The sequence below is a fragment of the Camellia sinensis genome, chromosome 3 (genome assembly GCF_055761805.1).
Source record: "Camellia sinensis isolate YWXY chromosome 3, ASM5576180v1, whole genome shotgun sequence".
NCBI lineage: Eukaryota > Viridiplantae > Streptophyta > Magnoliopsida > Ericales > Theaceae > Camellia > Camellia sinensis.
Genome location: NC_138963.1, coordinates 192,678,337 through 192,822,515, shown reverse-complemented (window position 1 = coordinate 192,822,515; position 144,179 = coordinate 192,678,337). Strand labels below are relative to the sequence as shown.

General features: G+C 38.1%; 1 protein-coding gene, 1 long non-coding RNA gene and 2 pseudogenes across 9 annotated transcripts; 2 read left to right on the top strand and 2 right to left on the bottom strand.

The window, feature by feature from the left end:
- Window positions 1-41,074: 41,074 nt before the first annotated feature.
- LOC114264209 (uncharacterized) lies at window positions 41,075-42,557 on the bottom strand. Its single transcript, XR_014363263.1, has 3 exons — window positions 42,388-42,557; window positions 41,427-41,688; window positions 41,075-41,336 (listed from the first exon to the last, which is right to left on the bottom strand). It is a non-coding gene; the product is annotated as an uncharacterized LOC114264209 (long non-coding RNA).
- A 16,185-nt stretch (window positions 42,558-58,742) lies between these two features.
- Window positions 58,743-93,376, bottom strand: LOC114294032 (CBL-interacting serine/threonine-protein kinase 8-like; annotated as a pseudogene).
- On the top strand, window positions 74,908-78,663 carry LOC145820825 (alcohol dehydrogenase class-3-like; annotated as a pseudogene). The gene is made up of 4 exons (XR_014362860.1): window positions 74,908-74,928; window positions 75,876-75,922; window positions 76,017-76,342; window positions 76,853-78,663. The product of XR_014362860.1 is annotated as an alcohol dehydrogenase class-3-like (transcript).
- On the top strand, window positions 78,703-83,443 carry LOC114296720 (putative serine/threonine-protein kinase PBL11). Of its 7 annotated transcripts, none has more exons than XR_014365043.1 (5): window positions 78,703-79,460; window positions 79,855-79,978; window positions 81,061-81,169; window positions 82,157-82,252; window positions 82,381-83,305. XR_014365043.1 is itself a non-coding variant. In XM_082921779.1 (4 exons), the coding sequence occupies exons 1-4, from the start codon at window positions 79,452-79,454 to the stop codon at window positions 82,176-82,178; spliced, it is 264 nt and encodes an 87-aa protein (XP_082777905.1). In that variant the 5' UTR covers window positions 78,703-79,451; the 3' UTR covers window positions 82,179-83,096. The 7 variants fall into 7 exon arrangements, 1 of the variants encoding a protein (XP_082777905.1); XR_014365045.1 differs by having other exon boundaries at window positions 81,061-81,739; window positions 82,381-83,093; XR_014365044.1 differs by having other exon boundaries at window positions 81,061-81,739; window positions 82,157-83,093.
- Window positions 93,377-144,179: the final 50,803 nt, after the last annotated feature.

Sequence of the window (144,179 nt, the reverse complement as noted above, 5' to 3'; positions counted from 1 at the left end):
GAGGGCTTCCATTTAATCTGAATAGTTGGCGATTTGGAGCACTTTGGTATTTGGGGTATCATCTCTGTCTTCTCCTTTTGGGTTGTTTTCTTCAAGGTAGGGATTTCCTACTCCATTTTATAGGTTTTGCTCTAAGTTTTGGTATATTGATGTGTTGGGTTACTTTGGTAATTTTTGGGAAAACTCTGGTTGTAATATTTAAATTAATTTGTATAATTAATTTAAGGGAATTGGGGAATATGGCTAAATTCATTGTATTGGAGAAATTATTGAGTAAATGGTGTAGTTGGTTAGTTTAATCACTCACCTATGAAAATGTTGGAATTATGTTAGTTGATACATTTATTTCCTGTTTAGAAATAACTGTTTTGGGCTATCGGTGGAGGATAGTCGTGATTGTTGTAGACATTGCATGTGGATTAGGAATAACTGAAACTAATCACATTGGTTAAGTCATTAACTTTGACCATTGCATTGATACAGAAAATACGTGTATTGATTGAGCATTGCATTTTCATACATTGTTTTGTGTGGGAGGAGATAGGGGATGTACTCCACGGTTTAGGGGAAGATAGGGGATGGACCTCTAAACCGGATTTTGTTTGGGAGGAGATAGGGGATGGACTCCATTAGCATCAGTTTTATGTGTGCTTATTATATTGAAGTGTTTTTATTGATACAGCACTAAAATGTGTATCAATCTGGAAGTATGAAGTGTTGTGAATTGAGCTTGAGTCTCATTTGTTTGTTGATATTGGAAGGATGTGAATATGGTATATGTAATTCACTGTTGTAGGTTTGGCCAGGTTCTGAGCCATGTTGATAAAATTGGAAAGTAAATTGTATCTTAGACAATAGTGTCATGAGACTGTAAAATGAAGTGGTTGATTATCTTGGTTAACCATCTGTCAAATACTATTGCTTTATTCATTGCTTATATGTGGTTTAGTATATTTCTACTGGGCTGTGGCTCACCCTTTATGGGAACATCATTTTCAGGTTCAGGTGATAAACTACCTCCAAGGACTTAGCTTGGGAGGGTTTGGCTTCTGAATTGAAGAAGACTACCTTTAGTTAATAGTTGTCATTTATTAGTACATGTAAACATTCAAGCCTAGGGCTTTTCTTGTATTGGGATTAGAACTTATATTTTTGAATCCAAGTGTTGGCTTGGAAAGATGTAAGCCTGCAGGGCATTTTATTCGATGTTACATGTAATGTTTTATTTAGTAATACTCTGATGAATGAATTAATAAATTGTCTTCTTTAAATAATGCATGTCAATGATATATAATGGGTTAATTTTGAGGGCGTTACAACTTGGTATCAGAGCGTACCGGGTTTGAATACTTTGGGTACGTGGGAAGTGATTAGTATCACATTGGGTTTGTCTCGTTTGATAGAGACTTAGTGTAATGTTATATGCTTATGTGATAACATGTTTACGTGATTATGTGGGTATGGAATGTAGTTTCTAGGATGTTGATTGGACTCTTGAGTTTCTAGTAGTCTTGTTGGAAAGGCACTTGATCACTGCTGCTTCCAACCGGAACTATAGTAACGCATTGGGACTATCATTATCCGGGAATGAAATTCGTAGGTGCTTATGTGATTATGTGCTTACGTGGAATGTATTATTGTTGTCCATTGCATTAGGACGCGAGTGTTTAGTTTCGGCACATTTATTAATGTGCTAATGTCTCTGTTTCCTTTATTAGGATGTCAGGACGAGGACGAGGACGCGGTAGGCGTGGTAGGCCGGGTAGGCAGGAGGTGCCTGTGACAGAGGAGATTCCGGCGGTTCAGGAGGGAATTGGCCAGGCCAATGTGGCCGAGCCAGTAGGCCAGCAGGCTATGGGCGCTCTAGCCCGAGAGATAGCAGGGGCATTCAGGGAGTCAGTAGGCATTCTCAGAGCTGAGAATCAAGCTCAGGCTGTTATTGCGGATGCAGGACCCTCCTTTTTGAAGAGGGAGTTCTTCCGGTCTAATCCGGATGAATTTGTGGGTGATCCTAAAGAGCCGCTTAAGGCAGATGAATGGCTCGAACAGACAACGAAGACGTTTGAGATGCTTGGCATCGAAGACGAGGGGTTGAGAGTGACCTTGGCATCTTTCCAGTTGAAGGGGGATGCAGGTCAGTGGTGGAAGTTTACTAAGGGGCGTATAGGAGGTACGTGGGAGGCATTTGTGAATGCTTTCCAGGAGAAGTTCTTATCTTCAGCAGTCAGGGAGAAGCTGCAAGACCAGTTTTGTCAGCTTAAGCAGGCGAGTTCTTCAGTGGCCGAATTTGAGGCTGCATTCACTAGTTTGTCCAGGTTTGCACCTGAGTTGGTGGCGTCTGAGGAACGCCGTTGTATTGAGTTTGAGAAGAAGTTGAGGCGTGGCCTCAAGCTGAGAGTTGGGGGAACTATGATTCGGGATTATGGGCGTTTGGTTGATGCTGCAGCCCATATGGAGATTATGATGCAGGAAGAGGAGGAAGGGCAGAAGGGCTCCAAGAGGAGTCAGGATAGTCAGAATGATGGTAGGAGACAGAAGGGTTTTAATCCCCAACAGTCTCAGGGTAGCTTTGCTAGATCGACTTTTCCAGTACCGAGTGCTAGTTCGGGGAAAGGCAGTCAGGGAGACATTACCTGTTACAAGTGTGGCCAGCTGGGCCACAAGTCTCCAGTTTGTCCTCAGAGGGGAGGAGTTCAGAGAGCAGCATCTTCTTCGGCTCGATCACAGAGCCAGAGTCAGGGTAGAGGTCAACCACTCTCGTGTTATCAGTGTGGTCAGCCAGGGCATATGAAGAGGTATTGCCCACAGTTGGGTGGCACACCTGGTGCATCTGGTTTGAGGCCGATTCAGGGTCAGCAGCCAGCTCAGTCGGGTCAGGCCTCGAGGGCTAATCAGGGGGCTTCATCGTCCCAGACAGTGCAGCAATCTTATGCTCCTAGGGGTGAGCAGGTTGATCAGAGGTCGTCTGGGCGCGTGTACGCTGTTACCGCGCAGGATCTTGTACCGACTCCATCAGTTGTGAGAGGTACCTTCTTGTTTTGCAACTCGGTTGCTAATGTTTTGATTGATACGGGTGCATCTCATTCCTTTGTGTCTGCTACATTTGCATCTGTTTTGGAATTGGAGTTAGCACAGTTAGCATCTCCTATATGTGTAGTGTCACCTCTTGGGCGTGAATTGATTTTGAAACAAGGTGTTAGGGGTTGTGATATAGAGGTTGATTATCATAGAATCCCATTTTCCTTTGTAGTTATGCCTATGAGGGGTTTCGATGTTATTTTGGGTATGGACTGGTTATCGTCATACCGGGCAGTTATTGATTGCTACCGCCAGAGGGTCACTTGTTGTACCGTGAGCGGAGAGTATTTTCATTTTCTGGGGGACCGGGTTGGTGATGTGTTGCCACCGGGGTATGTTCGGCGAGGAAGGAGTGAGCTTAGTGGGCTACTAGCTAACCTTTTGATTAGTGAGGATGATGAGACTCAGATTGTGTTACCAAGGGTGGTTTGTGAGTACTCGGATGTCTTTCCCGAGGATCTTGTTGGTTTGCCACCGTATCGGGAGATTGAGTTCTCTATTGACCTGATGCCCGGCACGGCGCCAATTTCCATGGCACCTTATCGTTTTGCCCCAGCAGAGTTAGTTGAGTTGAAGATTCAGCTCCAGGAGTTGTTAGATAAGGGCTTTATACGTCCTAGTGTTTCGCCGTGGGGAGCACCGGCCCTCTTTGTAAAAAAGAAAGGTGGTGCTTTGAGACTTTGTATAGATTACCGGAAGTTGAATCGGGCTACGGTCAAGAATAAGTACCCTATGCCCCGTATAGATGACCTGTTTGACCAGTTGAAGGGTTCCCGTTGTTTCTCTAAGATAGATTTGAGATCAGGTTACCACCAGTTGAGGGTCAGGGAAGAGGATATTCCGAAGACGGCATTCCGTACGCGGTATGGCCATTATGAGTTTTTGGTGATGCCATTCGGGCTCACCAATGCACCGGCAGTCTTTATGGACTTGATGAACCGGATCTTCCGGGAATTCTTGGATCGGTTTGTAGTCGTTTTTGTGGACGACATCCTTATCTATTCACCTTCTGAGAAGGAGCACGAGGCACACTTGAAGGTGGAGCTTGAGTTACTTAGAGCCCATAAGCTGTATGCCAAGTTTGGGAAGTGTGAGTTCTGGCTGAGAGAAGTCACATTCTTAGGCCATGTGGTATCCGGTGAAGGAGTGTCTGTTGATACATCCAAGGTAGAGGCAGTGCAAGATTGGGCACAGCCTAAGAGTGTGTTTGAGATCCGCAGTTTCCTGGGGTTAGCTGGGTATTACCGTCGGTTTGTGAAAGATTTCTCCAGGTTAGCATCACCGTTGACTAGATTGACTCGGAAAGGAGTCAAATTTGTATGGAGTGAGACTTGTGAAAAATCGTTTCAGGAGTTGAAAGTTAGACTGACTACCGCTCCAGTGTTGATTATTCCAGAGAGAGGGTTGGGTTATGCAGTCTATTGTGACGCCTCACGAGAGGGTCTGGGTTGTGTATTAATGCAAGAAGGGAAAGTAGTTGCCTATGGTTCACGTCAGTTGAAAATTCACGAGCAAAATTACCCTACACATGATCTAGAGTTAGCAGCTGTGATATTTGCCTTGAAGATTTGGAGGCATTATCTTTATGGTGAGAGATTTGAGGTATTCTCGGATCATAAGAGTCTGAAATATTTGTTTACACAGAAAGACTTGAACTTGAGACAGAGGAGGTGGATGGAGTTCATAGAGGATTATGACTTTGAGTTGCATTATCATCCGGGAAAGGCCAATGTGGTGGCCGATGCCCTTAGCAGGAAACCTGTTGGTGTCATAGCTAGTATAGCCATCCGAGAATGGGAAATGTTGGGTGCACTTGGGGAGTTTGATTTACTTTTGGGCGAATCCGTTGAGGCTGCGACCTTGTTTTCTGTCGTTGCACAGCCTACACTTGTGACTCGAGTGTTAGAGGCTCAGAGAGGTGACCTTGAGGTAGAATCTCTCCGTGAGAAGATTTCCGGTGGGAAGGTTGAGAAGGGTTTGACGGTGTATCCCGACCTGAGTGTGAGATACCGAGACCGACCGTTTGTGCCAGAGTCTTGTCGAGAGGAGGTACTCCGAGATTTTCATCATTCACGCCTTGCGGTGCATCCGGGAGGCACTAAGATGTATCGGGATTTGGGTCGCCAGTTTTGGTGGCGGGGTATGAAGAAAGATGTGGCAGCTTTCGTGTCTAGGTGCCTTACTTGCCAGCAAGTGAAGGCCGAGCATCAAAGGCCAGCGGGTTTGTTGCAACCTTTGCCTATTGCCGAGTGGAAGTGGGAGCATGTCACTATGGACTTCGTTGTAGGTCTTCCGAGGACTCAGCGGGGTAGTGATGCTATTTGGGTGGTTGTAGATCGGTTGACTAAGTCGGCGCACTTTATTCCTATGCGCGTGAGAGATTCAGTAGATCATCTTGCCGACTTGTATATTCGGGACATAGTAAGATTGCACGGGGTCCCAGTGACGATCGTCTCAGATAGAGATCCTCGTTTTACTGCCAGGTTGTGGCAGAGTTTGCAGAGTGCCTTAGGCACTAAGTTGACCTTTAGCACGGCTTATCATCCTCAGACTGACGGACAGTCCGAGCGTACTATTCAAATCCTTGAGGATATGCTTCGGGGTTGTGTTCTAGACTTTAGTGGGTCGTGGGAGAGGCACTTGCCGTTGGTGGAGTTTGCCTACAACAACAGTTTCCAGTCTAGTATCGGTATGGCACCATTTGAAGCCTTGTATGGCCGACCGTGTAGATCTCCTGTTTGTTGGGCTGAGGTGGGTGATGCACCTCTGTTGGGTCCGGAGTTGGTGAGGGAAACGACGGAGAAAGTTGAGCTTATCCGTAAGAGACTTGTTACAGCACAGAGTCGTCAAAAATCTTATGCCGACCGTAGAAGGAGACCTTTGGTGTTTGAGGCGGGTGATCACGTCTTTCTGAAGATATCACCTAGACGGGGTTTGATGAGGTTTGGAAAGAGTGGGAAGTTGTCCCCTCGGTTCATTGGTCTGTTTGAGATCCTTGAGAGGATTGGCGAGACTGCTTATCGTTTAGCTTTACCGCCGTAGTTGTCCGGAGTACATGACGTGTTTCATGTGAGTATGCTTCGGAAGTATGAGCCAGATCCATCACATGTGTTGGATTGGACTGATTTAGTGGTTGATGAGGATGTCTCGTATGAGGAGAGACCGGTTCGGGTCTTGGATAGGCGGGATCAAGTTTTGCGAGGCAAGACCATCCCTTTGGTAAAAGTTTTGTGGAAACATCATGGGGTGGAGGAAGCCACTTGGGAACGTGAATTGGAAGTCCGCGAAAAATACCCGGACATGTTTATTAATTTGTAATCTTGGATTTAGATTTTGTAATATGGTTAAACTTAAGAGCTTTATATATGTCTTAAGTTGTGAAACATTGAGTTTGTTTTGGTAAAAGAGTGTATTTTGAAACTTGCTTCATTATAGAAGTTTAGTGTAACATAGCATATGTTGATTGCATTGTTAAATGTGTTGTATATATCGTGCAATTGAATATGATAAGGAACAATGCATAATATTGTTACAGGTTGAAATATATGTTATTTTATATATGTTGTGAGTTGCCTCTTGATAAAGAGATGAAGTGACCAGCATTGGGTCAAGCTGTCTATTATTGTTTTATAATATCATTGGGAATTGAGAAAAATCTGTTTTCAAAAACTTAAGCTTAATTTCGGGGACGAAATTCTTTGAAGGGGGGGAGGTTATAGCGACCCCGGTCTTTTCCCATTTGATTATTGTATCCGGACTTAGGTTCCGTAGATTCTGTCATTGTAGAATTGTTGTTGTTGTCCTTTATTTTCTCTTTTGGAATTATAGGATGTGTTGGGCAGGGTTGTTTCAGGTTGGTTGGGTTTAGAAACCAAGTCTTGCTGTCCAGGTTTTTGGTTGTTCGCTCGAGCGAGGAGTTTGTCGCTCGAGCGAGATGTCGTTTTGGTTCTTCGCTCGAGCTGGGGTTTGGTCGCTCGAGCGAGAGTTGGCGTCCTGTATGGACCTGTAGCTTTGCATTCTTGGCTCGAGCGAGCTTTTCTTCGCTCGAGCGAGTTGGTCCGTTCTTCGCTCGAGCTATAATTCCTTCGCTCAAGCGTGTGTCTAGTTACAGACCTGAGGGTTTGAGTTCTTTGCTCGATCGAGCTTTCTTTCGCTCGAGCGAGCTTTTGGGTTGTTGGCTCGAGCAAGGCTTCCTTGGCTCGAGCGTGGTTTCTCTGTGTCTGGTCGCTCGAGCGACCAAGTCTTCGCTCGAGCGAGCCTGTCCAGTTTATATACACAGCAGCGGGATTTGATCAGTCTTTTTCATCTTATTTTGATTCCAAACCCTAGGTCCGACTCCTCTTTCTCTCTACTCACCTTCTCTCTTAGATTTGATCCACTTAGGGAGTGTTTCTACCCTAGATCCTTCATTAAAAAGATAGAGTGAGTTGAGGGCTTCCATTTAATCTGAATAGTTGGCGATTTGGAGCACTTTGGTATTTGGGGTATCATCTCTGTCTTCTCCTTTTGGGTTGTTTTCTTCAAGGTAGGGATTTCCTACTCCATTTTATAGGTTTTGCTCTAAGTTTTGGTATATTGATGTGTTGGGTTACTTTGGTAATTTTTGGGAAAACTCTGGTTGTAATATTTAAATTAATTTGTATAATTAATTTAAGGGAATTGGGGAATATGGCTAAATTCATTGTATTGGAGAAATTATTGAGTAAATGGTGTAGTTGGTTAGTTTAATCACTCACCTATGACAATGTTGGAATTATGTTAGTTGATACATTTATTTCCTGTTTAGAAATAACTGTTTTGGGCTATCGGTGGAGGATAGTCGTGATTGTTGTAGACATTGCATGTGGATTAGGAATAACTGAAACTAATCACATTGGTTAAGTCATTAACTTTGACCATTGCATTGATACAGAAAATACGTGTATTGATTGAGCATTGCATTTGCATACATTGTTTTGTGTGGGAGGAGATAGGGGATGTACTCCACGGTTTAGGGGAAGATAGGGGATGGACCTCTAAACCGGATTTTGTTTGGGAGGAGATACGGGATGGACTCCATTAGCATCAGTTTTATGTGTGCTTATTATATTGAAGTGTTTTTATTGATACAGCACTAAAATGTGTATCAATCTGGAAGTATGAAGTGTTGTGAATTGAGCTTGAGTCTCATTTGTTTGTTGATATTGGAAGAATGTGAATATGGTATATGTAATTCACTGTTGTAGGTTTGGCCAGGTTCTGAGCCATGTTGATAAAATTGGAAAGTAAATTGTATCTTAGACAATAGTGTCATGAGACTGTAAAATGAAGTGGTTGATTATCTTGGTTAACCATCTGTCAAATACTATTGCTTTATTCATTGCTTATATGTGGTTTAGTATATTTCTACTGGGCTGTGGCTCACCCTTTATGGGAACATCATTTTCAGGTTCAGGTGATAAACTACCTCCAAGGACTTAGCTTGGGAGGGTTTGGCTTCTGAATTGAAGAAGACTACCTTTAGTTAATAGTTGTCATTTATTAGTACATGTAAACATTCAAGCCTAGGGCTTTTCTTGTATTGGGATTAGAACTTATATTTTTGAATCCAAGTGTTGGCTTGGAAAGATGTAAGCCTGCAGGGCATTTTATTCGATGTTACATGTAATGTTTTATTTAGTAATACTCTGATGAATGAATTAATAAATTGTCTTCTTTAAATAATGCATGTCAATGATATATAATGGGTTAATTTTGAGGGCGTTACACAATTTGCTAGAATACTGCAGTTTGCATTCGACTCGTGGACGGTTCCTCCTTTTGTAGCAAAGAGGTATTTAGATTTATTGTAAGATTGGTTATTTTGCTGAATTATTGAGATAAATACTTCCTTCTTATTTTTGCATTATTAGTTGTAGGATTAATCTGTCAATTTTATTGGATAAAGTGTTCATCGTCCAGATAACAAAAATCGCAACCAAACAATGCAATGTGAGTCGCATGGATTAATAATCTCAATCCTATGTTATAATCTGTCCAATCAAATAGGCTCTTACAGTATAGTTGCTTCCTTTGGTAATTTAGCTATTCATTCAAATTACTACATATTTTCGACAAGGAAAATGCTAACACCTTTTGAGCTGTCAATAATCTCAGTATATGTATAGGAGTATAGAGATGTGTGAAAACCAAACCAAACCAAACCAAACCAAGTCTTAAGTTCCATCAAATGGGATCGGTTGTATGAATTATTCGTCTTCGCTCGACTCTATCCAAGGTCATTTTGTTAGTCAAATTAAGGAGATTTATATATCTATTTACTACACTAGTCCACGTCAATCTAGGTTTACCCTTTCCCTAACACTACCATCTACTGTCACTGTATCACATCTCTTCACTAATGCCTCTGTTGGTCTCTCTAGTATATAAATTTATTCTCTCTCAACTTATCTTCAATCGGTACTACTCCTAACTTTGTCTTTTCTAGTCTTTCCATACATCCACCTTAGCATCCTCATCACAGCAACACTCAACTTATCTACATGTTGTTTCTTAGTTACTCAATATTCCGTTCCATACAACATCGCTAGTTTAATAGCCGTTTTATAGAACTTTCCTTTTAGTCTAGTGGGTACTCGTTTATTGCACAGGACTCCTGACGCACTCCTCCACTTAAGCCACCCTGCCTTAATTCTACGGACCACATCTGCTCCAATCTCCCCAGTCGTTGTGATAATCAATCCTAAATAACGAAAATGGTCACTCTTAGGTAGTTTTTGGTTCTCAATCTTCACTTCTCCTCTGCTTCTATTGTGACTGTTACTAAAATTACACTCCATATATTCTGTCTTAGTTCTACTTATCCTAAATCCTTTAGATTCAAGTGTCTTTCTCCAAGTCTCCAACTTAGTATTAACTCTTTCTCTAATCTCATCCACTAGCACAATATTATCTACAAAAAGTATATACCATGGCACATCATTCTGAACATTTCGCGTCAACTTATCCATAACTAAAGCGAAAAGATAAGAACTTAAGGTTGATTCTTGGTGTAACCTTACAGTAACTGGAAATTTACTCGTCTCTCCAACAGGCAATCTAATTGTGGTTACCACACCTTCATACATATCCCAAATCACATCAACGTAACCTTTTTAAAATTAATATATATATATTTAAAAATGCTTTGAAAATAGTTTTGTATGCTAATAAGCGAAAGAAAAAGAGTAGTTTCAATGGGGGTGTTTGTTTCAGCCTTTGAAAGCTAATTTAAAGCTTTTAGCTTTGAAAAAGTTATTTTGGACTGTTTGGTTAAACTTATTTCACACAGTTTCTGATTCTAACAGCTTATTTTAATTCAAAAAAGGTAATTCTGAAAAGCTGTTCACTCCTTACTTCTGATTATCAGCTTCTGCTGTGGACATGTTAATTTATGGTTATACTCCTAGATTTTTTTATTTTTTATTTTTTTAAAAATAGAAAAAGACCCAAATGGACTATAGATTATTATTATTTTTTTTAATGAGAAATGTAGACAAGTAGTAAATAATAAAAAATAAAAATTAATTGAAAAAATTATTTCACTACTTATTTAACAAACACTACTCAGCAATTTAAATCTATAATTCAACAGTTAAACCAAACAGATTAACAACTTCCGATTAAAGTCATAATCTATAATCTGTTAAGCTATAATCTATAAGTTGTTTTAACAGCTACACCAAATGGGGCCAATATATCCCACTGGAACTCATTGTGAAACTTTTGCTAGTTTTTTGTATGGAAAGGAAATTTTTAGCTCCAAGCCATAAAGCCCAGGTGGATCCCTTACTTTGATAGGATTTTGATATTAAAAAAATAATTATTCTTATTAATTCTAATGCATAATATTTTCATCAACTAACGTACATAGTGGTGGTATTTTTACAATGAAAAGACATTATAATCTTTAAATATATTATTGTCTTGTGATTACTCAATAACATGAATACTAACTTGTAACATAATTACTTTAATATTTCTAAATTTATTATAGCAAGTTTATTACTGAAAAGTACAACAAAGTGTAGTAAAATAGGTTGAGGTTGTTGGGTATAAAAGATAGAGGTGAAGGATTTGATAATAGCTGCAATGAAGTGTTATTAGGATGCAAAGGTGATAAATTATCAAATTCCCACAAATGAATGAAAAGAACGAGGTCACCTCTTCTTTTTTTTTTTTTGGATAAATAAGGAGGTCACCTCTTAATCAACAGAAAAGAACACTAGAAAAAAAATGTTGTGAATTCCCCCAAGAATCCAAGAATAGATAACAGTAAGTGATGACCGGGCAACTTTCTTGTGGTAGTAATTACAAACTCATTCCCTTTTTGGAGGGTAATTTTAGTCTAAATTTTCTTTAAATATAAAGTAATAGGATAAATAGGTCGAACAGTCGGGTTAGGATTTATGTAATTTGAACTCTCTAGCTCGCTCCTCAAACACTACTTGTATTGCATCACATGCCTTCCAAATATGCCACCTACTGCTGCCAACTATACTAGCAGATTCCAAAGAACATCCTTAGGCCATTTAGATATTTGCCATATTTGGATAGCTGCAAGACAAACAGTAGTCCCTAAAAAAATGTAAGAACTAAAGGGCATGGAGGCCACACTCTTTGTATATGGACAAAGTGCAAAATGACATGGTCTATTGTTTCCACCTCTTTGCCACAAAGGGCCAAGAATCCATAGAAAGGTATCTCTTTTACCTTTAGATTGTTACACACTGGAAATATACCCAAGACTCATTTTCATGGGGACAACTCAAGCTTGTAAGGTCCTTTCATGACCAAATCTGCTTCCATATGCTTGCGGGAATTTGAACTAGTCTTGGTGGGCTTCCCTTTTTTTGATGGCCAGCCTATTTAACATATGATACATGGGCCCCTTCCCCAAATCTAGTTGCTATAAGTTATTAACTATTGACTTTCTTGTGCTAGGCTGAATTTGAAGCATGTAAGAGGAATACTTCTATATGGGCCACCAAGTTCTGGAAAAACCTTGATAGCACGAAGCATTTGCAAATTTCTAAATGCAAAAGAGCCCCTGGTCTCTCTCTCTCTCTTTCTCTCTCTCTACTTTTTTTAATCTTATTTTGACACTTCTTTTTCTCCTCCTGTTCATGCAGATTATAAATGGGTCGGACGTGTTAGATGCATTCCAAGGTGTATCGGAGAGGAAAATAAGGTCACTCTTTAAAGCAGCCATTGAGGATGAAATTTTTTTTGGTAAAAATGCATACATATGTTCATTCTAAATTCGCTTCATTGTGCTTTTATAGTGAGATCATTTAATCTTTTCTTTCAGGAGCTAAAAGTGACCTACACATCATCATATTTGATGAACTTGATTCCATTACTAAGGTGAGCACAGATGCAACATTTGTTCCTTCTAAATACCGGTAGTTGTGCTACCTACAATTTGTGTTATATATGTGTGCGTGTGTAAATTTCCCAATATCAAACTTAAAGTTTTTGACATAATTCAAGTATTTTTTTCCCCCTGTTTGGGTTTGACATCATTTTGGTGTTTTTATATTTCCATGGATTATATGTTCTGTTTCTCCCATTTCATTCCCACGTCATACGTGGCCAATTTGTTGTTTGTGTGATGTCTCTTTATTCCTTATTGGTAGTAGTGATATGTACTCCAGATTAGTAATTGTAACTCATCTTTTGAAACATTGACAATAAGATACAAGGCTTGAGTTTCATGCTTCTATATCAATATGATTTTGTAAGGCAAGCATTCACTATTGAGTGTGTAGTCTAGATTAATTAGCATTGCTTTCACATTATTTCTATGCCCTATGATTTGTGATTTAAACTTGTCATCCGCTTTTAAATGTTTTTATTAATTTAAACAACCTATGCTTTTAATCAGTGTGAACAATCAACATAGAAATGCTATTCTATATGAACAGGGTTGATCATGGCTGAAAATTTTGAATTATGAAAATAGCAGGTAGTGTATATTATCCGAAGACCCCAAAGGTAATGGTCACCTTGGCCAGAAACCATTTTTCTAGAAAGTGGTTCCTAAACAATAAGCACTCAACTGTTTTGCTCATAAACACAGAAAGCACTTGACTGACCTTAGGTAATCATCACATCTGCATGTACTTCATAGCTTCACCATGACAGTTGTATTGAGTATGGGATCCCTTTATCCCAAAACCTCTACCCACCGCACATGTAGCATCTCTTGTATTAAAATTGACGGAGGCTATCTCCAGGGAGCCTTGCAGGTGCACTTGGCCTTCCTTCCAAGATTAAGAAGACTGTCCACCTGGGTGTGCTTGTATCCACTTGAGCCATCACACTTGGGTCCCCTTGGGCAAGTCGAGTTTCCATCTCTTATATGATTCTACACTTGTTTTCCAGTCACCCTAATACACTCATGTCATTCTACGTCAGATAGAAGAGCCTCGAGACAACTTTGGGCTTGGTGCCATGGTTACGGGGCACCCAAGAGACCTCATGACTCTACATGAGATCGTAGGAATTTTGGACTTGGTATATTGGAAATGAAGATTTGTTGAGATGCCTCTTACTATTCTCGTTTGGGGGATCTGCACTTGACCGACCTTGGAGAGATCTCGACAGGAAGAGAACTCTAGAGTGTGACAAAGACAAGTGACTTGTTCATATCTGAGCACACTTGACCACCATTCCAACTATTGAGGCCACTAGGTGAGTTGGCCTATATAACCCAAGCCTTATAAATATTGCCTCAATCTTCATGCATAAAGAAGATCTAACCATCTCCATCTCTTGCTTTTTGGTTATTCACTTCTAGACCTCTAAAACAACTCCTCACTCTTTCTTTTCCCAAGGCCATCTTTGCTTTGACCTAGCTAGTATCTGATGATGTAGTGCCATCTCAGCATCCGCCATAGTTTCTAGATAGCTCCCTTACTAGGTCATGTAGCCTCAAATCACGTACACAACCACATATCACTACAAGAATTAACACTTTTGGCAACAAAAAAATTGGTCGCTAAAAGTCTATTTTTAGTCGGCAAAAGTTATCCGCAACCAATTTTTTTGGTCGCTACTTTGGTCGCCAATTGAGGGTTGGCAAAAGTAATTCGTGACCAAAATTTTGGTTGGTCGGGAAAAGTTGGATTTGCCGACAAAATTTTTGGTCGCTAAATATATCATTACCGCGACTAATTAATTTAGTCGCTAAAACACTTTGGTCGCGAAAAGTCACCTTTTACCAACCAAATATCTTAGTCGCCAATTGTCATATTCCACGACCAACCTCTTTTTGGTCGCCAATTGTGACATTTCACGACAAAATTTTTTAGTCGCCAATTGTGACATTTCACGACCAAAATTTTTGGTTGCCAATTGTGACATTTCATGACCAAAAATTTTGGTCGCCGATTGTCACATTTCAAGACCAAAATTTTTGGTTGCCAATTGTAACATTCTGCGACCAAAATTTTTGGTCGCCAATTGTGACATTTCACGACCAAAAATTTTGATCGCCAATTGTCACATTTCACAACCAAATTTTTGGTCGCCAATTGTAACATTCTGCGAGCAAAATTTTTGGTCGCCAATTGTGACATTTCACGACCAAAAATTTTGGTTGCCAATTGTCACATTCTACGACCAAAATAATTAGTCACCAATTGTCACATTCGACGACCAAACATGTTTGTCGCCAAACGAAATGTTTGCGCAACTAAAACTTTAGTCAGCAATAGACCTATTCGCGACCAAATCCTTTGGTTGCCAAAATTAATAATTTAACGACTAATTATTTAGTCGCCAAATGTGCTTTGTGATACGCCAACTACTTTATTTAGTTGGCAAAAGTATAACTTATCTTTCCCGACTAATCAATTGGTCGCCAAAACTATAAAAACAAAACCAAATTTTGGTCGCCAACATCCAACAAAATAAACCTGTAATTTATAATAATCCATCCAATTTATTCAATATAATTTGTAATTTGCAAAAATCATTCAAACCAACAAAGAAATTGAATCATCAACATTCAACAAAATACATATATCAACCATTTTTGAACCTGTTTAATTAAAGTCAGCAACTATTATAAGTTTACATCCACAAATAATTCCAAACTACATATTTCAACTACCATAAAAATTTAAAACATAACAAGTACTTGTTATTATGTTTTAAATTTTTATCCATGTACATCAACCCAAAAATATAACTAGTTGTCTACCAAATATTTTCTATACACACCCATCCAAAAATATAACTAGTAGTGTATCCAAAAATATAACTACTAGTCTACCCTAATATTTTCTATATACATCTATACAAAAATATATAATCCTTCCAAAAATGCAAAAAGTGCCAATTTGTCCTGTACAATTTAGCTTTGTGCACGGGTTCATCCATCTGTAGCATAAAAGAAGAGAAATAATGTTAGGTAAAATCCAACAAATAATGAAAAATGTCCATGAAAAGCAAAGGTCACATTAGCAAATTCAATGACTATCATTATCAAATTGTAAATAAAACAATAGCATTCTTATGTGTATAGAATAAATTGGATCAGCCACCATTCCAGATCCAATACAGTGCCACACAGCAAAAACCAACATGGCAACTGAAATTGATCCATATTGTCAATAACTCCTAGAAATCCTCAATGAACCTTTCATGTGAATTAAATTTCAATCCAGAATCAACCACAATCAGTTCCCCAGCTGTGTGTGCTGCTATGTGATACAATCGCTTTTTAGAAGCCTTCTAATGAAACCAGTATTGCCAAGGCTTTTGAAGGCTCCTGATCTGTCATGTTGTGATGAAATGAGTGTTACACTGCTGCCACAATATTACACAGCAACATGCAGACCACCATAGGAAAAGAAAGAAGAAAAAATAAGTATCTATATTTTTTAATCTATATAGATACATTGATAAATAATGAATGAATGGATGATGAACAGGTTTCATTACACGGCAATATTGGAGCAGAGGCAAAGGGAGATGCCAATGCCGGAAGATCGGATAAGGGGTGTGGCACTTGACTACCCAGAATATAATTTGATTGACTAACCCAACCAATTCACTCCTCAAAGGGCTATTTGGTAGTCTACTTTTAAAACGGAACTTTTTATACTTGGAAAAAAGTTAAGTTTGTGACTATTGGGTAGTTTTATTTCCAATCGTTTTTATTTAGAGATAAGTATTAGAAAAAGCAAATTCTAATATATTATATTATATTTATCATGCATGTATTGATCAGTGATATAAAAACTTGTTTAAAACAAAAAATAATTTATAGCAGCTCTCTAACAAATTTGATACATCGATGATTAATCTAAATACAAACTATTAATTGGTGTTGATAGTCACCACCATATATAGTTGACGCTTAATTTGTATTCTTTCTTCTGTAACGATGCCATTTGACATCACCACCTGAAGATCATATTTCATCAAAATAAATACAAACACTAAAATTTTCATACAACAGAATGCATGGTGTTCTCAGTACTACATTATCTTGAATAAGGTCCACAATCCATGATATATGATTTGTAATGTATTTTTGGGAGAGTTTCTAATGTGTAGCACTAGAAATTTAGAAATTAGGCAATATTTAAAAATCAAGAAGCTTCTCAATTTCACTACAGAAAGTGTGCACTTTTGCAGTTTCTTAAACATTGTAATTTCAGAAATTGTGAAATTCGACATTTTTTCGAACAAAAATTGTGAAAATTTATAATTTCAGAATATAGACCACCAGTTTGCTCCAAAAACAAGCATCCAGACAGATCAGGATGACCATCCAGACAGATCAAGAAAAAGCCAGACAGAGCTGGAGCACACACTGAAGCCAGACAGATCCATCTGCTGCCCATCCAGACAGATCAGGATGATCTTTATGAAGCCAGACAGATCATGCAGACCACCAAAGGAAAAGAAAGAATAAATAAAGAAGAAATAGAGAGGAGCAGACCCATACTGCTGCCACAGTGTTACACAGCAACAGAGCACAATGCACCAATCTGCTACTGATGACGACAGCAGCCAACTGACAGATTATATTCATGCAATACTTCACCATGCAAACCACCAAAGGAAGAGAAAAGAAGGAAAAAAAAGAAATAGAGAGGAGCTAATTCAGAGTAGTTTTGGACCCCAAACGCCCCGGTTTTGCCTACTTTGTCACACGTTTATGTCCTACATAACTAATCATGCGTCCTATCGAAGCGTTGCTTGCTTTCACAACTTTGTTTGATCTAGGCCGAGGTGACCGCTACGATCTCGGGTTGTTTCCAGGTTGTTTCCAACAATATTGCCCCAACCGGCTCGTTTTTGGCTTTTTTTTATCACATTTTGGTTTCCATGGAACATTCACAAATTCTGGTTTAACTATTCATCCTTCGATCAAGAACATTACAATGCATTAAAGTTTCTTTTCTAGTCAACATAAACTATTCTGTAAATTCCATCTTTCAAATTTAGAACTAAAATTAGTTTAAAGACAACTATTTCTCTATGATATTCTCATCAAACGTTTATTTGCCTTTAATTTGAACATAAATATAATCAAAGATGGTTTAACACACTTACCTGTAACGCCCTCAAAAAAATACATAAAACCCATCACTTTAGACATGCATTGATATAAAAGAAACCAACCATTTCTATTTATCAGAGTAGTTCTTACAACAATATTACATGTTAACAACAAAAGCAAATGCCCTATGGGCTTACAGCTTTCCAAGTCAACACCTGGTTACACAAAAGAAGAGTACTAACTCTATACAAAATAAGCCCTTGGCTTGATATACATGTAATACAAACAAAATAATCAAAAAGAGTTTTCAACTCTTATCATCATCCAAGCTATGTCCTTGGAGGTGGCATACTACCTGTAACTGAAATAGTGTCCCATATAGGGTGAGCCAACGCCCAGTAGAAATATGCTAAACATAGTATGAGCAATGACTAAGACATTAGCAATTGATAAATGTTCAATTTCTATAAATCAATTCATAACCCATTTCCATTTCATGACCATTAAGTTCATGTTTCATTTCAGTTCCCATTTCTTATCAATTTCGCAATTTACATCAACGGCTCAGAACCAGGCCAACTACTTATATGAGACTGTGACTCATATTAAACGTTTCCCATTTTACAATAGATAAACATACTAATTGTATCAACATTTCAACAGATAAGCATACAAGTTGTATCCACATTTCAACAGATACGCATATTACCTATATCAACACTTCCAAAGATAAGCATATGAGCTGTATCAACACTTCCATAGATAAGCATATAAGCTGTATCAACACTTCCATAGATAAGCATATAAGCTGTATCAACACATTAACTGACAAGCATATGAGCTGTATCAGTGGAGTCCATCCCCTATCTCCTCCCAAACGACATCCGGTTTAGAGGTCCATCTCCTATCTTCTCCTAAACCGTGGAGTACATCCCATATCTCCTCTCACACACACACAACGTATATACACAAAGGTCATATACACAATCAATCAATACATAACGTTAATGTATTCTATCAACCGTCATACTCTATGACATATCCAATTGATTAGTTTTAGTTTGCCTAATCATCATGCATTGTCTACAACAATCAAAACTACCCTCCACCGGTAGCCCAAGCAATTATTTCTAAACAGATAATAAAAGCTCCAACAGATAAAATATCAATGTTTTCAAAAGTGATCGATTAATAAATCTAACTCCACTATTCTACCATATAATGAACCAATTTCATTATTTCCAACGCAATTCCATATAATCACAAGTTTCCCAAAATTACGGTTTTCCACCCGATTTCCTAATATTGACCCAATGGTCTAAATATCAACAACCAACAACGATATCATTATTTTGAACCCCTAATACACATTTTAGAATCAAAATAACAAAATCCTCTTTTAACATTTTGAAACCCTAAGTCCCAAAATTACCCAACTTCAACACTTTATTAAAACAACCAAAAATCTATGTCAAAGACCATAAGAGTGAGTAGGAATCCCTACCTCAAAACATGACACCCAAAGAAAAAGGTCACGAAAACGAAGTTGCTCCAAATCACAAGTTTCTCGGATCAAAAGGTAGCCCTCGACGGTCAACCCAACTTTTACAAAGGCCAAAGGTGAGGAAACAACTCATACTAGATCAATACTTAGAGAGAAGTTTGAGTTTTAGAGTGAGGTGCTCTCTAATGGCTTTTTCGAAAAAGTAAGAGAGAGAGAGAATGAGAGAAAGTGATTTAAAAATGCCCTACTACCAACTGATATACGACATTCCCGGTCGAGCGGAAAACACAACGTTCGAGCATCAAGAACAAAAAACTAGGTCCGCTCGGGCGCAAGTAAGCCCGCTCGAGCGCCAAGACACAAGAATAAAGTAGATCCGCTCGAGCGCGAAAACCAGTCCGCTCGAGCGTAGATTTGCCCCTCCCAGAACTTACACCAAAAAGTACTACCCGCTTGAGCGCCAGAGTACCCGCTCGAGCGCGACCGCTCGAGCGTAAAGAAACCCGCTCGAGCGTGAAAAACATGCTTGCAGAAGTTCTGCAGAGCACCAAAATACTGGGAGTGTGCAATCTCCGCTCGAGCGTAAAAATACCCGCTCGAGCGGACCTCCTAAAAACTGGGCAACAAAGAATTGAAACCAAAGCCTAACCAACCGGTAACAACACTGCCCAATACATCCTAAAACTCAATCAAGCGGAATTAAAGGATGACAACAAGGTATACAACCACCAACATCACGGAACCCAAGTCCGGAAAACAATAAATACAGAAATGTAAAACCGGAATCGCTATAACCTTCCCCCCTTAAAGAATTTCGTCCCCGAAATTAAATACAAGTTAATCAAAAACAAGTTTTCTCTATTCCCAACAATATTACGACATAATGTTAAACAATCCGACCTGTTACCGGTTAATCCCATCTCTTTTCAAGAGGCATATCATATTATATATAACAACCTGCATTATCAACATGCATTCTTTTGAAATTTAACAATTTCAACTCATTTTCCACAATTCCATAAGACATGCAACATTAACATCATGCTTGCATTTCCACAATACATTGAACATATGCAATGTTATAACAAATTTCCATTAACCAAAACATTCACAATGTTTTATAACTTAAGACACATATAATGTTCTTAAAGTTCAACGATATTACAAAATTACCAATGCATGGTTACACATCCACAAATAAGTCCGGATATTTCTCGCGGACTTCCAACTCACGTTCCCAAGTGGCTTCCTCCACTCCATGATGTTTCCACAAAACCTTTACTAAAGGAATGGTCTTGCCACGCAGGACTTGATCCCGCCTATCCAAGACCCGAACCGGTCTCTCCTCATACGAGGCATCCTCATCTACCTCTAAGTCGGTCCAATCTAACACATGGGATGGATCCGACTCATACTTCCGAAGCATACTCACATGAAACATGTCATGCACTTCGGACAACTACGGTGGTAAAGCTAAACGACAAGCGACCTCCCCAATCCTCTCAAGGATCTCAAAGGGACCGGTAAACCGAGGGGATAACTTCCCACCCTTCCCAAACCTCATCAAGCCTCGCCTCGGTGATATTTTCAAGAAGACATGATCACCTACCTCAAATGCCAAAGGCCTCCTCCTACGGTCGGCATAACTCTTTTGGCGACTCTGGGCTGTAACAAGCCTCCTACGGATAGGCTCAACTTTCTCCGTCGTCTCCCTAACCAACTTTGGACCCAACCAAGGTGCATCACCCACCTCGGCCCAACACACTGGAGACCTACACGATCGGCCATACAAGGCCTCAAACGGTGCCATACCGATGCTAGACTGAAAACTGTTGTTGTAGGCAAACTCCACCAAGGGCAAGTGCCTCTCCCACGTCCCACTAAAGTCAAGGACACAACCTCGAAGCATATCCTCAAGGATTTGAATAGTACGCTCGGACTGCCCGTCAGTCTGAGGATGATAAGCCGTACTAAAGGTCAACTTAGTGCCCAAGGCACTCTGCAAACTCTACCACAACCTAGCGGTAAAACGAGGATCTCTATCTGAGACGATCGTCACTGGGACCCCGTGCAATCTCACTATGTCCCGAATATACAAGTCGGCGAGATGATCTACCGAATCTCTCACGCGCATATGAATAAAGTGCGCTGACTTAGTCAACCGGTCTACAACCACCCAAATGGCATCACTACCCCACTGAGTCCTCGGAAGACCTACAACGAAGTCTATTGTGACATGCTCCCACTTCCACTCGCAATAGGCAAGGGTTGCAACAAACCTGCTGGCCTCTGATGCTCGGCCTTCACTTGTTGACAAGTAAGGCACCTTGATACGAAAACAGCCACATCTCTCTTCATACCCCGCCACCAAAAATGGCGACCCAAATCCCGATACATCTTAGTGCCTCCCGGATGCACCGCAAGGCGTGAATGATGGAACTCTCGAAGTACTTCCTCTCGGCAAGACTCCGGCACAAACAAACGGTCTCAGTATCTCACACTCTGGTCGGGATACACCGTCAAACCCTTCTCAACTTTCCTGCTGGAGATCTTCTCTCGGAGGGACTCTACCTCAAGGTTACCTCTCTGTGCCTCTAACACTCGTGTCACAAGTGTAGGCTGCGCAACAACAGAAAACAAGGCCGCAGCCTCAATAGATTCGCCCAGAAGCAAATCAAACTCGCCAAGTGCACCCAACATCTCCCATCCACGGATGGCTATACAAGCTACATCACTAATGGATTTCCTACTAAGGGCATCGGCCACAACATTTGCCTTTCCCGGGTGATAGTGCAACTCAAAATCATAGTCCTCAATGAACTCCATCCACCTTCTCTGCCTCAAATTCAAGTCTCTCTATGTAAACAGATATTTCAAACTCTTGTGGTCTGAGAACACCTCGAACCTCTCCCCATAAAGGTAGTGCCTCCAAATCTTCAAGGCGAAGATCACTGCTGCTAACTCTAGGTCATGTGTAGGGTAATTCTTCTCGTGTATTTTCTACTGACGTGAGCCATAAGCTACCACTTTCCCCTCTTGCATCAACACACAACCCAAACCCTCTCGTGAGGCATCACAATAAACCGCATAACCAAACCCTCTCTCCAGAATAATCAAAATCGGAGCGGTGGTCAATCTAACTTTCAACTCCTGGAACGACTTTTCGCAAGTCTCACTACACACAAACTTGACCCATTTCCGCGTCAATCTGGTCAACGGCGAAGCTAGCTTGGAGAAATCTTTCACAAACTGACAGTAATACCCAGCTAATCCCAGAAAACTGCGGATCTCAAACACACTCTTAGGTTGTGCCCAGTCTTGCACTGCCTCTACCTTGGATGTGTCAACAGACACCCCTTCTCCAGATACCACATGGCCTAACAATTTGACCTCTCCTAGCCAGAACTCACACTTCCCAAACTTGGCATACAGCCTATGGGCTCTAAGCAATTCAAGCACCACTCTCAAGTGTTCCTCGTGCTCCTCCTCAGAAGGCGAATAGATAAGAATGTCGTCCACGAAAACGACCATAAATCGATCCAAGAATTTCTGAAAGATCCGGTTCGTCAAATCCATAAAGACTGCTGGTGCATTGGTAAAGCCCGAATGGCATCACCAAGAACTCATAATGGCCATACCGCGTACGGAATGTCGTCTTAGGAATATCCTCCTCTCTGACCCTCAACTGGTGGTAACCCGATCTCAAGTCTATCTTAGAGAAACAACGGGAACCCTTCAATTGGTCAAACAAATCATCTATACGTGGCATAGGGTATTTATTCTTAACCGTAGCCTGATTCAACTTTCGGTAGTCGATACACAATCTCAAGGCACCATCTTTCTTTTTAGCAAAGAGGGCCGGTGCTCCCCACGGCGAAACACTAGGGCGAACAAAACCCTTATCTAGCAATTCATGGAGCTGAATCTTCAACTCACTCAACTCGGCTGGGGCGAAACGATAAGGTGCCATAGAAATCGGCGCTGTGCCGGGCACTAAATCAATAGAGAACTCTATCTCTCGGTGAGGTGGCAAACTAACGAGATCCTCGGGAAAAACATCCGAATACTCACAAACCACCCTCGGCAATACAATCTGGGTCTCATCACACTCACCACTCATAAAGCTAGCAAGTAGACCACTAAGCTTATTCCGCCCTCGCGGATCATACATCGGTGGCAACACACTACCAACCCGATCCCCCAAGAAATGGAAACACTCCCCGCTCAAGGTACAAACCGTGACCCTCTGGCGGTAGCAATCAATAATAGCCCGGTATGACGATAACCAGTCCATACCCAAAATAACATCAAAACCCTTCATGGGCATGACAACAAAAGGAAAAGGGAGCCTATGGTCGGCGACCTCTATATCACAACCTCTACATCCGTGTTTCAAAATCAATTCACCCCCAATAGGTGATACTACACAAATAGGAGATGCTAACAGGGCCAACTCCAACTCCAACATAGATGCAAATGCAGCAGATACAAAAGAATGGGACGCACCCGTATCAATCAATACACTAGCAACCGAGTTGCAAAATAGAAAGGTACCTCTCACTACTGATGGAGCCGGTACTAGGTCCTGCGCGGTAACAGCATACACGCGCCCTGTAGGCCCCTGATCCACCTGCTCACCTCTAGGAGCAAAAGACTGCTACACTGACTGGGATGACGAAGCTCCCGGATTGGCCCTCGAGGCTTGCACAGACTGAGCTGGCTGATGACTCTGCGTCTGCCTAGAACCAGACGCTCCTGAAGTGGCACCCAACTGTGGGCAATACCTCTTAAGGTGCCCAAGCTGACCACACTGATAGCAAGACAAAGACTGGCCCCTGCCCTGACTCTGGCCCTGAGGTCTAGCTGAAGAAGAAGCAGCTCGCTGACCCCCTCCCTTCTGCGGGCAAACCGAAGACTTGTGACCCAGCTGGCCAAATGCAAAACAAGTCAAGCCTCCCTGACTACCTCTCCCAGAGCCCACACTCGACACTAGAAAGGTCGATCTAGCCAAACCACCCTGAGACTGCTGAGGGTTAGAACCCCTCTGTCTCCTGCCATCACCCTGACCATCTTGGCTCCTCTTGGAGCCTCTCTGCCCTTCATCCTCCTCCTCCATCACAATCTCCATATGAGCTGCAGCATCTACCAGGCGTCTATACTCTCGAATAAAGGACCCTCCAACCCTCAACTTGAGTCCACGCCTCAACTTCTGCTCAAACTTTATGCAACGGCATTCTTTGGATGCCATAAGTTCAGGTGCGAACCTGGACAGACTAGTAAAAGTAGCCTCAAACTCGGCCACTGACAAGCCCTGCTGTTTAAGCTGGCAAAATTGCTCCCTCAGCTTCTCCCTAGCAGCTGAAGATAAAAACTTCTCCTGGAAGGTATTCACAAAAGCCTCCCATGCACCCCCAACGCTGCCCTTCTCGTACTTCCACCACTGACCCGCATCTCCCTTCAGTTGGAAGGATGCCAAGGTCACCTTTAAAGCCCCGTCCTCGATGCCAAGCATCTCGAACGTCTTCTCCATCTGTTCCAACCACTCGTCAGCCTTAAGTGGCTCTTTCGGATCCACAACAAACTCGTCCGGATTGGACCGGAAGAATTCCCTCTTCAAGAAGGAGGGCCCTGCCTCAACTACGTGGGCCTGATCCTGATTTCCAGCTCTAAGAATACCCAAAGCTCCTTCTATCTCTCGGGCCGTGGCACTCATAGCCTGTTGACCTGCTGGCTCGGCCACATTGGCCTGACCAACTCCCTCCTGCAGTGCCGGAATATCATCCGGTAAAGGCATCTCCTGCCTACCACGCCTGCCACGCATAGCACGTCCTCGTTCTGACATCCTAATAAAGGTAACCAAGACTATTAGCACATTCACAAATGTGCCGAAGCTATAACACTCACGTCCTAATGCATGGACAACTGTAATTCACTCCACATAAGCACATAATCACATAAGCAATTACGAATTTCATTTCCGGATAATGATGGTCCCGAGGCGTTAATAGAGTTTCGGTTAGAAACAGCATTGATCAAGTGCTTTTCCAACAAGACTCCCAGAAACCCAAGGATCCAATCAACATCCTAGAAACTACATTCCATGCCCACATAGTCACATAAACATGTTATCATATAAGCACATAACACTACATCTAAGTCTCTATAAAGCGAGACAAACCCATTGTGATCCTAATCACTTCCCATGTACCCAAAATATTCGAACCCGGTACGCTCTGATACCAAGTTGTAGTGCCCTCAAAAAAATACATAAAACCCATCACTTTAGACATGCATTGATATAAAAGAAACCAACCATTTCTATTCATCAGAGTAGTTCTTACAACAGTATTACATGTTAACAACAAAAGCAAATGCCTTATGGGCTTACAGCTTTCCAAGTCAATACCTGGTTACACAAAAGAAGAGTACTAACTCTATACAAAATAAGCCCTTGGGTTGATATACATGTAATACAAACAAAATAATCAAAAAAAGTCTTCAACTCTCATCATCATCCAAGCTATGTCCTTGGAGATGGCATACTACCTGTACCTGAAATAGTGTCCCATATAGGGTGAGCCAACGCCCAGTAGAAATATGCTAAACACAATATGAGCAATGACTAAGACATTAGCAATTGATAAATGTTCAATTTCTATAAATCAATTCATAACCCATTTCCATTTCATGACCACTATGTTCATGTTTCATTTCAGTTTCCATTTCTTATCAATTTCACAATTTACATCAACGGCTCAGAACCTGGCAAACCACTTATATGAGACAGTGACTCCTATTAAACGTTTCCCGTTTTACGATAGATAAACATACTAGTTGTATCAACATTTCATCAGATAAGCATACAAGCTGTATCCATATTTTAAGATATATGCATATTAGCTATATCAACACTTCCAAAGATAAGCATATGAGCTGTATCAACACATTAACTAACAAGCATATGAGCTGTATCAGTGGAGTCCATCCCTTATCTCCTCCCAAACAACATCCGGTTTAGAGGTCCATCCCCTATCTTCCCCTAAACCGTGGAGTACATCCCCTATCTCCTCCCACACACACAACGTATATACACAAAGGTGACATACACAATCAATCAATACATAACGTTAATGTATTCTACCAACCGTCATACTCTATGACATATCTAATTGATTAGTTTTAGTTTGCCTAATCATCATGCATTGTCTACAACAATCAAAACTACCCTTCACCGGTAGCCCAAGCAATTATTTCTAAACAGATAATAAAAGCTCCAATAGATAAAATATCAATGTTTTCAAAAGTGAGCGATTAATAAAACTAACTCCACTATTCAACCATATAACGAACCAATTTCATTATTTCCAACTCAATTCCATATAGCTACAATTTTCCCAAATTAATTATACCAATTAATTTTAAACAACAAATTAGGCTTTTACCTCTAACTCTCAATATCAACTCAAAGGTTCAAATATCACCAACCAACAACTATATCATCATTTTGAAACCCAAAATACATATTATGAGCCCAAAATCACAAAACCCCCTTTAACACATTTTGAAACCCTAAGTCCCAAAATCAACCATTTAAACAATAAGCTCAAAATCTAGGTTAAAACCCATAAGAGTGAGTAGGAATCCCTACCTCAAATTCGGAGCTCAAGGAAAGAAGATGAAGAAACTCAACGTGCTCAAAAACTCAATATTCTCGGATCAATGTATAGCTCTCGACGATCAACCCAACTTTTACAAAGGCAGAAGGAAAAGGAAACACTCTAACTAGATCAAACCCTAGAGAGAAGGGAGTTTCTAGAGAGAGGAACTCTCAAAATGTCTTTTTAGAAAGTAAGAGAGAGAGAGAGAATGTAAAAAGTGAATTTAAAATGCCCAGCTGCCAACTAATATACGACATTCCCGCTCGAGCGGAGAACACAACGCTTGAGCGTCAAGAACAAAAAACTAGGTACGCTCGAGCGCAAGAAGGCCCGCTCGAGCCCCAAGACACAAGAATAAAGTACTTCTGTTCGAGCGCGAAAACCAGTCCGCTCGAGCGTAGATTTCCCCCTCCTAGAACTTACACCAAAAAGTACTACCCGCTCGAGCGCCAGAGTACCCGCTCGAGCACCACCACTCGAGCGTAAAGAAACCCGCTTGAGCGGGAAAAACATGCTTGCAGAAGTTCTGCAGAGCACCAAAATACTAGGAGCATGCAATCTCCGCTCGAGCGCAAGAAGACCCGCTCGAGCGGACCTCCTAAAAACTGGGCAACAAAGAATTGAAACCAAAGCCTAACCAACCTGTAACAACTCTGCCCAATACATCCTAAAACTCAATCAAGTGGAATTAAAGGCCAACAACAAGATAGATACAACTACCAACTTCACGGAACCGAGTCCGGAATACAACAGAACAGTAAAGGGATAACCGGGATCGTTATAACCTCCACCCCTTAAAGAATTTTGTCCCCGAAATTAAACACAAGCTTTTCGAAAAATAGGTTTTCTCCATTCTCAACAATATTACAACATAATATTAAACAATCCGCCCCATTACCGGTCATCTCTACTCTTTTCAAGAGGCATATCACATTACACATAACAACTTGCATTATCAACATGCATTCCTTTGAAATTTACCAATTTCAACTCGTTTTCCATAATTCCATAATACATGCAACATTAACATCATGCCTGCATTTCCACAATACATTGAACATATGCAATGTTATAACAAATTTCCATTAACCAAAACATTCACAATGTTTTACAACTTAAGACACATATAATGTTCTTAAAGTTCAACGATATTACAAAATTACCAATACATGGTTACACATTAACAAACAAGTCCAGATATTTCTCGCGGACTTCCTACTCACGTTCCCAAGTAGCTTCCTCCACTCCGTGATGTTTCCACAAAACCCTCACCAAAAGAATGGTCTTGCCACGCAGGACTTGATCCCGCCTATCCAAGACCCGAACTGGTCTCTCCTCATACGAGGCATCCTCATCTACCTCCAAGTCGGTCCAATCTAACACATGGGATGGATCCGGCTCATACTTCCGAAGCATACTCACATGAAACATGTCATGCACTCCGGACAACTACGGTGGTAAAGCTAAACGATAAGCGACCTCCCCAATCCTCTCAAGGATCTCAAAGGGACCGATAAACCGAGGGGATAACTTCCCACTGTTCCCAAACCTCATCAAACCTCGCCTAGGTGATATTTTCAAGAAGACATGATCACCTACCTCAAATGCCAAAGGCCTCCTTCTACGGTCAGCATAACTCTTTTGGCGACTCTGGGCTGTAACAAGCCTCCTACGGATAAGCTCAACTTTCTCCGTTGTCTCCCTAACCAACTCCGGACCCAACAAAGGTGCATCACCCACCTCGGCCCAACACACTGGAGACCTACACGGTCGGCCATACAAGGCCTCAAAAGGTGCCATACCGATGCTAGACTGAAAACTGCTATTGTAGGCAAACTCCACCAAGGGCAAGTGCCTCTCCCACGTCCCACTAAAGTCAAGGACACAACCTCGAAGCATATCCTCAAGGATCTGAATAGTACGCTCGGACTGCCCGTCAGTCCGAGGATGATAAGCTGTACTAAAGGTCAACTTAGTGCCCAAGGCACTCTGCAAACTCTGCCACAACCAAGTAGTAAAACGAGGATCTCTATCTGAGACGATCGTCACTGGGACCCCGTGCAATCTCACTATGTCCCGAATATACAAGTCGGCGAGATGATCTACCGAATCTCTCATGTGCATAGGAATGAAGTGCGCCGACTTAGTCAACCGGTCTACAACCACCCAAATGGCATCACTACCCCGCTGAGTCCTCGGAAGACCTACAACGAAGTCCATAGTGACATGCTCCCACTTCCACTCGGCAATAGGCAAGGGTTGCAACAAACCCGCTGGCCTCTGATGCTCGACCTTCACTTGCTGGCAAGTAAGGCACTTCGATACGAAAACAGTCACATCTCTCTTCATACCCCGCCACCAAAACTGGTGACCCAAATCCCGATACTTCTTAGTGCCTCCCAGATGCACCACAAGACGTGAATGGTGGAACTCTCGGAGTACTTCCTCTCGGCAGGACTCCAGCACAAACAAACGGTCTCGGTATCTCACACTCAGGTCGGGATACACCGTCAAACCCTTCTCAACCTTCCCATTTGAGATCTTCTGTCGGAAGGATTCTATCTCAAGGTCACCTCTCTGTGCCTCTAACACTCGGGTCACAAGTGTAGGCTGCGCAACAACAGAAAACAAGGCCGCAGCCTCAGCTGATTCACTCAGAAGCAAGTCAAACTCGCCAAGTGCACCCAACATCTCCCATTCCCGGATGGCTATACAAGCTACATCACTAATGGATTTCCTACTAAGGGCATCGGCCACCACATTGGCCTTTCCTGGGTGATAATGCAACTCAAAATCATAGTCCTCAATGAACTCCATCCATCTCCTCTGCCTCAAATTCAAGTCTCTCTGTGTAAACAGGTACTTCAAACTCTTGTGGTCCGAGAACACCTCGAACCTCTCACCATAAAGGTAGTGCCTCCAAATCTTCATGGCAAAGATCACTGCTGCTAACTCTAGGTCGTGTGTAGGGTAATTCTTCTCGTGTATTTTCAACTGACGTGAGCCATAAGCTACCACTTTCCCCTCTTGCATCAACACAAAACCCAAACCCTCTCGTGAGGCATCACAATAAACCGCATAACCCAACCCTCTCTTCGGAATAATCAAAACTAGAGCGGTGGTCAATCTAACCTTCAACTCTTGGAACGACTTTTCGCAAGTCTCACTCCACACAAACTTGACCTCTTTTCGCGTCAATCTAGTCAACGGCGAAGCTAGCCTGGAGAAATCTTTCACAAACCGACGGTAATACCCAGCTAATCCCAGAAAACTGCAGATCTCAAACACACTCTTAGGCTGTGCCCAATCTTGCATTGCCTCTACCTTGGATGTATCAACAGATACCCCTTCGCCAGATACCACATGGCCTAAGAATTTGACCTCTCCTAGCCAGAACTTACACTTCCCAAACTTGGCATACAGCCTATGGGCTCTAAGCAACTCAAGCACCACTCTCAAGTGTTCCTCGTGCTCCTCCTCCGAAGGCGAATAGATAAGAATGTCATCCATGAAAATGACTACAAATCGATCCAAGAATTCCCAGAAGATCCGGTTCATCAAGTCCATAAAGACTGCCGGTGCATTGGTAAGCCCGAATGGCATCACCAGAAACTCATAATAGCCATACCGCGTACGGAATGCCGTCTTAGGAATATCCTCCTCCCTGACCCTTAACTGGTGGTAACCCGATCTCAAGTCTATCTTAGAGAAACAATGGGAACCCTTCAACTGGTCAAACAGATCATCTATACGGGGCATAGGGTACTTATTCTTGACCGTAGCCCGATTCAACTTCCGGTAGTCTATACACAATCTCAAGGCACCATCTTTCTTTCTAGCAAAGAGGGCCGGTGCTCCCCATGACAAAACACTAGGGCGAACAAAACCCTTATCTAGCAATTCCTGGAGCTGAATCTTCAACTCACTCAACTCGGCTGGGGCAAAACGATAAGGTGCCATAGAAATTGGCGCTGTGCCGGGCACTAAATCAATAGAGAACTCAATCTCCCGGTGAGGTGGTAAACTAACAAGATCCTCAGGAAAAACATCCGAATACTCACAAACCACCCTTGGCAATACAATCTAAGTCTCATCACACTCACCACTCATAAAGCTAGCAAGTAGACCACTATGCTTATTCCGCCCTCGCGGATCATACATCGGTGGCAACACACTACCAACCCGATCCTCCAAGAAATGGAAACACTTCCCGCTCAATGTACAAACTGTGACCCTCTGGCGGTAGCAATCAATAACAGCTTGGTATGACGATAGCCAGTCTATACCCAAAATAACATCAAAACCCTTCATGGGCATGACAACAAAAGGAAAATGAAGCCTATGGTCGGCGACCTCTATATCACAGCCTCTAACACCTTGTTTCAAGATCAACTCACCACCAACAGGCGATACTACACATATAGGAGATGCTAACTGTGCCAACTCCAATTCCAAAACAGAAGCAAATGTAGCAGACACAAAGAATGAGATGCACCCGTATCAATCAATACATTAGCAACCGAGTTGCAAAACAAGAAGGTACCTCTGACAACTGACGGAGCAGGTACAAGATCCTGCGCGGTAAAAGCATACACGCGTCCTGTAGCCCCCTGATCTATCTGCTCACCTCTAGGAGCAAAAGACTGCTGCACTGACTGGGATGACGAAGCTCCCAGATTGGCCCTCGAGGCCTGCACAGACTGAGCTGGCTGATAACTCTGCGTCTGCCTAGAACCAGACGCTCCTGAAGTAGCACTCAACTGTGGACAATATCTTTTCAGGTGCCCAGGCTGACCACACTGATAGCAAGACAAAGGCTGGCCCCTACCCTGACTCTGGCCCTGAGGTCTAGCTGAAGAAGAAGTAGCTCGCTGACACCCTCCCTTCTGCGGGTAAACCGAAGACTTGTGACCCAGCTGGCCACACACAAAACAAGTCAAGCCTCCCTGACTACCTCTCCCAGAGCCCGCACTCGGCACTGGAAAGGTTGATCTAGCCAAACCACCCTGAGACTGCTGAGGGTTAGAACCCCTCTGTCTCCTGCCATCACCCTGACCATCTTAGCTCCTCTTGGAGCCTCTCTACCCCTCATCTTCCTCCTGCATCATAATCTCCATATGAGCAGCAGCATCAACCAAACGTCTGTACTCTCGGATAAAGGACCCTCCAACCCTCAACTTGAGTCCACGCCTCAACTTCCGCTCAAACTCAAAACAACGGCGTTCCTCGGACGCCACCAGTTCAGGTGCAAACCTGGACAGACTAGTAAAAGTAGCCTCAAACTCGGCCACTGACAAGCCCTGCTGTTTAAGCTGACAAAACTGCTCCCTCAGCTTCTCCCTAACAGCTGAAGATAAAAACTTCTCCTGGAAAGCATTCACAAACGCCTCCCATGCACCACCAACACTGCCCTTCTCGTATTTCCACCACTGACCCGCATCTCCCTTCAGCTGGAAGGATGCCAAGGTAACCTTTAAAGCCCCGTCCTAGATGCCAAGCATCTCGAACGTCTTCTCCATCTATTCCAACCACTCGTTAGCCTTAAGTGGCTCCTTCGGATCCCCAACAAACTCGTCCGGATTGGACCGGAAGAATTCCCTCTTCAAGAAGGAAGGCCCTGCCTCAGCTACGTGGGCCTGATCCTGATTTCCCGCTCTGAGGATACCCAAAGCTCCTGCTATCTCTCAGGCCAAGGCACTCATAGCCTGCTGACCCGCTGGCTCGGCCACATTGGCCTGGCCAACCCCCTCCTGCGGTGCCGGAATATCATCCGGTAAAGGCATCTCCTGCCTACCACGCCTGCCACGCCTACCACATCCTCGTCCTGACATCCAAATAAAGGTAACCAAGACCATTAGCACATTCACAAATGTGCCGAAGCTATAACACTCCCGTCCAAATGCATGGACAACTGTAATTCACTCCACGTAAGCACATAAACACATAAGCACTTACGAATTTATTTCCGGATAATGATAATCCCGAGGCGTTACTAGAGTTCCGGTTAGAAACTGCATTGATCAAGTGCTTTTCCAATAAGACTGACAGAAACCCAAGGATTCAATCAACATCCTAGAAACTACATTCCATACCCACATAGTCACACAAACATGTTACCATATAAGCACATAACACTACATCTAAGTCTCTATCAAGCGAGACAAACCCATTGTGATCCTAATCACTTCCCACGTACCCAAAGTATTCGAACCCGGTACGCTCTGATACCAAGTTGTAACGCCCTCAAAATAATAACATTAAAACCCATCGATTTAGACATGCATTGGTATAAAAGATAAATATTCTTCTATTCATCAGAGTAGTTCTTTACAAAAGTATTACGTGTTAACAACAAAAGCAAATGCCCTACGGGCTTACAGCTTTCCAAGTTAACACTTGGTTGCAAAAAGAAGAGTGCTAACTCAATACATATTAAGCCCTTGGCTTGAATTTACATGTAGTACATCTAAAGAAAACAAATAACAAAATAGTCTGTCTGCCTCTAGCCTCTCAAGCTATGTCCTTGGAGGTGGCATGCTACCTGTACCTAAAAATGATGTCCCACAAAGGGTGAGCCACAACCCAGTAGAAATATACTAAACACAGTATGAGCAATAACTAAGACATTAGCAATTGATAAATGTTCAATTTCCATAAATCAATTCATAACCCATTTTCCATTCCATGACCACTATGTTCATGTTTCATTTCAGTTTCCATTTCTTATCAATTTCATAATTTACATCAACGGCTCAGAACCTGGCCAACCACTTATACGAGACAGTGACTCATATTAAACATTTCCCATTTTACGATAGATAAACATACTAGTTGTATTAACATTTCATCAGATAAGCATACAAGCTGTATCCACATTTCAACAGATATGCATATTAGCTATATCAACACTTCCAAAGATAAGCATATGAGTTGTCTTAACACATTAACTGACAAGCATATGAGCCGTATCAGTGGAGTCCATCCCTTATCTCCTCCCAAACAACATCCGGTTTAGAGGTCCATCCCCTATCTTCCCCTAAACCGTGGAGTACATCCCCTATCTCCTCCCCCACACACAACGTATATACACAAAGGTCATATACATAATCAATCAATACATAACGTTAATGTATTCTACCAACCGTCATACTCTATGACATATCCAATTGATTAGTTTTAGTTTGCCTAATCATTATGCATTGTCTACAACAATCAAAACTACCCTCCACTGGTAGCCCAAGCAATTATTTCTAAACAGATAATAAAAGCTCCAACTGATAAAATATCAATGTTTTCAAAAGTAAGCGATTAATAAATCTAACTCCACTATTCTACCATACAATGAACCAATTTCATTATTTCCAACTCAATTCCATTTAGCTACAATTTTCTCAAATTAATTATACCAATTAATTTTAAACAACAAATTAGGGCTTTTACCCCCAACTCTCAACATCAACTCAAAGGTTCAAATATCACCAACCAACAACTATATCATCATTTTGAAACCCAAAATACATATTATGAGCCCAAAATCACAAAACCCTCTTTAACACATTTTGAAACCCTAAGTCCCAAAATCAACCATTTAAACAATAAGCTCAAAATCTAGGTTAAAACCCATAAGAGTGAGTAGGAATCCCTACCTCAAATTCGGAGCTCAAGGAAAGAAGATGAAGAAACTCAATGTGCTTCAAAACTCAATATTCTAGGATCAATGTATAGCCCTCGACGATCAACCCAACTTTTACAAAGGCCGAAGGAAAAGGAAACACTCTAACTAGATCAAACCCTAGAGAGAAGGGAGTTTCTAGAGAGAGGAACTCTCAAAATGTCTTTTTAGAAAGTAAGAGAGAGAGAGAGAGAGAGAGAGAATGTAAAAAGTGAATTTAAAATGCCTAGCTGCCAACTAATGTACGACATTCTCGCTCGAGCGGAGAACACAACGCTCGAGCGTCAAGACACAAGAATAAAGTACTTCTGCTCGAGTGCGAAAACCAGTCCGCTCGAGCGTAGATTTCCCCCTCCTAGAACTTACACCAAAATGTACTACCCGCTCGAGCGTAAAGAAACCCGCTCGAGCGTGAAAAACATGCTCACAGAAGTTCTGCAGAGCACCAAAATACTGGGAGCTCGCAATCTCCGCTCGAGCGGACCTCCAGAAAACTGGGCAACAAAGAATTGAAACCAAAGCCTAACCAACCTGTAACAACTCTGCCCAATACATCCTAAAACTCAATCAAGCGGAATTAAAGGACGACAACAAGATAGATACAACTACCAACTTCACGGAATCGAGTCCGGAATACAACAGAACAGTAAAGGGATAACCGGGATCTTCACGGAATCGAGTCCGGAATACAACAGAACAGTAAAGGGATAACCGGGATCGCTATAAAATGTATCATTGACTTCCTTTAATTCAAAAATTATTTTCAAACTTTGTAATAAAAATAGAGGTAAGGTAATTTCCATGGTAAGTATACTCACCTCCAAAAATAGCAAAAGCGTAGATTGAGGCTCTACAAATTAATTCCCAAGAGGTGTAGAGACGCCTTCCTCCAATCCTAACAATTAATAAATAGGATCTAAAATTAGGAAAAAAGCTTTCAATGAAAATTACAACATCTACAAAAATGATCCTAAATAAGTTATGCTAAGGAATGACAAGCTAAAGAACTCCTCCAACTTCAAGTCACCCAAACAAATAACTTATCCAATCTCCACAACACCCATCCTTTGTACATCTTTGAGTTAGTAACTTTTTAAATATCCAATCAACTTATATGCACAATACCACCATCAATTAACTATAAAAGTAAAAAATCAACATTTTTTATAAACTCAACAACTTAAGTAAAATCTCTTCAATCATTTATAAAATTCCTCCATAGAACATAGAGATACCCAATCCACCATTTATCAAATCAATTTCAACATATAAATTTCCTAACACCAAAATCCCTAATTTTTACATCACATTCAAACCCTAGATTAACCCAAATCTTAATCTCCAAAACAACCATCAAATTGATCATTTTTCAACATGTAAAACATTCATAGAAACTAATTGAGAGTATAAAACTCAACAATCAAACCCCAAATCATAATAGATCTAAAATACAAAACATTTCATCATCTCTAACTCAAAATATGTAAAACCTTAAACTAAACTTTTAGAGAAAGATTCTCACCAATTACAAGCCTCTAATCCATCAAGAAAATAAACCCCAAGCTTTGATTCTTCAAAAGATTAAGAAAAAATCTAGAGTTGGTACTTCTATTGTGCTATTTTCTGATGGATTTAAGGAGTGGCGACCGGACCCTTTTTCCGGCGAGATAAGGTGGCCGGCGGTGGCAGAGATGGTGGGTTAAGGTGGTGGTGTAAGGGTGGAGCACAGGTGTGGTGTTTGGCCACCAAGGAAGTTAAGGAAAATGAGAGAGAATATAGAGAGAAGTTAGAGAGGAAAGCATGAAGACAACGATGTAAACAAAAAAAAAAAATCTGCACTTTTTTTTTTTTTTTTTTTTTTGTGTGTTGAAATGGGGTGTTTGGTCACACCTACTATCAAGTTTGGAGTTGAGTTTAGATATCCTAAATGGAGTTTGACATAAGAGTGTGTTTGGCTCTAGATTGATTGTTGGGAATATTATAATTCTACACCCCTAAAGGAAATTTCGTCCACGAAATTTATTTATTTGTTTAGTCTAGTTCATACCTTGAAAAAGATGTGGATATCGAATTTTCATATCATCCTCCCGCTCCCAAGTAGCTTCCTCCAAAGCATGATTTTTCCACAATACTTTTACTAGCGGCATAGTCTTGGAACGTAGTACTTGATCCTTCCTGTCCACAATCTCTATGGCTTCCTCTTCATAAGACAAATCATCCTTGAGTTGGATTGGTTCGAAATCTAACACGTGTGATGGGTCAGGCATGTACTTCTTCAACATGGATACATGAAACACATTGTGAATGCGAGATAGACTAGGTGGTAAGGCCAAACGATAAGCAGTCTTGCCAATGCGCTCTAGTATCTTAAATGGCCTAATATACCTTGGACTTAGTTTGCCTTTCTTACCAAATCGCATCACTCCCTTCCATGGTGAGATTCGTAAAAATACATGATCTCCCACTTGAAATTCCAAATTCCTCCTCCGATTATCTGCATAGCTCTTTTGTCTACTTTGAGCTGCCTTCAACCTTTCTCGAATAATATGCACTTTATCGGTAGTAATTTGAACAATCTCTGGCCCTAACAGTTTTCTCTCTCCAATCTCATCCCAACATACTGGAGTTCTACATCTTCGCCCATATAAAGCTTCATAGGGAGCCATTCCAATACTTGATTGATAACTATTATTATATGCAAATTCTATTGAGGTCAAGTGTTCATCCCAACTACCTCGAAAATCTAGGACACAAGCTCTCAACATGTCTTCTAAAGTTTGAATTGTCCTCTCAAATTGCCCGTCAGTTTGGGGGTGAAAAGCTGTATTGAATCTCAATTTAGTACCCAAGGCATTTTGAAGACTAGGCCAAAAGTGGGATGTGAAGCGTGAGTCTCTGTCTGAAACAATAGTTACCGGCACAGCATGCAATCTCACAATTTCATCCACATAAATTTTTGCTAATCGATCAAGTGAAAAGTTTTTCTTAGTAGCCAAAAAGTGTGCAGATTTGGTCAACCTATCTACAACAACCCAAATAGAGTCATGCCCTTTCTGTGTGTGAGGCAAGCCCGAAACAAAATCCATGGCGATATGCTCCCATTTCCATTCAGGTATAGGAAGAGGTTGAAGTAAACCGGCTGGGCGTTGATGCTCTGTTTAATCTGCTGACATACCAAACACCTTGACACATATTCTGTTATCTCTCTCTTCATATTTGGCCACCAATAACTTTCTTTTAAATTTCGATACATCTTTGTACTCCCTAGATGCATTGCATAAGGTGATTTATGGGCCTCATCCCTTTTTATCTCGGGCTCATCTGGAACACATAACCGATTTATAAACATCAACACACCATCTTCTTTAATAATAAAGTCTGACAGAGTACCATCTTTCACTCGAGCTCGGGTCTTCTCCAAAACTTAGTCTTTCCCTTGGACTTCTCGAATGCGATCGACCAACAAAGGTCTCACTTTATTTGTAGCTAACAAGGATCCTGACTTCCCAACTGCTAGATCAACTCCAATAGATTTTATTTCATGCAAGAGACTAAATTGAATGCCCTGAATATGAGTTAATCTCCCTGTAGATTTCTGGCTAAGAGCATCAGCCACCAAATTAGCTTTTCCTGGATGATAATTAATGGTGCAGTCATAGTCCTTAATCAATTCAACCCATCTATAGCGATCCCGGGTTTTTCCTCTTTATGTACAGTGTTCCGGACTTAGGTTCCATACTATTGGTTGTGGTTATATCTTGTTGTCATCCTTTAATTCCTTATTTTTGAGTTATAGGATGTGTTGGGCAGGTTTGTTATAGGTTGGGTGTGATTGGGAGCAAATGGTTGCTGCCCAGATTTTGGTGCCTTCGCTCGAGCTAGAACTTTGTCGCTCGAGCGAGCCCTTTCTTTTAGATCCTGTGCTCGAGCCAGGGTTTGTTCGCTCGAGCGAGAGTTGAGTTTTGTGTCTGGTGGCTCGAGCGAGAAGTCTTTCGCTCGATTTTGCATCTGCGTCTAGTTCTAGACCTGACAGTTGCATTTCATGGCTCGAGCGAGATTTCCTTCGCTCGAGCGAGCGAGGTGTATGTTTTGAGTTCCTTCGCTCAAGCGAGCATTCTGTCGCTCGAGCGTTCTTCTGGGTTACAGACCTGAAGCTTCGAATTGTGGGCTCGAGCGAGACTTCCTTCGCTCGAGCGAACCAACACTTCACTCGGGCGAGCCTGTGTTATATCAGTAGACAGCAGCGGGTAAACACTTCACTTTTTCATCTCTTTTGATTTCAAAACCCTAGATCTAAGCTCCCTCTCTCTCTAAACACCTTCTCTCTAGGGATTGATCTAGTTCTTGAGTGTTTCTACCCTAAGTTCTTTGTAAGAAAGATAGAGGGTGTTGAGGGATTCCTTTTAATCTGAAAAATCTTGGATTTGGAGCACTTTGGTTTTTCACCATCTTCTCCATTTGAGCTCTCACTGCTGAAAATTTTACATTTAGTGGCGTTTAAAAAATGCCGCTACAGGTGTAAAAAACGCCACGAATTCTTTTTGTGACGTTTAGAACCAAACGTCGAAGACGCGACCGTCGCTGTATCATTATGACGCTTTAAAAACGTCGTTAGATTAGTATTGGGGACGTTTTTAAAAACGCCGATAAATGTGGTTAATAACAGTAAAATGACGTCATCCAGTATTTAGCGACGTTTTAAAAACGCCGTGATAGATTTTTTCCTATTTTAAAAATATGGCCGTTGGCACTGTAGTGGCGTTTTTGGGAAAACGCCGTTATAGCCTCTTTTTTTTTTTTTTTTTAAACATTGTGCTAATTCTATTAGATTTAACTAAAAAACATACCTATAATAAAGCTGAAAAATAGCAATAATATGGATAAAACTTTACTTTTATTTCAATATTGACTAAATTTAGACAAACATTACATGATTATTTCTAAACCAAAATCAAACAATGCAGGTGCTAAAGTTCCATAGGGAGACAAGTTGAAGATGAGATTGAGTCCATTTTCAATGCAGCAGCCAACTAAGATTGCAGTATTGGGATGGTTGACATGCCCTATTATCTCCAACTCTAGAAGGAACTCTTTTTCCTTGTTTTCATCTATGTTGTCCTTTGTCAACCTCTTAACTGCTATGGTACGTCCATCATCAAGATCTCCATGATACACCTTTGAGTATCCTCCTCTCCCCACCATATTATCTGCGCAATGATGCAAGCAATCATAAGAAATTTTGTTAATCACCCTTTAAAATTTTTATTACGAAAGAAAAAAAAAAGCAATTGGTAATGAAGCATTTGAATGACAAAAGTTGCATTAGTCTTCATACCCGGGTGGAAATTTTTTGTGTCTTTCGCAATCTCTTTGTAGCTAAAGCACCTTAGCAAAGGTTGCTGCTTTTCATTGTTAGATAAGACCTCATTTCCTTTTCTTGCATTAAAGTCAAATGATGATCATAGGAAAGAGGAAATCCGCTTAAAAGGCGATGGTGGGTTTGGAAAATTGGATTCCCTTTTTAACTCAAGAGACAGGGGAGGGGACTTTGTTATGCTTGAATCCCCAAAACTAGAGATATCTTCTCCAGTGCTATTTGATTCTCCTTTACATACATCTGGCACTGTTCTTGGTGAAAATATTTTTTCTCTCTTTGTTTTTCTGACCGAGGGCTTGTCTATACTAATCCTTAGATATTTGAACCTTGCATACATGCATCTAAAGAAACACACAGAACCGTACCTGACAAAAAAATCCCAGTGATTGCGATGGCATCCGCAAACCTAAAGGTTTAATTGTTTGAAATTGTGTATCCCACATGTTCCCACCGATATAGTGAGTATTTTGAGGGACAACTCCAGTTTTCCGATATAAATCATAGGCATCTGGTGCACATGATCCAGTAGGTGGAAATACTGCAGCTGGAAACACCTCTAAACCACAATTAGCTGTCGTGACCAGTGGAGGCTATGGATTGGTTGATGAGCGCACTTCTAAAGTTGAGTTAGGCTGCACATTCAGAGAGAGGGATGGGAGACAGTAAATGGGGTTTTTTTTTTTATAAGTAATATGGAAAAGAAACTTATATAGCATAAAGGTTAGCCACACATAAGCCCATAAATTCTATGACGATGTTTCACTAAGCCAACAGTCAAATGATCTTTTGGAGTCTTACCATATTTCTTCTAGGATGCTGAAGTGGTGATTTTGCAGACAAAGATGAGGAATCACAACCAGCCTTTGCTTTATTTGAAGAACTTTTAGTATGTTTAAAGGGGTCTTGTATTCTTGCACTCTTTTGAACAATATCTGCAGAAAAAATAAGTTACAGATCACAGAAAGACACATCAATTTCATTTATTGCAGATAAACATTGTTTTGTTCAGAAAAAAATTATTACAGATTCAATGCCTTTAAAAATTAATACTGTTACAATAATAACCTAGTTAGCCAATCTGATTATTCTTTGAACAAATCCATTTTTTCCTGATGCGGGCAATAAATTTGATTCAACAAACGGTCTAGTATGACCAGCAAAAATAGAAGTATACCTATTTGACCAATCTGATTATGCTTTGAGTGGCTTGTACTGAGCACCTAACCTTGAATAAGGTATTTTGGGAATCTTTGATTCTTTCATTGCAGATTTTGTTGTGCTTGCATTTGCAGGCCTTTTAAGAGTACAAAGCAGTTAAGGCTTTTTCAATAAGTGTATTATTAAGAAAAAGAAAAACCAACCCAAACAAACACATTCATGGGAAAAATTAAGTCCCATAGAAAATTACAATGAAAAGGATATGAAGGAAAAACCACGAGTCATGGACAACCACCACTTTTAGACCTAGTCCTATTACCCCTCTGGTTTGAAAGCATTTTCGGCATACCCTGGAAGCATATATTCAACAAAGACACAATTAGTGAATTGTTATAATAAAAAAAGAACCATAGTTGTGCTCAAGCTCCAGAAAAACAAACCGCAGAGGTTGGTGCTGCATTATCTCAAGCTGATGAAACATGCTTCATCAATAAACTACCACCATTATCTCTTTCATTTGAATTAGTTGCATGAGTTTCTTTAAATAAATTCTCTTCAAGTACTTGTAAAACTGTTGAATCACTGTTGCTGCCAGAATTACCAGACAACGTTCTCCCTTCTTCATGAATAATTGGCAGCACCTCCCACATGAGTTACCAATGCTTCCACTAAGCATAGATAATTCTAAGGAATTCAAAACACCTGATGAAAAACAACTCGTAAATTTGCCCATGTTCGTTTTTTAAGCGCAATATGAAGATGTGCAACATACACATAATACAAGAAAATAAATTGGACAAAAAAGACAAGAAAGAAAGAATCACAGAAAGAGAAGTAATGGATTGATATGAATATATAACGAATTTACCTTGTTGAAATGTTCGTATTGACAGTTACCTAGACTAAAGACACCATATATTAGAAAGAGAAGCTATTCTGGTCACATATATTCCACATCTGTATATTCTTGTCTTGTTTTCGAAAAGTTGATTCACGAAAAAAAATGGACAATGTATTTTGAGATAACCAATGCATACTCCATTAAAAAATAAATTTTAAAGGTAATAAGTTGAATTGTTCTTGAAGGGCTAATAAGATCATAACATATGGATAACAATCTCATTCGCTTGAAATCACCTATTTTTTTGGTTGTCCATATAGTCATGCCATAGATCAGGCTTCGAAAGTCGTATGAAAAAATAGGGAAGGAAACACCTCTTTGTGTCAGCTAGGCTTTCCTACCAACCCACCACCACCACAACCCCACCCCCAAGAGAGAGAGGTTTGACAAATTGAGCATGTTATTAGAAGGAGAAAAAGGTTTTGGCATAGTCCAATTGTGGAGAAGGAATGAAGGACAACTCGTTGATTAAGCCAGAAATTATATGTAAAAGCAGTTACCTTCAAAGGCTCAAGGGTACCCTCTGCCATAGGAAGACCTGGACATTCAACAATCTCACACAGTCCTTTTGAACATTAAAAATAGTTATCGGTCATGAACATGCTCTAAAAATATAAAAGACCTGAAATTATGCCAAAGCATGAATTACTGTGTTGGAAAATAGAATAAACTAAACACATACCAGAAGCAATACAATGCGAGTGGCATCTTTTATAGTAACATTACCAAATATTGTGGTTAAGCCTAAAACCTCCAACTGTGGACTTTGGAATGCCATAAAGATTGCCATGCTATCATCTGTAAATCAATGAAAACATCAGTCACCCCTCACAAATGACACTTGACAGTGTCACCATTGCACTCAATAAATGTCTATCTGATCTTATTTGAGATCTTCTATTGGCAGTGTCACCATTGCACTCATTATATATATATATATATATATATTCACTTCTAAGTTGTATCCATATGAAGTAGGCCTTATTTCATTTTTCCGACTCAACTCTGCACCGAAAGTGTAGTGTTTTTCTGCGATCGATCTATACAATTAAAATCAATTAAAGTTTCAATTCTTTCTCGAGAACCGAGATTAAACTAGAAACTCTCAACCGAAACTCAAAAAAGAAAAAAGAAAAAAAAAAGAGTTGAAAAGTAGTAAAATTATGAACATGTGAGAAAGGAGAAGAAAGAAGAGCGATGAATTGAGGAAATGTAGAGAGGACATAATCAAATCAAAAGAATACAGACTTACGAATACCTGGATCAAAGCATTGCACTGTTTACGAATGCCTATGAACTACATAATGCCTATGAGAATTGCACTGTTTAGAGTTGAATAAACTTAGAAAATGAATAAATTTACTCGTCCATAACTGGTAAAAAAAGGTTATCCCTAATCAAAGCATGGGAAGAAAGTGAGAAGTCAAAAGCAGAGACCAACTAAGATTTTTTTCAAATATATGATGTTATTTCAGAGGTAATGAGAATTTTTCTCAGCAACCAAACAAAGGATTGAAAGCACAATCTAGAGTTCTGAGATTGCAGAGCTCTGAGATTGTAAAACAAAGGACCGAAAGCCCTAACCTCTGATTGAAGAAGACGAAGAGTTCCAAATCGAACTTAGAAATCACGGAGCTGGAGCAGATTTTGAAGGATTCGATTTGTTTTTCTGAGATTGTAGACAGCGGTGCTCAAAATCGAACTTCGAAATTGCAATCGCTCTGAGAAACTACGAGATTGAAGCCATACGGCTGTAGATAGGTTGGGTCTGAGAAACTTCAAAATCGCAATCGCTCTGAAGAAGAATCGAGACAGAGCAAGAGAGTGAGAGATTTGAGTGAGTGATAGCTTCAAACTTGACGGCGGTGGGTTTTCAAAATAAAGGTGTGGAGAGACAAAATAAGGTTTGTCATTTGGAGGCGCTTCTAAGTGTCTTCTATTCATAAAACGGGGCCGTTTTGATTAATAACAAAAGCGACGTTTAAAAAACGCCGTTAATTATTCAAAAAAGCGACGTTTCATAAAACGTCGTTAATTAAACGCCGTAAAATCTCTAATTTCCTGTAGTGTCTTCATTTCGAGGTAGGGATACCCTACTCCATCTTATGAGTTTTGTCTTTACTTTTGGTTATTTTGAATAGTTGGTGATGTTGGGTAATATTGAGAAAGTTAGGGTTGTTATGTAATTTATGGAAGAGGGGTTTTGAAATATTAAAACCTATGTGTATGTGAGTTGTTGAAAAAAGGAATTATTGTTGTTAGATTGGTGAAATCAAACCTTAGGGTTGGCATGTGAAATATGGAAAATGCCCTAATTACCTTGATAAAATTAATTTGTATAATTAATTTTGGGAAATGAGAAATTGAGTTGAGAATATTGAAATTGAAAAATTATGGGATTGAATGGTGTAGTTGGATCAATTTATCACTCACCTGTGAAAATTTTGATATTATATCCATTTGATGCATTTATTTTCTGTTTAGAAATAACTGCTTTAGGCTATCGGTGGAGGATAGTCTTGAATGTTGTAGACAATGCATGATGATTAGGCGAACTAAAACTAATCAATTGAATATGTCATCGAATATGACGGTTGGAATAATACATCAAATGTATGTATTGATTGACCTTGTATATGATATGTGTTTATATACATTGTGTTGTGTGGGAGGAGATAGGGGATGTACTCCATGGTTTAGGGGAATATAGGGGATGGACTCCTAAACCGGACATTGTTTGGGAGGAGATAGGGGATGTACTCCATTGATACAACAAATATGTGTATCTATTGTAGTATTGATATAGCAAATCTGTATATCATATAAGAAGTATGGGAGTATTTTGTTTGAGATTGATACAGCGATTATGTGTATCTATTGTGAAGTAACAAGTGTTTAATATGAATTGTTATCCCAATTGAAATGGATGTACTATTAATATGAGATATAATCTCATTTAAATTATCTGGCCAGGTTCTGAGCCACGTTTATGGAATGAGTTGATAAGTAAAGTAAAGTGAAATGTAACATGGACATGATTGTCATGGAACTGTAATATGATATTGATTGGTTTATAAGTGCTGACCATCCATCAAATGCTATAATTTTAGTCATTACTTATAGTTGGTTTAGTATATTTCCACTGGGATGTGGCTCACCCTATATGGGACATCATTTTCAGGTACAGATGGTATGCCACCTCCAAGGACGTAGCTTGGGAGGCTAAAGGCTGACAGACTTTTTGTGTTATATTTTGTTGTATTACATGTAAATTCAAGCCGAGGGCTTAAAGTGTAATTGAGTTAGTACTCTATTTTGTGACCAAGTGTTGGCTTGGAAAGTTGTATGCCGTTGGGCATTTACTTTTGTTGTCAACATGTAATACATTTGTAATGAATATTCTGATGAATAGAAAGATGTTTATTTCTCTTATGTTTATGCATGTCAATAATGTGGGTTTCTATGTATTATTTTGAGGACGTTACAACTTGGTATCAGAGCGTACCGGGTTCGAATACTTTGGGTACGCGGGAAGTGGTTAGTACCACAATGGGTTTGTCTCGCTTGTCAGGGACTTATGTATGACATTATGTGTTTATTTGATAACTTGTTTATGTGACTATTTGGGTATGGGATTTAGTTTCTAGGATATTGATTGGATCCTTGGGTTTCTGTGAGTCTTGTTGGAAAAGCACTTGATCAATGCTGTTTCTAACGGGAACTCTAGTAATGCCTCGGGACTATCATTATCCAGAAATCAAATTCGTAGGTTCTTATGTGATTATGTGCTTACGTGGAATGAATTACAGTTGTCCAACGTATTAGGACGTGAGTGTTATAGCTTCGGCACATTTGTGAATGTGCTAATGTTCTTCGTTACCTTTATTAGGATGTCAGGACGAGGACGAGGACGTGGAGGTAGACGTGGTAGGCATGGTAGGCAGGAGATGCCTTTATCGGTTGATGTTCCGGCGCAGCAGGAGGGTGTTGGTCAGGCCAATGTGGCCGACCCAGTGGGTCAGCAGGCCATGGGTGCCTTAGCCCGCGAGATAGCAAGAGCTTTGAGGGAATCCATGGGTATCCTCAAAGCTGAGAATCTAGTTCAGGCCCAGGTTGTTGATGCTGGGCCTTCTTTTCTGAAGAGGGAGTTTTTCTGGTCTAATCCGGATGAGTTTTTGGGGGATCCGAAAGAGCCACTTAAGGCTGATGAGTGGTTGGAGCAGATGACTAAGACGTTTGAGATGCTTGGCATCGAAGACGGGGCTTTGAAGGTGACCTTTACGTCTTTCCAGCTAAAGGGGGATGTGGGTCAGTGGTGGAAGCTCACGAGGGGTAGTATTGGTGGCACTTGGGAGGCCTTTGTAGATGCTTTCCAGGAGAAGTTTCTGTCTCCCGTAGTCAGGGAGAAGTTGAGAGATCAGTTCTGCCAACTAAAGCAGCTGAGTTCATCAGTGGTTGAGTTTGAGGCCGTATTTACTAGTTTATCCAGGTTTGCACCTGAGCTTGTGGCATTAGAAAAACGTTGTTGTCTCGAGTTTGAGAGGAAATTGAGGCACGGGCTCAAGATGAGAGTTGGCGGGTCTATGACTTGGGAATATAGGTGCCTTGTGGACGCTGCGGCCCATATGGAGATTATGATGCATGAGGAGGAAGAGAGGTTGAGGGGCTCCAAGAGGAGTCAGGATGGCCAGGGTGATGGCAGGAGACAGAGGGGTTCTAACCCTCAGTAGTCTCAGGGTCGTTTTGCTAGATCTACCTTTCTAGTGCCGAGTGCAGGTTCTGGGAGAAGCAGTCAGGGAGACATTACTTCTTACAAATGTGGCCAGCTGGGTCACAAGTCTCCAGCTTGCCCGCAGAGGGGAGGAGGTTAGAGAGCTACTTCATCTTCGGCTTGACCTCAGAGCTAGAGTCAGGGCAGAGGCCAGCCGCTCTCTTATTACCAGTGTGGTCAGGCGGGGTACCTGAAGAGGTTTTGCCCACAGTTGAGTGCCACATCGGGTGCGTCTCGTTCGAGGCAGATGCAGAGTTTTCAGCCAGCACAGCCAGTTCAAGCCTCGAGGGCCAATCAGGGAGCTTCGTCGTCCCAGTCTGTGCAGCAGTCTTTTGCTCCTAGGGGTGAGCAGGTGGATCGAAACCTTCAGGGTGCGTGTATGCTGTTACCGTGCAGGATCTTGTACCTGCTCCATTTGTTGTGAGAGGTACCTTATTGTTTTGCAACTCAGTTGCCAATGTGTTGATTGATACGGGCGCATCTCATTCTTTTATATCTGCTGCATTTGCATCTATTTTGGGGCTAGAGTTGGCATAGTTAGCATCTCCTATATGTGTTATATCACCTGTTAGGGGTGAATTGATTTTGAAGCAGGGGTGTCGGGGCTGTGATATAGAGGTCGCCTACTGCCGGCTTCCATTTCCTTTTGTAGTTATGCCTATGTCGGGTTTTGATGTTATCTTGGGTATGGACTGGCTATCATCATACTGGGCGGTTATCGATTGTTACCGCCAGAGGGTCACAGTATGTACCTTGAGCGGGGATTGTTTCCATTTCTTGGGGGATCGGGTTGGTAGTGTGTTGCCACCGGTGTATGATCCGCGAGGGCGAAGTGAGCTTAGTAGTCTCCTCGCTAGCTTTATGAGTAGTGAGTGTGATGAGACCCAGACCATATTGCCGAGAGTGGTTTGTGAGTATTCGGATGTTTTTCCCGAGGATCTTGTTAGTTTACCACCTCATCAAGAGATTGAGTTCTCTATTGATCTAGTGCCCGGCACGGCGCCGATTTCTATGGCACCTTATCGTTTTGCCCCAACCGAGTTGACTGAGTTGAAGATTCAGCTCTAGGAATTGCTAGATAAGGACTTTATTTGCCCTAGTGTTTCGCCGTGGGGAGCACCAGCCGTCTTTGCTAAAATGAAAGATGGTGCCTTGAGACTTTGTATCGATTACCGGAAATTGAATCGAGCTACGGTCAAGAATAAGTACCCTATGCCCCGTATTGATGATTTATTTGACCAGTGGAAGGGTTCCCATTGTTTCTCGAAGATAGACTTGAGATCGGGTTACCACCAGTTGAGGGTCAGGCATGAGGATATTCCAAAGACGGCATTCCGTACGTGGTATGGCCACTATGAGTTTTTGGTGATCCCTTTTGGGCTCACTAATGCACCGGCAGTCTTTATGGACTTGATGAGCCGGATATTCCAGAAATTCTTAGATCGTTTTGTGGTCGTTTTCGTGGACGACATCCTAATTTATTCACCGTCAGAGGAGGAGCACGAGGAACACTTGAGAGTGGTGTTGGAGTTGCTTAGAGCCCATAGGCTGTATCCCAAATTTGGAAAGAGTGAGTTCTAGTTAGGAGAGGTCAAGTTCTTAGGCCATGTGGTCTCCGGGGAAGGGGTGTCTGTTGATACATCCAAGATTGAGGCAGTGCAAGATTGGGCACAACCTAAGAGTGTTTTTGAGATATGCAGTTTTCTGGGATTAGCTGGGTATTACCGCCGGTTTGTGAAAGATTTCTCCAGGCTAGCTTCGCCGTTGACTAGATTGACATGGAAAGGGGTCAAATTTGTATGGAGTGAGACTTGTGAAAAGTTGTTCAAGGAATTGAAAGTTAGATTGACCACCGCTCCGGTCCTGATTATTCCGGAGAGAGGGTTGGGTTTTGTGGTTTATTGTGATGCTTCACGAGAGGGTTTGGGTTGTGTGCTGATACAAGAGGGGAAGGTCGTGGCCTATGGCTTGCGGCAGTTGAAAATACACGAGAGAAATTACCCTACACATGACCTAGAGCTAGCAGCTGTAATTTTTGCCTTGAAGATTTAGAGGCACTACCTTTATGGTGAGAGGTTCGATGTATTCTCGGATCATAAGAGTCTGAAATATCTGTTTACACAGAAAGACTTGAACTTGAGGTAGATGAGGTGGATGGAGTTTATTGAGGATTACGACTTCGAGTTGCATTATCATCCGGGGAAGGCTAATGTTGTGGCCGATGCCCTTAGCAGGAAATCCATTAGTGATGTAACTTGTATAGCCATCCGGGAGTGGGAGATGTTGGGTGCACTTGGCGAGTTTGATTTGCTTTTGGGCGAATCCATTGAGGCTGCGGCCTTGTTTTCAGTTGTTGCGCAGCCTACACTTGTGACTCGGGTGTTAGAGGTACAGAGAGGTGACCTTGAGGTAGAATCCCTCCGAGAAAATATCTCCAGTGGGAAGGTTGAGAAGGGTTTGTCTGTGTATCCCGACCAGAGTGTGAGATACCGAGACTGTTTGTTTGTGCCGGAGTCTTGTCGAGAGGAGGTACTCCGAGACTTTCATCATTCATGCCTTGCGGTGCATCCGGGAGGCACTAAGATGTATCGGGATTTGGGTTGCCAGTTTTGGTGGCGGGGAATGAAGAAAGATGTTGTGGTGTTTGTGTTTAAGTGCCTTACTTGTCAGCAAGTGAAGGCCGAGCATCAGAGGCCAGCGGGTTTGTTACAACCCTTGCCTATTGCCGAGTGAAAGTGGGAGCATGTCACTATGGACTTCATTGTAGGTCTTCCGAGGACTCAGCGGGGTATTGATGCTATTTGGGTGGTTATAGATCGGTTGACTAAGTCGGCGCACTTTATCCCTATGCGCGCGAGAGATTCGGTAGATCATCTTGCCGACTTGTATATTTGGGACATAGTGAGGTTGCACGGGGTCCCATTGTCGATCATCTCAGATAGAGATCCACATTTTACTGCGAGGTTGTGGCAGAGTTTGTAGAGTGCCTTGGGTACTAGGTTGACCTTTAGCACGACTTATCATCCTCAGACTGACAGGCAGTCTGAGCGTACTATTCAGATCCTTGAGGATATGCTTCGAGGTTGTGTCCTTGACTTTAGTGGGTCGTGGGAGAGGCACTTGCCCTTGGTGGAGTTTGCCTACAACAACAGTTTTCAGTCGAGTATCAGTATGGCACCGTTTGAGGCCTTGTACGGCCGACCTTGTAGGTCTCTAGTTTGTTGGGCCGAGGTGGGTGATGCACCTTTGTTGGGCCCTGAGTTGGTGAGGGAAATGACGGAGAAAGTTGAGCTTATCCGTAGGAGGCTTGTTACAGGCCAGAGTCGTCAGAAATGTTATGCCGACCATAAGAGGAGGCCTTTGGTATTTGAGGCGGGTGATCATGTTTTTCTGAAAATATTACCTAGGCGGGGTTTGATGAGATTTGGTAAGAGAGGCAAGTTGTCCCCTCGATTTATTGGCCCTTTCGAGATCCTTGAGAGGATTGGCGAGGTTGCCTACCGTTTGGTTTTGCCGCCGCAGTTGTCCGGAGTTCATGACGTGTTTCATGTTAGCATGCTTCGGAAGTACGAGCCGGATCCATCGCATGTATTGGATTGGACCAACTTAGAGGTTGACGAGGATGCCTCGTATGAGGAGAGACCGGTTCGAGTCTTGGATAGGCGGGATCAAGTCTTGCGAGGCAAGACCATTCCCTTGGTAAAAGTCACCACGGAGTGTAGGAAGCCATTTGGGAACGTGAGTTGGAGGTTCGAGAGAAATATCCGGATCTATTTGTCGATGTTTGAGTTTATGTTGTATATTTTATGGTGCTGTTAAACTTTAAGAGCATTGAATGTGTCTTAAGTTGTAAAACATTATATATGTTTCAGTTTATGGAAGTATTGTAGAACTTGCCTTGAAATGGAAGTTTATTATAACATTGTATATCTTGGATGTGTTGTAGAAATGGAAATATATCATGAACATGGAATATGTTATAGAATTGTGAATTATGTATTATGGAAATTGTTGGATTTGAAAAAAATGCATATTGATAATGCAAGTTGAAAATTGTATCGTGAAATGCCTCTTGAATAGAGATGGAATGATCAGTAATGGATCAAATTATTGTATATTGAAATGTGATATTGTTGGAAACTGACAAAAACTTGTTTTTTAAAACTTGTGCCTAATTTTGGGGACGAAATTCTTTAAGGGGGGGAGGTTATAGCGATCCCGGGTTTTTCCCCTTCATGTACAGTGTTCTAGACTTAGGTTCCGTACTATTGGTTATGGTTATATCTTGTTGTCATCCTTTAATTCCTTATTTTTGAGTTATAGGATGTGTTGGGCAGGTTTGTTACAGGTTGGGTGAGATTGGGAGCAAATGGTTGCTGCCCAGATTTTGGTGCCTTCGCTCGAGCTAGAACTTTGTCGCTAGAGCGAGCCCTTTATTTTAGATCCTTCACTCGAGCCAGGGTTTGTTTGCTCTAGCGAGAGTTGAGTTTTGTCTCTGGTGGCTCGAACGAGAAGTCCTTCGCTCGATCTTGCGTCTGCGTCTAGTTCTGGGCCTGAGAGTCGCATTTCTAGGCTCGAGCAAGATTTCCTTTGCTCGAGCGAGCATTCTGTCGCTCGAGCGTGCTTCTGGGTTGCAGACCTGAAGCTTCGAATTGTGGGCTCGAGCGAGACTTCCTTCGCTAGAGCAAGGGTTCTTTGTGTCAGGTTGCTCGAGCGACCAACACTTCGCTTGAGCAAGCCTGTGCTATATCAGTAGACAGCAGCGAGTAAACACTTCACTTTTTTATCTCTTTTGATTTCAAAACCCTAGATCCGAGCTCCCTCTCTCTCTAAACACCTTCTCTCTGGGGATTGATCTAGTTCTTGAGTGTTTCTACCCTAAGTTCTTTGTAAGAAAGATAGAGGGTGTTGAGGGCTTCCTTTTAATCTAAAAAATCTTGGATTTGGAGCACTTTGGCTTTTCACCATCTTCTCCATTTGAGCTCTTCATTTCGAGGTAGGGATACCCTACTCCATCTTATGAGTTTTGTCTTTAATTTTGGTTATTTTGAATAGTTGGTGATGTTTGGTAATATTGAGAAAGTTAGGGTTGTTATGTAATTTATGAAAGAGGGGTTTTGAAATATTAAAACATATGTGTATGTGAGTTGTTGAAAAATGGAATTATTGTTGTTAGATTGGTGAAATCAAACCTTAGGGTTGGCATGTGAAATATGGAAAATGCCCTAACTACCTTGATAAAATTAATTTGTATAATTAATTTTGGGAAATGAGAAATTGAGTTGAGAATATTGAAATTGGAAAATTATGGGATTGAATGGTGTAGTTGGATCAATTTATCATTCACTTGTGAAAATGTTGATATTATATCCATTTGATGCATTTATTTTCTGTTTAGAAATAACTGCTTTGGGCTATCGGTGGAGGATAGTCTTGAATGTTGTAGACAATGCATGATGATTAGGCGAACTAAAACTAATCAATTGAATATGTCATCGAATATGACGGTTGGAATAATACATCAAATGTATGTATTGATTGACCTTGTATATGATATGTGTTTATATACATTGTGTTGTGTGGTAGGAGATAGGGGATGTACTCCACGGTTTAGGGGAATATAGGGGATGGACTCCTAAACCGGACACTGTTTGGGAGGAGATAGGGGATGTACTCCATTGATACAACAAATATGTGTATCTACTGTAGTATTGATATAGCAAATTTGTATATCATATAAGAAGCATGGGAGTATTTTGTTTGAGATTGATACAGCGATTATGTGTATCTATTGTGAAGTAACAAGTGTTTAATATGAATTGTTATCCCAATTGAAATGGATGTACTATTAATATGAGATATAATCTCATTTAAATTATCTGGCCAGGTTCTGAGCCACGTTTATGGAATGAGTTGATAAGTAAAGTAAAGTGAAATGTAACATGGACATGATTGTCATAGAACTGTAATATGATATAGATTGGTTTATAAGTGCTGACCATCCATCAAATGCTATAATTTTATTCATTACTTATAGTTAGTTTAGTATATTTCTACTGGGTTGTGGCTCACCCTATATGGGACATCATTTTCAGGTACAGATGGTATGCCACCTCCAAGGACGTAGCTTGGGAGGCTAGAGGCTGACAGACTTTTTGTGTTAAATTCAAGTCGAGGGCTTAAAGTGTAATTGAGTTAGTACTTTATTTTGTGACCAAGTGTTGGCGTGGAAAGTTGTAAGCCGTTGGGCATTTACTTTTGTTGTCAACATGTAATACATTTGTAATGAATATTCTGATGAATAGAAAGGTGTTTATTTCTCTTATGTCTATGCATGTCAATAATGTGGGTTTCTATGTATTTTGAGGGCGTTACACCATCTCCTTTGTCTCAAATTTAAATCCCTCTGTGTGAATAAATATTTCAAACTCTTACGATCGGTATATATCTCACATTTTTCCCCATACAAATAATGTCTCCACAACTTTAAAGCAAAAACAACTGCTGCGAGCTCTAAATCATGGGTGGGATAATTGCGTTCATGGTTCTTCAATTGTCTAGATACATAGGCCATTACCTTTCCATGTTGCATCAACACACAACCGAGCCCTTGATGAGAGGCATCACTATAAACAATAAATCCTTCACCACTTAATGGAATAGTAAGCACTAGGGCAGAAGTTAATCACTTCTTTAATTCTTGAAAACTCTTTTCACAATTCTCCGTCCACTCAAAGTTGGTATTCTTACGGGTCAAATGTGTTAATGGTGCCGCAATCAATGAAAACCCCTCTACAAATCTACGATAGTGGCCTGCCAACCCTAAAAAGCTCCTCACCTCGGTCCCGTTAGTAGGATGATTCTAGTTCACCATAACCTATATTATCTTTGGATCCACAAAAATACCTTCACCCGAAATCACATGCCCCAAAAATACGACACGATCTAACCAAAACTCACATTTGCTAAACTTCGCATACAACTTCTTTTCTTGTAAAGTCTGCAATACCACCGCAAGTGTTGTTGGTGATCCTCTTGACTCTTGGAATAAACAAGTATGTCATCAATAAATACAATCACAAATTGGTCAAGGTATGGTTGAAACACTCTATTCATAAGGTCCATAAATACGGCGGGGGCATTAGTTAGACCAAAAGGCATAACAAGAAATTCATAATGGCCGTGGCGAGTTCGAAAAGCAATTTTTGGTATGTTTTCTTTCTTAATCTTAAGTTGGTGATACCCTGATCTGAGATCGATTTTGGAGAACACACATGCTCCCTGAAGTTGATCAAACAAATCATCTATACGAGGCAAAGGATGCTTATTACGCACCGTGACCTTATTCAACTGCCGATAGTCAATGCACAATCTCATGGTGCCATCTTTTTTCTTCACAAATAACACAGGTGATGCCCAAGGTGAGACACTTGGCCTAATGAAGCCTTTATCCAATAACTCTTGCAATTGCATCTTAAGCTCCTTAAGTTCCGCTGGGGCCATACGGCAACGTGCACTGGAAATTGGGGCAGTTCTAGGAATTAGGTCAATAGCAAACTCAATTTCTCGATCTGGGGGTAATCTAGGTAGTTCATTGGGAAAAACATCTACAAAGTCACACACAATTGGTAAATCCTCCAGTCTTGGACCACTCAATTCGGAGTCAACCACATAGGCTAAGTATCCTTGGCACCCCTTCTTAAGCATTTTTCTAGCGGTAATAGCAGAAATAACATAAGATGGGGACGCACAATGATCTCCACAAAATTGAAAAATACTACCTCTTTCCTATAACAATCCACCGAAGCATGGTAAGAAGGCAACCAATCCATTCCCAAAATCAAATCAAAATCAAGCATCTCTAAAGGCAATAAATCCGCTACCATCTCCCTATCTCCCAACTGTAATACACAACCACGATATACCTCCTCAGTTATAACACAATCCCCAATAGGAATAATAATGGATAAACAATAGCCTAGAGGTTTAATAGGTTTATCAGCATGCAAAGAAAATGATAGAGATACAAAACAATGCGTAGAACCCGGATCAATAAGTACATGTGCCTCCTTACTGAACACATAAATAATACCTATCACCACCTTCGGATTAGCCTGAGCATCCCGCTGAGTCAAAGCAAAAACTCTCCCCTGCGAGGTTTGTCTATCGGATTGAACACCTCCTTTATTCTGCTTGCCAAACCTAGTCCCAACCTGACCTCTCCCTCGGCCTCCCCCTCGGCCGACACCTGAAATTTTATTACTACCAACTCCAGTACTAGCAGATGAAGTGGTTCGTGTGCAATCTCTAGCCAAATGTCCGGGTTGTCCGCAATTGAAGCAAGCTCGTGTATCTCCCAAATTAGTCATTTTAGGAACTGTGCAATCTTTCACCAAATGAAAACACAAGTCGGTACCAACATGACCAACGCCTGTATGTGCCCACCCACATTGCTTGCAAACAGTTCGAGTAAACTGAGATGATGTCCCACTAGACTATCCATGACGTTGATTAGAAATGCTTTGGGTTGGGGTGGGATGCTCTCTATTTTTTTGATATGCACTAGAGCCCTTGACTGAACCATAACCATGACCACCTCTCTTTGACGGTCTATTAGATGTGTTCTCATGATGGGATGAACTAAGGTGGCGCTTCTTCTGTTGTTCCGCGAACTTCATTTCTATGACATCTTTCTTAGCTGTTAAGGCTTTATCAACCAAGGTCGAATAGTTAGTTATTCCCAATACTCGGATACGAGATTTGATGTCCAAATCCAACCTATCTGTAAAACGACGACATTTGACCTCCTCATCATCCACAAATGAAGGGGTAAAACGAGACAAAGAAATGAACTTAGCTTCATACTGAGCTACAGTCAAATCCCCTTGCTCTAGCCGAAGAAACTCTCTTTTTCTTTTTCATACCGATAGGTAGCTGGAAAGTACTTGTCATTGAAAACCTTAGTGAATTGGTTCCAGGTCAATCCTCCGGTGCCACCTTCCGTAAGTAGGCGTTGCGTGGCCTCCCACCAATATTCAGCCTCCTTCACCAGCATAAAACTAGCAAGTGCAACTCGCTGCTCGTCTGATACTTCCATCACAAAAAATATTTGCTCTACCTTCCGTAACCAGGCCTCTGCCTCCATAGGATTGGGCGATCCAGAAAATGATGGAGCCCCTAACTTCTTGAACCTCTCAATTGCGGTGAGGCAGTTCTCTGTAGGTTGCACAAATGGCCTAGACTGTGCTGCATTATGTTGTTCAAGGATGTGAGTTTGCCTCTCCGCTAGGCTAGCCACTGACTCTAAAAGGCGCTGCACACTAGGGTCTAAAAATGTTGGAGCTGCGTTAGCCCTTGGTGGTACAATTCTATCTGAATGTCCCACTTCTGGATTGGCACTTGACTCTTGAGTTTGCTCATTATGCGATTCATGTTCAGTCTCTTCTTCCTGAACCTGAGGTGGAACTTCATTTCCAGCACTAAGATATGGCTCTCGCTCAGCCTGAAGTACATCCATAAGGGGGCGACTCTTATGAACTTTTCGCCTTGCCATACGCGCCTGTATAACAAGACAATTAAAACCTAGCATACTAGATCGCTATTAAACATCATCACTAATCAAATTACTAACTACAATACCCTATCAACTTTAATTCTAAAGTAACTAGTCTACAGATTCATAACCTAGCACTCTGATACCAAAAATGTAACGACCCAATCTTGGCAAGGCAAAACCCCGCCAAGAGGGTGCACCTCAAACGCTATATCACCTTTACACCACAATTCCTATATAATTCTTACATCACATCACCAAAAGTGCATTAGACCTTTCAATTGCCCAACATATATGAGATGATCTATTCAAAGACAAAAAAAAGCATTATCATGCTACAAGATAGTTCCCAAGCATCACTTCCCCCAAAATAAAACATACTATTCACGAATCCATCAATACATCCAACTTCATAAGCAATTATTTACAATCAACCGCCTTCATTAAAAAAAATAAAGGGTAAACTTACATCCTAGAATGACCCTAAGCAAAACCTCAACTACAAGATGCCCACCTTTGATCCTTCAAAAAATTCTAATCTTCCAAGTTGAGGCGAGCCACACAAAAGTCTATGAATCTGAAAAAAAAAAAATTTAAAAGAATGAGCTAAAGCCCAATGAGTATACCAATACCATGGAATTATAAAACTTGCTCCTTCCAATTGGGTTCAAAATAAAGAAAATTAACATAAGAGCTTAATTGGGCTGAAATTTATACAAAATAAAAATAAAAATAATGAAAGTAAACAAAAATACAACTTTTCAATACATTAAGATTTCATGTCCATCACACGAACCACTATATAGCCTTAGGGTCGCGTTACCTCGCGACTTAGGTGGTGACAGTACCGTTACCCAAAACATAACCATATGAACATAATTCATGTCAACGTAGCACTTCAATTCTCATTTCAATGTTTCGGTTCCTGAGACCCCTTATATATACAACGACCCTTATGGACCTTAAAACATTTTGGTCCCCAGGACCCCAAAGCATTTTGGCCCTTGTGGCCCCAAAGGCTATATTTGGTTGTATGATCAATAAAATAATTACCCTCGCATAACGTTTCATTGTCATTCAATCATTGTCATTCAATCATCATCATCATAAAATTTGAAGGATTCAACTTAAATAAATTCTCATAAAAAAATTAATGCTTCATTATACTAATGAAATCATATATTTATTTAAACTCAACCCTTGGCCTCAATAAATTTATAGATTTTCATTTTATACAAATATCACGATGAAATGTATCATTCACTTCCTGTAATTCAAAAATTATTTTCAAACTTTGTAATAAAGATAGAGGTAAGGTAATTTCCATGGTAAGTATACTCACCTCCAAAAATAGCAAAAGCGTAGATTGAGACTCTACAAATTAATTCCCAAGAGGTGTAGAGACGCCTTCCTCCAATCCTAACAATTAATAAATAGGATCTAAAATTAGGAAAAAAGCTTTCAATGAAAATTACAACATCTACAAAAATGATCCTATATAAGTTATGCTAAGGAATGACAAGCTAAAGAACTCCTCCAACTTCAAGTAACCCAAACAAATAACTTATCCAATCTCCACAACACCCATCCTTTGTACATCTTTGAGTTAGTAACTTTTTAAATATCCAATCAATTTATATGCACAATACCACCATCAATTAACTACAAAAGTAAAAAATCAACACTTTTTATAAACTCAACAACTTAAGTAAAATCTCTTCAATCATTTATAAAATTCTTCCATAGAACATAGAGATACCCAATCCACCATTTATCAAATCAATTTCAACATATAAATTTTCTAACACCAAAATCCCTAATTTTTACATCACATTCAAATCCTAGATTAACCCAAATCTTAATCTCCAAAACAACCATCAAATTGATCATTTTTCAACATGTAAAACATTTATAGAAACTAATTGAGAGTATAAAACTCAACAATCAAACCCCAAATCATAATAGATCTAAAATACAAAACATTTCATCATCTGTAACTCAAAATATGTAAAACCTTAAACTAAACTTTTAGAGAAAGATTCTTACCAATTACAAGCCTCTAATCCATCAAGAAAATAAAACCCAAGCTTTGATTCTTCAAAAGATTAAGAAAAGATCTAGAGTTGGTACTTCTATTGTGCTATTTTCTGATGGATTTAAGGAGTGGCCGACCGGACCCTTTTTCCGGCGAGATAAGGTGGCCGGCGGTGGTGGAGATGGTGGGTTAAGGTGGTGGTGTAAGGGTGGAGCAAAGGTGTGGTGTTTGGCCACCAAGAAAGTAAAGGAAAATGAGAGGGAATATAGAGAGAAGTTAGAGAGGAAAGCATGAAGACAACGATGTAAACAAAAAAAAAAAGATCTGCACTTTCTTTTTTTTTTTTGTGTTGAAATGGGGTGTTTGGTCACACCTACTATCAAGTTTGGAGTTGGGTTTAGATATCCTAAATGGAGTTTGACATAGGAGTGTGTTTGGCTCTAGATTGATTGTTTGGAATATTATAATATATTTAGTTTTTGGCGGTGAATCACATCTAGAAACTGGAACAAATGGAGCAACTGACCTTGAGGTATTCACCAGCATCTCCAGATGCTTTTTGAATATCAACCATGAAGAATGTAGGAGCAACTTGAAATACCTATTTAAAAAATGAATTAGAAACTATAAAATGTTAGAAAAAAATTTGATTACAGAGGTTCGGGGGTGAGAACGTAAGTTTTGTTTGCTGAAAGGCCTTCCACCCTCATCTTACAAAAAAAAAAAAAAAAAAAAAAAAGAAAGAGAGAGAGAGCTTCCGTTCAATATTTTCAGGACTACTTTGGTGAGATTGCTACCCATGGAATGAACAGGAAAGAAGACAAAATAAAATATAGCCTAGACTACTCCAAATGTTAATTAGACAGTAAATCAATTCCTTGAGGCATCAAAATAAGAGGCAATTAGCATGAAATTGGTCAAGTTTGCCAAAGTTATAAACAAGATTACCGTAGGAGGCTCCCAAGTGGTCTACCTTGTAATTACGAATGTGTGTCTTAAAATCTATCAATTGTGCAACAACTTCCATACTTAACAAAAACCACTTTTGCTGGTTTCTAGGAAACAAAGCGTGTTTGATGCTGCGTATAGTCCTGCCAAGAAAGACAAAAAATTCAAACATATGAACTAATTATGAAGCTATATAAAATGAAATCATAAAGGAATACAGGATGACATTCTCAAGAGTGTTTAACGTGACAAAAGTGAGATGAGACGGCAACACATTCCTAATAGTAATGGCAGTACCAAGAGTAGGCAAGTTTGAAAAATATTGGCAGCTGACGGCAAGTGGAACATTAGATGTGGAAAACAACAAACCACAAGTTTGGTCATGAATGAAACGAAAAGGTGAGATTTCTTGGTAATCAAATACAAATGACTCAAGTGGAATTAACAAACTCATAACTCATACCTGTCAAAGGTCAAAAAGCACTGAAAGGTTTAAGCCTTGAGAAAGAATAATTAGGTCGAAGGCATTAAGAGCCAGAGGGCGCACATCCTCATTCCTGCATGGCTCATAAACCGGTTCTTCCTACAAAAAACACCCATGAATGCATGGCAAATGTTAGGCAAACCCATAAATCCCAGCGACTTCCAACAAAAAACCGCAACACAGGTGTCCTCTTTATTTTATACAAGAAGGCATAAAATCACCAGCCTAAAATAATTTGACATCTAGATTATATAAAACAATATGACCTGTGTAGAGGGAGAAAGATCCAGAGTGATGGTGTAAACATGAGAAAACTGTTCTCTAAAGTACTTGGACTTCTAAAAGCCATCTGTGTGCATGCAAACAAGTATATCAATATTTTAAATTTTGGTGCATTTATAATGGTCAAATTTGTATCTATATATATATATTATCTCTTGGTCTGTATTGCAAAGCAAAAACTTAGCGTTGTGTAGGGTTGTGGGTGGTCATTGAAGTTGTTTTATTCTGAGAGAATTCTATGCAGACAACCACATCCTACAGATTGTTCAGAAGTATTGAAGTTGATAGGCAACCCACTATCTTTCAAGTTTTAAAACATTACACTGAACGGAGAAGACCTAGATTGGGGAATGTTTAACACCTAATTAGCCAATTTGTGGATTCAGGGCAGAAGCAACCTAGAGAAGGAAGATTTATTACTAGGAGCAAATTACTGCTGGCACTAATTTTTCCTTAAAGCACAAATTATGGAACCCTTTCTATTATTTAGTAGAATTCCAAATGATATGCAAGAGAAGCAGAAATTAAAAGTAACACGAACCTCAGGATCATCAAAAACTGCATTAATGTCATCCAGGTTAACATCTTCATATTCAATAAGTTCGACAGGAACATAACCCCTTATAAGCCACTCATCATTCCTAATATCTTCAATTCGAATATGCTACACAGAGAGGGAAGGAGTTCTCAGTGACAACCGCATTCAAAGCAACTATATTTGAGCCATCATATTCTACAATAACCAACATGAGTAATCTTTACCACATCATACATATTAAGTAATATAACGTGTTTGTTTGCGTAGCTATATTGCATTTTGGTTTTCAACAGTATTCGAAAGGCACACAAACCATGTTGGCATCAGATAGCGACAATGTTTTAGAAGGCTCTAGGCGCACCAAGGCGATAAGCTCTCCTATAGCCTAAGCGCGAGGCGCGTGCCTCACCAAAGCAAAGCAGAAGTAGTAGATGAAAAACAAAATTATAAAATAGTCAAACTTTTTAACATAACAAATATATATAGAATTTCAAAAATCATAACCTTTTCCGATAATCTTTAAACATAACATTCAATCTTCTAAAAACTAGAAATACAATATCCAACAAAAGATATAAAGCATAACATTCAATCTTTTAACACTTTATGCTCTCTTTTGACCACGTTTGATCATTTTATATTGAAGAGTTTTGAATCCCCGTGGGTATGTCCACAAAAAAAGCATTTAATCAACAGTTGAAGTAGAATAATAGGTAAAGCCCATAAAGCCCACACCTCGCGCCTCAAAAAAAGCCCTCGCCTCAACGCTTAAGCTACGCCTTGTGTATTGTGCCTCACCTCAACCTGTTCGAAGCACAAGGCTGCGCCTCATTGCACCTCGCGTGTGCGCCTTTTAAAACACTAGATACCAAGACCACAAATTTCATTTTCTGTCCTGCTTTCTGTGATTATAGAGCAACCAGGGCAGTGTGCAAAATGACATCCAACAACTAATCTCAGTCAAAAAGCAAATACTTACAGTTTCGGGATTTGGATCCAAAATTCGATGTATTAAAGATTTTGCTCCTAATGGAAACCATGATGGACATGAAAACTCTGCTTTCTCTATCTGCAAACAATAGTCACAGGAAATAAAACTTGAAGATGAGCAGCATGCTAACCAAGTACATAGTGAACAACAAGCTTGAGCCCTCATAGTTAATGACTGAAACAGCAGTTAGAAGCAGGACCATATACATAAAACATTAAGATGAGTAACCATAATAACAAATTATAGAGTGACCTATTTTGTCTTGTTAGTTTTTAGTGTTTTTTTTTTTAATGTAGGCAAACCCTAATTTTATAGCACCAACATTTTCATTTCCCTTCTTTAATATGGTTCAGAAAGTTGGGTGGCCAAAAAAATATGCTGAAAAAAAGAGTGCAATTGAAACAAGAACGTTAAGATGGATAAGTGGTAAACTATGTTATATATTAATTACTAATAACAATAATAATCTCTACGTTTTTTATTTTGTTTTTTTTCTTGATTCCCACATCGGAATCTAAAGGAATCTCTACACTCTCATTTGGAGAGAATTCAATATTTCTCCCTCTATTCACTTGGAATTTAAAATTTTTAGTTTGGTTCCCATATAGAGACCTTGAGCAAATAAGTGTGCTCTCATCTATTATAAATAGAGGAAGGACTTTCCATATTCCTTCAAGTTTCCATTGGAGGCCTTCCATTGAAGATATCCATGAGATGAAACTTCTAGTTTTATATATATATATATATATAAAGAAAGAAATAAATAAATAAATAAAATATTCAAACAAACAGTTTGGGACCGTTTGAATAAATCAGTTTAAGATTTCAAATTCAAAAATCCTAACCGCTAGTTGGTTTACGGACGTTGGGAAACAGTTTCAACTTTTGAACTCCCTAAGTTGGTGTCTGTTCGAGTTCCATATAAGGAACTCTCTTCAACAACCCATACTCACTCAATTTTTCCCTGCAAGTTTTCTTCACTGTTTTCATTCTGAGTTTTCTGGGTTAAGGTTCTGGTTTAGAAAACAACTAAGGAATATAGCCTTAGTATTATTTTCAAGAAAAAGGCATTGTATCCTAGAGAGATAATTTCCAAGAGACCTTTCTGTATAATAGAGAGGAAATTACTATCTTAAAGAAAGCATCCTGGATGTGCCTTGCCTTTGAGTGTTCTACTTTTCTTCTTTACTGAATCTATTTTTTCTTTTATACATAGTTTATTTATTTTTATACAACAATTTTAAGATAGTAATTATGAATCCCACAAACGGTGATAAAGACACAGATTCATGAAGTTGAAAGGCTTGAACGTTTTAATGGACTTAATTACAAACGTTGGAGTATGATGATCTTTTTCCAACTTACTGTTGCAAAGGTTGCTTATGTGCTTTCGGTTGCCTACCCTCAAACAAAAGTGTCTCCTACAACTGATGGAATCAATGCTACTGATGGTACTAGTACATCCGAAGGAGCCTTGACAGAAACTCAAAAGAAATGGATGAAGGATGATTATGTGTGCCGTTTTACCATTCTCAATGCAATGACAAATGCACTGTTCAACATCTTGCACAAGTATACAACATCATCGGAACTCTAGCATGCGATACAACGCAAGTATGTTAATGAAGTTGCCAGTAATCGCTCTTTCGTAATTTCAAAATATATTGATTTTAAAATGGATGATACTCTGTCTATTATAGATCAAGTTAATGATCTAAATGACATTGCTACTGAATGTGCTGATGCTGGAGAACCAATTTCAGAGACTTTTCAAGTTTCAACTATTATTGGTAAACTTCCATCTATGTGGAAAGATTACCAAAGAATTTTAAAACAACAGAAAAAATCTCTGAATTTGGATGAGTTGCTTCAGCACATTCAGATAGAAAGTGAAGCAAGATTACGTGATAATCTTGAAAATCTGGTGAAGACTGAAAAAGTTCATAATGTTGAAGAACCGGCATCTACCTCTAATAAACATGTTTTCAAGTTTCCTAGCAAGAAAAAATCTTTTAAGAGGAAGAAAGGCAACTTCACTAAAAAGGAGTTTGTCAAAAAGAAAAGTTTTGGTTCTTGTTTTGTGTGGTAAAAAGGGACATTATGCTAAAGATTGTCGCCACTGCAAGGGACACTAAAATAAGACCAACGTGATGAGCACCAATGAAGACATGATAGCCATGCTTACTGAAATCAACATGGTGAACATGGAAGATGGTTGGTGGATTGATTCCTGTCAACCTATCATGCTACTCCCTATTAAGGATGCTTTTCATTCCTATAATGAAGTTAGTGGTGAAAAAGATGTCTTCATGGGAAATTCTTCTACAAGTGTTATCTTGGGCAAAGGATAAGTGAAACTTCCTCTTTTCTGGCAAAGTCCTTACTTTTCAAGATGTGTATCACATTCCAGGACTGAGGAAGAGTCTTGTGTTTGTTAAGAGGCTTGATGATCATGGTTTTAGAGTTGTATTTGATTCCCAAAAAGTGATCATCTCTAAGAAGGATCCTTTGTTGGGAAGGGTTATGCTGAAGACAATATGTATTCTATTAGTCTTCATAAAGACGTTTCTATTTTTGCTTATATGCTTGATTCACATGTTAATTCCGTTTGGCATTATAGATTAGGACATATTGGTAGCAATTTTATGACTTGCATGATTTCACATGGTTATGTTCCTAAAAATAGTCATGTTTTAACTACACAAAATTGTGAATGTTGTGCTCAAGCAAAAATTGTTAAGAAACCTTTTAAAACTATTAATAGATCTACTACTTTGTTAGAATTAATTCTTTTTTTTTTTTTGGGTTAGAATTAATTCATAGTGACGTATGTGATAATAAGGATATAATTGCTAGAGAAGGAAAAGATATTTCATAACTTCTATAGATGATTTTTCTAAATTTACTTATGTTTATTTGTTAAAAACAAAAGATGAAGCTTTTGAAAAATTTAAAATATTTAAGGCAGAAGTTAAAAATAAACTTGGAAAGAAAATTCAAAGAATTAGATTCGATAGGGGTGGTGAATATCAACTTAATGATTATATTCAATTTTGTGAAACACATGGAATAGTTAGAGAAGAAACAGACCCTCATTCTCCTCCACAAAATGGTGTTGCGGAACGAAAAAATAGAACCTTGTTAGAAATGGTTAGTGCTAATAGTTTTTGGGGTGAGGCTTTATATACAACTTGTCATATTTCTAATGGAATCATACATAAAAAAAAAATTAAATCTCCTTATGAATTATGGAAAAATCATAAACCAAATATTAATTATTTTAAGGTTTGGGCTTGCATTGCTTATGTTTTAGATGTTTCACATAAAAGGCCTAAGTTAGGCAGTAAACCTATAAACTCTGTTTTTGTTGGATATTCTATGAATAGTAAAGCTTCTAGATTTTTGAATTTAATTCGAAGAGTGGATTTGAAGCAACTCATGCAATTTGTTACAAACACTTGACTAGTAAAGATGCTAATAATCATGAAATGGAAAAAGAATTGTTAATTGAGTTAGACAATATTAATTCTTCTTTAAATGATTCACTAGTTGATAATGGGTTGCCTAATGTTAGTGATAATAATAAGGAAACTGAAATAGTAGATAAATCTATTGAGTTAAGAAGAAGTAAAAGACAAAGAATTGAAAAAGATTTTGGTCCTGGAATGTTTAGTTACTTATTAGATCATGATCAAGATCCTAAAACATTTAATGAGGCTATGTCTTTGCATGATGCTAATTTATGGAAAATTGCTATGGATGATGAAATTAAACCTATTCATCATAACGACACTTGGACTTTAACTAATCTTCCTCCTAATAAAAAACCAATAGGATGTAAATGGGTGTTAAGAAAGAAACTTAAAACTGATGGGAGTATAGATAAATATAAGGCAAGATTAGTTGCTAAAGGATATAGTCAAAAAGAAGGAATAGACTTTTTTGAAATCTTTTCTCCTGTTACTAAAATAACTGCCATAAGAATTATGTTTGCTATTTCTTCTGTTTATAATCTTGAAGTACAACAATTGGACGTAAAAACTGCTTTTCTTAATGGTACTCTTGAAGGAGAAATTTATGTTAATCAACTTGAAGGTTATGTTATTAAAGGTTAAGAAATTTAAATAAGTCTTTGTATGGTCTTAAACAAGCACTTAGACAATGATATGAAAAATTTAAGAAAGAAATTACGAATCTTGGTTTTAAAAGCTTTAAAGTAGAAAGTTGTGTTTTCTTTAAAGTAACAAAAAATTATAAAGTTCTTATAACTCTTTATGTTGATGACTTATTAATTTTTGGTTCTAATATTACTTGTATAAATGAGACAAACTTTTTTGGCGCAAACTTTTGACATTAAAGACTTGGGTTCTGTGGATGTTATTTTGGGTGTTAAAGTTATTAAAAAGAATAATGGATTTGTTTTGACTCAATCTCATTATATAGAAAAAGTGTTAAGGAAATTTAATAACTTTGTAAACCTAGTAAAACTCCTATTGATCCTAGTAATAACTTGGTGCCACATTAGGCGCTTCTGTTAATCAAGAAGACTATGCTCGTATTATAGGAAGTTTAATGTATGCAATGAACTATACTAGACCTGATATTGCATGTGTTGTTGGTATGTTAAGTAGGTTTACTAGTAATCCTAGTACTGAACATTGGAAGGAACTTAGTAGAGTTTTGAGATATTTAAAATATACCATGAATTATGGTTTACATTATTTTTGCACAAATCCTATTCTTGAATGTTATAGTGATGCTAATTGGGCTTCTGATATAACCAATTCTAAATCTACTAGTGGATGGTTATTTACTGTTGACGGTGCTATAGTTACATGGTCTTCTAAAAAAAATCATGTATTGCTTTGTGTTCTATGGAATCTGAATATGTTGCTATGTTATTAGCAAGTAAAGATTTAATTTGGATGAAAATTTTTATAAGATGTATTCCATTTATTGAAGTGCCTAGAGGGCCTATTACTTTGTATTGTGACAATCAAGCAGCAATTCACAATATTAAAAATATGAGAATCTCAAATAATAGCAAACACGTTGCTATGAGATATAATCACATAAGAAAACTTGTGAAGAAAGATAAAATATTACTACCTACTAATCAAATGCTTGCGAATCCTCTTACAAAGCCACTTAGTGGTGAAATGATCAATAAAATTATGAGAGATATGGGACTATCACCGGTTACTTAAAAAATAGTTTTTTTTTTTTTTTTTGGTAGCCTACTCTAATTAGTTGATGTCTGTGTAACTCAGATAATCACTATTTTTTAGTTCAAAGGTTTTTAATTAAAATCTACAGTATGAAATATAATGAGAGATTTTATTTCAAGTGCATTTATAAACTTGTGAATAATGGGGGTTAATGCTATTCCAAACAAAGTTCCGTATCTAAGTAATGCACTCAATAGTCCACAATTAGAGGGTTGGATTTTTTAAATCCTTAACATAACTCATAGCTTCGGTGGGACGATAGAGAGGTTGTGGAATGTTCAAGATGAGTTTGCCTTTGCAAGTATAGAAGTACGCGCCGCTTCTTACGGATTACCAGTTTAATCCTAGAGTACTTGCTAATGAGGATTTGTGCAAGGCCGAATTAATGCACTGCCATGGTGAACTATGAACCAATGTATGGTGCGAATATGGTTGTTTTGAGTTTTGAATTCACTAAGATCAAGACATAGTTTTGTTCTCTATGATGGAAAATTTTGGGTTTGGTGAGAAATGGGTGCAGTGGATTAGGGTGTGTATAACTTCTGTCAGATTATCTGTACTTGTCAATGGTGCTCCTACTGAGGAATTCAGTCCCCAAAGAGGTCTTAGACAAGGGGATCCCCTGTCTCCCTTCTTGTTTAATATAGTTGCAGAGGGGTTGAGCATTTTAATGTCAAGAGCTTTGAATTTGGGGATAATAAAAGGGGTGAAGATTGGCACCGGTGGGGTGGAACTTACTCACCTTCAGTTTGCAGATGATTCACTAATATTGTGTGAAGCTAATGTTCGGGAGGTGCGAAATCTTAAGAAGATTCTGAGGTGTTTTGAGATGCTTTCAGGTCTTAAGATAAACTACCACAAAAGCATTGTTAGTGGAGTGTGTGTTCCAGATGAGGAGATGTTGGAGTTTGCTTCAGTGCTAAATTGTAAAGTAAGAACTATGCCATTTCAGTACCTTGGACTCCCATTGGGCGCCAACCCAAGTAGGAAAGCAACATGGAGGCCTGTTCTGGACAAGTTTAGAAGTAAATTATCAGGCTGGAAAAGGAAATTACTTTCATTTGCTGGGAGACTTACGTTAATTAAGTCGGTTCTGTCCTCTCTGCCCATTTATTATCTGTCATTGTATAAATTGCCTCAAGGGGTAGCCAGAGACCTGGATAAGATTCAGGCTTCCTTCCTCTGGGGTGGTTCTGAATTGAAGAGGAAGGTTCACTTGGTAAAATGGAAGGAAGTAGCTAAACCAGTGCAGCAAGGGGGTTTGGGGGTTAGGAGAGTTAAGGAGGTTAATAGTTGTCTTTTGTTGAAATGGAGGTGGAGGTTCGGGGTTGAGAACAAAGCTCTGTGGAGGAGAGTCATTTGCAGCAAATATCGGTTAGAGGAGGGGAGTTGGAACCCTCCTGCTAGCCCCATTAACAGGTTTTCTAAATTGTGGAAAGACATAATATCAGGTTCTGATCAGAGTAGCAATCTGCTGGAGTTCTTTCTGAATAACTGTAAGGTGAAAGTGGGGAATGGCCATAGAGTTAAGTTTTGGGTGGATAAATGGTGTAACAACTTATGTCTCAAAGATGAATTCCCACTCTTGTATAGGCTGGTAGGTGAAAAGGGTGTGACTCTAGCTGTAATGCTGGATAGGAAGGAGGATGCTGGTGAGTGGGTGTTCCAGTTTAGAAGGGAATTGTATGATTGGGAAAGTTTGGAGGCAACCAGATTGATAAACCAGCTAGAGGCATTTGGCTCAGTTCTTAGGAACTCTGAAGAAGATACACTAGTTTGGTTGGCCTCAAAAACAGGGAGTTTTTCGGTTGAATCAGTGTACAGATTTATCGCAGAGGGTTTCGGTAGCCTCAGTCCAATCAGTAAAAGGATTTGGGTAAAACACATTCCACCTAGAGTTCAATTTTTTGGATGGCTTGCTTGGAAAGGTAAATTAAAGACTTCTGAATTTCTTACCAGGATTGGTGTTCTGCATGCTAATGCACCCTCAGTATGCTGTCTGTGCAAGTCTGGGGTTGAGTCACTCAACCATGTGCTACTGTCATGCCAAGTGGCTTGGAGTGTATGGTCTGCAATACTAAAATGGTGGGATGTTCAAGGTGCTCTGCCAAATTCAGTGGAAGCTGTTCTTGACTGGTGGGCCTGGGTGAGGTTTAAGAAAAATGTGAGGTTGATGTGGAAAGCTCTTCCTTTGGTTGTTATGTGGGCTCTATGGAACCATCGCAACGAATGCTTATTTCGATATGTTACCCCAAGTGGGGAGGGTGTTTCTGATCTGATTAAGGTTAGAATGGCTGTCTGGTTTAAGGAGGTTTTTAAGGATAGTAGGTTCTCTGTGCATGATTTCATTTTTAATTTGGAGCACATCAGATTTTGCTTGGGGAATGGTTCCAGGGGTGTTTCTTGATGCTTTGGATTGCTGCTGTGATATTAATCTGCTTCCTCTATTCTGATCTGTTTAATCTCCCTCAACTGTTTTGCTATTTTGCTTCTACTGCTCTGGTCCTTTGGATTAGTTAATCTATTCTGATTTGGTTCCTAGTCTGCTCTGTTATTCTGTCTTGTCAATACTGGTATAAGCTGGTTCTTTCTAGTCCCATGTCTGCACTGAACTCTTCACTGCTAATGTTTGATTGGACTGTGGATTGGATTCTGGTGCTTTTGATTCCTCATCAATTCTAGTATTCTGCTGATGTGTCTACATTGATGAAGTGTTTGTTGTGCTCAGGTGCTGTGTATGGTTTGGTTGTTGGTTTGAATTGGCTGTTGGTCTGAATGGAGCTCATGGCAGCTGAAGCTTGCACAGGCCTCATGTTGGTCTGCTATTTGATGATCTGCAAGGATCTGGTGAGTAGCAGATGCAGCAGTACTAGGCCAGTTTGAAGAAATGCTGCACTGGTGGGCTGGGGGAGGGGTAAAGAAGGGAATGGTTGAATGTTCCGATGCTATTTGTTAGCTGTGGTGGTTTTGTGTTATTTGGCCTCTGTCAGCATAGGAGTTTTGTGTGTGCTTGGTTGTGTTTCTGCTATATTGAATTTTGTGTTTGTTTTTTTTTGGGTGGTTATCTTTTTTTGTGGTTGGTTTCTCACCAATCGTATGATGGTGTAGGGAGGTCTTATCAGTGCCAACCTAATGGGGATTGGTTTATCAATAAAATCTTTCTTTTGCTGATCAAAAAAAAAAAAGACATAGTTCTCTTAGTTGTTTGAATATCAAAGGTCGTATTCAACTCTAAGTTCAAGGCTTGTCCACTTAAGAGTATGTGCTATACAAATACCTAAGTTTTATTTTTATTGAGTTTATTTGTTGGTTTTTTATTTTTTCTGTTTTATTAGTAAATTAGTGGGGCATTGTTATATATTATTTACTAATAACAATAATAATCTCCATGTTTTTTGTTTTTTTTCCTTTCTTGATTCCTACATCGGAATCTAAAGGAATCTCTACACTTTCATTTGGAGGGAAATCAATATTTCGTTTTCCCTCCATTACTTGGAATTCAAATTTTTTAGCTTGGTTCCCACATAGAAATCTTGAGCAAATGAGTGTGTTGTCATCTACTATAAATAGAGGATGTACTTTCCATATTCCTTCAAGTTTCCATTGGAGGTCTTCCATTGAAGATATAAATGAGATGGAACTTCTAGTTCTTTATATATATATATATATATCGAAATAAATAAATAAAATATTCAAACAAACAGCTTTGGATTGTTTGAATAAATCAATTTAAGATTTCAAATTCATAGATCCTAACCACTAGTTGGTTTACGGACGTTGGGAAATAGTTTCAACTTTTGAATTCCCTAAGTTCGTGTCTGTTCGAGTTCCATATAAGGAACTCTCTTCAACAGCCCATACTCACTTAGTTTTTTCTTGCAAGTTTTCTTCACTATTTTCATTCTGAGTTTTCTAGGTTAAGGTTCTGGTTTAGAAAATAACTAAGGAATATAGCCTTAGTATTGTTTTCTACAATAACGCATTGTATCCTGGAGATATAATTTCCAAGAGACCTTTCTGTATAATAGAGGGGAAATTACTATCTTAAAGAAAGCATCTTGGATGTGCCTTGCCTTTGAGTGTTCTACTTTTCTTCTTTACTGAATATGTTTTTTCTTTTATACATAGTTTATTTATTTTTATACAACATACTAGTATTACAAGTAATGAGTGACTAATAAATAAGTGCATTCGAAAGAAGTTAGATGGGGCACCAACTGAGGATGAAATGAGAGCAAGCCATTTGAGATGGTACATCCATATGCAATGTAGAGCAGCTACACAACTGCAAGGAGAAGTTCTTTGTTCAGCTTGAGGATGCTAAGAGAAATAAAGGAAGACCAATGAGGACACGAGTTCAGAAATATGAAAGAACATGACTGTGTTAGACCTAACCATGGGTATGATTTTTAATTGAGGCAACTTCACAGAATGGATCCATGTAGCAAATCTCAAATAATTGGGACAAAGGATCGTTGAGAATAAATAATAGTTTTCTATAAATGTCCAATTCTAACACCAAGACAAACCTAAACATCATTTTAAAAAGCTAACATGCCAATAATACATTGCATAATAATAGCTTTAGTTTGAATCTTCACTCTCATTAGGAAAGTTCACGTAAATAAATAGAACAAGTTAAAAGGCAACTGGAAAGCCCTTTTTTCTGGCACAAAATATTACAATCTAAAAAGAAAATAGTTCATGCCTTACTTGACAATGTGGTGAGATCAATTTCCTCAAAAGGGAGATATCCAACCATCAGAACATATAGAATGACCCCACAAGACCAAACATCAGCCATGGCACCATCATAACCCTTGTGACTGAGAGGGGAAAAAAAGAACATACAACAAATACATGAATAGACATAAAAAAATATTTACCTTGCACATTAAATATTATTAGTCCATAAAAAGTACTTGTAATCACCTCAGGTGCAACATAGTTAAGAGTCCCAGAAGTTGTTCGAAGGAGGCTGACTCCCTAAGCACAACCACCACCAAGTAACATCATTTCATGTTATGTCTCTTGAGTGTGTCGTGATGTTAAAATGAGAAGATAATAAATATTATCAAGTATCTTACTCCTCCAGGCAATGCACTAAGCCCAAAATCTAAAATTTTTAGGTTTCCGTGAGAATCTAGTAAAAGGTTTTCAGGCTATAAATAGAAGAAAACAATGGAAAGAATTCAAGTAAATAGAAATAGCACAATAGCCTTCAAAATGGCAAAGAAGGAATGCTTTCAAATCTCTATGGTAGATTCCCTTAATGTGGCAATAATTCACACCATCAGTGAGTTGTTGGAAGTATCTCTTGGATTCAGCTTCATTAAGTTGTCCATGGTGAACCTGCATAAAAATGCACATCATCATCAGTTCAATGTATGTCAAAGAATAGAAAATGCATAATGAAATTCAAACTAGAGACTTAAAATTTTGTCAAACAATTCACCACCTTTAATAAATTCCAAGATTATATAGATTTTTGTACAACTCGCCAGAACCTAACAGAACAATATTCTACATTAGGAGAAGAAATTAAGAATAGGTCCATCCTATTCAGTGACATTAGAAAATGAATACTCCGTCAATGAAAAGCTTATAGACTTATTGAGCCCATGCCTCATGCAGACGAATGACATTTGGATGTCTAACAAGCTTCATTATGGATATCTCCCTCTTAATCTAAATAAATAAGATAAATTCGATTAAATTAAAGAAAAATCTCATACACATACAAGAAATTGCACTTTTGGCGACTACTTTTGGCGACGACGTCAATTTTTCATCGCCAAAAGTATATTTTGGGCGACACAGTGATCAATTTCGTTGGTAAAAGTATACCTTTACCGACGCAATTTGTTGCTATCGCTAAAAAGGCATAACATTATTTTAGCGCCAAATTTTTTGGTTGGCGCCAAAATTTCAAAACTTTTACCTACGAGACTTATGTTTTAGCAACACAATGAGCGTTGCTATTAGTGTGCTTACTTTTGGCGACGACAAGTTGGTGTGGGCAAAGAGTTAACCATTTAGCAACGATGACACTATTCGTCGGTAAAAGTTTTGCTAGTGGAATGATTTGATTTAGTGATTTGTGTTTTTTATTATAATTTTTGAAAGAATTTTAAATATTTTAGTTACTGAATTGTAAAATTAGAATGATCATTGAATTAGATCACAAAATGAATCCATTGAGCCCAAACACACTCTTAAGTTGAGATGACTAATTTGAGATAATTTAAACTTTTTCAAAGAATATGGTTAGATTATCAATTTCAATACGTTTGTTTTTATTTTCATAAACTAGTTTCAAATTTTTTTTCCTAAAAAACTGAAAAAAAATTGGGTGAAAAAAAAAAATTATTATTTTTATATGTTTTTATCTTTTAGGTTATAAATACTTTTTAAAATTTTAAAAATATAATTTTGATTTTTATTGCTTTAAAATTATTTTTAATTTTTTCAAAAAAAAAAAAAACAAATCTAAAATCTTTTTTTGATTTTTTTTTAAATCTTTTAGGTCATAAATACTTTTTAAAATTTTTAAAAATATAATTTTGATTTTTATTGCTTTGAAATTATTTTTACTTTTTTTTAAAAAAAAACAAATCTAAAAATTGTTTTGAATATTTTATTTTATTTTGTTTTATTTATTTTTTTGGGGTAGAGCAGGTGCTGATCGGCAGTGGACAATTCCCTCCTTTTTTTTCCCCTATCAAATCTCCCCAAATCAATCTCCACGATTTCACTCTTGCACATCCTTATCTCAGAATTCGTAGTTCTCTCTCCCTCACGATTTCACTCTTGATCGTAGGGTTTGTGCCGTTTGCTGTTGCCGTGCGAGATCGGTGCTTCAGTCTACCCTTACTGGTTTGTTCCCTTTTGCTTTGTATCTCAATGCCCCTGCTTCTCTCTCTCAATTTCTTAAATGAATCTATGTTTGTCTATTTTCACTTCTTCTACTACTGGCTTGTGGAGATTTTGAGGTTCTCTGCAAAATGGCTTGCTGGCCCTCCAGCCAACAAAAAAAAAAAAAAAGGCATAGAGTTATTGGCAGGTGGTTCTTTTTACTATATTTCTGTGTTTAGATTTTGAATTCAAGGACAGATACAATAATGTGATCAAGAAAGTAACACCAATGACTCACTTAATTATTTGTTGGATTAATTTGATACATATAATTTAAGATATTCATGAATTGAGTTTCGGGAGTCTGACCTCTAGTGCATATATTAACCATCCATTTAGTCAAGTTATGTTAACACCAATTGCAAATGCAGTACCTATGGACTATTGATCCTTCGCATGCATTCCTGGTTCAATTCCTTATGGGTAATTTAACTAAATTTGACTTGAATTGGTAGAATAATTTTTTTTCTTCTTGTCCAATTCGTTATGTCTAATTGATGCATATGACCACAGACCCATGTAAGATTTTGCAATTTGCAGGGGGACATATTTAATGATTTATTTGGATTTTGAAGATTATTAGCAGTCCATAAATCCTAGATACAAAATGAAGTTATTTTAATTTTTTTTTTTTTTACTATTAAGTTTCTCAAGCATGTGGTGGAAAGAACCTATATGTTATTTTATTTTATTTTCATAATTTTTTCTCCTTCCCATAATATTTGAAGAGTATATTAAGTTCTTTAGAACTGATGAACTAATCTTTGCCAGTGACATGGAAAAGGAAGGTTCAAATTGGCAGCGAGGAAACAAAAGAAAAAAATATGATAAAAATTAGTGAGAAAACAAGTGATGAGTGGTATCCTAGTATGGCGTCCATTACAAGAAGAAAAAAAAAAGGGGTGTGAAAACTGAGAAAACAAGTTAAAAAAAAAAAGAAGAGAAAAATAAAAATATGATGGATGGTATCTTATCATGGTGTTTAGTAGCTTAATTTAGTCCTTGTGGAAAGTACTCATCTTCGAGTCAACTCTTCCCTAATTTTGTTTAACAAATTACCTTAAAAAATACGATAAACAAGCATGTGAGAAGGGATTGTAATAAAGATTAAAGACCATGAAATCCCAGAACAGGTGGATAAGTGATTACTTAGCTATGAGGCACCATACACTTCAACAAATAGGTATATACTTTTGGTTTTGGGGCTTATTGCTGGTTAAGATTATTTTTGCTAGGTATACCCATTTGTTGCTTCATCATATAGAAATAGTAGAAATGGAGATAAAGAAGAAAATTGTACTGTAATAATGTAATTGACTTCTTTACAATGCTTTTGACATAAAAGACTCCATAGCTGTAAGTTTCTCTGCAAGGAATTGTTAATCTTTATCTATTACATTCTTATTGCCATCAGACAACATATATTTTTTTATTTTGTTGTTTTCTGGAATTCATGAAGAACACCTAATTTGAAAATTAATGAGATATTGCATTGATATTTGGAGAGAAGAATTGGGAACTAAAATTTTGCTTATAAGTTGATTTAAACAAGCAAAACAATAAAATGCAAGAATAGAACCAGAGTTTGTATTGATGGAAGTCATTTTGACAGAGAAACTCTTAACAGTAGGATCACTCCATGCACAATAGGACCACTGACATACAAAAACAGATTCTTTTATTATTTTCGTAAAATTCTGTGACAGCTTGCATTGTTACATTGGTTGGTTGCATTGTAAAGAGTAAGGTTCATCTTTTTGTGCGGTACTTGAATGTTAATGATAGGATTTTAAATAGGGCAAATTACATATACCCCCTCGAGGTTTAGCAAAATTACAAATACCCCCCTGAGGATATACTATCTACTCTAAAAAATTGCAATCATGAATCATGATGCTTTATTAAGTTGACTTGTTATTTTCATAACACACAGTAGTGGACTTCATGTCTCTCAATATTCCCATGTGCCTATTATATTTGATACTTAGTGGTTGATGCTTATCTTCTTGGCTTTTTGAATGGGATAATGGGAAGGAAGGGAGTGGGATAAGGAATTGATAGTTTAACACCTGCATTTTATTTCATCACTAGCATTACTTCTTTGGTTTCATTAATTGTTATCTTGGAAGCTTCAGGCATTTTATGGCTTTCAAGTTGTGGTTTTTATGTTTATTATTTCTAGTATGGTTCAGATTTCTATAATATTCATTATTGTCTTGTGAGTTGGAAAATAAATATTGCAGGATCCTGAAGGTCTTTTTCCATGTATTCTTGGTCATGAAGCTGCTGGGTATGTACTCTGTGCTCTTCTTGTCAGTTTATTAAAAATTGTGGTGTCTTTGATGCTGGAAGATGAGAGTATGGTTGAAATGTTCTGATAACAGGATTGTAGAGAGTGTTGGCGAAGGTGTAATTGAAGTTAAGCCCGAAGACCACGTCATACCTTGTTACCAGGCAAAATGTAGGGAATGCAAGTTTTGCAAATCGGGGAAGACAAATTTATGTGGCAAAGTTAGGGCTGCCACTGGAGTTTGAGTCATGATGACTGACCGTAAGAGTCGTTTCTCCGTCAATGGAACTTCCATTTATCATTTTATGGGAACTTCGACATTTAGTCAGTACACTGTTGTCCATGATGCTAGTGTTGCAAAGATTGATCTAAATGCCCCCTTGGAGAAAGTGTGCCTTCTTGGTTGTGGTGTTCCCACTGGTAAGCAACTCTTTTGCTTCCAAATATAAATGGTTTTACACTCTAGGGGTTATTTTTCTTACTAGCTGATAAAGTGTATTCATAATAAGTTTTACCTTCCCATAAATCCTATGTGCTTGGCCTCAGTTCTACCGGCTTGCTGAGATTTGAATCCAATGGTATAATGCATTTTCTGCATATGGTACTGAAATGTGTGTGCTACTGAGGTGTCTTGCTGAGAGAGTCTATGGTGTTCTGTTCTTATACTGTATAACTTCAAATTGCTCAGAGCTCATTGTACCATTTACTTTTTCGGAATGAAATCATGGGATTGTTGCTAAGATATCCAATATTTTGCACTCTTTTGAAAATATAGGATAATTTTGTGATGGTGTCCTATCAAATATTATATGCCGCAGCAACTGTTAATGACATGATAGCGGTTTATGGCTTCTTCATTTAAATTACTATCATTTGTAATCTAATATTCAATTATCTAATTGAATGTATTATATATTTGTTGTCTCTTAGGTCTTGGAGCAGTTTGGAACACAGCAAAAGTAGAACCAGGTTCCATTGTTGCTGTTTTTAGCCTTGGGACTGTTGGCCTTGAAGTGAGTTTTTGAACCATCAGGCCATATTTTCTTGTGCTGACTGCCATACTTGTATGACATAAATAATTAGAGTATTACTTGATAGGTGGCAGAGGGCGCAAAAGCAGCTGGTGCTTCGCGAATTATTGGTGTCGATATTGACAGCAAAAAATTTGATATAGGTATAGCTTCACATCCATCCCTCCATGTTCTGGGGTGGTCCAATACGTTGTCTTTATTCTCTCATTGAACAATTATTTGGTTGTACTCAAGAATTATTGGTGTCAATATTGATATTGACAGCAAAAAGTTTGATATAGGTATAGCTTCACATCCATCCCCATATGTTTTCTGATGGTGTATAGTTAAAGTTCTCGGGTGGTCCAAAATAGATATTTTCTCTCATTGAACAATTACTTTATTGCACTTAACTAAGACTAAACCACAGTGTCTTATGTGTTACCCTTTGACTATATGTATTTTGTTCTCGAGGGGGCCTATTTCTAAAAGCACTGGCAATGCATGGCCTCACGTGTATAATATCAACAAAAAAAGGAAAGGCACTTAATCAAAACATTGGTTTGTTTTATTGAGGATTCATTTTGCTAATATCTTAGTACTGCACATATTGTTTAACTTGGTATTAGGAATTATTGCACATACAACCTAACCTATTGTACCACACTAAGTTTATTTGTTAATATTTTCAATGTTTTTATTTTATCTGAGTCAGACAAATAGAAATCAATCTCATGAAATATGTTATATATGTGATTTCTGAATCTATTTTCCCGTGATAAAAAAATTCTTGCTACCTCCGCGTAAATCGGTGGAAAAGGTGGTGCCAACTAAATATGGTAGTTCTTGAGATTTTCTAGTTTCGAGGTGGGGATGGGGGAAAGTTTTGGCTTATAAGTGGTGTGGTTTTCATGTAGTGGAGAGAGCCTTTCCTTCTGTATTTCTCCTGACTTCTGATAAAGATGCTTGCTTAGCAGATAATGTCTCAGGTGCAGATAATTTTTTTTTTTTTTTTTTTTTTGAGATGGTGGGTTGATAATGAATGTGCAAGATTGGAAAGTGGAACAGTTGATTAATCTTCTCAATATGTTGTACGGGATTAGAAGTGTTGCGGAGCAATATACTTTGGGGTGAGTAGAAGATAAGAAAAGGAGGTTTGATTTAAAGTCCTATTATGGGGCTTTTGTGGTTAATATAAGGACTTTTCCTTGGAATGACATTTAAGTTGTTGGGGCTCCATCCAAGGTGACCTTTTTCTTTGGAATGCAGTCTATGAGAATATTCTTATGATTGCCAATCTTATTAGCAGGTTACGGATTATTGTAATTTCTCTCTTATTTGACTTTATGCATTGTAATGTTGCTGGGGTTTTGTAGGGGCTGATTTTGGCTTTGTTTGGAATAGAGTGGGTTTTCCATAGAGATGTGGTAGGGATCATGCTTGGATGATGGCGGAATGGTGTGGAAGCGTATGCAGGAGATGACATTTGGCTCCTCTGTGTTTGCTGTGGCTTTTATGGAGGGAGGTAAAAATGAGGGTTTTTCAACGTGTAAAAAAACCTGTGTGGGATTACGAGTTTTGTGTGTGTGTGTGTGTGTGTGTGTGTGTGTGTGTGTGTGTGTGTGTGTGTGTGTGACTATTTTGTTTAGTTGATTGAGTGGGAAAGTTTTTTCTAACCTTGACCAATTTTGTAGATTTTGTGAATTCTCTTTACTTGTGTAAGAATTTAGCAGTTTTCCTTTGCTTTTTTTTTGGGGGGGGGGGGGGGGGTTTGTTTTTTTGTTGTCTTTTATATCTATATGTCTACGATTATCATAGTTTAACCTTTTCTAAACATGGCCAGCATCCCCTTTATTCTTATATTTAATACAACTTGCTTTACCTATTGTCATACAAAGGGGCCAGGTATTGTTACGTGAACCTACTTGTCAGCTTTATCTGGGGTTGCGGACTTCAAATGTTATCATGATTCATGAGTATAAATACTAAATCAACCCTTGCCATTGTTAAGAGTGATTGGTCTGTACACCCAGTTGTACTAATTTTTTCATCACCTTAGACCAATAACCAAAGACCTGGTATGGGTCAACCAAACAGTAAACAATCATATCAAGGAGTATGATAATTTATGTTATTTGTTTGGAGGGGTAATGGTCGAACACGAGTTCATCTTACTAACACTTTACAGTATAATTAACTTGTCTGCACTTGTCTGCATATTTAATGATGCGAACTTCTACAATAGTGTTTGTTAGTTTATTTTTTTATCTCGAAACTCTATTTGACTTTTTGTGAACCTTGTTTGCTCTTTTGGCAGGTTCATCACACTGCTACTCATTGGCTACAAGTTGCACTTAAAATCAAATCAACACATGAAAGGTTGAGTTAGTGGGAGGGAGCTCCAACGGAGAACAACAAGTGTGGGTGTTGGGCAGTTTTCAGGAAGAGTGTTAGAAGTACTTGCAAGCCTTCTGCTTCCAAAGACACTCCCAACACTATTCCTAGAACCAGTCTTGTTTATGATGCAGGTAATCATATGTAATTATATATATGTATGTATGTATACCTATGCAGATTCATTCACATATTGCAGGCATTTGGTGTTGCTCCGATTCTCAATTTTCTTCTGTTATTTTCAATTTTTACATGTTGGGTTTTTGCTAGTTGTTTGAACCAATTACTGATCCAATTGTTCTGCTGAGTACTCCATGTGTTTGTAGAAATGGTCAAAGCTATTTTCATTGTTCTGTTATGATATTTACTTCTTCTTTCTCCTTTTCCACTCTCTCTCTCTCTCTCTCTCTCTCTCTCTCTCTCTGATATCCCAACCAATCCAACAAAGGATTCTTGAAACCGTTATTAACGAATATATCAAGTCTTTTGCTTTACTGAAATTGCTATTAAAAAGGATTTTTTTCACAGGAGTATAATGCAAAGCTTTCAGATTTTGGTCTGGCAAAAGCCGGGCCCCAAGGAGACAAAACGCATGTTTCTACAAGGGTTGTTGGAACATATGGCTATGCTGCTCCAGAATATGTAATGACAGGTACAAAGTCATACCTATTTTAGATAGCTTGAGCTAATTGATTCCTGAGATGGATCTTTTGTGACAAATCTACTTTATGTCAGAACAAGATTATATTTGAGTAGAAAAATACAATAGGATCAACAAGGGTGCAAATCATCTGTTGAAAATGTGCATTTAAGGTTTTAGTAGCAGTATTGGGAGATGAATCAGTATTGATCGCCGTCTAGCTATATTAAGAGTATTGAGTGAAACAAAACAAGAATTAGTTTGAATTTTAGCTCAGGTCATAGAGTAGCAGCATCCACAAAGTAACCACACTATCTTATTATTACAAAGTATTATCTGACATTCTAAGTTTTAGTCTTGTTATGACTAGATGAGTTTTATCATCAATTACAGGTATTTTTGGAAGGCTGGATATTCCGTTATCTTTCCGTTATCTTTTTCACCCTTTTTTTTTTTGGTCCCCGAGAATGTCTTCTATACATTTCTGCTAGAGTAGTCGAGAATGTAGGGCTAGTTATGTAGGGGTTCCTGCCAGCCTTTTTGTAGATCTCTTCCGGAAGATCCATTGGTTGAATGTTTTGAGGTAAGCGAGGAGCTTAATATTCAAGGTCTGTTGTTTCTGAATCTCTTGGCTACGATAATTCGTATGTAGTTTTCTGTTTGGCAAGTATGACATGTACACAAAAAAAACACCAAACATGCAACATCATAACACAAGAGCAAAATAACTTATCATCCAGGCCTGTCCCATAACATATAACATAACTCCAATGCTTGATGTCCTTTTTCTGATCAACAATGAAAGAAAAAAAACAAATGCACTATATCTTTCATGGATGGTTAACAATCTCAATTTTTTAATTGTGCATTACTCGGGTATTTTATTGTAGGGATGAATATATATATATTTTTCTTTTCTTTCCCCACTAGCAGATGGTGGGGGAAGGAGGTCAATGTTTCTGATCTTGTTTACTGGTACCTTCATTATAGAAGCATTTTGTTGACTTTCTCATGACTAATTTAATGATTTGAGTGTAATAAATTTGCCACTAATGGTTCTGAGTGAAATGATTCGACTTTGTTTCATATTTCAGTGCACCAGTCACATTCTAAAGTAGTGAAGAGAGCCATCAGTGAACATTGTGGTGTATGGACAATCTCAATGCTTAGTTACTTTTACTGTTTCCAGTGCATTGGTATAAGGTTAGCTTTGTAAACATTGTGGTGTACTTGATTTGAGTGTTTTTATATAACTTACTCTCCTAGTGTAAACATGACAGCCAGTGAATTAGTTTGAATTTTTACTTAACTTCTGTTAACCTGATGGATTAAAAGTTACTAAGAATTGTATAGTTTTGAGGGCTGTTTGAACAATTGATGGATGACAAACATGGTGATGGAAATTCCTATTGTTCTTAGATCCTTCTATTCTGGTTAGGCAGGTTTCATGATACTTCTCAGCTCCACTTGGTGAATTTCTTTTAAGAACTCCCTAGTTTCCAATTAAAGGCTTGTTTTGATTCAGTATTAGTTCTTACAATAATTTGTTACCTATATATGGTTAAGCATTCTATCGGTTTGAATTATTGGATAGTGACCAATATGAGGACCGATATAGTTCAATGTCATTTGTTTTTCTGCCTATCATGGGCACTAGATCTCTAATACACTTCAGATGATATGAGTGCAATACTTGTTGTGAAACTAAGGAAGAGAATGGGTCTCAGAATGTGGGTGAAGTTGCACCTGTTGGGCATGCATGTTGAAGGGAAGGTAACAACTAGAATGTTCTTATTTTTAGACTAGACTGTGGTGTATTCATTTGACCTTCAAACATATTTAGGGGGATGTTCAATTCTCAAAATATGAATTTTTATATTAGCAGTAGAGGATTCAGAAAAGGATAGATCTTGGTATTCTTCTCTCTCTCTCACTCTCTCTCTCTCTCTCTCTTTCTCTCTCTCTCTCTCTCTCTCTCTCTCTCTCTCCTTTTTTTGGGGTTGGATGAGCATAGTTCATAGTTTCTTTTGCTATTGCAACAAATTACTTTATTTGTGCAAGTTTCTTTGAAATTTGAACGTTCTGGTGTTGTTGTCGCTTATTACATGAGTTTGATAATTCTATGTTGTCATTTCTTCCTTTTCTAGATGCTTGAAGGTTTTCTAATCTTTAAATTATTTCATATGTTAGAAAACCCGTCCTGTGTGTATGAGGAGGAGCCAGTTGTTGCTTATGCCTTGGTGGAAGTTATCTCAGCAGCTAACCTCAAGCCTTCAGATTTAAATGGTTGGCTCAAGCTACAACATTTACCTTTATAAACCATAGCAAATATTCCAAGTATATGCATAATAACTGGAAGTGTGGAACTGTTTTTCAGGATTGGTTGATTCATATGTAAAACTTGGTCCTTACAGATTGAGGACTGACAGAAAGTGAACCAACATTTAGACAGAGAGTAATTGTCGTCTCCAAATTTGATAATCGGCTCAAGGTACAAGTGCATAACTTTTCTTTAGTGGTTTTTGTATAGGTTGGGATACACACATTTAATGACTGATGTTTTGCGATACATAGCTTTGCGATTGGTCTTTTTTAAATTTTACAGCATTTGTCTTGATCTTAAAAGTGATGTCATCAGGCAATAGAAAGGCATGAATTCTCCGCGAACAGCCCTGGCTACCGCAGTGAGCAGAAATCCTTGTTCTCTCATTCTTCTCTCATACAAGCTAAAACCCTTCTTGAGCAACATAGTCCCGTAAGGCATCTCTAAACATGTCAATGCTAGGAAATAGCATGCCAACCTCGAACTGTCCTTTCTTACCCTTACCCTTTCCCTTACCCTTACCAATAGATTGAGATCCATCATTATTATCAGATTCAGAATCTAATAACATATCATCACTTCCACAATTATCATCAGACAATGATTGACAATTACTGTGGCTATCATCATCAGTACTTTGTTCATACATGGGAAACCCTTCTTGAGCAACATAGTCCCAGTAAAATGACAATTACAATGGTTGAAGTCTTATCATATAGGGTGTTTCGACTTCATTCATGAGATTGTCTCAAATATAAAATGGGTGAGTCAAAATCTTTAAGGTGTGGCATTGGTTGGTGATTATTCAAGCTTGTTCGGTGGATACTTTTGTGCCATGATGCTGTGTTGTGTTGAATCTGGTGCTGATTGGCTCTATTCTGTGTGCTTTTCCTCTGATGTAGCTTTTGATTGATGCGATCTGTTTGTCCTGATTTTTTATTTGGTTGAGTTGTTTTGTTGCTGGTTTTGTTTGATTTGTTTTCTGACTGTTCTGGTAAATGAGGTAAACTGCTGCGTCAATTCTGATTTGGTTATATGATATTTGGGTTGTTGAGTTGAAATGGTTTTCTAAACTGGTGATGATCTGTGTTGAATCAGTTTGCTGATCTGCTTTACTAATCTGCTATTCTTCTGGTGCTGCTGTGATGTTGCTGTTGCTGTTGCTGCTGTTGCTGAGATGCTGTGGTGATGCTGCTGTGATGGTGTTTGTTACGATGAGGTGCTGTTGTGTTGTTGTTGGATGTTTGCTGGTGTTGTTGATGTTTGGAAGGGTGCAGGACTTTTTGTCCAATCTGTAATAGATGAAGTTTTCATTAATGGTGGTTGTCATTAGGTGTAAGTTCGGGCAACTGCTGGTGTTTTGGCTGGAAGGGTATGGAGGGGGTATGGAGGAGGTATTTTGTGTGATTTCATATCAATGTTATTAGTTTGTTATAGTGGTGCCTGAGGAATGCCTCTTGTAAATCTGTAAATCTTTTAAAAAATTATAAATGAGTTTCAATTATTTTTGCCACTGCAAATTTGTCGTTGTTAAAAAGTAAAGCTTTCTCGACAAATAACTTGTCGGTAAATGTGTAGCCAAAAGTTTATTTTTGCCCACTCATATTGTGTTGCTAAAAGTGTATTTTTTGCCAATGCCAATTTGTCGTTACCAAAACTAAAGCTTTATCGACAACCAAATCGTTGGTAAATGGCAACATTTACCGACGTAAATGTGTCGCTAAAAGTTACTTTTCCCCACTCATATTGTGTTGGTAGAAGTGTATTTTTTGCCAATACCAATTTGTCGTTGCCAAAAGTAAAGCTTTAGCGACAAACAAATCGTCGGCAAGTGGCAACATTTACCGACGTAAATGTGTTGCCAAAAGTTTACTTTTGCCGACGCATATGTTGTTGCTAAAAGTATATTTTTTGCCCATGCAAATTTGTGTTGCGAAAAGTGCCACACAATCATCATATTTGAATGACTTTTACTAACGCAAGGTAAATTGCCGACGCTGGATGGAGGTTTTCAGTGACGACTATGTTCGTCGCTAAAGGCATTACTTTTACCAACGTAATGATAATTTCGTCGGCAAAAACTTTTGCCAACTCACTTTTGCCTACGGGTTGCCAACGTAGCTTTGTGTGTCGGCAAAACTCTTTGCCAACGAATTTTTCCTTTTAGCAACATATTTTGTTGCGTTGTGAAAAATGCAATTTCTTGTATCCAAATGAATGAGAGAAATTCCCCAAAGATAGAACTGGAGTTTGTAGAAAGCTTTGAAGCCAAATTCTTAGAACACGCTTCTAATCAAAGATAGAACTGCGGTTGATTTTTTGTATCTATAGAATCTTAAATTAAATATCTCTGAAAAATACCGAAAGAATTGTTAACCTTGGCGAAAATCCTCAACTACATATGTATGTGTTAATTATATCACGCATGATCTGATCGATTGGAACAGATAATTCAAAAGATGAAGACAAGATAATTCAAAAGATGAAGACAAGCTCTCGATTATCAGATTGATTATTTTAAACTTTGTCACTTTGATTCTGTGAATCAAAACAATTTTTTGAAATAGGATGATGATATATATATGTGTGATGAGTAATTTGTATATGAACAACAAGTGTATGGCCAAGAAGAAGAAGAACAGAGACTAAGAAGAAGAAAGGGGTTTGGGATATTAATTCTCTATATATTTATTCCATAGTTCCCAGGCTATTTATAAGCCAAAAGAGAACACTAGCTACAGGAAATTAATAACTTGAAATAATAATGCAGAGGGTTGTGACACAGAACGTGGAAGAGGTTACAATAATTTATTGAAAACAAACTACAACTAAATCCTATTCTTGAGGCCGAGAGGTTGCTATTCTCATGCATGACCTATTCTTATGGCAAAATAATGAACATATCACTCCTCCCTCCCTTACACTATCCTTGTCCGTAAGGATAAAATCAGGGTAAGTCTTCGAAAAACGTCAACGATTCTCCCAAGTAGCATCTTCAATGGGTGCACCCACCCATTTAACCAAATCTCAGTCTTTGGTCAGTAAAGCCCGTTTTGGATGACATGGGTGTCCAACACTGCTTCAGGTTAAGGAAGAATCTCAGATGCGTCGGATAAGGGTGGTAGGCAAGTGGAAGTAGTTGTGACTGGTCCAATGTGCTGCTTTAAGAGACTCACATGAAAAACGTCATGGATTTGGGAACCAACCGGTAACTCGAGCTTGTAAGCCACAGGTTTGACTTGGGAAAGGATCTTATAAGGCCCAAAGAATCGAGGTGAGAGCTTCATAGAGCCGCAGAAGGCAACTGTCTTCTGCCTGTATGGCTAAAGTTTGAGGTACACGTAATCATAGACCTCGAAAACAACTTCCAGACGATGTTGGTAAGCTTGTGACTTCATATGGTCACGGGTGACAACCAGATTTCGACGTAAGAGACTGAGAATGTCATCACGGCTGCGTAGAAGGTCATCCATGGCTTGCACTTTTGTTGTGCCAGGAATGTAGGAAAGTAGAGTTGGTGGAGGCTGACCATACACAGCTTTAAAAGGGAAAATTTTTCTAGATTAATGGATGGAAGTATTGTAACTATATTTAGCCCATGAAACCCATCTAGTCTATTTTTTTGGCTGGTCATGCGTGAAGCACCGGAGGTATTGCTCAAGTGTGCGATTAACCACTTCCATCTGGCCATCGGTTTGGGGATGATAACTAGAGTTCATACCCAGAGTTGTACCCTGCAGGTGAAATAAAGTTCTCCAAAATGAGCTGATTAAAACTTTATCACGATCACTTACAATGGATGCAGGTATGCTGTGAAGTCAGACAATTTGGTCAAGAAAGACTTTGGCCATGGTGAGAGCGGTAAATGGGTGCTTGAGTGGAATAAAGTGCACATATTTGGTCAAGCGATCGACCACCACCATGATGACAGTTTTGCCGTGTGGCAGTGGCAAACCTTCCACAAAATCCATGGAAATATCAGTCCAAACTTTTTCGGGGATGGGCAGCGGTTGTAGTAAACCAACGGGACATGAACAATCAGATTTGCATCGTTGACAAATATCACATTTTTTGATGAAGTCCTTAACCGTGGTGTGCATATGAGGCCAACTGAAGCTGGTGTGGATGTCGCTTAATGTTTTATGATAGCCAAAGTGTCCACCCACCGGTGAGGAGTGATGTGTGGATAATATGGTAGGAAGTAGTGGTGATAAGGGACTCAAATAGATACATCCATTTTTGAAGAGCACTCCATCACGTAAGGAATACTATGGCTGAAGATGTGATGGTAATGAGCCCAACAACTGGCTATAGAATGGATCGGTGGCGACCTCTTTCTGGAGTGTGGTCCACCACTCCACAATAGGCAAGGATATGGCATGGAATTCAAGCTCGCCAACCCGTCAGAGGGCATCAGCCCCGCAATTCTCTTTCCCTTTCTTGTACTCAATGATGTAATCATACCCGAGAATTTTTGGTAACCACTGGGTTTGAGCCGGCGTCGTGATTTGCTGCTCTAACAAATATTTTAAACTTTTTTGATCAGTGCGAACAATGAAAGGTTTTTCGATGAGATATGGCCGCCATTTGCGGATGGCCTTAATTATTGCTAGCATTTCCTTCTGATATGTTGATAAAGCTAAGGCCGTGGGCTTAAGAGCTTCACTAAAGTATGCGACTGGCTGGCCTTGTTGTGATAAAATGGTTCCAATGCCCACCCCACAAGCATCACATTCGATCACAAAGGTTTGAGAAAAATTTGGTAATCGGAGGACTGGAGGAGTTGTGAGTGCTTTCTTCAGTTGGAAAAAGGCAGAAGCGGTCTCAGAAGTCCATCAGAACCCATCGTTGGATAATAATCGAGTGAGAGGTGCCGCAATTCCTCCAAACCCACTGATAAATTTTCGGTAATATCCGGCTAGACCAATGAAGCCATGAACTCCTCTTGCCGAAGTGGGGGTGGGCCACTCAAGAACTAAGTTAATCTTTGCTTGATCGACGGCCACTCCTGCAAAAGAAATAAGATGTCCCAAGTATGCTACCTATAAAACACCAAAACAACATTTAGATTTTTTGGCAAATAATTGATTGCTAGAAAAAACTTGGCGGACCGCACGGAGGTGGCTGAGATGGTTGATCCAATTTTTGCTATACACCAAAATGTCGTCAAAAAAAAACTATAACAAACTTCCTTCAGTAGGGTCGCAGTGAGTCATTCATCAAACTCTAGAATGTGGAGGGGGCATTTGTAAGTCCGAAGGGCATCACAATAAACTCATAATGTCCGTCATTTGTCCGAAAAGCAGTTTTATGAACATTCGCCTCTTGAACCCATATTTGGTGGTATCCAGCACGAAGATCGGGCTTTGAAAAATACCGAGAGCCATGTAATTCGTCAAGGAGTTCATCTATGATGGGGATTGGATATTTGTCTTTGATGGTAATATTGTTGAGAGCTCGATAATCAACACAAAATTGCCAACCTCCATCTACTTTTTTGACAAGCAATACCGGCAAAGAAAATGGGCTTGTACTGGGGCGGACCAAACCTAAGTCAAGAAATTCCTTCACCATCCTTTCAATTTCTATCTTTTGATAATAAGGGTATCGATAGGGTCGGACACTCATAGGTGCTTGATTTGGTTGTAACGGAATGTGGTGGTCATGGGTTCGTATTGGGGGCAAGGTATTGGGGATGTCAAAGACATGCTCAAATTCAGGGAGGATTTGGGCAAGGTCAACAGGAGGGTCATTGACTGAAGTTGGTTCGTGGCTTGGAATGATTTGAAAAAACAAGGCTATTCCATTGAGGTTGAGAAGTTCCTTGTCGCTCAAGGCAGTGGTTGTAGGTTGCTTAAGGCCTTGAAAAATACAAGATTTACCTCCTTGCCAGAAAGACATGGTAAGACGGCTGTAATCCGTTTCAATTGGTCCAAGGGTGGCCAACCATTGAACTCCCAAAACCACTTGACAGGCTGCTGCTGGTAAAACATAAAACCTGCTTGAATCGGAAAGTTTTGAACAAGGAGTGTGAGCCCAAGGAATTGTCCTTCATAGTCGATTTTGTCTCGATTGGCCACCATTACTTGCAACTTTTGATCGCATGACACGGGCAACCCAAATTTCGTGACTCTGGCTTGATCGATGAAATTGTGGGTGCTCCCCCCATTAATGAGGACAGTCACTACTTTATTTTGTAATTTACACACCATTTGAAATGTTTGAGGATGTGTTGTCCCTGCTATTGCATGGAATGAGATTTCAGGAAGCCACTGTAGGTTCAATTATGGGTGACTCTTCGATCATAAACAATTGGGGTCTATGACAGCGGTGACCCGGAGTGAACTTCTCGTCACAATAATAGCACAACCCTTTCTCGCGACGTTCTTGTGTCTCTTAACTGGTAATACGTCAGAATGGAATTGGAGTGTTAGCCACGGTTTGACCCACCTTTGATGCGGGTGGAGGTCCTAAAACTCCGACTTTGTTGTTTGGAGTAGACCGCGGTGTGAAGGCTGCCACTTGGGAACGAAAGGAACTGCTCCCTTTTTTTTTGTAGAGAGTTGCGCTCTTCAATTAGCCGTGCAGCTCCAATGGTGTCAACTAAGGTGCATGGTTGTTTGAGTTTGACATCCAAGCGTTTGTCATCACGGAGCCCCACAATGAAACACCCAATCAAGTAATTTTCAGGCAACCCATCAACCCGATGTGAGAGCATCTCGAAGGCTTCTTGATAGGTAGCCACTGTCGAAGTTTGTTTGAGGTGGGTCAAAGCATCGGAGGGATCCTCATAGTCAGTGGGACCGAAACGGAGCAACAGGGCCTTGGTTAGTTCGTTCCAAGTTAAAGGTCCCCGAAACTTGGTCAGCCATCGAAGCCATTATAGAGCTATGCCCTCGAGGTGAAAGGACGCAAGCTGAACTTGTTGATTAGGAGCAACATTTTTGAAATGAAAATATTGTTCAGCCTTGAAGATCCAACTTGTCGGATCATCTCCGTTGAATTTGGGAAATGAGAGTTTCAAGTGTGTATGGTTTTGGTCATGTGTGTTGTTGGTACCTTGGGTTGGTGATTGATTGTTGGAGGTGGGTCGAGGTCTTCTATGGGTGGTTTCGACTTGGGCAAAAGGGTTATCAATGGGAATGGTGCTTTGTGAGACTCGTATGGTTTGAAGTTCTGTCAAAACAGTTTGTAGGGTACCATGGATTTGGTCAAAGCTGGACTCGTGGCAAGCAAGGATTTCGCTGACTTCATTGCAAAATTCAACATTGCTTTTAGCCCGTGTGTCCATGTAGCTTGGCTCTAATACCAAATGATGAGTAATTTGTATATGAACAGCAAGTGAATGACCAAGAAGAAGAAGAATAGAGACTAAGAAGAAGAAAGAGGTTTGGGATATTAATTCTCTATATATTTATTCCACAGTTCCCAGGCTATTTGTAAGCCAAAAGAGAACACCAACTACAGGAAATTAACAACTTGAAATAATAATGCAGAGGGTTGTGGCACAAAACGTGGAAGCGGTTACAACCATTTATTGAAAACAAACTACAACTAAATCCTATTCTTGAGGCAGAGAGGTTGCTATTCTCATGCATGACCTATTCTTATGGAAAAATAATGAACATATCAGTGTGTATGTATATATATAGAGACCTGGTCGACCATCTTGTGGTTGAGGATAATGCTGTGATCGAGAACCTTTATTGCAACACTCTCACCGGTCTCTGTGCTCTGAGCAAACTTCATCTTCGCGAAGGTACCTTGGCCGAACGCCTGCCCCTTGAGGTTTGGGTTTCATGGTCCCCCTTCTTGGAACATGTTTTCTTTGTAATGTTTGCTTTGTGATTTATAGATTGATTATAGGTTTATAGCCATTGAATACGCCTACGAGATGTTTGTGAATATGTTCATAAGGGAATCTGCATGCTTATTTCTTTGGACATTAGCCATCTATGTTGGGCATACAATACATACATGAACAAAATTGTTGGATTTGTAGATTTAAAGACACTACAATAAATTCAAAAAACAAAGCATTGAATTGATATGGTTGATAGTAATTGTCGTGAGATAGCTAGCGAACTATGAAATAGACTTGGTGAATCTGTTTTCGCCATGTTCTGGTTTTACGAACAAGACACAAACTAAAATAAGCATTTCAATATATGTGGACATCCTACATACATCATGCTATTTGTCTAGTTTTCCATGATTTGAGGGATCAATGCTTGACTCACACTAATAAAATACAAAATTACTTAGGTTTTGTCTCTCTAACATTTCTCAACGACAAATAATGAGATATAGAAGGAGCGCTAATACTTTAATCATTCAAATATGATACATTTTTAATAATTAAAAGTGGTTGTAACAATAATTCTGAAATCAGAACTTCACTATTTTAAAATGCTTTTTTTTTTCTTTTTTTTTCTTTTTTTTTTTTTGTAGCTTGGAATTATACTTGTTATGTTACTAATGGAAACCTCTATGGAAATATCAAATATATGTTTCTAGAAGGAGAGCATATCAAATAGTTATACATTTTATAAAGAATGTACAATCATTTCAAGCTTGACTAATGATAGTGGGTGGGAATTCAACGCAGAGATTGACTTCTTAAAGTTCAAGCCTTGGAACAACAGTGACAATATTTGTTGCAAGAGAAAGTCAAACAGTGGACACTGAGAAAGCAATTTCTCTTCTCATTCAACATGTGGAAAAGGTACAGTTGGTGATATGAATCATGATTTTGCATTTTTAATCAAATCAATTGTGTTTTATTACCCACAAATGTTTTTTTTTTCAATTAACATATGCTTGTGTTTTTTGTTGCACGAGACTTTCCTTATGTATACATCTAAATCTCAGTTCTTTCCCTAGACAAGACTTTTAAAAAATTGAATACTCAGTTGATTTAAACTTACTACGTGCTATATGAACATTTCATAATATACATAAATGCATGAGGAAGGGCCCCAAAGGCTTATATATTTACAATATCCATACATTTTTCTCAATCCATACTCTCTAAATCTAAAATCCAATCCCAAGGTATATTCATGATTCTACATTTTGATGTATGTATATGCGTATATATGTGTTTATATGCATAAAGTTTAGTCTGTGCTACACTTATGATGATCATTTACATTCCTTTAACTTGTTGTGATGTCAGATTGAACCTTAGGATTGTGATTGGCTTATGATCATTCACTCCATTGGATCTGCATACTCTACTTATATGAATACAAACTGGTTTGATTTTCATGTTACTTGATCTTATATGCGAGAGATAAATCGTTTTCATTGTCTGTGTTCGATTATGCATTATGGAGTTTCTTTGCATTAGTCTGTTTAATTTATGCCACGATTTAATATGTTGATCAATGTTTTCATTCCTGTAATCTATACAAATGAGTGAATTTTTTTTGAAAGAGCAGAGGTGCTTGTTAGTTTGAAATTGACCAGAAACAGTGATATAGCTGACCATATGTTATCTTTGTGAAATTGTATAATAGAATTTGGAAGATTATTTTCCAGGATAAGTGCCTAGGGATTTATTTGATGAAAACAAGGGCAAATTGAAGTTCTAAGTAGCCAAATTGTAGGAATGGCGACTAAGAACAACAATTGCATGTCATTTTCTCATTCTCTGATGAATGGCTTTCTTACATCTGAAAAAGTTTTATGTGTAACTCAGAAAACAATGAGCGATGAAATCATTGCCTTCTATTGCCTAGCTTGACTATTCTTCAAACATCCAAAGTATAGGAGGGCTCACCAAATGGGTTCTAATTCTAAATCAGTTGTTAATTTCATAGAAGATTCATTAGGGTTTTATCTTTCTTGGATTTCACTTGGATGGATTGGATCTAAGAAATTCAGAGGTGGAGCAAATGGCAACATTAGCAACTGAACATATGCATAAGCAATTGGTAAGTTCAAGCACAACATAGGAGATCATTTTAATCATTCCCTCATATTGTCTTGTTCATTGCATCTAGGTTTTCTAGCCTTCAAGACACTACATAATGAATTTTTTAATTTGAATTTTGAAAATTGAGATGTTAGTCTATTCTCTTATACAGTTTGCACCCCCTTGGTGCTTCGTTTAGCATAATCTATTATGTTGATTTTGGGGGGTTAAAAGTATTGTGTTAAAAATTGGTCAATATCTGTGCTTTCTTTGTATTACTTTACTTTCAATATTTGTTATTGGCTTCTTGTTCAGTGATTTGTTTTTTCAATTTCTTCTTAATCCGAAAGGAATATTTCCTTTAAGTTGTTTGTAAAGAATGTAAACTAATGAAAATGTGCATCTAGATCACCAATCTCTTTATTAGTAGGAACTATATTTTTTATTTATCAACTGGCTGCCATTGTGTTAGCCATGACTCCTATGTTTTGCTATTTTGTCATTGGGCACTTTTTGGAATCACTTTGTTTAGTTTCAGTGCTCTTGGTTGGATAAGTTATTTTACTTGCAAATTAAAATTAAAATTTGAAGTTACAACCTGCGACATGCAAAATTTTCCATTCAAGTTTTTATCTTCTCTTGCTTCCATTTTTTTAATTACTTTTTCCTATTTTCTTGCTGATCATGAATTTGGAAATTGAAGACTAGATCACATTGATTTGGACACTATACATCTTGAAGCGTTGGGGATTTTCATTTCCCAAACCACTAACATGTTATTTGGTTGTGATGGAGTTGGAAAAGCTTGTGATTAATTTCCTTAAATATTTGTATGTTTGTCTGTACACAACTCATGAGCATAGCTCTTCTTGTTATGGATGCTTTCATTTATGTGAAAAATTAAAAAAAAAATGGAGTGACAACTGCTAATTTAATCTTAACAAACTATGATGTGTCCAACTAGTATTATATAAAAGACGCGTGGGCTTCAACTAGTATTATACAAAAGAAAAGAAGCATAGAGGTCAATTGAATCTAAGGTAAATTACATTGACACCCTTGAGGTTTCTGTTTAATACAGATTCCTCTCTTACATTTGAAAAATTACATTCTTCTCCCTGAGATTTGTAATCTCATTACAAATTATCTCCTGAATTGCTGATGTCATGTCTTAAAATTTTCTAAATGATCATTTTATCCTTTTTTTTCTACTATTTCTTCTCCCTATCATCATGACTACATTATACAACTTTTTATCATTAAATTCTATGCGAACATATTTTTATTGAATGATGATATATAAACATAAATTTTACATAGAATTTTCAAATACAATGATATAGCTTAATGGTGATTTTTCACTTTAAATAAAACACCCATAAACACGATTTATATTTATAACAATATCACTATCACAATATTTTTATGACATTTTTTGTATAAATTTTTATATATGAATATAATTTTTCATTTTTATTTCTCCCATTATATCTAGATTAGATCAATTTAATTTAGATATATTTAAAAAATCTAAAATTTGTGCAATTTGTTTTTTAAAAAAAATCCATTAAATACAACAGAATAAGATAATGTATTGAATTTTTGTATTTTTTTATTTTTAAAAAAATCATAAAATATTATACTTCTTAAGTATATCTAGATTAGGTGTATCTAAAAAAATTTTAAAAAAAAATTGCTTAAAATATTAAAAAAATTCAGTAAAAACAAAAAAAAAAGAGTACAAAATATAAATAAAAAAATAAAATAAAAACTCAATTTTTTGTGTGAGTTAAATCAAAGAAGATGATTGTTATTTTCTTTGAAATGACATCAATAAAATCTTTGCATTATTTTATTATTTTATAGGTATAAAGGTTAAGGGGCTAATATGTTATTTTAATTTGATAGAAGATAAATTTAATTTTTCAAATGTGAGGGAAAAATCTATATTAAACAGAAACCTTAGAGGGTGTCAGTGTAATTTACCCTTGAATCTAACGCTATGTTATGTTATGTTATTGTCCATTTCACCCTTCTTGTGCAAAGAGAATATTAATTAAACCAAGTGACTATCTTGTTTGCACCGTTTGAAGATTGAAGGTCGATCCCATGTGTTGGAAAAGAAACTCTCTTTGTGAAGAGATGAGCTGGTCTCATTGTCCTGTCTACGTGGTTGTAGTGACCTACTTTATCTTCCAATCAGTCAGCCAACCGGAGGCCACCATCCTTCCCTCCTAGAAATTTCCTATTCGATGTATCCTATTTAAACGAAATCATCAGCCACTGCTCTCACCGTCGCCTATTAAGAGAACAAATCCCCAGAGGTACAATGCCTACACCAGTTCCCCCCGCTTCATCACCATCGTCGCCGTGTCACAAAGATGAAGATATAGGTATTTTGTATCCAGCTATATATGTTTTTGGTGTGTAATCTTCTGCTTGCTTGTTTGTCTTATATTGGGAATGGATACCTGATTTGTATTTATTGGTGTTTGTTAGTGCAATAGACAAATTATGCACATTATTGCTTGACAAAATGCCTAACTAGCTGTCTGATTAAGCCAAACCCAATTTATAAACCAGCAAATTAATAGGTCTCAATAATTCAAATTCTACTTATTATTTGATGGTGAAAGTACCAAAACATTATAGTGGATTCACAACTTCAGTAGGCTTTTATTTCATTTTTATTTTTCTTTTTTTGTGTGAGTTGTATGTGAATTAACGTAGGAAATTTGCTGATTAGGACTGTATTTTGGTTTTCTTGGATTTTTATCCACGTTGCCTTTTTTATGGTCGTGTATTCTCATGGTGTTTGTTGTTATATAACTTATACACCATGTGCTTGACAATATGCCCGTGAGAGACAATTTATTTTGTTAATATGCATTGTTGCTTATTCTTTGTGATTATGAAATGCCAGTTGATGTTTACATATGATTTACTAAAATGATAAATTGTCAATTACAGATTGTAAAGATTTTAAAATTCGTAATCTCTTTTTGCTTCTTCATCACATGCTGTTAAGAGCAGGCCCTAAGATGCCTTAGTTGTGAATAGATTTCTGTAATGCTATTGAAGATATGCTCATCCTATCACCAAATCTGCACAAATAACAACAAAAACAATAAGGAGCTGAAGGAGATAGTGTTACCAACTCGACAAATTCAATTACAACCAGTGAACTTAATATGAAAATTAAACCAAATGGAATCACCAAACATTTTAGCATTCACAATTGCAACAACAATAGTTATATACATAAAGTTACTATTGCCAACCAAATATAGATGGTTATAAATGTCCAAATTCCAGCAAGCTTTCAATTATGGCGTCTAGTGGTTTAAGTGTACATGTGGTGGTGGGTTTCTTGTTTTCTCACTTTGAATATTTTTCTCTCTAAAAATAATACCAGCCTACTAAAAGCATCATTAAGCATGGAGAAGTCTTCCATTTCTGATTTTGAGACACGCACATGCACACACAAAGCTCCGCACACATTGTACCACTATTAGTCAAAAGTTTTTGATGGCATGCAATTTTTTAAATTTATTTTTCTTATTCTTCTTATATGGAGATTGCATCTTTTTCAAAAATTTTGCATCTTTTTGATGGCATGTTATTTGGTGTTCTGGGCCTTGGAATTTTGTGCCAAATGACTTTACATTAGTCTATATATCTCATTTTCTCATTGATTTTGAAAATTTAATAACTCTCTAATTCTTTATCTTTAGCAACCAATTCTGTACATATCCTAACTTCCTAAATTATGTATGTGCTTACGGTTCATGGATTACGAATTAGCCAATAGTGATAGCTTTTTAGTGCTTATGTTTTTTTTTTCCTTCTCATGTTTTCTTTTTTATTTCTAACTTCTAGATTTTGTGATTCCATTTATATGGTGCCAATTCCAATAAAAAGGTACAAGATTAAATGGATTCAAACTGAATAATGATACAAATTCTGAAAATGCTTTTATTGAAGTGTTGAAAATATAATGTATAGTGATGGTTAATAAAATGGCTAGCATATAAAACTACCTTGTTGCTTTCATTGTTTAGTGATGGTTAATATCACGAGTTGTACTGATTAGAGAACACAGTAACTTAATTTAATGGTGCATCTGTTGGAAAATAATGGTTTTTCGACAACTTTAATGTGAAACTAAAGTAAGACTCAACCATCGGTTGAGGTAGGTCTAAGCGGTTTTGTATTCTCTTAAGTGAGAAGGTTACAACACAAAAAATAATGAGCCGAAACCTTTAGGTTATAAATGATAATTGTCTCATAAAGTGGGCATGAATAAAAGTTGTGCTTGGATTTAGACTTAGTCTTGGTTTGGACTGGGCCTACGCTTGGGCTTGTGCATGTGCTGGGTTTAGTCTTGGACTGAAACTTGGACCTAGTCTTGAGCTTGGACTAAGCTATGTTGTGTTGAGCTTAACTTGTGCATGTGTTTAAGATTGAGCTTGGATCGGGTTGTAACCTAACATCCGTATTCATTTTGCGACCAATCTATTTGAATTATTCAAACATCATTGGTTCAATGGTTAAGACTTGGCCTAATAACCTTGAGGTTATGGGTTCAAGTCTTGGAGTCACGACTTTGTGCATTATGCCAAAGGTTAGGTATGTACTCAATTTTTTCCCTCCCAAACACACATTAATGTGTACTAATTTTATTTTTTATTTTTTATGCTAAGTATATGGGAGTTTTATACTATTTGTAAACTCTCATCTTTTGATGATGGAGTTAATGACCATATTAGTGGTCATGAGTTTTTAATCTTTGTAACTCTAGCCCTAATAGCTAGAGTTGATAGCCTTGGTTAATGGCATTTGATGGCCCTCATAATGATAGCTTCCATGGCTATGGACTCCCTCTACTTGTATAAATAGAGGCCTTTCTCCTCCAACTTAGTAGGATAGTTTAGAGAGATTTTTGAGATGGAAAATCGATATGGTGTTTTGAAATAATAAAGTTGGAGATGGTTTTTACATCAAAGAAAATTTTTCTTATCTTATTTTTGCTAGCCCCTTATTTGGTTCTTATTAGAGAGAGAGTGTTGCCATTGTCAAATTAGCCGAAGAAATTCAGAAGGTGCTTCTACTTTAGCTAGTTTTGATTGTCGTATACGGGGTGACAGACACCGGCATACCCCTAACACCCATCGAGGAGGTAGCGAATCTGTTTTAAGGAAACTGTGGTTACACAGGCTTCGGTTTGCATCCCTTGTCTTTTATTCTTCAAAATTTTAAATTTAAACTATTTTTCGTATATTATTTTGTATCCCATGTGAATCCATCTTGTAATATGTTTCATGATGTAATCTAGTTCATTCTTGTATTTTAGTTATGTAGTTTATTCTATATTTGATTATTTAATATTAAAACAATAATTGGTTTGTCATTTCTATTTGATTTTATTTTATATATTTTTCTAAACTTATCATGGAAAAAATACCAACATCATCTTGATCAATAGAAGTCATTTCCTTTCCTGAAATATAATGTTTAAAAAAGCAGTTGATTGTGCAATGTTTTTTAATCCCAAGTAAGTTGGGATTTTTACAGATTAACCATTTAGTTAGGAGAAAAGTGGATACAATGAGGCCACAAGTTGTTGCCATTGCCAAGGATTTATAAAATCTTCACTCCGGTTGAAAACCACATAATCAATGGAAACTTTTCCACTTAAATTAAAAACATATAAATGCATGCCAGACCTCATCTTTGTGCTATATTTGAACTTTTTTTTTTGTGTGTGCGCGCGCGCCCATTCTATGACACCCAAATACATGGTGCACACTTCATTAGTGAATTCTATGTAGGTCTTTAAGACAATGTTACTCTTTAGTAAATTCGTATTACTAGCTTGCTCATGACTTTAATGATTAGCAATGTATTCAAAAGAGATAAGGCCCCCATGTATTTTTTAGTTTTAGTATTGATATCAAAATGTCAATGGTTTGAGACAAAATGTCAACGTTCCCATACAATTTTTAGTTTCAGTGTTGACAATTTCACATGGTTCATATGGAATTGTTCTTAATATGAGTAAACTCAAGCTATTCATTTCTTCTTCTGCTCTACATTGATATCAATGGTTTGCAAGGAATTGTTCCAAATGTTTGTGTAAACTCTTGCCATTCATTTCTTTTTCTTTATTTATTATTATTATTATTATTTTATTTTTTTATTTTTTTTTTTGTACAAAATGTTGTCATTCACTTCATATTGCATTCTTCAAATCATTGATGAGACTTTGAAAATTTTAAAATCTCCAATTGGATCGAGAAAAGCAGCATACTATTTTTATTTCAAGCTCAGAATGGGTGGGATGTTGAACTCTAACTAGCAAGTACTTTTACTACATTGAGTTTTGTTCAATGTTTGAGATTAGATGCAAACATAAATTATGTAGAACTTATTTTGGTGCTTCTACGTGATGCTGGGAAAAATCAAAGATACTTGTATGCATTTGAATTATGAAAATATACCTTACACTTTTTTTTAGGAGTTCGACCGTCTTGTGCTCTATCTCAACTAATGTACTGTGTTGTGTACTCCATCTTTGCCTACTTAAACTTTTTGAACATCTCATAGTATCATGGTCAAAATTCATCAAAGTATCTAATGAGATTGGCATAAAATTTGTATTAAAAAAAAAGTACTTATTAAATTACATATTTCTTAAATATATGCCACCTCATTATTGGCTATTATTTCTAGCCAACAACAATTTCTCTGAAGAAAATCTTACTAATTTTCTAACAAATGTGAGTTGAACGAGTCCGCGCACCAATGATGAGATCATTGGGCTACAAGGTCACACCCCCAAATTGGTGTTGTGTGCATAATATTTAAGGGCTTTTTTATTTACACATCACTAATTTTCTTAATACACACTATCAATAGATTAAATTTATATTTTAATAATATCCTCAAATGAGAATATCATTAAGGAAAACATGAGGGTGTGTTCTATCCATTCAAAAATTTATATATTTAAAAATACAAAATACTATTCATACACCATCATCACCTATAGGGTTTAGGGTTTGAATATATAAACACTGTATTTCTTCATCATCTTCACCATTAAGACAACACTCTTGATATCATTTACTATTATCAATTAGTTCACTTTATTCCCTTCCCCGTTATACTTGTTTTCCAAACTCAAAACATTATTGCCTGTGAAGTTTAGGGTTTAAAAACATTGAAATTAATTAGTTTTGAAGATTTGCACACCATGCATGACACTGAGATAGTTGATTATAAATATTGATTTGAACATTGAAAATGTTAGTTATTATGACTTAGCTTTTTGTTTTTTTGTTTATCTTGTTCGTATGTTGGGAAGATGAATTTGTTCATCATATGTTCGAATATCCATAATTGAATTTTTGCACAATGTTCGATTATTTATTTTTGTACAAAATAATTTTGTTCAAATTATTAAGATTGACCAAATATTAAACGTTCACACATAAAAAATTGAACATTTTAACTTACTTTGGTTAAAATAAATTAAACTTTTATTCTTTGCTTTTTGAACACATTAAGTTTGTTCAACTCTGTATTCATGAATAGGACTATTCTTTTTTTCTGTTAAATTTTTTTTATAGAATTCTATACCCACCCAATGTAGTAATGTTAAACTGATTGTGTTGTTGACTACATAAGTGAATCAAGGGTAAGAATGACAATCTGAAACGACGACGAGAGTTCAACACAAACGATGAAGATCGACATCGGTAAAGGTGGAGGCCGAATGAAACTCTCCGTTAGCGATTTGAAACGACGAGACGAGACGAGATGAGAAATAACGAGAGTTTAACACTAGCGAAGATGGAGGCCGAATAAAACCCTCCGCCAATAATGGAGTTCAATAGCGACAATGGAGACCAATACCGACGAAGATAGTCTCTATTTTGAAGATGGAGAGTTTTTGGTGTGTGTAATGGTGAAGATGTAGAGTTTTTGATGTGTGTAGTGGTGTGTATTGAAATAGACAAGTGGTGTGTTACCCCTATAGGGTAGTAATAAAATGTTAAGGCATGAATTAAGATATTTTTAAACTCAAAAAATTATTTTATATATGTACTAAGTAATGATGTGTACTAAAAAGATTATCAGTATATAAATAAAATTACCAAATATTTAAATAACCTCATCATGCCCTTTAGTTCAAAGAAAAAAAAAAACACGAATCATGCTTTCAAAAGTGGTACATTAAATCAAACTATATAAACTACTTAGTCATGTCCTCCAAATTGATACATTAAAATAAACTTAAAAAAATAAGTTGGCATCCCCTTCAGACCTAATCATGCCCTCAAAAGTGAAACTTTAAAATAAACTATAAAAAATACTTAGCCCTTGTTTGAGAATTACATATTTTAGTTAAAAAGTAAAAAAATTATTATAAGTTGTCATATCACTCTCTCTACTTTTCTGCACATTTTTTTATAAAAAGTCAAAAAATTACTTAAATAGCATATTCCCAAACGGGGCCTTAATCATGTCCTCCAAATTGATACATAAATAAACTTCAAAAATATTTCTTTTCTTTTTTTTATAGCAAAAAATAAAAATATAAAATGAAATGAGTTGTCATGCCTCCAATCTATACATGTATATGGTAAATTATGCCGATCTTCCTGAAGTTTGAAGAAAATGTATTTTAATTTTGATATAATTACATTGATAACTCTTTTAGTAGGATTAAAAAGACTGAAACTAATATAAATGATTTGAAGATACAAAAATAAATATTATAAAATATATATTTCAATATAAAAGAGATAATAATCTCATTTTTTAATTCATATAAGTAATGAATTTATGATGAAAATGAGCTAAGGGGGTGTTTGTTTGGTGGCATAGAACCATAGGATTGGACTCCATGTCCAATGAAATAATTAGACCAACGCGAAGGTCGGACTAATTGTCCGATCAGACTAATAATTCCCCATATGTGGGATAACTCTATTTCACGGGGTGTGTGTGATAGAAATGGACGGATTGAGACAATCTCCGAATTGGCTAGTTAAATAACGAAATTGACCCTCAACTATATAATATTTCTTTCTTTTATTTTTTTTTAAATATTTTTATTAAACATGTTGAATTTTTTTTAACATGTATAAATTAATCTTGTAATATATAATTGTTTTTTTTTTCCTGATATTATCAAAATAATAAAAAGAAGGGTAAATCACACCTACACTGTAACGCCCCCAAAATAATATAATAAAGATAACTCATATGCGGAATAAATATGAGGAACAACATACTTTCATACATCAAAGTTTACTGTTTAACAAACAATTAAATGCCATGTAGACTTACATTTTTCCAAGTCATTGCTTGGTTACACAAATTGAGTCTTGCTCATTACATCTTAAGCCCTTGGCTTTACAAATAACCAACAAACACACAACAATACATAATCAAGAAGCTCTTGCTTCCTGAAAGTCCATCCACGCTATTGCCTTAGAGGAAACATCTCATCTGCACCTGAAAATGATATTCCCTTATAGGGTGAGCCAACAGCCCAGTAGAAATAATTTAACACAATTTATGAAGTTTAGCAAAGATATAAATGCCACGTATATAAACAATACTGATATGGAAACATCCACAAGGCCTACATATCCATATGCCACTAAGACCAATCTTATTCTATTATCCTTCAATTCATTTCCAGTTCATATACGCTACTCAATTCATGAGTTAAATTTATTATCTTTCAAGAACCAAAATGAGACTACAACTCAATGGTTTTCCAAATATGCAAAACACACATAAACACTTTAAACTTTGCCATTTTACAGATATTTCGTCCGAAGGACCTAGCACCCATTTATATAAGAGATTTCGGATCTTTCACCCAAGACACTCAGGCCAACTTGCTTCAAATTGAGTCCATCCCCTTTCTCCTCCCCAAATAAATATACATATGCAATGTATTTATGAACATAATCATGTACATCCCCTTTCTCCTCCCAATAAACATACAATGTATTTATAACATGGTCATATACGGAGTACATCCCTTTTCTTCTCCCAATAAACATACATATACAATGTATTTATAACATGGTCATATTCGATGACACCAACAATGGATTAGCATTAAATTGCCTAATCCTCATGTAATTTCTACAACAATCATAGTTATATATTCAATATCGAATTTAATAATTTATTCAAAACTTCCATAGGTGAGATAATACATATCCAATATCACCATCTATATCAATAATCATCCAATTTAACATATTCAATGTTAATTCCAATTATTTATACAAAATAATCATTTTATCAAATTAGGGCAAAAATCCCCCTTTTTCCAATATTGACTCAAACACCCAAAATCAACTATTTTGATACACCAAGATATTATATTCAACTCCATACATCATTTATCTCTTATACATCAAAAACCCTCTTTTCATATAACACCCAAATCTTAGATTTGTCCAAACCACAACCAAATCTCATCATCTATACACAATAGCAAATAACTAAGCTAAAAACCATATTAGAGTGTGGAAAATCCCTACCTCAAGTGTAGAAAACCCAAGCAACAAGGTGGAACTTCAAAGATGACGAAACCAATTTCTCTTTGGATCAAAACGAAGCTCTTGAAGCCCTCTACCTTATTCTCAAAGACACTAGGGTCAAGAACACAACGGATCTAGATGAAATCTTAGAGAGAAGGTGTATTCTAGAGAGAGAGTAAGAACACCTGTGTTTTTGCAGAGTTTTGAAGAGATTGTTAGCTGCAAAAATGAGCTAAAATGCCTCATTCATGATCTGATATGAACAGGCTCGCTCAAGCAACCAAACACAAACGGGTCGCCTCGCTCGAGCGCAAGAAGCGTCGCTCGAGCGAACAATGCAAAGTTTCAGGTTTGCAACGCAGAAACATGCTCCAGCGCAAGAGTGCTCGCTCGAGCGAAGGAACTCATAACACAGGGCTCGCTCGAGCGAAGAATACCAACCTTCAGGTTTTACAGAGATGCAGACGCACGCTCGAGCGCAAGAAGTCTCGCTCAAGCGAAGAAACAGTTTACACAAGCCTCGCTCGAGCGAAGAGGCCAAAATTTGGATAACAAAGTTTTGGAAAAACAAGCACCAACTTGTTCCAAACATACAACTACAACCCAATAACCAACATTAAGGGGAAGAAAAGGGAAGCAAGACATAAACCACCATCCAAACCATACAAACCCGAGTCTGGAACACCACAAGAGACGGGTCAAAACCAGGGTCGCTATATACACCCCATGAGGTTTCAAGCAAATACATTAGTACCCTTGTTATTCTAGAAAATACATCCCCCTCCTTGAGGTTTATACTCACATTACAAAAGCCCCTCTCCATTAGTTGACAGTTAAGTCAACTAACAGATTTTGTTTATGTCATCATTTAATTTTCTTAAAATGCCATAAATACCCTTAACAGATTCTTCTATTATCTAACACAATATTTACCCATGTCTTATAATCATTTCTTCAAACAGTTGATATGCATATGCATATACCATCACAGCAGCTACCTTTATAGAGCACCTCTCACAACAACAACAACAACAAACAACTACTGAATATAGAATTAGAGTACATAGAATCTTTTTATTTTTAGTATTATATATATAATCTGTGATTGTGTCAATCATTGATTTAGTATTATTTCCTTATTTATATCATTTCCTAAATTGTATCATGAATCTATTATGTATACATAGCCTCTATCTCATTCATGGAAAATCCAAATAATTTTTTTTTTATTCTTTTTGGTATCAGAGCTAGGTTAAGTACTTAGTAATTTTGCTTCATCGGCGGGTGACAGCCTTGTCTTGGCCGCCCGCCAAAACTTAACTCATTCCACTGCCAATTCTCTATATTACTCTTCTACATATTGTTAAGTACATAGTAATTCTCTCATTCGTTTTTTCTCCATTTCTCTGTATTAGTCTTCTCAATATTGTTCTTATATTTTCTGTAAGAGAGAGATACAACTCAGTCTATTTGCTAGACCCAGATTGTAGTGTTACAATTCTGGGATATAGTCGTTGCATCCTAGGAGGTTAGCGTCGTCTGTTCTCAAGCATCGTAGCGAGGACGTAACAATCTTAAGGAAAGTGTGTCCAACACACCCCTTTGTTGTCTTTCCTTTCTACATTTCTATACTGTAATAATCCTTAAGTTGTTTTGTATGTAAATTAATTATGTATTATTTCAGTATGTGTTCTTGTTCTAGTTTTAGACTTGAACAAGAAATTTCTTTCCTTCTTTCGTTTTCAAAAACATTTCTTTTCTGAGTTTTGGGAATTAAAATTTACATTCTGAAATTTAGTTTTAGAATTTTATTTCCAGTTGTGTTTTTATTAAATACACACATTTTGCTATTTAATTTAAATAGATTTTTTCTACAACTTAAGATCATTAGTGTTTTTGTTTTGCTTTGTGTGTATTTATTTTGGTGAATTTATTTCGTTTCTGAAATTGTGATTTTCAGAAGAAAAAAAAAAGGCAACGAATAGTGCTGAGACTATTCTGACCGTGACCCTAACAGTCTCGGTACCACCGCCAATGACTCCTATAGTGCCAATAAACCATGGAGAGAAACAAAAAAATTTCAATGGAATAAAGTTTAAGAGATTGTAACAAAAAATGCTATTTTATCTTACAACTTTGCATTTGGCCCGGTACAACCGTGAGGAGGCTCCGAAATAGATAGAAATGGGGGGCACTGATCGTCAACTTGTTGCTGCAATAGATACTTGGAAGGAAAGGTGACTTTCTGTGTCGAAATTACATACTAAATAGACTTCATAATTCTTTATGCAATGTATATTGTGTAAAGAAGACGACCAAAGAACTTTGGGAATCTCTTGAATTAAAGTACAAAATTGAAGATGCCGATGCAAAGAAATTTGTTATCGGACGTTTTCGGGATTTTAAAATGTTAGATTCCAAAACGATGGTTGGCCAAGTCCAACAAATTCAGTTGATCATACATGGCATCATTTCTGAAGGAATGATTCTGAGTGAATCATTTCAAGTTACTGCTATTATTGAGAAACTTCCTCCAGCATGAAAAGAGTTCAAAAATTACCATAAACACAAACGCAAGGAAATGAAGTTGGCAGAACTTATCATGGGACTGAGGATTGAAGAAGACAACCAGAAATCCGAGAAGAAGTCTGGGAACCAAATCATGCAGGCTAAGGCAAATGTTGTGGAATAAGGCCAGAGTTCGAGTTTTAACAACAAAAAGAGAAAGCATGATGGCAAAGGCTCTAAGCAAGGCTTCAAAGGTGAGAACAACCAAAGACTCAAAGGCAAGTGCTATGTGTGTGGTGGTGATGGACATCAAGCAAAGGATTGTCAAAGCCGCAAAGATTGAGCAATTTCTAGCAAGAAACCAACACAAGCCAACATAACCGAGGGATACAATCTTTCTAAGAGATTGGCAGACATCAACCTTTCTGCAGTAGTCTCTGAGGCTAACTTGGTGGCCAACCCTAAAGAATGGTGGGTGGATACTGGAGCAATCCGCTACATTTGTGCCGACAAGAAAATGTTCACAACCTACAAAGTGGTGGAAAATAGAGAACAGCTGTTCATAGGAAACTCCTCCACATCAACTGTAGAAGGACAAGGGAAGATAGTGCTAAAGATGACCTCGGGGAAGGAACTCACTCTCAATAATACACTCCATGTTCCATAAATTTGCAAAAATTTAATTTTTGAGTCATTGTTGATTAAGAACGGGTTTAGGCTAGTTTTTGAATCTGAAAAAGTTGTATTTACTAAGGCTGAAATGTATGTAGGTCATGGGTATATGACTGATGGGCTTTTTAAGCTAATGTGTTAACTGTTGTACCAACTATTGCTTCTAATAATAATAACACATCTTTTGCTTATATTGTTGATTCTTCTCATTTATGGCATGGTAGACTAAGACATGTAGATTTTGGTTCTTTGCGTAGACTTGTTAATCTAGAATGTTTACCTAAATTTAATCTTGATCCTAATCATAAATGTGAAGTATGTGTTGAAACTAAAATTACTAGAGTATCATTTAATAAAATTGAAAGAAGTACTGAACCACTAGCTTTAATTCACACTGACACTGGTGATTTAAAATTTGTGCAAACTAGAGGTGGTACAAAGTACTATATAACTTTTATTGATGATTGAACTAGATATTCCTATATATACTTATTGTGAAGTAAAGATGAGGCCTTAGAAGCTTTTAAGCAATATAAGGTAGAAGTTGAAAATCAACTTGGAAAAAAGATTAAGGTTCTAAAAAGTGACAGAGGTGGTGAATATGATGCACCATTTGATGAATTTTGCTCAGAACTTAGAGTTATTTACCAAACCATTGCACCTTATTCTCCTCAATTAAACGAAGTGGCTGAAAAATCGCACTCTTAAACAGATGATGAATACCATGTTGATAAGTTCGGGTTTACCCCAGAACTCCAGAACTTGTAGGGGGAGGCTATTTTATTCGCAAATTATATCCTAAATAGGATATCCCACAAGAAAACTAACCAAACACCTTATGAATTATGGAAAGATCATCGACCTTCTTATAATGACTTAAAAGTGTGGGGGTGCTTCGCAAAAATGGCGGTCCCTAATCCTAAAAAGACTGAAATTGGACCAAGAACCATTGATTGTGTATTCATTGGCTATGCCAATAATAGTAGTGCATATCGATTTTTGGTAGTTAAAACAAGTATTTTCGATATACACACAAATATTAGTATCGAGTCAAGAAATGCATCCTTTTTCGAACATATCTTTCCTTGGAAAAAGAATGAAGAAAATCAAATTCTTGTAAATACAGAGACAATGGCTGAACAAGTTGAGTCATCTAAATTGGAGGAGCAAAGTTTTAATAAAGGAACTTTTACTGGCGCTATGGTAAGCGACAAAGACCAACAAGAAGATAAGCTTAGACGTGGAAAGAGACTAAGGACATCTAAGTCTTTTGGTCCAAATTTTCTAACTTTTCTACAAGAAAATGAGCCTCAAAGCTTTAAAGAAGCAATATTGGGTCCTGAAGCACCATTATGGAAATAGGCTATAAATGGCAAAGTTGAGTCCATTCTACAAAACCATACTTAGGAATTGGTTAATCATCCTCCAAGGTGCAAACCATTTGGATACAAGTGGATTTTCAAAAGGAAAATGAAAGAGGATGGGTCAATGCTATGATTTTGGATAGATTTAGAATAAACAAGTGTGACAAATGTGTCTATGTCAAAAATACCGACAAAGGTTATGTCATCATTTGTCTCTATATAGATGATCTGCTCATCATTGGCAGCAATATCAAAATGATAAAGACTACCAAGAAATTGTTAAACCAAATGTTTGACATGAAAGATATGGGAGTAGCAGATGTCATACTTGGAATGAAAATTTCTAAAACACCTAATGGGTATGCCTTAATCTTAGTCTCACTATGTTAAGAAAATTCTGGAAAAATTTGGGAAGCATGACAACTGTCCTGCTAAGATATCTATAAATGCTAATGCTCATTTATTAAAGAATACAGGAGAAAGCGTATCACAAGTAGAATACTCCCAAATCATTATGTACTTAATGAATTGCACACAACCTGACATAGCCTTTGCAATCAGCAAATTAAGTAGGTACACAAATAACCCAGCGAAGGATCATTGGATAGCTATAATTAGGGTGCTTAGATATCTAAGACATACCCAAAATTATGGATTACATTATACAAGATATCCAGCAATACTTGAAGGGTATAGTGATGCAAATTGGATATTGAACACCAATGACTCAAAGTCCACTAGCAGATATGTCTTTGCTCTAGGAGGCGCAACAATCTCTTGGAAGTCCTCCGAGCAGACTTGCATTGCAAGGTCCGCAATGGAATATGAATTTATAGCTTCAGATAAAACAGGAGAAGAAGCATAGTGGCTTTGAAATTTCCTAGAAGATATTCCAATGTGGCCAAAACCCGTGCCAGTTATGTGCATACACTGTGATAGTGAAGCAGCAATAAGATGGGCACAAAATCATATGTATAATGGCTAGTTTCAACACATTTGTCGACGACATAATACCGTTTGCCGCTGCTCTCAAATGGTATAATTACCATTGACTATATAAGGTCTAAAGATAATATCGCAGATCCATTAACGAAAGGGCTAGCAAGAGAGCAAGTGTTTAGTTTATTGAGGGGAATAAGATTAAAGCTATAACGACCCCGGTCTTTTCCCATTTGATTATTGTATCCGGACTGTTCCGTAGATTCTGTCATTGTATAATGGTTGTTGTTGTTGTTCCTTATTTTCTCTTTTGGAATTATAGGATGTGTTGGGCAGGTTTGTTCAGGTTGGTTGGGTTTAGAAACCTAGTGTTGCTGTCCAGAATTTTGGTTATTCGCTCGAGCGAGGAGTTTGTCGCTCGAGCGAGATGTTGTTTTGGTTCTTCGCTCGAGCCGGGGTTTGGTAGCTCGAGCGAGAGTTTGCGTCTGGGTTGGACCTGTAGCTTTGCATTCTTGGCTCGAGCGAGCTTTTCTTCGCTCGAGCGAGTTAGTTTGTTCTTCGCTCGAGCAATAGTTCCTTCGCTCGAGCGTGAGTCTGGTTTCAGACCTGAGGGTTTGAGTTCTTCGCTCGATCGAGCTTTCTTTCGCTCGAGCGAGCTTTTGGGTTGTTGGCTCGAGCAAGGCTTCCTTGGCTCGAGCGTAGATTCTCTGTGTCTGGTCGCTCGAGCGACCAAGTCTTCGCTCGAGCGAGCCTGTCCAGTTTAAATACACAGCAGCGGGATTTGATCAGTCTTTTTCATATTCTTTTGATTCCAAACCCCAGGTTCGACCTCTCTCTCTCCCTACTCACCTTCTCTCTTAGGTTTGATCTGTTTAGAGAGTGTTTCAACCCTAGTTGCTTTATTAAAAAGATAGAGGGAGTCAAGAGCTTTCATTTAATCTGAACATTTGGCAATTTGGAGCATTTTGGTCTTTGGGCACTCATCTCTGTCTTCACCATTTGGGTTGTTTTCTCTGAGGTAGGGATTTCCTACTCCAATTTATAGGTTACGTTCTAAGTTTTGGTATTTTAATATGTTGGGAATACTTTGGTAAATTTTGGGAAAAACCCTAGTTGAATTATTGAATTGATTTGTATAAGTAATTCATGGAATTGGGAAAAGATGGTTAAATTCATGGAATTGGGGAATTCATTGATTAAATGGCATAATTTGATAATTTGTATCATTTGTCTATTGAATTGTGGACATAGTTATTTTCAGTTTAGAAATAACTGTTTTGGGCTATCGGTGGAGGATAGTCGTGATTGTTGTAGACATTGCATGTGGATTAGGATTAACTGAAACTAATCACATTGGTTAAGTCATAAATTTTGACTATTGCATTGATAGAGAATATGTGTATTGATTGAGCATTGCATTTGCATACATTGTTTTGTGTGTGGGAGGAGATAGGGGATGTACTCCACGGTTTAGGGGAAGATAGGGGATGGACCTCTAAACCGGATTTTTGTTTGGGAGGAGATAGGGGATGGACTCCATTAGCATCACTTTTATGTGTGCTTATTTATATAGAAGTGTTTTATTGATACAGCACTAAAATGTGTATCAATCTGGAAGTATGAAGTGTTTTGATTTATTTGAGCTTGAGTCTCATTTGTTTGTTGATATTGGAAGGATGTGAATACGATATATGTAATTCACTGTTGTAAGTTTGGCCAGGTTCTGAGCCATGTTGATAAAACTGTGAAGTAAAACGTATTTTAGACAATAGTGTCATGAGACTGTAAAATGAAGTAATTGATTATCCTGGTTAACCATCTGTTGGATGCTATTGCTTTATTCATTACATATATGTGGTTTAGTATATTTCTACTGGGCTGTGGCTCACCCTTTATGGGAACATCATTTTCAGGTTCAGGTGATAAACTACCTCCAAGGAATTAGCTTGGGAGGGTTTGGCTTCTGGATTGAAGAAGACTACTTTTAGTTAACTGTCTTAAATCATTAGTACATGTAAACATTCAAGCCTAGGGCTTTTCTTGTATTGAGTTAGAACTCATATTTTTGTATCCAAGTGTTGGCTTGGAAAGATGTAAGCCTGTAGGGCATTTTATTCGATGATACATGTAATGCTTTATTTTGTAATACTCTGATGAATGAATTAATAGATTGTCTTCTTTAAATAATAAATGTCAATGATATATAATGGGTTAATTTTGAGGGCGCGAGTGTTTAGCTTCGGCACATTTATTAATGTGCTAATGTCTTTGTTTCCTTTATTAGGATGTCAGGACGAGGACGAGGACGCGGTAGGCGTGGTAGGCCGGGTAGGCAGGAGTTGCCTGTCCCAGAAGAGATTCCGGCAGTTCAAGAGGGAATTGGCCAAGCCAATGTGGCCGAGCCAGTAGGCCAACAGGCTATGGGCGCTCTCGCCCGAGAGATAGCAGGGGCATTCAGGGAGTCAGTAGGCATTCTCAGAGCTGAGAATCAAGCTCAGGCTGTTATTGCGGATGCAGGACCTTCCTTTCTGAAGAGGGAGTTCTTCCGGTCTAATCCGGATGAATTTGTGGGTGATCCTAAAGAGCCACTTAAGGCAGATGAATGGCTCGAACAGACAACGAAGACGTTTGAGATGCTTGGCATCGAAGACGAGGTGTTGAAAGTGACCTTGGCATCTTTCCAGCTGAAGGGGGATGCGGGTCAGTGGTGGAAGTTTACTAAGGGGCGTATAGGAGGTACGTGGGAGGCTTTTGTGAATGCTTTCCAGGAGAAGTTTTTATCTTCGGCAGTTAGGGAGAAGCTGCGAGACCAGTTTTGTCAGCTTAAGCAGGCGAGTTCTTCAGTGGCCGAGTTTGAGGCTGCATTTACTAGTTTGTCCAGGTTTGCACCTGAGTTGGTGGCGTCTGAGGAACGCCGTTGTATTGAGTTTGAGAAGAAGTTGAGGCGTGGCCTCAAGCTGAGAGTTGGGGGAACTATGATTCGGGATTATGGGCGTATGGTTGATGCTGCAGCCCATATGGAGATCATGATGCAGGAGGAGGAGGAAGGGCAGAAGGGCTCCAAGAGGAGTCAGGATAGTCAGAGTGATGGTAGGAGACAGAAGGGTTTTAATCCCCAACAGTCTCAGGGTAGCTTTTCAAGATCGACTTTTCCTGTACCGAGTGCTAGTTCGGGGAAAGGCAGTCAGGGAGACATTACCTGTTTCAAGTGTGGCCAGCTGGGCCACAAGTCTCCAGTTTGTCCTCAGAGGGGAGGAGTGCAGAGAGCAGCATCATCATCGGCTCGATCTCAGAGCCAGAGTCAGGGTAGAGGTCAGCCACTCTCGTGTTATCAGTGTGGTCAGCCAGGGCACATGAAGAGGTATTGCCCACAGTTGGGTGGCACACCTGGTGCATCTGGTTTGAGGCCGATTCAGGGTCAGCAGCCAGCTCAGTCGGGTCAGGCCTCGAGGGCTAATCAGGGGGCTTCATCGTCCCAGACAGTGCAGCAATCTTATGCTCCTAGGGGTGAGCAGGTTGATCAGAGGTCGTCTGGGCGCGTGTACGCTGTTACCGCGCAGGATCTTGTACCGACTCCATCAGTTGTGAGAGGTACCTTCTTGTTTTGCAACTCGGTTGCTAATGTTTTGATTGATACGGGTGCATCTCATTCCTTTGTGTCTGCTGCATTTGCATCTGTTTTGGAATTGGAGTTAGCACAGTTAGCATCTCCTATATGTGTAGTGTCACCTCTTGGGGGTGAATTGATTTTGAAACAAGGTGTTAGGGGTTGTGATATAGAGGTTGATTATCATAGATTCCCATTTTCCTTTGTCGTTATGCCTATGAGAGGTTTTGATGTTATTTTGGGTATGGACTGGTTATCGTCATACCGGACAGTTATTGATTGCTATCGCCAGAGGGTCACTTGTTGTACCGTGAGCGGAGAGTATTTTCATTTTCTGGGGGACCGGGTTGGTGATGTGTTGCCACCGGGGTATGTTCCACGAGGACGGAGTGAGCTTAGTAGTTTACTTGCTAACCTTTCGATTAGTGAGGATGAGGAGACACTGATTGTGTTGCCAAGGGTGGTTTGTGAGTACTCGGACGTCTTTCCTGAGGATCTTGTTGGTTTGCCACCGCATCGGGAGATTGAGTTCTCCATTGACCTAGTGCCAGGCACAGCACCGATTTCTATGGCACCTTATCGTTTTGCCCCAGCCGAGTTAGTTGAGTTGAAGATCCAACTCCAGGAGTTGCTAGATAAGGGCTTTATACGTCCTAGTGTTTCGCCGTGGGGAGCACCGGCCCTCTTTGTTAAAAAGAAAGGTGGTGCTTTGAGACTTTGTATAGATTATCGGAAGTTGAATCGGGCTACGGTCAAGAATAAGTACCCTCTGCCCCGTATAGATGACCTGTTTGACCCGTTGAAGGGTTCCCGTTGTTTCTCTAAGATAGACTTGAGATCGGGTTACCACCAGTTGAGGGTCAGGGAAGAGGATATTTCGAAGACGGCATTCCGTACGCGGTATGGCCATTATGAGTTTTTGGTGATGCCATTCGGGCTCACCAATGCACCGGCAGTCTTTATGGACTTGATGAACCGAATTTTCCGGGAATTCTTGGATCGGTTTGTAGTCGTTTTTGTGGACGACATCCTTATCTATTCGCCTTCTGAGGAGGAGCACGAGGCACACTTGAGGGTGGTGCTTGAGTTACTTAGAGCCCATAGGCTGTATGCCAAGTTTGGGAAGTGTGAGTTCTGGCTGAGAGAAGTCAAATTCTTAGGCCATGTGGTATCCGGTGAAGGAGTGTCTGTTGATACATCCAAGGTAGAGGCAGTGCAGGATTGGGCACAGCCTAAGAGTGTATTTGAGATCCGCAGTTTTCTGGGATTAGCTGGGTATTACCGTCGGTTTGTGAAAGATTTCTCCAGGTTAGCATCACCGTTGACTAGGCTGACTCGGAAGGGAGTCAAATTTGTATGGAGTGAGACTTGTGAAAAGTCGTTTCAGGAGTTAAAAGTTAGACTGACTACCGCTCCAGTATTGATTATTCCAGAGAGAGGATTGGGTTATGCAGTCTATTGTGACGCCTCACGAGAGGGTCTGGGTTGTGTGTTAATGCAAGAGGGGAAAGTAGTTGCCTATGGTTCACGTCAGTTGAAAATTCACGAGCAAAATTACCCTACACATGATTTAGAGTTAGCAGTTGTGATTTTTGCCTTGAAGATTTGGAGGCATTATCTTTATGGTGAGAGGTTCGAGGTGTTCTCGGATCATAAGAGTCTGAAGTATTTGTTTACTCAGAAAGACTTGAACTTGAGGCAGAGAAGGTGGATGGAATTTATAGAGGATTATGACTTTGAGTTGCATTATCATCCGGGAAAGGCCAACGTGGTGGCCGATGCCCTTAGCAGAAAACCTGTTGGTGTCATAGCTAATATAGCCGTCTGAGAATGGGAGATGTTGGGTGCACTTGGGGAGTTTGATTTACTTCTGGGCGAATCCGTTGAGGCTGCGGCCTTGTTTTCTGTTATTGCACAGCCTTCACTTGTGACTCGAGTGTTAGAGGCTCAGAGAGGTGACTTTGAGGTAGAATCTCTCCGTGAGAAGATTTCCGGTGGGAAGGTTGAGAAGGGTTTGACGGTATATTCCGACCTGAGTGTGAGATACCGAGACCGTCTGTTTGTGCCGGAGTCTTGCCGAGAGGAGGTACTCCGAGAGTTCTATCATTCACGCCTTGCGGTGCATCCGGGAGGCACTAAGATGTATCGGGATTTGGGTCGCCAGTTTTGGTGGCGGGGTATGAAGAGAGATGTGGCAGCTTTCGTATCTAAGTGCCTTACTTGCCAGCAAGTGAAGGCCGAGCATCAGAGGCCAGCGGGTTTGTTGGAACCCTTGCCTATTGCCGAGTGGAAGTGGGAGCATGTCACTATGGACTTCGTTGTAGGTCTTCCGAGGACTCAGCGGGGTAGTGATGCTATTTGGGTGGTTGTAGACTGGTTGACTAAGTCGGCGCACTTTATTTCTATGCGCGTGAGAGATTCGGTAGATCATCTTGCCGACTTGTATATTCGGGACATAGTGAGATTGCACGGGGTCCCAGTGACGATCGTCTCAGATAGAGATCCTCGTTTTACTGCCAGGTTGTGGCAGAGTTTGAAGAGTGCCTTAGGCACTAAGTTGACCTTTAGTACGGCTTATCATCCTCAGACTAACGGACAGTCCGAGCGTACTATTCAGATACTTGAGGATATGCTTCGGGGTTGTGTTCTAGACTTTAGTGGGTCGTGGGAGAGGCACTTACCGTTGGTGGAGTTTGCCTACAACAACAGTTTCCAGTCTAGTATCGGTATGGCACCATTTGAGGCCTTGTATGGCCAACCGTGTAGATCTCCTGTGTGTTGGGCCGAGGTGGGTGATGCACCTCTGTTGGGTCCAGAGTTGGTGAGGGAAACGACGGAGAAAGTTGAGCTTATCCGTAAGAGGCTTGTTACAGCACAGAGTCGTCAGAAATCGTATGCCGACCGTAGGAGGAGACCTTTGGTGTTTGAGGTGGGTGATCATGTCTTTTTGAAGATATCACCTAGACGGGGTTTGATGAGGTTTGGGAAGAGTGGGAAGTTGTCCCCTCGGTTCATTGGTCCGTTTGAGATCCTTGAGAGGATTGACGAGGCTGCTTATCGTTTAGCTTTGCCGCCGCAGTTGTCCGGAGTACATGACGTGTTTCATGTGAGTATGCTTCGGAAGTATGAGCCGGATCCATCACATGTGTTGGATTGGACCGATTTAGTAGTTGATGAGGATGTCTCGTATGAGGAGAGACCGATTCGAGTCTTGGATAAGCGGGATCAAGTTTTGCGAGGCAAGACCATCCCTTTGGTCAAAGTTTTGTGGAAACACCACGGAGTGGAGGAAGCCACTTGGGAACGTGAATTGGAAGTCCGCAAGAAATATCCGGACATGTTTGTTGATTTGTAATCTTATAACTAGATTCTGTTATATTGTTGAACTTAAGAGCTTTACATATGTCTTAAGTTGTAAAACATTGAGTATGTTTTGGTAAATGGGTGTATCTTGAAACTTGTTTCATTATAGAAGATTAGTGTAACATTGTATATGTTGATTACATTGTTGGATGTGTTCTATATATCATGCAATTGAATATGATATGGAAATTGTTAACATTGAAAGGAATAGTGCATAATAGTGGTGCAGGTTGAAATATATGTTGTTTTATATATATTGTGGGATACCTCTTGATAAAGAGATGAAGTGACCAGTATTGGGTCAAGTTGTTTATTATTGTTATATACTATCTTTGGGTATTGAGAAAAACCTGTTCTCAAATTTGTGCCTAATTTCGGGGACGAAATTCTTTGAAGGGGGGGAGGTTATAACGACCCCGGTCTTTTCCCATTTGATTATTGTATCCGGACTGTTCCGTAGATTCTGTCATTGTATAATGGTTGTTGTTGTTGTTCCTTATTTTCTCTTTTGGAATTATAGGATGTGTTGGGCAGGTTTGTTCAGGTTGGTTGGGTTTAGAAACCTAGTGTTGCTGTCCAGAATTTTGGTTATTCGCTCGAGCGAGGAGTTTGTCGCTCGAGCGAGATGTTGTTTTGGTTCTTCGCTCGAGCCGGGGTTTGGTAGCTCGAGCGAGAGTTTGCGTCTGGGTTGGACCTGTAGCTTTGCATTCTTGGTTCGAGCGAGCTTTTCTTCGCTCGAGCGAGTTAGTTTGTTCTTCGCTCGAGCAATAGTTCCTTCGCTCGAGCGTGAGTCTGGTTTCAGACCTGAGGGTTTGAGTTCTTCGCTCGATCGAGCTTTCTTTCGCTCGAGCGAGCTTTTGGGTTGTTGGCTCGAGCAAGGCTTCCTTGGCTCGAGCGTAGATTCTCTGTGTCTGGTCGCTCGAGCGACCAAGTCTTCGCTCGAGCGAGCCTGTCCAGTTTAAATACACAGCAGCGGGATTTGATCAGTCTTTTTCATATTCTTTTGATTCCAAACCCCAGGTTCGACCTCTCTCTCTCCCTACTCACCTTCTCTCTTAGGTTTGATCTGTTTAGAGAGTGTTTCAACCCTAGTTGCTTTATTAAAAAGATAGAGGGAGTCAAGAGCTTTCATTTAATCTGAACATTTGGCAATTTGGAGCATTTTGGTCTTTGGGCACTCATCTCTGTCTTCACCATTTGGGTTGTTTTCTCTGAGGTAGGGATTTCCTACTCCAATTTATAGGTTACGTTCTAAGTTTTGGTATTTTAATATGTTGGGAATGCTTTGGTAAATTTTGGGAAAAACCCTAGTTGAATTATTGAATTGATTTGTATAAGTAATTCATGGAATTGGGAAAAGATGGTTAAATTCATGGAATTGGGGAATTCATTGATTAAATGGCATAATTTGATAATTTGTATCATTTGTCTATTGAATTGTGGACATAGTTATTTTCAGTTTAGAAATAACTATTTTGGGCTATCGGTGGAGGATAGTCGTGATTGTTGTAGACATTGCATGTGGATTAGGATTAACTGAAACTAATCACATTGGTTAAGTCATAAATTTTGAGTATTGCATTGATAGAGAATATGTGTATTGATTGAGCATTGCATTTGCATACATTGTTTTGTGTGTGGGAGGAGATAGGGGATGTACTCCACGGTTTAGGGGAAGATAGGGGATGGACCTCTAAACCGGATTTTTGTTTGGGAGGAGATAGGGGATGGACTCCATTAGCATCACTTTTATGTGTGCTTATTTATATAGAAGTGTTTTATTGATACAGCACTAAAATGTGTATCAATCTGGAAGTATGAAGTGTTTTGATTTATTTGAGCTTGAGTCTCATTTGTTTGTTGATATTGGAAGGATGTGAATACGATATATGTAATTCACTGTTGTAAGTTTGGCCAGGTTCTGAGCCATGTTGATAAAACTGTGAAGTAAAACGTATTTTAGACAATAGTGTCATGAGACTGTAAAATGAAGTAATTGATTATCCTGGTTAACCATCTGTTGGATGCTATTGCTTTATTCGTTACTTATATGTGGTTTAGTATATTTCTACTGGGCTGTGGCTCACCCTTTATGGGAACATCATTTTCAGGTTCAGGTGATAAACTACCTCCAAGGAATTAGCTTAGGAGGGTTTGGCTTCTGGATTGAAGAAGACTACTTTTAGTTAACTGTCTTAAATCATTAGTACATGTAAACATTCAAGCCTAGGGCTTTTCTTGTATTGAGTTAGAACTCATATTTTTGTATCCAAGTGTTGGCTTGGAAAGATGTAAGCCTGTAGGGCATTTTATTCGATGATACATGTAATGCTTTATTTTGTAATACTCTGATGAATGAATTAATAGATTGTCTTCTTTAAATAATAAATGTCAATGATATATAATGGGTTAATTTTGAGGGCGTTACAAAAGCCTATTAACTAAGAATCGCTATAATGGCAACCTAACCTAGAAAACTGGAGATCCCACGAACTAGGTTCAATGGGACAATCGAATTATGGAGATTCCCTGATCACTAGAGAGGTTCTCTCTCCTACCCATTTTCTATGATAAGAAAAGTGATCCCTGCAGCGTAGTCAGGATAAGCTTTGCTTTTAACGATTCTTATATCTTGGTTATCCAAGTGGAGTGTGGTAGGACATTCTCAATGAGAATTACCTATGAGAATTAAGAGGCTGAATTCTCTAGAGCACTCACTAAACCAAGTATTGTTCAGGGCCAAAATGAACACAACCGTAGAACAAGACTGTGTTTGGTAATACTATGTGTGTAATCTATTGTCTTGGCTTACACCAATGGTTGAGCAGTTCAAGATAGTAAGTCCGACAAGTTTTCACTAAGGGAGGTTCAAAGCCAAAAGCTACATATTCCGAAGTAGGGTATCTCCTTAATGTACTGTTTGGTATTTTTTGCATATTGTTGCATGCCCGTTTCCGTCAACTGCATTCATGTGGGGGATTATTGGAAATTATAGTTTTTCTTATGCTTATTTTTGGGCCACCTTTGAGCCCAAATTTGAGTCGAGTTTACACGTTTTTTGGGGTGGATCCAAAGAGGTGACGTGTTCCTTGCCGCGTGGCAAGTCACATGGTGAAGACGGTTCGTCAAAACCATTTATGAGTGAATGGGAAGTTGACGTTGTTTTCGGGCTTATGAAATGGGAAGTTGAAGAGTCAAATGTGGGTTTCCTTAATTTGGTTGTCCCACATTGAAAGTTTAAGAGAGCTAATGTGAGTATATAAGCTCTAGATGGACACACTTAGGTTGGGCCCCAAGGGGTACCCCAAGTTTTGTAAGGAGGGGAGTTATGGACAAAGTGGGCTTGGCCCAAAACCACCACACACGGGTGCGAGTTATGGGTCAGGTCCTAGCTTTAATATTTGGACAAAATTTGTTTCAATTTTTTTTTTAAAAAAAATTTTAAATTTTCTTCCCACAATTCTTGCGGGAAAATTTGAATTCCTAATGGGAAAATTTCAAACATTTGCGCCAAATTTCAAAATTCAAAACTGAGTAGTGGCACCCCTTTCTTCTTTGGTCACCTCTCTTCACTCCAACAGTTTTCAGGTTCGCAACTGTTCGAAGGGCTTCCAAACCCATTCGAACAGTCACCTTCTTGCCTATAAATTCAGACCTTCTCCAACCAATTCTCTTATTCATTTTTTCTCCATTTCTCTGTATTACTTTTCTGCATATTGATCTTATATTTTTTGTAAGAGAGAGAGATACAACTCAGTCTGTTCGCCAGACCCAGATCATAGTGTTGCAATTCTAGGATACAGTCGTTGCATCCTGGGAGGTCAGCGTCATCTGTTCTCGAGCACCAAAGCGAGAATGTAACGATCTTAAGGAAAGTGTGTCCAACACATGCCTCGGCTATCTTTCCTTTCTGCATTTCTATGCAACAATAATCTGTAAGTTGTTTTGCATGTAAATTAATTCTGTATTATTTTAGTGTGTTCTTGTTCTAGTTTTAGACTTGAACAAGAAATTTCTTTCCTTCATTCGTTTTCAAAAACATTTTTTTTTTATTTTTGGGAATTAAAGTTTGCATTCTGAAATTTAGTTTTAGAATTTTATTTTCAGTCGTGTTTTTATTAAATATACACAATTTGTTATTTAGTTTAAATAAATTTTTCCTACAGATAATGTGCAGATCATCCCATCCCATTGTCTTATAGTACACATCAAGATATTGTTCGCTTTGTATCACGGGACACTTACAATTTTATTCTTCCTTCACTAAAAATGGGAGCACGCATAGTTTTGTTCTTCCTTATATTTCTCAATGTCTCAGTTTTTTATATGTTTTAGGATAAATAACATTTTTATTTAATTACATTTTGATTTCAGTATTATTTACACCATACTTTTAAACACGGACATAAACTAATATTTTATAATTTTTGATGTAATAAGTTCCACTAAACCAAGGAAGCGTGTCGTGGATTAGTTTGATATATTCTATTAATCATCCAAGTCCTTTATTCAATAAAAGATGTTTCCTTCTTGTAATTTTCTATTTGTAGTTTTTCATATTCAACTATAATATCTGTCAAAGTCGTTCAAAAAAACAAAAACTATATCTAATGATAATAATTGTGTTGATGACGCTGTTGATGACGCTATGTCCTGCCCGGTACACTTACGGATCATATATACGAATTTGTGAATATATTTGTGAATATGGCGGCACACTTACGGATCACATATAACAGATTTGTGAATATTGTGTGAATATATTTGTGAATATGCGTGTGTGTCCACATGACACATACGCTATGTTTGGTTGGGGGATTTGTATCAGGATCCTCTAGAGTAAGAACCCTGAAGTGATCTCCTAGAGTGAGAGATCCAACGGTTGAAATTAAAACTAACCAAAACGACGTCGTTTTGGCTAGTAAGTTGAAAAAAAAGAAGTTTGATTTCAAAAACACAACCTATGTTTCTTGTATTCAATGCTTCCCTATTTTTAGCCTTTCCTTCCTATTCAACCCAAAATCTTTTGATTCTTCTTTATTCCTCGGTTCATGTTCTTATTCTTTATTCCTAAGTTCATGAACTACCCATAAAAAATATGAGGACTCAAAACCAAAACATAGCAAGTTGGGTAATTAGTTTTCTTATTGATTAAAATCAATCTTCTTCAAACCCATTTCTCAATCAATCTCCAACATGTAAGACAAAGACCCAAATTTTTCTTCCCCCAGACTCCCCACAACCACCCAGGTATAACAATATTCATTTTACCCTTATTCTATTTAAAATAAATTTTATTATTATTTTTTCAGTGAATCAAGCATACAAACAGAGTTTGATTAATAAGCCATTTCTAAAGTGCTCTGTTTCTTTTCTGTGAATAGGTTGTGGAAGAGTTGAAAAAGCTATGGAGAATGGCTTTGCCAATAATAGCAATGAATTGTTTAATGTGAGTATAATCTGTAAAAAAGTTTTTGAAATTGTTTAACTTACTTTCATGGCCGCCGAGGAGAAGAGAGAGAGAGTCTTTCTATTGCTTCATATTTGCAGGAACTGTTCATCATTTTGAACGAAAGCTGATATATATATATATATATATATATATTTCAACTTACTAACCAAAACAATCGTTTTGGTTAGTTTTAATTTCAGCCGTTAGATCTCTCACTCTAGGAGATCACTTCAGGGTTATTACTCTAGAGGATCCTGATACAGGTGATTTGGAAAGGGAAAGGAAAAAGGTGTGTGAAATTAGGTGAAATTTAGATATATTTTATTCATATTTCACCTACTTTTTCTATTTCCCTTTCCAAATCCCTCAAATCTTCCAACCAAACACAGCATTACGGATCATATATATGAATTTGTGAATATGCATGTAGTGTAAACCACATCACTGCCGTAACAAATACTAAGAGATTATCTATTTTGTATTATGGAGTATACATAATTTTTCTTTATTAGAAAAGACCTCTTAAAGATTTGTGAGTATGACACTTATAAGATGGATCAAGAGTTCCTACTGGAATGATGTGGGATGGATTCTGATCTCCCACAGATAATATAAGAAAGTGAAAAAAAGAAAAAAAGAAATTTTTTTGATGTGTTTGTTTAGATAGAGAGTTCTACAAAATAATAGAAACAAAAATTTTTTGTACAACTTAAATTATCTTGTTAGTTAGGTTAACAATTTCTTACAAAACATACCAAGAAATTTATTTTTCTTACAAATCTTGATAAGATTTATTTCTCTCCTGTTACATAGTGATTATATTTTTTTCTTATCATTTTCTTACAATTTTTTCATCTATTCAAATACATACAAAAAAATATTTTTTTTTTCTTTTATTTCACTTCACTTTTTAACATTTTTATTTTTCATCATATGTTTTTTATTTTTTTCTCTAAATAAACAGAGCCTTAAAGAAGTGTTGTGAAGTCCTTCCTTGGACTGCAGTCTTTCTTCGGTGAAAATAATAAAATTCATTATAGAAAATTTGCAACTTTTCAAAAAAAAATTCAGATAGCAGTTAGAGTATCCACATCAGACCCTTTACAATGACTTTAAAGTTATTATAGAGAGAAAAAGCTATAAATACGTACTCCATCATACTCTCTATAGCAACCATTTCATTTTGACTTTGTTATAGTGCCTCACCTGATTAAGTGAGACACTGTTCATAGGTTAATCTATTTTTTATTATATTTTCTTTCCCGCAAAACACTGTCGCGATCGTCAAGTGTACTGCTAATTTGATAGCTGGAGCGAAGCAGAACTAAACTGGAGCAAAACTGGGCCAAAATACCATAGTTGATCGTCCTCCCGACGTCTGGCCGGATGACCGCTACTGCTAAATTTCCTTTCTCTGTCCGGCCAATATATCTGTCGGCCAACCAAATGATCTATACGGCCAGCCAAAGGCCTTTGCAACCTGCCAACTTTTTTCTTGTAGTTTTGGAGCTGTTTTGGGCCCGTTTTGATCTTCAAAAATATCTGTTTAACATCATTTGAGCCTCCAAAGAGATAGATTAAATTGATATGAATAAAACATAATATTTTGATTAATTTAATTTATCAAGAACAAAATCTAAACATAATCAAATAATCATCAAAATACAATATGGCTAACAAAATTGAAAAAGATAAAAGAATAAAAAATAATATTTTAATGAAATAGAATTTTAGAATAGAGAGTTTGATGGAGTGTGTACATAAAAAAAGAGGCTAACTAAAATGCAAAAGTGAATTTTGAGTTATAATTTGGTTCAAAATTTACTGAGGCTAATGCGGATGCTCTTAGATGGACAATTATGCTCTATATTCAGATTTTTTTGGGCTCAAATCCAATACTAGTTACATAGTCAGTTAAGAATAGTTTTTTTAGTAGTTTAATTTTTTTTAACAGAATAATTTTTTTTATTTTTTTTATTTTTTTTAGATTCAAAATTTTATTCACAATGACCTGACAAATTATATATTAATTTTTTATTTGTTAAAAACTGAGCTATGTAAGACTTTCTTGTCATATAATTTATAAGAGAAGTGAGACTCGAACCTTTGACTTTAGATTTATTAAAAAAAACTTTTACTATTTGAGTAAAATACAATAATTTTTTCATATATGATAAATATTTTAAATTCCACACGAATCATATGGCCACGTTTGTTTGGTTCCATAAGATGGAGGAGATTAAGAGTTCGGTATGATTGAGTGTGGAGATTATAAGTGTGGTGATATTAAGTTGGAGATGTAGGATAAAGAGTGTTTGTTTGTACACCATCGAATTAGTAATACTATAAATAGCTTTAATATATTAAATTAATATTTTTTAAGTTTTAGTATTTTTTTAATATTATAATTTTTTTTTATTCTAAAAAATATAATTTTTGGTTAAAACTCATTTAAAATTTCACTAGTCTAATCTCAACCCTCTCATAAATTTGTTAGTCCTATTTTATGGAGGGATTACTAATCCGGAAAATGGTTTGTTCCCTGAATCTCTCCTTCCCCGATTCCCCCAACTACCCAAAACGACGTCGTTTTGGGCAGTTTCTTTTTTTTTTTCTCCTTATTCAGTCTGAATGAAACCGAGGGAGAGAAAGAGAAAGAGGGAGAGAAGAGAAGAGAGAAGAAGAGAGAGGAAGAGAAAGAGAAGAAGAGAAAGAGAAGAGAGGGGAAGAGGGAATGGAGACACGGAGAGGGTCGATCGTCGATCGCCTCGGCCTCCGCTCGTCGCCGCCGCCTCCGATTTTTTTTTTCAGGTCGAAGCCCTTTTTCTTTTCTTTTTTTCTTTCTGAAAATGTGTTGATGATGATGATGGTGATGTTGATGAAGATGTTGTTGATGATGAATGGTTGAATGGTTGTTGAAGATGATGATGATGATGTTGTTGATGATGATTTTTTTTCTCTCTCTCTCTCTCTGCTACTCTCCTCCTCCTCCTCCTTCTTCTTCTTCTTCTTTCTTTCTTTCTTTCTTTCTTTCTTTCTTTCTTCTTCTTCTTCTTCTTCTTCTTCTTCTTCTTCTTCTTCTTCTTCTGAGTTATTGAAAAAAAATAAAAAATCAAAACGACGAAACGATGTTGTTTTGAAGTCAGGGGATTCAGGGAAGGGGAGATTTGAGCTACGTAGCATAACTGTACTAATCCAAATGAGATAGTTAGTCCCCTCACTTATATCCCCAATTAAACACTTTTTAAACAAATTTTACAAATTATTAATTCAATCCAAAACAGCCAAACAAACATAGCCTATGTGTTAACTACTACTTGTAAATAAATTGTGAGGGTAAAATTGTTGATATGTAACATAATCTGGAAGAAATAAATATTATTAGAAAATGGTGGACAAGATGCCATTGGGGAGGTTGTTGTGCAACCCACGCAGCAGCAGTTGTTGTATGGTGAAATGGGACCATTTCAGGATTCATTTTGATAATTCAAACCGTTAACATTTTAGAATACATCAAGCAAAACATGCCTGCAAAAAATCAATTGAATCGTATATCGTTTACCCATTCATCCACTCACATTTGCACTCATTTTAATATTTTAAATCACAATTATTTTTTACTTTTACAGATACAAATGTGAGTGGATGAATGAGTAAACGATATCCAATCAACTTGATTTTTTACAGGCATGTTCTACTTGATATATTCTATAATGTAAATGGTTCGAATTATCAAAATAAATCCCGAAATAAGCCCATTTTACCGCACAATAACCTCTATTGCATAGGCTGCGTAGTAGCGTCCCACTTTTAGAGAAGTTGGTGAGGCGGGGCGAGAAATATGATTAAACAAATGATCTGATGTGATGTCGAGGGGTGGGTAGGGTGGAATCAAATCATCTCTTTAATCTTTTTTTTTTCTATTTGCTAGGTCATTAGACTCACTGTTAGATTCAATTTTGATAATTTGAACCATTTACATTTTAAAATTTGTTAAGTATATCATATCTATAAAAAATCAAATTGATTGGATATCAGAAACTATGTGTTCGAATCATCGAACTACAAACTATTTTTAAAAAAAAGTTAATAAACAGTTTTCTGAACACATACTTTTTTGTATCCAATCAATTTGATTTTTTACAAGTATAATACACTTAACAAATCTTAAAATGTGAACGGTTCGAATTATCAAAATTGAGCCCAAAAATAAGCCGAATAACCTAATAAGTAGAGAGTTAATTAAGGAAAAGATCATAATTCGGCCAAGGTAGGGGTTAGTTGTTGCCCAGAGGGCCAGAGATGATCTTGGCATGGCATCTGGTTGGCTTAACGAGGGATCTATGTCAAAATTGTTAGAATGGTAACAAATCTAAGCCATCCATTTATAATGAAGGGTTGAATGGCATGGGGTACCGAATATTCCTCCTTTTTTTTGTTTACGCGAATTGCTCATCCTCCCAACCAAGTCAAAGAAGTTGATCTAAGTGGACAATTATGCTCTATAATCAAATTTTTTTTTTTTTTCACAATTCCAATACTTGTTACATCGTCAATTAAGAATTTAGTTTTTTAAGTAGTTTATTTTTTTAAACAAAATAAGTTTTTTATTTTTTTTAGATTCAAAATTTTATTCACAATGACATGACAAATTATATATTAACTTTTAATTTGTTACAAATTTAATTGTGTAAAACTTAACTCTCTTGTCATATTATCTATAAAAGGAGTGCGACTTGAACATTTGACCTTCGATTTATTAAAGAAAACTCTTACCATTTGAGTAGTACAATAATTTTTCATATATATAATAAATATTTTAAATTACACACAAATCATATATGGTAACTATTAGTTGTAAATAAATTTTGAGAGTTAAATCGTAGTTATACAACATTTTTCAAAAGAAAATAAACATTATTAGAAAATGTTAGAGAAGATGGAGCGAGAAATATGAATAAACAAATGATCTGATGTGATCTTGACCGCCTGGTCTGGGGTATTTTTTTTGTTTTTTTTTATCTGAACTGCCTGGTCTGGGTTGATGAGGAATCTAGGTCAACATTGTTAGAAAGGATGGTCAGATTTGCTTCCACCGCAACCGTTTTAAATGGATGGCTCAGACTTGTTTCCATTCTAACAATTTTGAAGATCAATGGCTCAGATTTGTCAAAGAAACACTCGATGCGTGGGGTGGAAAGTATATGTATGACCTTGCCAATCACAACTGTCATGCAAGCGGGTCTTCCGTCCATTGCTGCACACAAGAAAAATAAGATAATAATAAATCCCGATGAAGGAAAAATCGAAATCTGATCTGAGCCATCCACGTGGCGACAACGTTTCCTCGGCAATTCTGTGTCAGGAAAGTTATGTATATAAAGGGCAGTGGCCATTCTCTTCATCCTCAATGGCTTCGAGTAGTAGTGCTCCATTTGTTGTTGTAGAGCATACTAGTTCGGAGCAGTGTTTCACCAATTTATGTTACTATTGTCCAGACGATCTAAACCAATTTGCTGTGAGCCTTCGATGAGGACCTCCATGGCCTTTCACTATAATCCAGAAGAAGAAGAAGACGAAGCTCTATCTGGCTCTCCTCAATGGCAATAATGTATTTAGCATTCAATATCCTCAAAACAGTGAAGTTTTGTTTGATTAGTTGTTCTCTGTTTTTGTTTTAAATTTTGGGTAATGTTGCTAGTAGTAGTATACCCCTTAACTAATAAAGAATACAGAGGATGAAAAAGTAGCAAAGAGCCACATATCTCTAAATCCAGAGCATTGCAAATATCTTGATATGTCACTGGGAGACAACATCCTTTTGCAAGTGTAAGTTCAATTTACTATATTTAGGTAGATGATTGTATTTTTTTATAATTGAATGAAATGTTTGTGAGGAAAAAAATAAAATGATTAGGAGTTTGATGTGACATTTTGTCTTATTAGCTATTTTAGCTTATTATATCTTTTTGTGGATTTTAGCCAAAAAATAAGCCAAACCCAACTTGCCAAACAGATAGCCTACATATATAATGAATTCTGAATTCTGCAATTGTTTTTATTTTATTTTTATAGGTTTGCTCCACCTTCTAATGGGTTTGATGTGGATGTACTGAGAATCATGGTAGAATTACTTCCTGAAAGTTCAACTCCAACTCAAATGGTATTCGATTCCATATATAACCAACATCTAAAATGAATCTATTTTAACAACGAAATCTTTAAGTTATTATTACTCATCAAATTTCATTCTTCTGCAGATAATGGCTTCCACCCTGGGGAGAGAATTTAAAAAGACATTCTATCACCAGGTGCTGTATGAGGGAATTTTTTATTTTATTTTTAGTAGTAATAATTAGTTAATGCAGAATGACTGGTTTTTGCTGAAAGTGAGCACTATTTTGGGTTGTGCAGGTTTTTACTGAATATCAGAGGGTACTATTTGCATGTAAAGGAAGCTCATATGCATGCAGTGTTGTGGAAATTTCTCTCGGTGAGAATGAGGAGAGTGAATCTCTGAGAAGCCCAAAGCAGGGGATGATCCAAAAGCACACAAAAGTGATAGTTGAAGTCCCACCACAATCACTGGTAATGATGAATCCTAAATAAAATCACACATTCATTAATTGTCAATCTTTATGTGTGTGTGAAAATGCTACACACCCCAAATATTTTATCAAAATATTTATCAAATACTTATACAAGTGTTTAATAGATCTTTTGATAATGTTTTTTGTATTCTTAGGTTTCGTTTGACAACATTATTTTTTAGCTTAAAAGTTAAAAAAGTCACTAAAAAAATCAAAAAGCCAACAACCTATACCAAAAAATCAAAGATTTTCTTTTCTCTCTACTTTTTGTATATCTTTTCGTAAAAAATTAAAAAAATATCTTAAACATTCTAGTTTTTTTTTTACATTATATTTTAGCCAAAAAATCAAAAAAAAATACCAAAAAAACCTGTTCCTAAACAATGCCTTAGTACTACTCTTGTGTGTGTCGTGTCTCTGACACATTATTCTCTAATATTATATTATCTATATCTATCTTTTCTTTTCTTTTTTGGTAAACATCTATATCTATCTATATGGAAATTTTTTTATTGTGTAATGAATACCATATGCAATCGTAACATAAAATTATGTAAATTGAGCACAAACTCGTGAAAATTTATGTAATTTTATATTAAGATTACATATGATGTGCACACCAAAACATTTTCCTTATCTATACTATTATAGAGAGAAAACTTTCTATAATATTGACACAATAGTAAATGGGAGCCCAAGGGTTTGGTTTAGTAAACATCTTTTAGGAAAATGTCATGGTGTACACCTTATCACAAAATATATAATTTTATTACTACAAAATTTTGTAATATTAATCACAAAATGCATAATATTGTCACAAATTAGCGTAAAAAAATGTCTACAAGTTAGGACATTTTTTGTTACACTAAATTTGTGACGATGTTACATATTTTATAATTGATTTTATGAAATTTTATGATAAAATTACACATTTTATGATAGGAATATATATGGTATGCACCGCACGAGAGGTGTACACCATAGGAGAGTCCCATCTTTTATCACTTGCGTAATACATAACATATATATTTTTAAATCAAAATTAAACTTTATATTTTATAAATTTAACAGCACACCTATTGATATTGATGGACATGCACCTGCTAGTTCTTGAGGAAAATTTTTATTCATATATAAAATTCATAAAACAAAATTAGACACAAATAATATGGCATTAACCATTATTGTAAATAATTTAATTTTCATTTATATTTTATTTTAAAGCAAAAGTTTCACAATAAGTCATATTATTATTATTATTATTATTATTATTATTATTATTATTATTATTATTATTATTATTATTATTATTATTATTATTATAACATTAGTGTTGTGGGTGAATATTTACAACATTAGATGTAGTCCAAAGGCCATGGAATTGTAGTAATTTCATAGAGCTCACAAAAATTGTGTTTGGTTGGAACTAGGGCTGCAAATGGACAGAACCGTTCATGAATAGGTTCGAGTTCGGTTCGGTAAGAGTTTGTTCGAATTCGGTTCGTTAATTTTTATTTTTTTTTTGCATTTGAGTTCGTTAAATTTTTAATAAACAAGTCCAAACATTCTAAAACTCGGCTCTTAAACTCGATTCGTTAGCCGACTCGTTTAATATTTATTACTTATATATTAAATAATGTAAAAATATGTATAAAAAATAAGATAAATATGTTATTTATATATTTAAAAAATATAAATGTAAATAATAGTTAATTATAGATAATACCTTAATATAATAGTGATAGTAGATATTATTATTTTAGTAAAATATTGATTTTTTTAGTATATTTATATATATTGTATATATAATTGTATAATCAAAATTTTAATTGTGACTTTAGTCTTATATGCAAATTTGAATATAAATTTTTTGGCTCGTTAAGGTTCGTGAATAGGATCGAACTTGAGTCAAGCCTAAGCCAACTCGGTTCGAGTTCGGTTTGTTAAATTTTTATTGAGCTCGAGCTCGAGCTCGAGCTCGAGTTTGAGTACGTTAAAATCTTAATAAATAAGTCCAAACATACTAAAATTCGGCTCAGCTCACTTGCAGTCCTAGTTAGAACAAGTCTCTATATGGAAGCTGCAGGAGCTTCTATTTGCACACACCCATTCCTCTATTTGCACATCCTTCTTAGTTCACACACCTAAAAAAAAAATTACTCATTGCACACACTTTTATTCCAATTATATCCCTATACACATAACTTTCCAACAATCTCAATCCACACACCTTCTACACCCGCAACTACCTCGCCGGCGGTTATGCAGCACAATTGTTACCACCTCCCTTCTAGTAGCCATCCTCACCCCTTCCTCGACCCACCGACGACACTACCGCAACCCCCACCTCATCCCTCTCTCTCTCTCTTCTCCCAGTCTCGAAAAGGGGGTTTCGAATGTTGATGGTTGAACCAATGTGTTTTGTTCAGATGTTGATAGTTGAACCAAATTCATTGGTTCGATGATTGATTTCTGAATGGTGGCGATTCTTTCGATACTGGTAGTCCGAGTGGTAAGAAAATGTGTCTTCTTCCCAGATCTAGGTTCCATGATGCCCTTCCTCTCTCTATCTCTGTGTGTGCAGAACTAAGGATCGTGAAGGGATAGGAGCTGCGATGACGATGGTGTTGCGTAGTGAAGTGGGGGGTAACGGGGGTGGTGGGAAGGGTGAGTGAGCAATGAATGATAGGGTGGAGAAGGGCTTCAATTCGAGAAGAGCAGAGTTGGGAGGAGGCGACGGAGGGAGGGACTGTGTTGAGGAAGGGGATGACTAGAGGGGCAGGGACTATAGGATTAGGATTAGGGTTAGGGTTTTGGTTGAAGAAGAAAGGAATATTTTGATAATTTTATTTTAAAATAAAAATATAATAAAAAATATCATTAAATGTGTAAGAAGAAAGGAAGTGGTGTGTGCAAATAGAAACTCTTGGAAGCTGCGTTTGCTTATGCCATCCAAATGACAGTTTTACCCTCACATCAACTTATCATATCTCTCATGGCCGAAACCACGCATGCTCCTTATTCATAACATGGCCCCCACTGTGATGTGTGTTCTTCTAGTTTGGATAAGCTATGGGTGCGGAGGCAACACATGCTCAGCCGGAGGCGTCAACGTGGATGGATCGGACGTCGGGGATTTGAGGATGGAATGGATGAAGATTAAGGCCCATCTCTATAGGGCTCTGGCCATTCCGTCTTCCTCGTCTGCCTACCAATGGTCGGATCTGACTTTCAACAGTGTGCCCTAATCGCTAGGTGAAGGAGTGTACGGTTTGCTGATCTTTGCCTCATTGGGAGCGTTGGTTGAGTGTGTTGGCCTTTTTTTTTAAATAAATTTTTAAAACTCCAACCAATATGATGATTATTAGCTACTTTATTACCAGTTATATATGAAGATTCCATATGTATCCATCTAGCAATGATGGATCTAGGGGGGGCTAGGGGCGGCCGCGCCCCCAAAAATTTGAAAAATATCATATATTATACTAGAAATTTTAAAATAATTTCAAATTATAAGAGTTCGCACCCCCAAATTTTTTTTAGATAATTTTAAAATTATATAGAGTAATCCCCAAAATTTTTCAAACTATAGAATATCCCCCCATAGTCTCAATCCTGGATCCATCCATGCTATCTAGTATCTATCATTGTGATTTGTGAATTTTAAAAGTTGTTTCCATGTTTGATCATAGGGTACCCTAATCCATGGAGCTGAAACATTTAAAAATATATTTAGGGAAGACTTCAATATGGAATCACTGGAAGAAGTATTGATATCACTTGGTATTGGAGGTATGACTTCCCAATTTGCTCAGATCCTACAGTCAGCATTTGGCTCACGGATGGTTCCTCCTTCTCAAGCAAAGAGGTATAATATAATCTGTCCACTTTTATTTATAGTATAGTTGTCTGATTTCTTTTGGTAGTTCAACTATTCATTCAAATTATAATCCAAATCGATATTCATCCATTTGCCCTAAAACAGAGGCTTCCAGCCTTGCTAGAGAGAATCAATTTCTATCAAAAGAGACTTATATGAGTACTTTTTTTATTTATTATTATTTTTATTTTTCTAAATGTACAAAACAATAAATAAATAAATGTGTGGTGCAGATTCACACTTTATGTGATGTGGTTCACATACTTCATTTTTTTGACAATTTTTTAAATTACTTTTTCAAACTCACTAGCATTACCTGTTAGTTGTTCCTCCTAAAAGTTTATTTGTTTGTATGAGGTTTTGAAATGTATAGAAATTGTATTGCTATAAAAGAAGGAAAATGCTACTAGGCACATTCTTATCATTAAAAAAGGCTATGAATTTTTGTGGTGAACCACTTTGTGGTGAAAGTTAGGAATAGCGAATGTATCATGTATACTCCTAAGTGAAAGTTACAAACCATTGTGGATATGTTATGAATGTTGTGATTATGTTATGAACTGTGTGGTGTAAATATTATGAACTATTTTTGGTGAGAAATGTTAAAAAAAAAATTGGTGAGAAAAGTTACACATTTTTTGGTGTTTGTCACGAAATGTTATGGTTATGTTACATATGTCGTGTGGTAGGTGCATACAATATTGTAGACACCCCATTTTTGGTCGTCCTCAAGACTTGGACGTCACCGTTTGAACACTCGGTGATCATCCATGTTTGTGTTCGTCCTGAGTTATCAGAGGTCTCGGCCACGCGCCTTGCCTCAAGACCTCTCGACTTGCCTGTTTTGTGTTTGGTTTTGCACCAAACACTTGTTGTTTTGCTTCTGAGGGCAGGGAATGGCTTGTTGGCCATCCCCACACATCACCAGCCATGGCTTGAGGCCACCGGCCATGTTTTGTTTCCACCAGCCATTGGTAATGGCTAGCCGGCACTATTTATGGTCGGCCGACCATTGTTTTGGTCAATTTGTCATTTTTGGCTGGCCGATCACTGTTCATCTGCTTTTAGCAGATATTTTATGCCAGCTGTGATAGCTGGCATCCACAATGCACCCCCTCCATACACGTGTATGGAGGGATTTCCCTCTTGCTTAGCTTGTTTTGTAAGCTTTGCAAGAGTAAATCTCTATAAAGGGAGGGCTTATCCTCCCTCCTCAAGGGTTCCAAGAAGTTCCAGAGGTCTGGTTTTAGGGTTAGGAGTCTTGTATCTATCCTATCTCTATATCTCACTCTCCTTGCATATTTGTGTGTGTTTAGGGTGTTTTTGTTCTTAGTTTTGCACTAAGACACATAGTATTACACCATACCTTGGTTGCTGAGGTGCCAAAGGGTTGTTCTTGAAGTTCTTGGGCTAGTTTTAACCTAAGGAAGGTGCTGGAGCTCTCTTCTTGAAGAAGGTCTTCAAGGGTAAGAACCTTACCCCTTTATTCCCCATTTTTGCATAGGCTTTTAACCTATCTTTCATCTATTTTTGAGCTTAGTGTATAACTGAGAAAAGTTCTATTTTTACTTTCTTTTGATCTTTGTTTAAGGTCTCTTTGGTGTTTGTGGTTTTTTACCCCCTCTTAAGTCTTGTTTGGTCTCATTTTGTACTATTTTTGGTGAGCTCCGGGACCACCTTGTATTGGCCTCCTCACCACTGAAATCCAGAGGGATTTCAGTGATGAGGATGGTGTTTTGAGGTCCTAAGAAGGAGAGGGTCATCCTCTCTCCTTGTTGTCTTCAAAACTTGTCATTTTAGCCTCATGTGTGAGCACCTTTTTTAAGTTCATGTTGGCCATGTCTTAGTTGGTATTTTTGCTTATTTTGTCATGATGTAGCACTGTTTCAAGTTGGTTTAGACACACCATGCATGCTTTGCATACTTGTCTTGTAATGCCATGAAATTACCTTAACATGCTTTGTGCTTTGAGCCTTGTTTCTAGCATGATTTTGGCTTAGCTTTGTGAAGATTTTATGCATGTTTTGATATGCTTGAGGTCTGATTTTAGTTATTTCACTTTCTTTGTATAGCTACCATGCAACCTAGCTTGTAGGCTTTGAGTATTGGATCCTCTAGCATGCTTTACTTGCACTATTACAGTGGTTTGGCACCACTTATCATGTCATTTCAGTCCATATGGTATGCTTGTATGCTTGCATTTGATACTCCTTTGATGCTTTAAAAGGTTGTTGTCTTATGCTCTATGTTTGGACCATTATGTATGCTTCCATGTGTAGGCCATTTAGATGCCATCTAAGTGTTTTTTGGGCCTTGTCTCGACCTACATTGGGACTGTTTTGAGTCCCCTCGACCCTTGGGACCCGCCTTGCATAGCCATGGTTTGATCCCTTAGGTTAGCCTTAGGCCTTGGGCTTGGTTGCATGCTATGCTTGCCTTGTGTAATCGGTTTGGCCCCTTTTCTAACATGATTTCAGAGCTTGCTATGCTTGCCATATGTCCATGTTCATCCCTTTTAAGTGTACTTAAAAATTGCCTCTTTATGCTTAAGTGTTGGACCATGTTCGCATGCATGTTTGTATGTAAATTTGCCTTCATTTCCATAGCATTTTGGCTACTTATTTAGACATGGCTGGGGCTTGTCCATATTAGTTTAAGCCCACCGTTTGCATGTTGTTAAAATGTTGTTACATTGCTTCATGCTTGTATGCTTTGGTTGCATAGTGTTTTGCATGCTCATTGCTTGCATTATTGATACATGCTTAGCTATATTGCATTTTGTTGCATTGCTTGAGCTATATGGCATGTTGTTGCATGCTTAGGTTGTAATACATTTGGCATGCATTCTCTCTTTTAGTTACCTAACATGTTGTTGCATGTTTTGCCATTGATATGTTGTTACATGCTTGCATATGTGCATGTTTGCCCTCATGTTCATATTGCATGCCTAGCCTGCATGCTTAGCTTGCATTTGGCATGCATGCCTTGCCTCTTAAATCACCATGATAGAGGTTGGGCCCCTTAGGTGTTTGTGTGCATTTCATTTGACATCAAAATGCACAACTTGGCACCTCGGACCATCATGCATTGAAATGCGCGATTTGTAGTCCAAGAGTCGAGGACCAAACTCCCTTGAGTTCATAACATGACAGGGAGGATGGTGGTGCAAACATTTGCTTGAAAATGCCTTGCCATGCCTAGTTTGCCCTCTGCTGCTGTCAAAACAGGATTCTGCAGGAAGATATGGTCAACTGACCATATTGAGTGCCGGCCGACTAAATATATTTGGCCGAGAGCCATACCAATGGTCGATGACCAGTTTCCCCTGGCCGGTGGTGTTCCCTCTTGGTCGGTGACCTTCCACAGTGATCAGGAAGTGATTCTGGAGCATCATTGAGACTTGCACAATTTTCAGAGGAGCAGAGCAGGGTAAACAGAGGCAGCTTGTGCATGGTGGTGGATTTCTGAGCGAAGCCGAGCACGCATGCATTGGACCCTCTTCTCGAGGCTGTTTTACTGCTTTTTTTTTAGCTTAGTTAATTTGCTTAACTAGTTAAGTGGTCTGTAACTATTTAATTAGCTTGTTGGTTAGTTAAATTTGTATTATTCTTTTGGTCCCTCCGAGAGGGCGAATTGTGTAATAAGCGTGCGTGTGTGTGATGCATGTCTTCCAACCCCCATCTCTTTCTCCCTTTTACTTACCTGCTTTTGATGGTTAGTATTAGGACATGTTTTCAATTAGCATCCTTATGCCATGCACACGTGCATCCATTCATTCATATTGCATGCACCAGGCTCGGCGCATCATACCAATCGCATAGTATTTCAAATCTAACTTGAATACATGTTATCCGTTGCATTTCACATGCCATCCATAAATTAGCCGAGCCTATTCTAGCTGCATTTTGCCTGCGATGCATTAGCCATCTTGACATTGACTTGGATCATACATTTGATTACTAACATGTTCCTTGTTTTGGCTTGGAGTACTAGGTGAGTGTTTACGCTTTAGCATCTTGCATGAGTGTGAATGTTAACATGAAAGCATGCTTACCATGAGGCTATTTGCTTATGTGATTTACTGCTTGAATGCCTGTGGGTGAAGGTTGGATTGTTTGAATTGGAATAATTCATTGAAATCCGTATTTTAGCCTACTCGCGAGTAGCAAACCTGAAATCATTTCCAAACAACGGATATGCGATGCTTTGTTCCAAATTAGGCGATCTAGTCTATACTTTTGTGTTGTGCGCATCACATAGTAAGATTAGCTAATTAACTGGATTAAGAACACGTGACGTTTTCAAAGCTAGATATCATGGTTAGTAGATGCCAATCTTTGATTAGGCGAGCGGGGGTGCTCATAGCTGACCTTCCCCAATCGTACCCAAGTTCCCGAGTCGAGGCAACTTTGGCGATGACGGGCACGTGGCCTTAGGCAAACGAGTCAGGGTTTCCTAAATTCCCCCATAAAAATATTTAGGTGGTGACTCTGTATCTGGCAAAGCAGTCCATGTTTGGCACTTCTTTCTAAAAATCATTTTTCCAAAATGATTCGCCGGATTTGGACTCTTTGGTGATTTATCAGTCTTGTATTGCACTTTGCGAGATCATATTAAGAACCGTGACTATTTGAGTCCGAATTGTAGCATGAGGCCCACGGGCGCGTCTACAAATATGTCTGTTTCTAAAAGTGCGCTCCAACTCCTGTAAAAGAATGATTAGTAATTGTTAACTTGGTTGTTAGTAGGCTGTGGTAGAATTGTAATGCAAATGTATTGAAATCAATATAAAGTTGTGAAGGGATACTTGTGGAATATGTCCTAATGTGTCATATTATTTATTTATTTTTAGGCTCAAAGACGCTTTGGACATTTGGGAGGGCATACATGTCTATAAATTAGACACATGAAACATATTATAAGTTTGAACAAAATAACTTATAGGATACATATTATTAATCCTTCTTTTAAACTTTAGATATTAGTGTTATGCTACACTTTTTAAAAATTAACTTGTCAGTGTGTCTTGTTTGTGTTTGTGCTTCTTAGCTTTTAGTTATTAACTATTGACTTTCTTGTGCTAGGTTGAATTTGAAGCATGTAAGAGGCATGCTACTATATGGTCCACCAGGTTCTGGAAAAACCTTGATAGCACGAAGCATTTGCAAATTACTAAATGCAAAAGAGCCTCTGGTCTCTCTCTCTCTCTCTCTCTCTCCCCCTCCATCCACTTGTTTATCTTATTCTGAGACTTCTTTTTCTTCTCCCATTCATGCAAATTATAAATGGAACGGATGTGTTAAATGCATTCCAAGGTGTATCGGAGAGGAAAATAAGGTCACTCTTTAAAGCAGCCAATGTGGATGAAAACAGATGTGGTAAAAATGCATAGTTCATATCTTCATTGTAAATTCACTTCATTGTGTAGTTCATTTATACTCATAGTGAGATCATTTTAATCTTTTCTTTCAGGAGCTAAAAGTGAGCTATATATCATCATATTTGATGAAATTGATTCGATTGCTAAGGTGAGCACATGTACAACATTTGCTCCTTCTGAGTGTTGTTAGTTGTGTAACCTGCAATTTGTGTTATACATATGTGAGTTTCACAATACCAGGCTTAGGTTTTCTACATGGTTCAAGTCTTTTTTTCCTTGTTAAGGTTTTACATCATTTTGGTTTCCTCGTATTCACATGTATTAGATATTCTTTTCCTCCATTCCATTCCCATGTCATAACCTGGCCAATTTGTTGTTTGTGGGATGTCATTTTATGCTTTATTCCTTCTTGGTAGTAGTGATCTGTACTCCAGACTTAGTAAGTGTAATGTAACTCATCTTTTGAAACATTGAGAATAAGATAAGATACAAGGCTTGAGTTTCATGCTTCTACATCAATATGCTTCTAGACTAGCATTCACTATTGAGTGTGTAATCCAGATTAACAAATTAGAACACATTAATGTGTGTTTGGGAGGGGAAAGATTGAGTACACACCATTGAGTGTGTAATCCAGATTAATTAGCATTATTTTCTATGCCTTATTATTTGCAATTCACCTTGTTATCCACTTTTAAATTTTTTATTGGTTTAAACAAAATCTATGCTTTAATCGGTGTGAACAGTCAACATAGAAATGCTATTCTATATGAAAAAGGTTGCTCATGATTAAAAGTCTTGAATTTAGAAAATATCGGGTAAGAGGGGCAGTGTATCTTATCTGAAGACCCCAAAGGTAATGCTCATCCAGAAACCATTTTTTTAGAAAGTAGTTCCTAAATAATAGGTACTCAATTGTTTTGCACATAAAACGTAACTTGTCATATAGGAAGCATTTGACTGACCATAGTTGATCGTCACATCTACATGTACTTAATAACTTCACCAAGATAGTTGTATTGAGCATATGATCCCTTTATCCCAAAACATCTGCACACCGCACGATGTGGTATCTCTCACATTAAAATTGAAGTAGGCTATCTTCAAGGAGCCTTGTAGATGCACTCGGCCTTCCTTCCAAGATTAAGGGCTTTTCACGTTGGCACGCTCATATCCATATGGGCCCCCTTGGGCAAACCAAGTTTGCATCTAAACTTACATCTCTTAAAATGATTCTACACTTGGTTTCCCGTCACCCTTATACGCTCGTGCCAGTCTAGATCGATAGAAAAGCCTAGGGATACCTTTGGGTTTGGTTCCACCCAAGTGACCTCATGACTCTCGCGTGAGCTTGGAGGGATTTTGGACTTGGTTTATTGGAATTGAAGATTTGTGAAGATGATGCATCCTATTCTCGTTGGAAGGATCTGCACTTGACTAACCTTAGAGAGGTCTCGACATGAAGACAACGCTAAAACATGATAAAGACAAGTGATTGCTTCATATCCGAGCACAAGTGACCACCATTCCAGCCACTATATGAGTTGGCCCATATAGCCCAATCCTTCTATAAATATAGCCTCCACCTCCATGGATAAAGATGATCTAACCATCTCCATCTCTTGCTTATAGTTTTGGTTTTTCACTTTTATACCTCTATAACAACTCCCTCACTCTTTCTTTTCCCAAGGCTGTCTTTGCTTTCACCTAGCTAGTATTCGATGACCTAGTGTCATCTCAGAATCTGCCACACAACCACATAGAACTTCAATTCCCTAGAAAGGTCCTTTACTAGCTCATGTAGCCTCAAATTACCCACACAACCACATAGAACTTCAATTTCCTTCCTAATATTGGGAGGTTGGAAAGATTCTTAACAAAATAAAGCATGAAGCAATGTTAGACTGAAAAGAATTAAACAGTTTTGTGCAATCCCTAAGATTCTTTGTTAAGCACAATCTTGTTGTATATTATTATAATATTGGAGGCATTTAACCCAAAATCTATTGGTAATAGGTGAAAGGGCCCTATAGACTATACGAACCAAACTTGAGTGAATTAGAGAAGTGATGTGGGACAAGTCCTGAACACTTTTGCACATGCAGCACAGTTGCTTGTGGAGGTAAAAAAAGAATTTTAAGAGTTTTGTGCAAGTCCTAAGATTCTTTATTAAGCACAATCTTCTTGTAAATTATTGGAATATTGGAGGCATCATCCCAAAATCAATTGGCAATAGGTGAAGGGGGCCCTCTTGACAATATGAATCAAGCTTTGGTGATTTAGAGAGGCGATTTGGGACAAGTCTCTAACATTTCTCGAACACGAGGCTGAATTTTGACATTTCCTAAACATGCGGTCCAACTGCAAGTGGAAATGAGAGAAACCAAAGAAAGGCACCTAGGGTGGAGACTTAGCCCACAATAGATCACTTAAGACTCAATTCTAATACCATATTAAAAATACTAGAGGCATCCAACCAAAAACTGATTGACAATAGGTGGAAGAACCCTCTAAACCAAGCTTGAGTGGCTTAGAAAGGCTATTTGTGACAAGTCTGCAACATAAATAAAGGGCAGAGGACACAATAATGAGAATAGTAATCATAAGCATTAAGAGAGAGTGAGAATGGTATTTTTTGGTTCCACATCTATTGTGATACCCCTATTCTGTATTATGTGAATTGGTCCCTAATACGTATGTGATTCTATGTTTTGATGTGATTTGTGTGCCATTATGTGAATGTATATGATCTTGAATTTCTATCTATTCGCCGTAGGAATATCTGCTTTGGAAATTAAATTGAGGGCCTTATCGGCCACAGAACCCGAAATTGATTACGCCATTGTGATTGGCATAATTTTTAAAGCCTACGGTGAAATTTAATTGAAAACTGATTCTGATCAATTTAAACTAATTAAATTGATGAATAAGGTGTCCAAACTTTTTTATATTAAAATATTTACTAGTAGGGCTCGTTGTGTATTGGCATTACACCCTCCTTTGTCCCTCTTGAACTCAAGATCTGAGTTAAACATTTGAGAGAGTGAGAGAGGGGCCGGCCATAGTGAGAGAAAGGGGGGAGGATTGTGCTATTTAGCCTAAAGCTTGGAGATTTTGGAGGTTAAGCTCAAGAATCGCCATAGATTGTGAAGATTAAGCTCCTTGGTGAGTAATTCATGCATTGTTAGTCACTACCTTGTGAATTAAAGTCCATTAGATAGCCAAGAGCATGAATTAGTTTGAATGAAAAGGAATTGAGTTGTACATGTTGAAATTCAGGCTAATAGAAGAATGCATGTGAAGAATTGTTATAGATTTCCATGTTTGAGCTTAATTTGTGTAATCCATGTTGAAGTTTGAAGGAAATCCATGTGTGTGACCATTTCCTCACCAAATAAGTTGTGAATAATGTGTATTTCTTACATGCAAGGGGAGATTATGAAAGGATAGGCTTTGCATGTTAGAATTTGATATGTTGGTGATGAATTGGGATTAATTTGAGGCATGCATGTAAATGATATAAGAGATTGAGCTTCCTAATGTTGTAATATTGCATTGGTATCATATTAATATGTGTATGTTTGAGTTTTGAGCCATTGCATGCAAGAATTGTAGCTGGAAAGTTGAATTGGAGCTCAAGAACACGATCTGGGAAACCCAGAATTTTGATGTCCGCTCACGCTCGAGCGGGGATTTCGAGCTCCCAGTATTTTGTTCTTGCAAGCTTGGTGTTCGCTCGAGTGGGAAAGTTCACGCTCGAGCGGGGAGCTATGTTGAGAGGCCTTCCGCTCGAGCGCTATATTGGACGCTCGAGCGTAAATTTCACCTATCCAGTACTTTTGCAGGCCTTAGAGTTCTGCTCGAGCGGGGAAGTTGACGCTCGAGCGGGGACCCTGTTTTCTGAAATTCTGGAAATGCATTCTGTGTTCTGTTTTCCGTTCTCTTTCACTTGTAAGCACTCTTAGGCATATGTTAAGCATTGTAAATAAGCTAATGAAATGTGAATTAAGCCTAAAGAGAGATATGTGAATTAAAGAACGGATTGAACTGTTAGTGACCTTTTGTGTTCATGAAATGTGTAGGGTCAAGTTCCAGGGCAAATCCACAAGCCGATCACTGTGAGTAATATCGATATTCGAATGTTTGTGAATGTCCAATTGTTTATTTCCTTATAAGCTTTATGAGTTGCTATTCGGGATTGTGGACGAGAGTCTGATATGAATACACATAAATGGACCAAAGGTTGTTTTGATAAACATGAATGGACCAAAGGTCGTTTTGATAAACAAGAATGGACCAAAGCTCATTTTGATAGACATGAATGGACCAAAGGTCGTTTTGATAGACAAGAATGGACCAAAGGTCATTTTGATAGACATGAATGGACCAAAGGTCGTTTTGATAGAAATGAGTGGACCAAAGGTCGTTTTGACATGAATGAGTGGGCCGAAGGCCGTTTTGACTTGAATGAGTGGGCCGAAGGCCGTTTTGACATGAATAAATGGGCCGAAGGCCATTTTGACAAGGATGAACGGGCCGAAGGCCGTTTCGACACAAATGAACGGGGCCGAAGGCCGTTTTGACATAAATGGAAATTTAGATGGGCCAGAGGCCAGAATGTTTGGAACTACAGTCACTTGAGTTGGAATTTCGTATAGTTATATATACATATCTGTTAAATAGAATTATGAACTGGGCCCAAGGCCTTTTGGAACATGTTGTCCTACGTTGTTATGTATATTCTGTAATTGATATTATTCACTGGGCTATCGCTCACGCTCATTCATGTGTTTGTAGGTGAGCCAAGAGAGGCACAAACCCAGCCCCAGTGAAGTCTGCCAGGAACAACATGAGTTTTGGAGAGTCAGCCTCGTGTCTCACGCATGAGACCATCCTTGCCCTTTTATCATGTACTTATGTTTTGTCTTGTTGGCAAGGGCTTTGTTTATGTATGTACATAGTCTGTTATAGGTTGACTCATCTTGGATGATCCTGTCTATAATGGGTTTTGTGATACAGTACTTTGATGTGGATTATTAACGTATCTGAGTATGGGTTGTTTGATGTGCATATAAGCACGGCTCTGTGGACCAAGTTTTAAATTTTTACTTCCGTTTGGCCCTTTTACTCTGGTGAATTATGTCTATTTTGGTCTGAGGCCGTAGGTAGTCACAGGATTACTGGCCGGTTATGTCCTTAACCCATAGGGGCGGGTTCTGGTCATGACAGAGTGGTATCAGAGCACGAGTTAATAACTCACACACTTGTCCAAAAAGAGCAATAAGCGTCTAGATGAGATCTAGGATGCATTCATGTGTTAAATGTGAATTTGGAGGCATTGATAATGTGCTTAACCCTTTTGATATGAACTTTGGAAGCGTCAAGAACATGCTTAAGTGTTTTGATTTGAGTAATTGTGTGCTATGAGTTGTGAACTACTTGCATTACGAATTAGTTGAGGGCATGTGTTTCTTAGTATATGCATACTTTTGTGCCTTTTGTATAAAATATAATGCAAGTTTAATCAGATGGTGAGAACCAGAGGTGATGAGATAGAGGAGTCCTCTACTGCCAGGATAGACAGAATGGAAAGATTGATCCAAAAATGGCAGAAGCTTTGAGACAGCAACAGGAGTGGCAACAACAGTGGCAGCAACCACACCCGCCACCTCCACCTCAGGCACCACCCGTGCCAAATAATCAGAATGATGACCGGATTATAGCTCTCACCAAGGAATTCAAGAAAATGAAACCACCGCAGTTCCACGGGGGATTAGATCCATTGAAGGCCGAAGCGTGGGTCCTCGGCATTGAGAAATTATTTGAAGTGTTTCCCTGTTCAGAGACTCAGAAAGTACTTCTAGCCACTTTTATGCTAGAAGACGAAGCGAGGAGATGGTGGATGTTGATGCGAGAAAACCACAAAGATGTTGACTGGGCGAAATTTTTGGAGATCTTTTATGACAAGTACTTCCCGCAATGTGTTCGGGATAGGAAAGTAGCCGAGTTCATGGAACTCAAGCAAGATAGCATGACAGTGGCTGAGTATGAGGCCAAGTTCACTAAATTAGCCAGGTTTGCACCACACGTGATTGACACTGATTATAAAAAGGCAAGACACTTTGAAGGTGGACTCCGCACTGACATCCTAGAGAGGGTGAATGTACTGAAGTTGGAAACCTATATTGGGGTGCTTGACAGGGCCATCATATCGAAGGCTAATATAGCTAGACAAGCCAAGCCAGTGGCAGAATGGAAGAGTAACAAAAGGCAGGGCTTCTTTTCGAAGAAGAAATTCCTGAAAAAGAAAAATACGGGCTCCTCAACTACTTCAAGTTCTTCTCGAGACACAGCTTTCATGTGCAACATCTGTAGCAAAAGGCACCGTGCAGTCTGTTACCGTGCATCAGGAGCCTGTTTCAAGTGTGGGAAGCAAGGGCACATAGCCCGAGAATGTAATCATAATGGCGGAAAACTAGCAGCCAGTTCCACGGCATCGATCCCCATGCCGGGAAATACTTTGAGATCCGCCACTACTGGGGATACAGTGAGACAGTGAAGGGTTTTTGAGCTTATTTCGGGCGATACACGAAATGCTAGTGCCGTTGTCTCAGGTACTATTTTAATATGTAATCAGGATGCCTTTGTATTAATTGATTCTGGATCAACCCACTCATTTGTGACATATACATTTGCATGTAGACTGAGAAGACCCCTAGAGTTATTGCCTTATTTGTTATGTGTGTCTGCTCCATCAGGGGAATCTGTGTTATGTGACTATATATATCGGTTTTGTGACATGCATATTGAGGATGCTACCTTATATGTAGATTTATTGCCCTTGAACTTTAGACATTTTGATGTGATTTTGGGCATGGATTGGTTGACCAAGTATTGTGCCACCATAGATTGTGTGACAAAAAGGGTTGTATTTAAACCACCAGAACATAAAGAAATTGTGTTTGTGGGTAATGGGGTAGTGCCTCCACCTTATATAATATCCGCAATGAAAGCATGTAAATTAATCAGGAAGGGGTGCCAGGGTTATCTGTGCTATGTGTTGACTGAGCAATCTGTGAATGTTGAATTGAATGATATTCCTATTGTTAGAGAATTCCCAGATGTGTTCCCAAATGAATTACCGGGGGAATTGGTAGACAGGGAGATAGAGTTTACTATTGAGACTGTGCCAGGCACCCAGCCTATTTCTAAAACTCCCTACAGAATGGCTACTGCCGAAATGAAAGAATTAAAGGAACAGTTGCAAGACCTTCTTGGTAAAGGGTTTATCCGACCTAGCACTTCGCCTTGGGGTGCACTAGTGTTATTTGTAAAGAAGAAGGATGGTACTTTGCGCCTGTGCATTGATTACAGGGAATTGAACAAGGTAACGATAAAGAACAAATATCCCTTACCCCGTATTGACGATTTATTTGACCAATTACAGGGATCACGGGTGTTTTCTAAGATTGATCTGAGATTCGGGTATCATCAGCTAAAAGTTAAGGCAGAGGATGTTGAGAAAACCGCATTCAGAACGATGTATGGTCATTTTGAGTTTCTTGTTATGCCATTTGGAGTGACCAATGCTCCGGCAGTATTTATGGATTTAATGAATAGAATTTTTAAAACCTACCTTGAT

Coding starts and splice junctions, on each gene's coding strand:
- LOC114296720 (XM_082921779.1), top strand. Junction 79,979..81,060: donor TCCAGAATATGTAATGACAG/GTACAAAGTCAT, acceptor TTCATATTTCAG/TGCACCAGTCACATTCTAAA. Junction 81,170..82,156: donor TTCCAGTGCATTGGTATAAG/GTTAGCTTTGTA, acceptor TTCATATGTTAG/AAAACCCGTCCTGTGTGTAT.